Raw genomic sequence first — 119,909 nt, forward strand, 5'->3', positions numbered from 1 at the left:
TATAAACACATAAATCCTGACAACCCCATCGACCAGTACAAGATATAAGTACATAAATATCACCCTTGATAATCCTTACGGAACCATGTACCATATGACTGTATAGTTATGATATTTGATAAACCCAAAAATTATTAATGTGTCACAGATTCACGTATCGAATCCCTTTCGACCATTTATCAGAGCCCATCCTATCACCTCTATCAAATGCGAAAAGTTCCTATCTCTGTTATCCCATAAATGTTACGAAATAATTTCTGAAAAATGGACCTGGAAACAAACCATTGAATTACAGAAAGCAAAATTAACCCCAGTGACTAACCCTCAGTGACAATTCGCTCCTCCCACAAGTTAAAGATAATATGTTGAAGGAGTCACTAAAGTTTGATGTCGACCCATTCCAAATCCAAACATCAATTCCCCTGTGATTAACAAAGGAATCACCGCAAAAGCTAATAGATGCAAGCCATGCACGAACAATTTTATAAGAGAACTATATTCTCTAAGTGCATAAACGAACAATTTTATACGAAAATTACATTCTCTATGTACTTTAAAATATCCCAAGAATAATATGCTGAGAAGAAAATCAACCCATCTATTATCAACGCAGTCCCAGGGTTCAACCCCTTAACGATAAGGCACCTTATGAACCATCCAAAAAGAGCAGGGGAGAATGAACTATGATATTGAAATTCCACACATCTTTACCTGGGAGTATCATTTCCCGTTTGACAATTAGAGAAAGCGTTCCGTCCAGGATGAACATAACCATGCTCGAACTGTTCTGTGAAGAAACTATATTGTGAGTGTTTTACCAAGACGAAAAGAGTGAAGGACCATAATTTACGACAGAAGGAGGGAGTATGCTAAGAGACACGTAAGGTGGTGAAAAAGGTGTGAATTTACACATATCATATTTTAATAGTTTTGATAAAAAATAGTTTTGAAAAACAACTTCGATAACTTATTATCAAACTATATAACGAACAAACCCAGAGAAAATGTTTTCATGATTACCAGTGAATGTAGTGAACACTTTAAATCGTTCACATATATATATATATATATATATATATATATATATATATATATATATATATATATATATATATATATATATATATATATATATATATATATATATATATATATATATATATATATATATATATACACACATATATATATATATATATATATATATATATATATATATATATATATATATATATATATATATATATATATATATATATATATATATATATATATATATATATATATATATATATATATATATATATATATATATATATATATATATATATATATATATATATATATATATATACTATCATATATATATATATATATAGCAATACATATATATCTATATAATAAATACATATATATATATATATACATATACATATATATATATATATATATATATATATATATATATATATATATATATATATATATATATATATATATATATATATATATATATATATATATATATATATATATATATATATATATATATATATATATATATATATATATATATATATATATATATATATATATATATATATATATGTATTGCTATTTACTTAGATAGAGTTAATGTAAAATCAACGTATTTCCCCATTAATTTAGCGTAGACAGGAAGCATAATTATCCTATAGTTAACAAAATCAAAAAAAAAAAACTTGTAAAAGGTGAATTTTTAAAAAATCTTATAGTAAAAGTAAAATAGCCCCAACCTTGTTGGAAATGTAAAAGTCATCAGTGTTAGATGCAGAAAAAAACTTTAGTATAGTAGCTAGGCTAGAACCATAGATAATCTTAGTCCGGTAGATGAACTTTAAAAAGAGATATATAATAATATAAGAAAAGTAATAGAAAATTTTTTAGCACTCCTGATTAAGCTTACATAAAAGTATAAAATAATACAATGTCAATTAAAATTACGTAGGACCAATAGTAAATAAATAGCAAATATTTCAAAAACCCAAGGGCAAGCAAGTCCTAATGACGGGACGTCATTAAATAATGGGAAGGGTAATGTGTACCGTGAGTAATATGTGATACATTTAAAATACAAAAAAATCTTTTCTTCTAAGGATAATTCCGACATAGATTAAACTTCCTCTAATTATGTTTAAATCCCGTTTAAAAAAGAAAAATTCTGAATCAGCAAAACAAAAAACTGTAATTTAGTCTCAGCCAAACATCGACGCTAATCACGGGAGACAGTCTTAAATTTCGCGAAAATGCTTGGCATTAAAAAAATCACTAGAGACAAAGTTCACAGGAAGTTTAAGTTATTATAGCAATATGAATGTTTAATCATCAAAAATATTAAAAACAAATTATTGGATGGGCAGTTAGCATAATGAGTTTAGTTTGCAAACAATACAACAAGGTAGCGGCCCCTCCACAGGACTTGGGCCAATCGTGAAATAGCTCTTAGCGCGCAGAATCAAGAATAGTGTCTTATAGTGTTGGAAAAGTGTTTTTCGGGGCATTGCAATTCCGTCATTATTGTGATTATTATTATTCAGAACCCAGGCATTATGATTACAGACATTATGTTCCTACCTTTTTGCGAGCAATTATGAATTTATTGTTCTGACTGAAGTGAAGCCTTGCCCATATACATACATTGTTGTAATCTGAAATGTAAGTTCAATAAAACTGTTAATTTTCTATATGTGTTTGTTCTATTTATATGCCTGTATCTCATCGCACAGTACATAACTAGTTCAATTATACTCCATAGGCAGCGCTCCCTAAGGAATCTGATTTGGAGATAATTTGAGGAAAAGAGGTTACGCTTTTATAGTTACACATTTTATTTTCTCTCTAAGATTGAGAGTGGCGCAGTCACCCATTTACCTTACTCCCCATTGCTTTGGCGCAGTCCTCGATGAAACAATCTTTAGCGTTACAAGTGGCGCGATCGGAGAACTGATAAGGTGCAAGTTCACAGCTTTAAACCTTAACAGCGCAGTTGGCACGATCGGTATACAGATTAAAACCCGTAACATTACATTTAAAATCCGTAACATTACACTTGGCGCACCCAGTCTTTATTAACACATAAAAAGGTGTCCAAAATAACCCCACTGTAATTGAATATGCGTCCTGAACAAACCAGAACAGATGGCAGTATTCTGGAAAAACAGAAATAGCCGTAAGAATACCTAAACTTGAATCCTTTTATAAGTTCTGCAGAAATAGCCCTAACTTGAAGCTACGAAGCTGTGCGAAAGAACTCGCTCTTTCACCCTGGAACTCTTTTAGGTAATCTGAGTAAATTCATTGACAACGAGAATATTGAGGAAGATAAGAAACTGCCTTTACTTCAAGATGAACTTCGCCGAGTGGACAAACATAGGCCCTATCGTGCAAAAGCCAGTGACAATATGAGTGCCATTGACCCCCAAAAAGAATAATCTCCTTAGGATTCTACTGCTACTGCTGCTGGAACACAATTAAATAAGAAGGAATTGGATTCAATAGTGTCAAGCATTGGAAATCTAATGCCGAAATCATATCGTGAACAAAGTAAACAAGTCATAACATATTTCATGGAAAGTGGTCAATCACAAATTCAATTTGATAGCAATGGGAAAGGGATTATTCAAGGCAAGAGCTAAAACATACTTGATTTTATGTATGATATGGTTACAAATCGTAAAGGATTTTTATCTTTTGACAGTCATCTATACAACTTTTGAAATACATTAAACTTCCCCAAAAGCCTTATTAGCAATAGGAAAATTCTAAAAAAATAAATGAACATGCTCGTTCTTCATCGTCAACAACATTAAAACACAAAGAAGGAGAAGAAGAAGATTTTAAATCAATCTTGGAAAATACTAACACCTAGCAGAAACATTTATTTGACGATGAGGAGGAGCACACTGCTGATAGCTAGACAAAAGCGAAAACGTATCAAGTCAACGTCACCACCACCATCATCACCCACTAGTATACAAAAGGGTAGTGGACGTTACACTACGTGTTTACATTCAAAATGGTTGAAGGTCTGAAACGTGTTTATGAAAATATTGGTGATGTGGGAAGTTCAAGTTCCCCCATCGCTATTTCCAAAGTCACCGGTGTTCAAGCTACAAGTGTACAAGACTAACTACAAAATGAATCAAGTTACACTCTAAATAGAAATCATAAGACTTCGTTCAAATCATTATCTAAAAACTAAAGCCTTTTTCCCCTACATATAATGCAAGCAGATCTCTTAACTCTAGATGAGATTCGAAGGCGTCACACTGCACCATACAAGTACATTCTTCTTTCAATCTGTGTTTTTAGTCGCTATGTATATGCAAATCCATTGTGGTCAAAGAGAGGTGTTGAAGTTGCTCAGGCTATAGAAAATATTCTGGAACAAGATTCATACAAAAAATTCAAACGGATCGGGGTAGTAAATTTGAAATCCCCATGTTGAAAAAGTACTAATGAAATATAATACAATGCTCTATCATAGTCATAGTCCTATAAGGGCTGCATTGGCCGAACGGTTGATAAGAACTATTCGACATTTAATTTCAAGATATTGCTCTTTGAAAAATACACCTGCTTTTATTCATGATTTAGATAAAATCATGTTGATTTATAATCAACGACCCCATTGATCATTGTCCAACTCAACCCCAACGAAATTTCTCCATTTTGATCATGATACATTTGATACTTTTCTTAAACAATATTCCAATGAAACGATTGTGAAGAAAAAATTCAATTTTGGTGATACTGTTTGAATTAATACAACAACTAATGTTTTTGAAAAGGGTAATTACTTGTAGTCCACTGAACTTTTTAAAGTGGCAATAATTCTAGACACCAAAGCCATTACTTATCCTCTGCGAGACACCAAAGATGAAGAGATTCTCGGCGGCTTTTATGACTATGAACTACAAAAAGTTAAAAATAATAGTGAAATATATCAAATTGAAAAGAAATTAGACTCGTACTCGTTGGGGCAAGAAACAGTTACTTGTTTGGTGGTTAGGATACAACTCTGATTTTGATTCTTGGATTAGTATTGAAGATATTGACAATGCCCAATGATTTTTATGTAACATTTATGTCCAACTTCTCCGATCCTGTCTCCAATGATTTGAATAAAACAAATGATTTTTGGACGAAACTCTCCCCCGCCATCGAATTCGAAAGAAAGTATGAAGTGGCTCTTGTCGACTGTATTCTCAAAAATACCTATGATATCCTGAGAAAGGATCGCAAATATGGTATAAGAATTAAACCCTATGATTTGCCGAAACCCGCAGGTGATCAACAACAAATTTAAAAGATCAATTGGTAGGATGATCTGAATGTTGAATTACAAAACGAGGAACTCAGTTGCATGAATGATTTCTGTCGTTGAATCAATAAGTTTCCGCATGTAAAAAAGGAGCCATTCATTTCAACTATTTAGAGGAAGAGGGATGGATTTACATTAGTTCACCCATTGCTAATGAAAAGGTCATTCTCAATGATAATCTAAAAGATGTTTTTGGCTCTAAACTCAATATAATCAATTGTAAAAGTGCCGGAAGCACTAATGTTTAGGTTAACTTAACCTAAACATCTCAAAAACCTAACCAAACCTAACATAACATAACTTAATCTAGCCTAACCTAACATAACTTAAACATGGAGAGATGTTTACAAGCTAACCTAACCTAACCTAACTTAGCTAACCTAACCTAACTTACCTAACATGACTGAATCTAACCTAATCTTACCTAACTTAATCTAGTATAACATAACCTAACCATACTCGCTGGAAAATCCCCCCCAGGTCAACTTTGTATTTTTATGTTGTTACTACATGTTGTTACTTCAATAAAAATATTTTATGCATTACTTTGTTATATTTCTATTATCTTAGGAAACGTTAGCATGTTAAGCGCTTAGAATGTTTATTAAAAAGTTGGAGATTTTTTATTTTCTTTGAAAAAAATTAGAATTGAACTATAACTTTTTTCTTTTCTCTACGAAAATTCAGAAGAGAACTTTAAATTTCTTTGTGTCTTTGTAAAATTAAGAATTGAAGTGGAAGATTTTTATTTTTCTCTGGAGAAATTAGAATTGAACTGTAAGTTCTTTAATAAAATTCAGACTTGAGTTAACTTTTAATGATCAATGTCTAACTTTTTCTATCTTCTATGAAAAATTTAGAACAGTAATTTTAAATTTCTCCATCTCTTTGAGAAAAATCTGAACTGAAGTGGAATTTTTTTATTTTTTTTTGAAAAATAGAATTGATCTGTAACTTATTTCTTTTCATGTGGATAGTTAGGAAAAGAACTTGAACTTTTCTTCACATTAATGAGAAAATTAGCTCCTTATCTTCATAGTGAAATATTCACGATCAATGTGTAACTTTTTCTATCTTCTACAAAAAATTTGGAGAGAATTTTTAATTTATGTCTTTGGGGAAACATCTGAACTGAAGTGGAACCTTTTTATATTATTAGGAAAAATAGAATTGATCAATAACTAATTTCTTTTTCATTGAGAAAATTCAGAAGAGAGCTTAAACTTTTCTTCAATTCATTGAGAAATTTCAAATAGAACTTTAAATTTCCTTGTGTCTTTGTGAAATTAAGAACTGAAGTAGAAGATTTTTATTTTCTTTGGAGAAATTAGAATTGAACTGTAAGTTCTTTAATAAAATTCAGAAGATAACTTGAACTTTCTATCTTCTATGAAAAATTTGGAAAATTATTTAAATTTTTTCATCTCTTTGTGAAAAATCTGAACTGAAGTGGAATCTTGCATGATGACTAGAACTTGACTTCACTTCGTTGAGAAAAATTTAAAATTGAAGTAGAACTTTTTATCTTCCGGGAAAATATTCACAACTATGGTATAGCTTTTTCTATCTTCTACGGAAAAATTTCAAATAGAAGTTTAAATTTCCTTGTGTCTTTGTGAAATTAAGAACTGAAGTGGAAGATTTTATTTCCTTTGGAGAAATTAGAATTTAACTGTAAGTTCTTTAATAGAATTCAGAAGATAACTTGAACTTTCTATCTTCTATGAAAAAATTTGGAACAGTATTTAAAATTTTTTCATCTCTTTGAGAAAAATCTGAATTGAAGTGGAAACTTGCATGATATTGTAGCGTGTACAAAAAAAAATCTGAACTGAAGTGGAAACTTGCATGATATCGTGGCGTGCACAAAAGTTGTAAAGTAAAGTTGTGGTGAAAAGGATGGGTACCTCAACTTGTAAAATGGGTTTAGGAGGGATATTAAGAAAAGAACTTGTTCTGAAATGTCTATTGAAAAGTATTGCTTGGTGTTGTGGGCATTCAAAAAGCTGTGAAGTATAGTTCTGGATGAAAAAGTTGGGTACTTCAACTTGTAAAATGGGTTTAGGAGGGGTATTTAGAAAAAAAATTGTAAAGTAAAGTTGTGGTGAAAAAGATGAGTACTTCAACTTGTAAAATGGGTTTAGGAGGGACATTAAGAAAGGAACTTGTTCTGAAATGTCTTTTGAAAAGTATTGCTAGGTGTTGGGGCATTCAAAAAGCTGTAAAGTAAAGTTGAGGGGTGAAAAGGATGGATACTTCAATTTGTATAATGTTATTATAAATGACACTAATAAAGTATCTTGCTGTGAAATGTCTTTTGAAATGCGTTGTTTGGTGTTGGAACATTCAAAAAAGCTATAATGCAAAGTTGTGGGTAAGAATGCTGTGATCTATAACTTATAAAATTTGGTGAGTAATGTCATAAAGGAAAGAACTTGCTCCTAATTGCCTTTTGAAAAGTATTATTGGGTGTTGTGGGCATTCAAAAAGCTGTGAAGTATAGTTCTGGGTGAAATTAAGAACTGAAGTGGAAGATTTTTATTTTTCTCTGGAGAAATTAGAATTGGACTGTAAGTTCTTTAATAAAATTCAGACTTGAGTTAACTTTTTATGATCAACGTATAACTTTTTCTATCTTCTATGAAAAATTTAGAACAGTTATTTTAAATTTTTCCATCTATTTGAGAAAAATCTGAACAGAAGTGGAGATTTTCTATTTTTTTTTAAAAAATAGAATTGATCTGTAACTTATTTCTTTTCATATGGATAGTTAGAAAAAGAACTTGAACTTCTCTTCACATCAATGAGAAAATTAGCTCCTTATCTTCATAGTGAAATATTCACGATCAATGTGTAACTTTTTCTATCTTCTACAAAAATTTGGAGGAGAATTTTAAATTTATGTCTTTGGGAAAACATCTGAACTGAAGTGGAACCTTTTTATATTATTAGGAAAAATAGAATTGATCAACAACTAATTTCTTTTTCATTGAGAAAATTCAGAAGAGAGCTTGAACTTTTCTTCACTTCATTGTGAAAATTTAAAATTAAAGTAGAACTTTTTATCTTCCGGGAAAATATTTACAACTAAGGTATAACTTCTCTATCTTCTATGGAAAAATTTAGAATAGAATTTAAATTTCTTTGTGTCTTTGTGAAAATAAATAATTGAAATGGAAGATTTTTATTTTCTCTGGAGAAATTGGAATTGAAGTGTGTTCTTTGGTAAAATTCAGAAAAGAACTTGAACTTTTCTATGTTCTAAGAAAAACTTGGAACAGTATTTTAAATTTTTTCATCTCCTTGAGAAAAAACTGAACTGAAGTGGAACCTTTTTACATTATTTGGAAAAAATAGAATTGATCAATAACTAATTTCTTATTCATTGAGAAAATTCAGGATAGAACTTGAACTTTTCTTCACTTCGTTGAGAAAATTTTAAATTGAAGTAGAAATTTTTATCTTCCGGGTAAACATTCATAACTATGGTATAGCTTTATCTATCTATTACGGAAAAAATTCAAATACAACTTTAAATTTCCTTGTGTCTTTGTGAAATTAAGAACTGAAGTGGAAGATTTTTATTTTCTTTGGAGAAATTAGAATTGAACTGTATGTTCTTTAACAAAATTCAGACTAGAACTTGAACTTTTCTTCACTTCGTTGAGAAAATTTAGAACAGATCATTAATTTTTTTCATCTTTTCGAGAAAAATCAGAAGTGAAGTGTAACCTTTTATATTTGTATGGAAATATTGGAATTGCTATGTAACTAATTTCTTTTTCATTGATAAAATTTGGTGTTGGGATATAAAAGAAGTTGAAAAGTAACGTATGACTTCTCTGACATGTTGGATCTGAAAATGTAATTTCAGAGAAATTCTTTAACCATTTAGGGTTAACTTACCTCTTTTAGGGATGAGCATTTAGGGTTCTCCTACATGTTGAACCTGAAAGTGTGTTCCCTTACATGCTGGATCTGAAAGTGTAATTTCAGAGAAATTATTTAACCTTTTAGGGTTAACTTGCCTTTTTAGGGATGAGCATTTAGGGTTCTCCAACATGCTGAACCTGAAAGTCCTACATGTCGAACCTGAAAGTGTGTTCCCTGACATGCTGGATCTGAAAGTGTAATTTCAGAGAAATTCTTTTACCGTTTAGGGCTAACTTGGGATGAGCATTTAGGGTTCTCCAACATGTTGAACCTGAAAGTCCTACATGTCAAACCTGAAAGTGTGTTCCCTGACATGCTGGATCTGAAAGTGTAATTTCAGAGAAATTCTTTAACCTTTTAGGGTTAACTTGCCTTTTTAGGGATGACCATTTAGGGTTCTCCAACATGCTGAACCTGAAAGTCCTACATGTCAAACCTGAAAGTGTGTTCCCTGACATGCTGGATCTGAAAGTGTAATTTCAGAGAAACTCTTTAACCATTTAGGGCTAACTTGGGATGAGCATTTAGGGTTCTCCAACATGTTGAACCTGAAAGTCCAACATGTCGAACCTGAAAGTGTGTTCCCTGACATGCTGAATCTGAAAGTGTAATTTCAGAGAAATTCTTTAACCATTTAGGGTTAACTTGGGATGAGCATTTAGGGTTCTCCAACATGTTGAACCTGAAATTATGTTCACTGACATACCGGATCTGAAAGGTCAATTTCAAAGAAATTTTTGAATATCGTAGGGTTAACTTGTCCTTTTGGGAGAATTTCCTACAAGTCAGGTTAATCGTGTGGTTAAAGTGCTGGACTTAGGACCTGGTCGCCATACGGGGTCGTAGCTTCGAGCCCCACACCTGACAATTTTTTTTTTATGTCCTTTTTTTCTTCCATCATGTCTTGTGATTTAACTAAATAGATTCTGTAAAAGGATTTATTCAGAACCTAAATTGTTAGGGCTTTAATAGATTAAATTAAAAAAAACTAGTTTTTTTTAACTGAAAGTAAGGAGCGCCGGGGGCTCGGAGGGCTCTTTGGGGCCCAGGGGCACTTGGAGGCCATTTAGGTGGCCGAGGGGTGCGGGGGGGGGGGTCGGGGTCCTACCAAACCTAACCTGAAAGTGTGATTTCAGATAAATTCTTTAAGCGTTTAGGGTTAAATTACTTTTTTTAGGGATGAGCATTTAGGGTTTTCCTACAAGCTGAACCTGAAAGTTTGTTCCCTGATCTGTTGGATCTGAAAGTGTAATTTCAGAGAGATTCTTTAACCTTTTAGGGTTAACTTACCTTTTTAGGGTTGACTATTTAGGGTTCTCCAACATACTGAACCTGAAAGTGTGTTCCCTGACATGTTGAATCTGAAAGTATAATTTTCATGGCGATGGACTATTCTAAAGAATAAAAACGGTTGAGGTTTAAGATATTTATTGCTTAAACATATTTAAAAACATTTGAAAAAATACTTAATGACATATTTAAAAAAAAAGAAGCTTAATCCATTTTGATAAGAGGAAGAGCAAGTTTAGGTCTTTGGATATCTGATGCATTTTTCCATGTTAGGCCTCTTTTCCGGTATCCATTGAGCGAAATATATAACTTCATATTCTGGGTCATGTACTGAATGCAGGTATTTCTCACATTTGAAGTCTTCTATATTGAATAATGCTATGTTTTTATCATATTTTTCTAGTAAGAGTTTATCAGTTGGCACGTTTCCCTTAACATAAACAGCTTGCACACCGAAAAACTGCATATTTTCTGAATTTCCTCTTGTACATGTTTTATTTCATAGCCATTTTCATTATGTGGTCGCATGGTTTGAACGTAAAAGCCATTTCAATTTATAAAATTTAGTGTTGGACTCCATCTGTTTTTCTCGTACTTATACATATTGTATCTGATGTTCCATTTATAGCTATGAATTTCACGTCGTTGATTGTCTAGGAGTAAGAAAGATGCGTCGAAAATAGTGCCAGTTGAGGAATATTTCAGACCAATATATTCTGTGTCAATCACACCAAACATTATTATATCTGAAAAAAAGTGCTTAAATTAAATAAATATGTAATGTTTCTGAAACTCTAACGAATACAGCTCACTTTCATAGAATAAACTGAGAAGGAGGGAGTGTGTTCGAAGATCTCAACTTGAAAACTGTGAAAATGATGGGCAAATAAGTAACGTTTTACATTTCAGTACCCGCCCCTCTGAGTAAATATTTGGAGGGGTCAATTTTCTGAGGAATAACTCAAAGCATTGTTATATGAATATTCAGTTTGAATACGTAAAAAGGGATTGAAGCAGGGTTCAGTAGCTTCTATCACATTAAGAATGTTCATGGATCAATCATTTTGCAGAAATTTGCCGTAAGTAAAGAGAAATCTTCAACGGAAGCACCCTAAACTCTGAAAATCAATGTTTGATTATAATAAATTCAACTCTTCTCAGAAATAACTCATTGCATTATTATACGAAAGTTTTGTTTGAATAATATTAGAATATGTAAAATTGATACGATTTTGGAAATTTGATATAGGTTTAATAATGATGGACAGTATGTATTGAAATTCAATGTGTGAAATTCAGGCTAAAGTCACAATCTACAAAATGTGAATATTCTAATTTTTCCTACGAATTTCGAAGCACTTATACAGTTACTTATTCTGTATATAAATAACTTTAATATTTAAATTCATGTTTGATGGGCGGTAACTCCCTCCAGCAAGGGGTAAAATTTTCAAAAAATATACTTAACTCAGAAATCAAATGTTATTCAATTTACACATAACTTTTATTTCACAGAATAAAAAAATTAGTACCCTCGAAGCATAATTTTGTCTAGAAAAGCACTTATCACAAAGAAGCCCTCTCCTCCACCCTTTTTCAGCAAAGCAAAAAGTAAAATTTCGCGAGAAATATACTAGTTGCATAATATAAGCTTCATGCAACTCCTGAATGCTTTTCTTTCTAGCATTGAATATCAAAGTTAAAAACCTTAGTTTGCCTTAGTATATAAATCAATGTTTCTATTTTTACAATTCAGAAAAAAAATAAATGTTCCAGTCTATAGGCTTTATATTAGATAAAAAAAGATCGTTAACCCAGCGGCCTATAGGCCTAAATTTTGCAAACACAGGTTAAAATGCTATTCAATTTACGCATAATATAAGCTTCATGCAACTCCTAAAGACTTTTTCTTTCTAGCCTTGCATATCAAAGTTAAAAACCATAGTTGTCACGCCCCCTCCTGGGAATGGACCCTAGCCACTTTAATGTCCAATCAAATGAGCCCTTTTCAAAGTTTCTGTGACGACTCCTTCTATACGAAGTGCCCGGCTATGAAGAAAAAACCAAAAAACAACATATTGTGCCCACATCGTTCTTTACTTAGGCAGCACTAGCGCTCTGCCTATGATTGGTTGCAATTCATTTTTTTCTTATTTTTAGGCGTTTCTGTTGTTTTCTGGTTTTAATCAGCATTGAGCATGCCTCGTTTGACGCATTTAAAGTATTAGCGGTATTTTTTATCTTTCCTTATCCTTTTTCAATAGCTGGTGTTTACCCCCACCCCCAGAAAATACAGCCCGAGGAAATAATCCCCACGGAAAATATCCCGGAGAAAAGACATGGAAAATACCCCCTTCCCTCCCGAAAGACATCACCCCATGCAGCAGATTGGTCTCCAATCTCTTTGAAAATAATCCGTTTCACTTCTTAAAGATAGAGATTGCATATGACTACGCTTAATTATTGCAATTGTCTGAAAATGTGTTTTAATTTAACGGAGAAACAGTTCCTTTGACTTGGCGCCGCGTTCGTAAACACACAGGAAAAGGGGGACAAACTCATTATGTCAAAACAGAGCGGCATAATACCGTAAGAATTGGCAGAAGTCAGTGGACACTTTAAATCACAATAGATAAAAGCAAAAATTTATCGAAAAGAGAATTATTTCTATTGCAAGAATTATCGTTGTAAAACAATGGGGGAGGGATTAGGTTTTGAGGGTAAAAAAACATATTTTATGTTTTCTAGCGAGTATAAAGATTGCATAGTGATGTTTGTATTGTATGGGAGGGAAGGGGGACTTAAGATATACTGGAGGGTGACCAAGGAAAATAATTTTATTTTGGAAATAAAAATGTACTAAAACAGAACTTACATTGCAAATTGTGGCTGTCAATGCTTCAAACTCATCAAAAATATCCATTCTTGTTCTTTCAACTGTGTCAAAATACTTTCTGATAATTTAATCACAATGCATGTCCGTTATATACGAAATCTCAAGGGTGAATGGTTATGTAACGGGGAAAACCATAAGTAAGCAAGCCTCTGATTGGCTGAGAAAGGAGATGTAACCGATTCACTGATTGGCTGAGAAGGAAACACGTGATCTAACTGTTTCCTAATTCATGGAAACATCTTGACATTCGCCTCGAGCATACACTTGGCCAAAACAACAACATCAAATAAATCGACCTTTGGAAATTTAGGTCATTGACCCACTTCGATTATGCAATCATTCTCCCTAGGGAGGCTATGCCCATATATGGTGTCATGTCACGACTGGTACCCCCTTTTCTACTGGCGGTCATGCATCCGCGAATATTATGGAGAGAAATTTAAGGAAAACAAAGGCAATACGAAAACGACTTGGAATATTATAAATGAAATCGTAAATAAGAAGAGAGAGACCGAGATTCCTGCTAGTCTGATCTTTGATGGTAAATTTGTTGAGGGAAATGAAGAGGTGGCTAATTTCTTTGGTGAATATTTTTCTAAGATTGGTGAATCAACAAGTGAGAATCCATACGATGAAAATAGTGAAATTAATGAAACGTTTAATGATGAAAGAGGAGTTGGATTGGCAATGTCTGCAGATGAAACGAACGTTGAAGAATTAAAACAGATAATAGGATTTGTAAAATCAAGTTCTCCAGGGAACGATGGAATTACTCTGAAAGCGCTCAAACATGTTATGGTATATTTGCTGCCTTGTATTGTTTATTTGATTAACCTTTCTTTGAAGAAAGGTGAATTTCCTGCTCGTCTGAAAGAGGCTAAAGTTATTCCGCTTCACAAAGGGGGTTAAAAAACTAATCCGTCTAATTGGAGGCCGATTTCAATATTGCCCCTATTTGCTAAGCTGTATGAAAAAGTGATGCATCGACGACTTTAACCATCTGACTACTTACGGTTTTCTTAGTGATATCCAGTTTGGATTCAGGAAAAACCACTCTGCAATACATGCAGTACAGCACCTAACAGATTTCATCAATGGTGCTCTCGAAAAAAGTGTACTGGTACTTTCAGTATTTATAGACTTTAGAAAGGCTTTTGACACGGTGGTTCATAAAATTTTATTAAATAGGCTAAGCCGTTTAGGGATCCAAGGGGTTATTCTGAAATGGTTTGAATCTTATCTTAACCAGCGTATTATTCAAGTCTCTATTAAAAATTCTATTTCAAAACTTTTATCGTTGATTCTGGTGTGCCTCAGGGTTCAGTGCTTGGCCCTCTGCTTAATCTAATTTATGTTGATACCATGTGTTCTTATTTATCAGATGCGCTTATAACGTCTTTTGCTGATGACACGGTGTTTAAGATTACAGCTACTTGTCTGAAGCAATTAATTGAGAAGACAAATAAGGCCCTCGCTGAATTTATAAGTTTTACAAATTCTAGTTATTTGGTAGTGAATATTTCAAAAACAAATTTCGTGACATTTTGTAGAAATGGAGTTTCATGTGTTTTAGATAATAGAATTGTTTTTAACGGTGAATTTTTAAAGCATGTAAATAGTGTTAAATATTTGGGCTTTAGTCTTGATTTTAATTTAAGTTGGAAATCACATTGTGATCTTGTGGCAGTTAAGATTTCAAGAGGGTTGGGTGTGACAAGAAGACTGAAAAATCAACTACCGTCAAATGTTTTATTTTACTTTATCATTCTATTGTTAGCCCTTATTTATCGTATGGTTGCATGCTATGGACTAGTAGTTTTATTTCACGTTTTAGAAAGGTCCAAATTTTACAAAATAAAATAGTTCGTATTTTAGGTAATTATATTCAGTTTGAAAATAGCACGTTGAATTGCTTTACAAGTTTGAAAATTTTAAATATTTATCAGTTACGGGATTACCAGTTAGCAATTTTTATTTATCAATGTTTGAATAAGTGTTCACCGGAGGTATTTTGGAAAATTTTTAAAGCTAATTCATCTTATCACTGTTATGAAACTAGAAATGCGAATGACCTTGCATCAGAGCTCCGGAATACTCAACGTGCTGCGTTTCTGCCTCGTTTTGCGGGACCGGGGGTGTGGAATTCCCTCCCGGATGCTATTAGACAAGTTGATAATGTAAGCCAGCTCAAGAGTAGATTGAAGCGTTACCTTTTGGGTTATAATCTGAATGATTAGATTTTTGAATTTGATTAATGTTTGGTATGAAAATTGTTTGGACAGATAATGGTCGCATTTTCGTGAAATTACCCAGCCAAAGCACACGGAGTAGGCTATATAGCCTAGCTGATACTTATTGATTTTGTCATAGTTGATTTAGTTAGATGTTTCTCTCTTTTTTTTTTTTTTTTGAGTGGATGTTTTTTTTAGTGGATTTTTTTTTTTTTTTTTTTTTTTTTTTTGAGTGGATGTTTTAAGGATGATATGTGATATTTCTCACTTGCGATTTCTAGAGTGTAATCCTTTTAGAGTAGGAGATGTTCTTTATGTTGATTTAGTTCAACTGCTGATTTTTCCCCGTACAGATAGTTTTTTATGTGGATGTAGAGCTTTATAATAATGGATTTGCAGCCATCGTAAGCAAACCTTCGGGTTTTTGTAGATGGCCGCTGTAAATTTGTTTGTATTTTTTTATGCTAAATAAATTAATTTGAATTTGAATTTGGAATCTATCATCCTGCATCACTTACATTCAGGCTCAATCGAAACTAAGTGAAACTTAAGATTAACTTACTCCTCCCCCTTATCTTCTTCTATATTGACGAACATGCCCAAGGAAAGTTATACAATTTCGATATAAAATGCAATTTTTGAGGCATCAGGAACCCTTCACCACCTTCGCAATGACCAGCTAACTCTCCTTCGTATTAGCTGATGCAAAATAATGCATCACTATAAATAACTAAAAAAAAAAAAGTTTTTTCAGCTGAAAGTAAGGAGCAACATTAAAACTCAAAACAAACACAAATTATGTGCCCCCCATCTCCTAAAGTTTGTTCTTCACACTAAAGTTTATAGCACTTATAAAATAGCTTCCTATTCTAATTAAATGGTCCTTGTGTTTCAGGAGTCGTTCTTGAAAAATTGGGACAAACAGTCGAACTTTGGTGTAAAGAGCAAGGTAAAGAGGAGGGGAGCTGCCCCTTCATATACGGAATAATTTTTATTCGTTTTGTGTTTTATTGTTACTCCTTACTTTCAGTTGAAAAAACTTGTTTTTTTATTTAATTTCTGGTCATTTTTCCAATTATTCCGGTAAATCTGGCCTCACCCTCCATGAAAAATTCCCTACTCTTAAGGAAAACTTCTCCGTAGAGAGTTCCTCTCACGTAAAATATACCCCACCGCCGTAAAATTCCTTCTAGACAATCCCATCCTCGCTGAGAATCCCCCCTCAGCCCGAAAAATTCTCCTTGGAATACTTTCATTTGAAGAATCCTTTAATTTCTAATCATTTTTGCATTCACTCTGGAAATCCCCCCTTCCATAGAAAGAGCAAGGTATTGGGGAGGGGAGGCACCCCTTCATATGCGGAATAATTTCTATTCGTTTTCTGTTTTAATGTTGCTCCTTACTTGAGTTGAAAAAACTTGTTTTTCGTTTAATTTCTGATCGTTTTCAAATTATGCCGGTAAATTTGGCTCACCCCTCATGAAAAAATCCCTACTCTTAGGGGAGAATCCTCCGTGGAAAGTTCCTCCCACGTAAAATACACCCCACCACCATTAAATTCCTTCTAGACAATTCTATCCTTGCTGAAAATCCCCCCTCAGCCTGAAAATTCTCCTTGGCATACTTTCATTTGAAAACCATTTAATTTCTAATCATTTTTGCGTTCACTCCGGAAATCCCCCCTTCCGTGGAATTTTTTCTCGGAAATCCAAATTCCCTGAAAATGTACATCTCCACATGCAAAAAATGAGTTGGCAAAGAGAAAGTAAGACGAATAGAAATAATTTCGAACAGGAATTCCATCAAATTCCCTTTGTGCAAAATTTCCCATGAAAAGCTCACCCCAGGAAATTTTTCTCTCCACGGAAAATTCTCCCCATGGAAACTTACTCCAAGCAAAAAAAATACCCATCCCCTAAAAAATGTCCGAATACTTCCTAATAACAAATACTATCCGCAAACAATGGGCAAATTTAGCCTTTCCCCATGGGCTTTAGGGGGGTCACGTTACCCCTAAATGCATAGTCATAGGATTTTTCAATTATACAACCTCAAAATTGCTGAACAAAATGTCTATCTCAAAATTTTGATCGGATGACTTTGGGGAAAAAGAGGCATGGGAGGGGGGCTAGTTGCTCTCCGATCTTTATGGTCATTTAAAAAGGGCACTACGTCTTTTAATTTACGTTCGAATGCACCCTCTCCCGGTCTTCTAAGACCATTAGTTCGACACTATCACCCCTGACTAAAAAAATAAACACGCATCCGTGTTTATTTCCTTCTTCACGGGAAGCTCCACGGAAAATTTCCTCCTCCACGGGAAACTCTACCTTGGAAAGCTACTTCCACGTAAAATTCCCCCCTCCAGAAATTTTTTCTGGATAATTTCATCCTCTCTGACAATCCCCCCCCTCCGTAAAATCTCTTGCGGACGATTAAGCCTGAAAAAATTGTCTTTAGCATAGTTTGACTTGAAAAACACTTTCATTTCTAATCGTTTTTCCGATCTCTCCAGAACTCCCCCCTTCCGTGTATTTTTTTTTTACCGGAAATCCAAACCAGCTGAAATTTTCCCCCGGAGCATCTCCACATGCCAAATTAAGTTTGCAAAGAGAAAGTAAACAAATAAAAAGAATTTCATATAAAAATTCTGTCAAATCCCCCCCAGCGTAAATTTCCCCTAGAAAGTTCAACCCCGGAAATTTCCCTCCCTATGGAAACCTTCTTCAAGCAAAAATCCACCCCCCCCCCCTACCGAAAGTGTCTATATACTTCCCAATACAAACCAAATTTTACACGCAAGCAATGGGCCAATTTCATAACTTACAGCCCATTCTCCACAGGCTGTAGGGGGTCAGGTTACCCCTAAGAGGATATTTATAGGATTTTTCAATTATGCTACCTCAAAATTTGGATCGGAAGACTTTTATAAAAAAAGGGCGTGGGAGGGGGGCTAGTTGCCGCCCAATCTTTTTGTCACTTAAAAGTCACTTCAATTCCACATTTTGTAAATGGGAGCTTGAAACTTCTACAGCAGGAATCTCTTATGTGGTAAATCTGATGGAGTGATTTTCTTTAAGGTTCCTTGACTTTCAGGGGGTATTTTCCCACTTTTTTAAAAATCAGGCAAATTTTCTCAGGCTCGTTACTTTTGGTGAATAACACTAGACTTGATAGATCTTATATATTTTGGAATCAGTATGATAATTCGAATCTTTGATGTGTCTTGACATCAAATTCCGGTTTTTAGAGTTTCAGATACTATTGAGCCGAGTCGCTCCTTATTCGTTACCACGAACTGTTTGATTAGCAAATATCAGGTGAATCAACAAAGTTAGATAAAGTTTCATAGAAGCGTGTATATTAACAGTTTATTTTATATGGATTTGTGACTCTTTATTAATAAATGCACCACCGTACTTTATTGCTCCCTTCAAAACTGGAAAGTTCAATGTGCAGTTTTTCAGTAATTTCAAATCGTATGGCCACCTCGGAATTTTTCATAGATAAAAACTCTGCCCTGTTTAGATCAAAATTGTAATCCGATGCCACGAAACGGCAGAAAATGCCATTTTGCTGTGGCAGAATCTTATTGGCTATTAAAACAGGCTCTAAAGCTTTTAGTATATGTTCGAATAAGTTAAGTCACGATTTCCTGGGGTTATATTAGCTCGAAACTATAAACCCTAAGAAAATAAATAAATAAACACTAAGTATCCACGAACTTCCTTCTAAACAAAAATCCAAATTTTCGTAGATGTGAGATGGAAACCTTTACAATAGTGTTCTCTAATATGCTAAATTTGACGGTGTAATTTTCGTTAATATCGCTGCACCCTTGGAGGTATTTTTTCCCTTTTTCAAATATCAGGCAAATTTCCCGAGGTTCGTAGTTTTGATCGTTAACTTAAACTTGATTAAAGTTTACCCTTTGATCCTTTTCTTTAGAAAAGGATCAAATATTCATTGACAAAATGGTTCATGGAATATATTCAATAATAAAGTTTTGTCAAATTTGAGTATATAATCATACGACTGGAATAAAAAGAATTTGTTACATAATTTCAAGTTTAGTTATTAGATAGGTTCTTTACCTCGGATTTCTAAAAAAAAAGAATATGAGATTAAGAGAAACATTGACGAAAAATAAGACAAGGTAAGAGATGGATTAATCTTCAGTTTCCTTTGTTACTGACTGGACAATTAATTTTATTATTTGTCGTAGCCAAAACAAAAGGGTGTATCTCGTTCTTTTCTTCAAAAATGAATAGAAATTTCCTTTATCCAGTATTCACATTATTGCGGGGTATTAAATCCCTAAGATGTAGAGGAGACCGATCGTAACCGAAACTAAAACATTTCACGACCTATAGATCTAAATACGCCCAATATCATCTTAGTTGCTTTGTAGGACAGGTAGACAAGGGTAAGGGGGATTGGACCAATAATCCTTGAAGGGGTTTCAAATCTTTGCTAGTCAATAAACAACATAGAACGATAAATATTCCCCCGGAAAACGTCTTCAAGGCAGTATTTGTTCGTTTAAGTTTCAATCTCCCTCTACTCGTATACATTTTTTTTGCTTCTGAATGCGTTTGATTTTCGTCAAAAAGCTTTACTCTTCATATCTGGATGTGATTACATGTCTATTTTAAGGCATATGCTTTAGATACACAAAGAAGCATATAGACCTATTGTAACAAAGACACGTACATATGAGCAGGGAACCGATCTTGGTCTCTCAAAAGCATCAAGATATTTACAATTTGCTCTTTTATTTCTTTAAATTTTAGTATAAATTACCAGTTTCCAACCGATTATTTTCACAAGTTACATGCATTCCCAATTTACCTTTGCATATGAATGCACATTGAGGGGGTCCAGAGTCCCCCTTCCCTTCAAATTGGTTCAAATTATCCGTTGAGAAAATCTGAATAATTTTTGGCCTAGCAATGAGCTTTTTCTTCCATTCCCATCACCCTCTGTAGCGTAGATAACGAGAGTAAAGAGGTAAACATATCACCAAGTATATATATATATATATATATATATATATATATATATATATATATATATATATATATATATATATATATATATATATATATATATATATATATATATATATATATATATATATATATATATATATATATATATATATATATATATATATATAAAGATGAAGATCTTCCAGAGCCATTGCTGCCACATAGGGTGTCAAAATAAACGTTTGGTTGCTTGCAGAGTATCAATCCACTACAATTGGGTAAAACTGCATATTTGAAAAAAAACACCAAGTACCACCAAAAACACCACCAAAAGAGAGGCGAAATTCTCCGCCTCTCGAAATAAATTACTTTTTTTATGCTGCACTAAAGGGCGCTTTGGATCAAAGATGTACTTAGTTTTCTTGTACCGTGTCAAGCCTTTTCTACCACTGCTGGACCGAGCATAGGTCATAAAACTAGGGGTGTTGCGTATGGAGGAGGGATCGAGGGGGAACTTTTGTATTGGGTAAATGGACTGAAGTAAATTTATGACGTAAAATCAGTGAAAGTAGATCTGTCGCAGTCGCTAAAAAAATTAAAAAAATGAAGTAATTTTATCGCAATATCACCCCAAATCATTGGGTAAATATGACCATCCGGTCAGGAAAATCCCTTGTCCATAAATCCGTTAAATTCCATTTTTTTAGCAACACGGATGTACCAATCATCCCGTTTCTTTACCTAGGACAGCCGATTTCGCAAGAAGTATTTGGTGCAATCCAAATGACAGACAGGATCTGACGCGTTTTTTCTATGTGCCTAAGGATGGCTTCCTTTTATAAGAAAGATATAAAAGTAGGGGGGTCAAAAATGGGGGAGGGGGGCATTTTTATGTTTCAAATTTTAATGAAAATACCAAAAAGGTATCTATAAAAATATAAAGCGGGGATTGGGAGTTGGGGGGGGGGGGGTAAGCCCCCCCTTATTCCCAATTCCTTTTCAATATAGTGAACACCCATGTCTTACTTAAAAAGAGCCAAACCTTATTAGCAAGTTTTGATCATTTCTATGAGAGGCTTTGATTTTTTTGGGGGGTAGGGACACAATTTCGAAAAAAGGCAAAAATAGATTACAATGTATTGTAATTTCAGATTACAATTGGTTGATCAAAATGTAAAACGCAAAAAAAAAAATATGTAAACCATCATAAAAATTTTGAGACATTGGAAACCCTATTGGTTTTCTTTTTTTGTATAGCGTTCACTTTGTTGCTCTTGTTATGTTTTTGTTTTTCATTTTATGTTTTTTGTTTTTCGTTTTTGTTTAGGTTTTTTTTGGTGGATAAAGCCTTCCGGATCTACAGTCGTAAAACTCAAATTTTTATTATTATTTTCGTATTAAAGAGATTTTTTTCATTTTTCACTGTCTTATTAAAAAAACTAACCATTTTTAATGTATTTTAGTCTCAATATGTATAATAAATTTATATAGTTATTTGAAAGCTATTTATTTTGGAAGGGTGTGTCAAGGTCCTTTCATACTAGGCCTATTTTCGAAACTTTCGTTTTATAGCTTTGTCTAATTTTAACTATAAAATCCCCTTATAAATAATTTTATAGAGCTTTAAAATTTCAGTAACGATTTGAAACACAAGAATTGAGCTAAATTCTACTAAAAAGAGTTGAAAAAAAGCAGAAACAGTGCAATCAAAATAAAAATAAAGGTAAATATAGCCTCTAACGATAAAACTGTCATGGTAATAGTATTTCAAAATCAAAAGACGTATATTTTTTTGGTTTTTGTGTTTGAAAACTTGAAAACTCACAAAAACAGCGGCGGGTCGAAATAAAAATAATATCGTAATCACCAAGTTCGACAACCCTAAATTCCAGGTTTTGAGCCCCCTTCCCCGTATTGAAATACAAAGAAAATCACTTTTTGCATGAGTAGCAGTGATGCGTCTTTTTTCTTCTTTTTTTCACAATCACTCCCTAGAGCCCTAAATTTGTTTAGCTGAAAAACGATTGCATTAGCCCCAACAGCCCAACCCTACAAGCTACGACAAAGTTAAATAGGTCTCAATGGGCAATCACCCGAAAGTTTAAGATGTTCTTTTCGGATTTATTTTGAATGTATCTGTTTTGACTTTGAGGTATCGATTTTGGCGTGATAAAAAACCGTTACAAAGAAACCTTACAAAAAAAGCTTTAGAAAGGAACTATATTTGACGGAAAAGCCTAGAAAAGGACAAAGATCTGGATATTTATAATTTGCAGGGAAGTGGAGGAGATTGGGAAGTGGAGTAACGTACGTAGCTGTGTTGACCTCAGGCAGCCTGGTGCTACGGTGAGTTGTTAGTAGTAGTAGGGAAGTGTAGCTTAAAACTAACACGATATTGTGCATAAAATATTACGAATTCTTCAACATACTCCGCTTGTGCAATGGCTTGCAACACTGACCTTTTTCATTGTTGCAGAGTAGTGCCAAGGACAGTAGCTCCAGAAACAGTTCAATAAATGTTATGTAATATAGAATAGATCTTAGATTAGAGTGAAAGAAACGAAAAATGGATAATTAGTCTTTCTAATAAACTTACATCCCGTCATTGTCCGCCAAGTTCAACTTAGCTCCATGTTTGATAAGAACTCCAACAACATCGCATTGACCGTTCCGTGAAGCGAGAATTAAAAATGTCTGGCCAGCGTTATTACTTGCATCGATAGTGGCACCAAATTCAATTAAAAGTGACACCATGTCGATGTTGGCAGCATAAATGCACAAAAGAAGAGAATTGCTGTTGTATTCAGTAATATGATCTGGGGAGCCACCGGACAGAAGAAGAAGACGAGTTACCTGTAACATTTATTTTATCACATTACATTGATTCTTTTATTACTAAAGATAAAAATAGCAAAAATAGCATGTTGCAGTTAATGATATGGCAACTAATTTGTGCGTTTTTTTAAAACTAACTTTTTTGCTCTATTAGTTTTCATCCTGAGTTCAGGTTTTGCAGTCTCCAAGATCGTTCTAAAGTTTAATCCTGACTACATATCGTTGCTGTTGCCCCTGTTGTATTTACACGTCTGAGGTAATTGATAAAAACAGTTTGCCAAGCTATTCTCAAAGGGAAGATAACAAGGATAATGTAGATCAGGAGGAACGAAATGTAATTGAACATACATTAACTTCCTTGTCCTCCTTTCGAATATAGCTTATCAAACAGTTTTTGGAAATTATTTCAGAAATTTGGAAAAGGCAGATTAGGCGTAGCAGCAACAATATATGATATTCTTAATGAAGGGGGTTCAGAGGTTAAGAAACGAGGTAAGAGGTTCGCATTTTTGAGCCATCTGCCTCCTTGGAAGTACCTTTTGATTCTAAAGTCTGGACATGCGGACACATGAACTGGGCAAACATTGAATTTAATTGTTTATGCTATTTCAGCATTAGATGAATTTTTCCTTTTTACTCATACTTCGTTTTTGACCCATTTTGCTTCGGTAGGTTTTCTCCTTTGCATATATGTATATAGAATAGAGTATATTTACTCACTGCAATGGCTGAAGCAAACATCAGCATGGCAATGAAAAACAAAACAAAAAAGACAAAGTAAAACAAGGACCAAGAAATAAAAACAACCCAGCAACATCAAAATTCAAAGTAGTACTGCTTCAAGGTAAAGAGATAAAATGAATCATAAACAGAATTTATATACTCGTATGTCAACAGTCAGGTCAAACGGATCATGATTATAACAGTGAAGAAAGATTTTATTTAGTTTCAACGGACTTTTCATAACGAGAATTTTCCTTCTTTTCTTTCTTCCATTTTTTTTTTTTCATAGAATATGGGTAACTAATCTTATAAGAGTGGAGACTGGCGCTAGAGTCTAAAGCATCTCCAGCGCCATCTAGCATTAAAGTTTTTTGTATTTTTTTGCAAAGTTCGGAATTGTGCTTTTTTTCAGAAGCTGAGAATCCTGCGGTGGCGCAGTGGGTTTGAATTTAGCTTGGAAATACGGGACACAGAAATCGAACTCGGTTGTACCAACACACTGCATGGCCGACGTAACGACCTTAGCAGTCAAGAATCGTAGTTTATCTGATATAATTCAGGAAAATACAGACTTCGAGATCAGATCCTTATTACTATTGTAACTTTGCCAATTGCACTAAATTCGCCTTATTATCAAACTAAACAACGCCAAGGAACGCCAAGCAGGCATTGGTAATTTTTTCAGCACTTCCACCAGTTTCCACTCTTCAAGTTATCCCCCCCCCCCTTGTGTGAAGTGAAGTCGAGGTGACCAGTAGAGAACAGGTAGTGATAGCGATTAGTAGTGATTTATTAGTAGCGATTACGGATTTATTAGTGATTTATTAGTAGCGATTACGGAAGTGATGTATAGTTTTTAGAATCAGCAAAATATGACTATTTGAAGACTTATTTTCCAGCGGAAAAAGGAATCAAACAGTTCGTGGTAACGAACTGTAAGTAAGGAGCGACCCGGCTCAATGGTAACCGAAACTCTAAAAAACGGAATTTTGGTACCAATAGATACATCAAAAGAATCAGATTTTAATTCTGATTTTAAATATATAAGTTTCATCAAGTTTAATCTTACCCATCAAAAGTTACGCGCCTGAGAAAATTTGGCTGATTTTCGAAAAAAGGGGCAAAGACCCCCTAAAAGTTATAGAACCTTAATGAAATTCACACCATCATATTCAGCGTATCAGAGAACCATACTGTAGAGGTTTCAAGCTCCTATCTACAAAAATGTGAAATTTTGCATTTTTTGCCAGAAGAAAGATCACGGGTGCGTGTTTATTTGTTTTTTTTTGTTTTTTTTTACCCAGGGGTAATCATATTGACCCAGTGGTCCTAGAATATCGTAAGAGGGCTCATTGGAACGGAAATTAAAAGTTCTAGTGCCCTTTTTAAGTGACCAAAAAAAATGGAGGGCAACTAGGCCCCCTCCCACGCCTATTTTTTTCTCAAAGTCACCCAATTAAAATTTTGAGATAGCCATTTTGTCCAGCATAGTCGAAAATCAAATAAATATGTCTTTTAATATAACTTAATTCGCCACAGTTCCCAGGGGAAGGGCTGTAAGTTATGAACTTTGCCCATTGCTTACATATTGTATTGGTTATTGGGAAGTATACAGACATTTCCAGGAAGAATTTTTTTCTGGTGGGGAGGGGGGCTGGAGGAGGGGGTTACTCGGGAGAATCTTTCCATGGAGGATGTTTCTTTGGGGCAAGGGACATTTCTATGAAGGGGGTGCCAGATTTCCAAGCATTATTTAAAAAACGATCAGAAATTAAATTAAAAAAAACAGTTTTTTCAACTGAAAGTGAGAAGCAACATTAGAACTTAAAATGAACATAAATTATTACGTATATGAGGGGGTTCTCCCCCAAGTCAATACCACGCTCTTTACGCTACAGTTTTTTTTAGTGCTTTCGAAAGAGCTATCTATTCTAATTAAACGGCCTTTGTGATTCTGGTCTTTTTGAATTAAATTTTTTTTTAACTTTTAACGTAAAGAGCTTGTTATTGACTACGGGGAGAACCCCTTCATATACGTAATAACATATACGTAATAAAAAAAAACAATAAAAAAAACAAGCGATACGGCTCAATAGTAATCGAAACTTTTAAAAACGGAACTTTGATGTCAATAAATGTATCAAAAGAATGGGCTTATAATGCTGATTCTAAATATATGAATTTTATTAAGTTTAGTATTACTCATCAAAGGCTACTAGCCTGAGAAAATTTACCTGATTTTTTACAGAGGGGGGAAATATCTCCTAAAAGTGAAAAAAATTTAATGAAAATCACACCGTCAGATACAGCGTATCAGAAAACCCTATAACATAGGTTTCAAGCTCATATCTGCAAAAATCTGCAATTGTGTATTTTTTGCCAGAAGAAAAATATACGAATATAGAAGTTCGTTACGTAAGTTAATTTGTAAATTACGTCAGAACCAAATTTAGAGACAGCCATTTAGCAAAAGAAAAGCAAATTTTTTATGAAAATTTTGTTTACTTATTCAATGCCGGCGAGCCAAAATAAAAGCTGCATTAACTAAAAAACGATCAGAAATTAAATAAAAAAAACAAGTTTTTTAAACTGAAAGTAAGGAGCGACATCAAAACTTAAAACGAACAGAAATTATTCTGTATATGAAAGGGGCTGTGCCCTCCTCAACGCCTCGCTCTTTACGCTAAAGCTTTTATTGTTTAAAAAAAAGAGTTGTAAGAAAGTCAAACTTTTGCGTGAAGAGCGAAGCGTTGAGGAGGGCACAGTCCCTTTCATATACAGAATAATTTCTGTTCGTTTTAAGTTTTAATGTCGCTCCTTACTTTCAGTTTAAAAAAATTGTTTTTTTTTATTTAATCCAAAACAGAAACGAACCGAATATTCTCCCACAAAAACGAAATGTTTTCATCAAACAACGTGAAGTTCTGCCAAAACAGCATAATTTGACTCAAACCATGACTGCAGCTTTTTACTCCTATCATAGAGCGAACCCCAACCCAAGGTAACCGAAATTTAAAAACGTATTTTGAAAAAAAAACTCACTAATGAGAGAAAATTATCATTTGAAGCTGATTCACGAAAAGTAACTATGGCCTTTACTATGGGCAACGCTATAGCATTGCCTCTGATAATAGTTGATAATTATGTTATAGATGACTCTGATAATAGTTGATAATTATGTTAAAGATGCCTCTGATAATTATGTAATAGTTAATAATAGTTGCCTCTGATAATTATGCTGTTTTGGCAGAACTTCACGTTGTCTGATGGAAACGTTTCGTTTTTGTGGGTGAATATTTTGGGTGAATTTTGTGGAGGAAAGGCGGAAAGCAATTGCCGCGTCGCCAACCATAAATTTAAGTATAAATATACAGTTAAATATATAAAATATATAGTAAAATATAGATATATAGTTAAAATATATAGTTAAAATAATATATAGTTATAATATCAATATATAGTTAAAATATAAAGTTAAATATACAAAATATATAGTTAAATATAAAAATAGTTATAATAGTAGGCTATATGGTTATAATATAAATATACAGTTAAAATATAAATTAAGTATAAATATATAGTTAAATATAAAAATAAAATGAAAACAATAAGAATAGTGAAACGTAGAAGTAGGATTTGAACTTTCAGTGAGATAAAAACAAACACATGACATAAGAGGAAAAACATAAAAAGGAACTTGTTAACAATGCAAAACACACTCAAAAAGTTTTGTTTGAAGTTAGGTTAATCATAATAATATAAACCCAAATATGATGAAAATATAATAGTTTAGTAACAAAATTATGGAAACTACACCAACAATTAGGTGAAGCAGGCCGCCCAGAACGCATTATATTAAATTCCAAACCTAACCACTTCTATACATTAAATATTTAATTAAAATATACCTGCATCGTAGTTTATTCCACGAAAGAAGAGTTTTTAGCTAATTATTTTGTTTGATTTTTTTATTTGTTTCATTTTTCAGTTTTATGGTTTGGCTTTTTAAATTTGTTCTGATTGACATCTATTTTGATTTTTTTTTTGTGTGTGTGTGTGTTGTTTTATTTATTTGTTTGCTTCTTTCTCTTTCTGTTTTTTTTTCTGTTTCTAAAACTTTTGCAGATTTAGCCTTGTCTTTAGATTTGTCTTTGAGAGAGCTTGGTTAAAATATCTATAATTTTCACACCCCTCAAAAAGGCATAAAAAAAGTAATTTATTTCGAGAGGAGGACATTTTCATGAAAACAGGAAAATAAGGCAAATTAAACAAAAAATGTACAGATTTAAGGAGAATTCATTATATTGTACCCCACTCCTTACCTAATCTCTATAAGAAAAATTTTGATCTTTAAAACATCAACACTTTTGGAAAGTAGCACTGCGGAACAAGGTTAATCTTTTTTGGATCAGGAACTGATCGTTGCCTACTTTTTTTATTTTTTAAATTTAAAGCTTTTGGAATAACATTAGAAAACAAAGTTTAGTTGTCTATAAAAATTTTCTATGGCAATTAAAAATAAAATTCTGGCATTCAAAGGTTAACAAGTAATAATCTGAAAGAATATCTGACACTTCCGAAAATAAAAACGAAGAAAAACCATTACACAGCCATATATGGTTACCAGCCCTATGCATGTATGGTTATCAACTAGATACTAAATACACAAAAAGATACAAAAACGACAAAAATGTTCAGGCAATTAGCTTTTTCAAATTCTAGTTGCTGTAATCTTTAGTTTTGAGATTTAGCTTTTGAATTTTTGCTTTCGGCATCTGTTTCGATCTCTTTTTATCTTTTCGTACTTGCTTGTTTCTTTTTCTGTGTTTTTTTTTTCTTTTTTGTACTTGGTGTTTTTTTTTCAAATATGAGGTTTTACCCAATTGCAAAGGATTGATACTCTACAAGCGACCAAACGTTTATTTTGACACCATATGTGGCAGCAATGGCTCTGGAAGATCTTTATCTTTATATATATATATATATATATATATATATATATATATATATATATATATATATGCTATTTTCGAAACTTTCGTTTTTTAGCTTTGTCTAATTTTAACTATAAAATCCCCTTATAAATAATTTTATAGAGCTTTAAAATTTCAGTAACGATTTGAAACACAAGAATTAAGCTAAATTCTACTAAAAAGAGTTGAAAAAAAGCAGAAACAGTGCAATCAAAATAAAGATAAAGCTAAATATAGCCTCTAACGATGAAACTGTCATGGTAATAGTATTTCAAAATCCAAAGACGTATATTTTTTTGGTTTTTGTGTTTGAAAACTTGAAAACTCACAAAAACAGCGGCGGGTCGAAATAAAAATAATATCGCAATCACCAAGTTCGACAACCCTAAATTCCAGGTTTTGAGTCCCCTCCCCCTTCCCCGTATTGAAATACAAAGAAAATCACTTTTTGCATGAGTAGCAGTGATGCGTGTTTTTTCTTCCTTTTTTCACAATCACTCCCAAGAGCCCTAAATTTGTTTAGCTGAAAAACGATTGCATTAGCCCCAACAGCTCAACCCTACAAGCTACGACAAAGTTAAAGTTGATACAAATAGTTCTAATTAACATCTAATTCTGGATGCCGGAGAAGAAGACTTTTGTGAAAACAATTAAATTTTGGTTATTTTAATAATCAAATAGATAACGGATTCAAAACAATCAATGGAGCCCACAGGTGGGCTATAAATATATATAGCCCACAACCAATCGATCAAGTTCAAATATTAGTGTGAAAAATAAGTCACATAAGAAAATTTGGACTACCCCCATTGGCATCTAAATGCTTTGGGGTGATTCATGGCCCATAGACCATATGTTTAAAACCCTTATTTTAAAACAGATTATCACGATACATACAACACCGGATAATGAATGTGCTTACTGCTAGTAAGCAGTTATACTGCTGATGACGGTAGTCTATTAAAACACTGTCTATTAAAAAGGATTTTATCCCTACTTTGAACTTTTATTTTATTGCTAGTAAGCAACTAGCTATTTTAAATTTGTGAAGCAAGAGACTACTTGAAATTATTGAGTTTGACGAGAAAACATATTTACAACAAAAAAAAAAACCAAATAGACCCCGGTCAATGAAGCTGGTCAATGAAGCACAACCAGGCACCACAACTACATTGTACATAAGACATTAAATCAGTAAATCAGTTATTTTTTTTTAATTTAATCATTATTGTAAATATTTAAATACATATTTCCATATTATACTAAAAACATTAAATCAGTAGAACTGTTATATTGTATACATTAGTCATTATTATTTTTTTTAAAATAAATTAATCTACCAACAATACAACTACCACGAAACATTAACAATAAATAAATGAAACCCCAAACAAACAGAAATTAAAATAAATAAGAGAGTCAAACTCAAAACGAACAGAAATTAATATGAGTAGGGTTCTTCATCTTCATTTTTCTCTATTTAAAAAATAAATTCAACAAAATTACAAACTTCAACCAACTACTACCACCAAAAAACTTCTCTTCCTCTATATTCTCCTCCTTTATACCTCTGAAAATTTAAAAAACTAAATTAATCTAACAAAAAATTTTCATCATCCTAACTTATAGACTCCCTTTTTCAAAAAAAAAAAAAAATAATTTCCCTTTTTACCAACTAAAAATGAATTGAAACAATCAAATACAACAGGTTACTCTCCGGGGCATACTACAACACAAATAAAAACAAAACAAAGTACAACGCACGTCCCACTTGTAGGATGCTCCCTCTCCTTAGGAGAATCCTTTGGCGGTGGCCAAAGGATTTACATAAGTCAAAATTGTACCTACTTAAACACAAATGTACATATTGTACATATTATACTTTAGAAAATAAATCAGTACAACAGTTATATTATATATATATTAGTCATTATTGTACATATTAGTAATTTTAATATCAGACAATTACCCAAAAACTTAGAGCGTTTCCTCTATCTCTAGGCTTCTGACCAAATGCTTCAATGTATTTCTGTTGCATTGCTACCAGCACCAAAAACTCAAACCAAAGAGGTGAGTAACAGAACTCAAAGGTAAAGAAGGAAAAAACGTAAACACTTAAAATACAATAAAAGGGAATAATTAAAAAAAACAATGTACACAAAAAAAAATACCAACCACAGTTAGGAATAAGTTTGAAACATAAAATTTGAAAAGTGAATCCCCTAAGTTTGGCCCAAAGAACCCCTTGCCAAAAAGACATAATTTGTACAGTTGCAAAAATCACTGCTACTATCAAAGTTATTTACTAAGCGAAATCATATTAGAGTAGTTCCTCTGAGGAAAGCCGTACTCAGGAAAAGGAAGATTAGGGAGTTTGGACCCCCCCACAAAAAAAAGTTGTCTGACTGTAATAAAGTAACAAAAATGCATGTGAACAAATTTTGAAGCGTTTTTTCAAGTTTTTTGTGTAATTCCCCCCCTCCTCCCTGGACAAAAAATCCTGGATAAGGTACTGCCTCAGGGTTTCAGTTTCTGCTCAACCACTCATATTTGGCTTTGTTAGCTTAGTTATAAACAACCAGAATTTTCTCTGTCTACAATTAGCCATGTCTTGATGCAACCTATGCAAATTCCCTAAGAAAATTCCCCCCCCTCCCCGAAAAAAAATCCTGGATAAGGTACTGTCTCAGGGTTTCAGTTTCTACTCAACCACTCATATTTGGCTTTGTTAGCTTAGTTATCGACAACCAGAATTCGAACTTAAGCTTACCAAGGACAGTGAAATGTAAACCTGGTTGAGTGAATTGGAGAAGCAGAAAAAAATTTGCACAGCCACATATATCTTTGAAAAAATATAGAAAAATCAAGAACTCAACGAAAAGAATTCCACATGCAGTTTTGGTATTAGCGGGTGCCAGATTTAAAAAAAAATGTAAGTGAAAAATCAGCTAAAAAGAAGCTAAAAACAGATGAAATAAATTTGCTTAAGAAGCCTTGGTTGTCTTTGGGAACAAACAGACAATGTTTGAATTCTTACAGCATAGGAGTATTATTCAATTTAACGAATTAATTTCACTAATTTATTTTCCCAGTTCAACGAGGCAACACCGGCGAAAATGAAAAAAATATACTTTGATGTTCTTGATATTTTAAACCATGGCGGTTCATCGGTCACCACGCCTGCGTTTTACTTTAAAACATGATTGACTGGAAAAACTTTTCCCAAACCAAGCCCCTCTTTTTGCAGATTGTTTCTGTCTGAACAGGTTGCTACAGGTTAGCTTTCTTCCCAATAGGTCTCAATGGGCAATCAACCGAAAGTTAAAGATGTTCTTTTCGGATTTATTTTGAACCATATCTGTTTTGACTTTGTAGTATCGATTTTGGCGTTATAAACAACCGTTACAAAAAAACTTATAAAAAAAGCTTTAGAAAGAAACTATATTTGACGGAAAAGCCTAGAAAAGGACAAAAATCTAAATATTTATAATTTACAGGGAAGTGGAGGAGATTGGGATGGAGGAGTAACGTGCGTAGCTGTGTTGACCACAGGCAGCCTAGTGCTACGGTGACTTGTTAGTAGTAGTAGGGAAGTGTAGCTTAAAACTAACACGATATTGTGTATAAAATATTACGAATACTTCCACAAACTCCGCTTGTTCAATGGCTTGCAACACTGACCTTGTTCATTGTTGCAGGGTAGTGCGGAGGACAGTTGCTCCAGAAGCAGTTCAATAAATGTTATGTAATACAAAATAGATCTTAGATTAGAGCGAAAGAAATGAAAAATGGATAATTAGTCTTTCTAATAAACTTTCATCCCGTCATTGTCCGCCAAGTTCAACTTAGCTCCATGTTTGATAAGAACTCCAACAACATCGCATTGGCCGTTCCGTTAAGCGAGAATTAAAAACGTCTGGCCAGCGTTAGTACTTGCATCTATAGTGGCACCGAATTCAATTAAAAGTGACACCATGTCAATGTTGGCAGCATAAATGCACAAAAGATGAGAATTGCTGTTGTATTCAGTAATATGATCTGGAGAGCTACCGGACAGAAGAAGAAGACGAGTTACCTGTAACATTTATTTTATAACATTGCATTTTTTCTTTTATTACTAAAGATAAGAATAGCAAAAATAGCATGTTGCAGTTAATGATATGACAATTAATTTGTGCGTTTGTTTAAAACTGACTTTTTTGCTCTATTAGTTTTCATCCTGAGTTCAGGTTCTGCACTCTCCAAGATCGTTCTAGAGTTGAATCCTGACTACATATCGTTGCTGTTGCCCCTGTTGTATTTACACGTCTGAGGTAATTGATAAAACAGTTTGCCAAGCTGTTCTCAAAAGGAAGATTACAAGGATTATCTAGATCAGGAGGAACGAAATTTAATTGAAGAAACATTAACCTCTTTATCCTCATTTCAAACAAAGCCTAGCAAACAGTTTTTGGAAATTATTTCAGAAGTTTGGAAAAGGCAGATTAGGCGCAGCAGCAACAATATATGATATTCTTAATGAAGGGGGTTCAGAGGTTAAGAAACGAGGTAAGAGGTTCGCATTTTGAGCCATCCGCCTCCTTGGAAGTACCTTTTGATTCTAAAGTCTGGACATGCGGACACATGAACTGGGAAAACATTGAATTTAATTGTTTATGCTATTTCAGCATTAGATGAATTTTTCCTTTTTACTCATACTTCGTTTTTGACCCATTTTGCTTCGGTAGGTTTTCTCCTTTGCATATATGTATATAGAATAGAGTATATTTACTCACTGCAATAGCTGAAGCAAACATCAGCATGGCAATAAAAAAACAAAACAAAAAAGACAAAGTAAAACAAGGACCAAGAAATAAAAACAACCCAGCAACATCAAAATTCAAAGTAGTGCTGCTTCAAGGTAAAGAGATAAAATGAATCAAACAGAATTTATATACTCGTATGTCAACAATCAGGTCACACGGTTCATGATTATAACAGTGAAGGAAACTTTTATTTAGCTTCAACGGACTTTTCCTAACGAGAATTTTCCTTCTTTTCTCTCTTCCATTTTTTTTCATAGAATATGGGTAACTAATCTTATAAGAGTGGAGACTGGCACTAGATTCGAAAGCATCTCCAACGCCATCTAGCATTAAAGATATTTGGCCTTTTTTTGCAAAGTTCGGAATTGTGCTTTTTTTCAGAAGCTGAGAATCCTGCGGTGGTGCAGTGGGTTTGAATTTAGCTTGGAAATACGGGACACAGAGATCAAACTAGGTTGTACCAACACACTGCATGGCCGACGTAACGACCTTAGCAGTCAAGAATCGTAGTTTATCTGATATAATTCAGTAAAATACAGACTTTGAGATCAGACACTTATTACTGTAGTAACTTTGCCAATTGCACTAAATTCGCCTTATTATCACACTAAACAACGCCAAGGAACGCCAAGCAGGCATTGGTAATTTTTTCAGCACTTCCACCAGTTTCCACTGTTCAATTTATCCCCCCCCCCCCCGTCTGTGTGAAGTGAAGTCGAGGCGACCAGTAGAGAGCAGTTAGTGATAGCGATTAGTAGTAGTCACGGAAGTGATTTAAAGTTTTCAGAATCAGCAAAATACGACTATTTGAAGACTTATTTTCCAGCGGAAAAAGGAATCCAAAACAGAAACGAACCGAATATTCTCCCACAAAAACGAAACGTTTTCATCAAACAACGTGAAGTTCTGCCAAAACAACATAATTTGACTCAACCCCTGACTGCAGCTTTTGCAGCTTTTTGCTCCTAGCATAGAGCGAACCCAAACCCAAACCCAAGGTAACCGAAATTTGCCTCTGATAATTGCCTCTGATAATAGTTGATAATTATGTCATAGATGCCTCTGATAATAGTTGATAATTATGTTAAAGATGCCTCTGATAATTATGTAATAGTTGATAATAGTTGCCTCTGATAATTATGCTGTTTTGGCAGAACTTCACGTTGTCTGATGGAAACGTTTCGTTTTTGTGGGTGAATATTGTGGGTGAATTTTGTGGGAGAAAGGCGGAAAGCAATTGCCGCGTCGCCAACCCTAAATTTAAGTATAAATATACATTTAAATATACAAAATATATAGTTAAATATAGATATATGTTTAAAAATATAGTTATAATAGTATATAGTTATAATATAAATATACAGTTAAAATATAAATTAAATATAAATATATAGTTAAATATAAAAATAAAATGAAAACAATAAGAATAGGGAAACGTAGAAGTAGAATGTGAACTTTCAGTGAGATAAAAACCAACACATGACATAAGAGGATAATCATAAAAAGGATCTTGTTAACAATGTAAAACACACTCAAGAAGTTAGCTTTGTTTGAAGTTAGGTTAATCATAATAAAATAAACCAGAATATGATGAAAATATAATTGTTTAGTAACAAAATTATGGAAACTACACAAACAATTAGGTGAAGCAGGCCGCCCAGAACGCATTATATTAAATTCCAAACCTAACCACTTCTTTACATTAAATATTTAAGTAAAATATGCCTGCATCGTAGATTATTTCACGAAAGAATGAGCTAATTATAACAAAAAGCGAGAGAAAAACTGATTTACTCAAATCAAACAAAGTAAACTTCTTGAGTGTATTCTGGTTTGCTAACAAGTACCAGTATAAACTTAAAAGGAAGAAAAATAAGCAATGTCTGAGACTAGGCTTACTAGAGATCAAATACACAAATAAACAACCAAAAGAAAAGAGTTTTTAGCTAATTATTTTGTTTGATTTTTTTATTTGTTTCATTTTTCAGTTTTATGCTTTGGCTTTTTAAATTTGTTCTGATTGACATCTATTTTGATTTTTTTTTTGTTTGTGTGTGTTGTTTTATTTCTGTTTGCTTCTTTCTCATTCTATTATTTTCTGTTTCTAAAAGTTTTGCAGATTTAGCCTTGTCTTTCGATTTGTCTTTGAGAGAGCTTGGTTAAAATATCTAAAATTTTCACACCCCTCATAAAGGCATAAAAAAAGTAATTTATTTCGAGAGGAGGACATTTTCATGAAAACAGGAAAATAATGCAAATTAAACAAAAAATGTACAGATTTAAGGAGAATTCATTATATTGTACCCCACTCCTTACCTAATCTCTATAAGAAAAATTTTGATCTTTAAAACATCAACACTTTTGGAAAGTAGCACTGCGGAACAAGGTTAATCTTTTTTGGATCAGCAACTGATCGTTGCCTACTTTTTTTTATTTTTTAAATTTAAAGCTTTTGGAATAACATTAGAAAACAAAGTTTAGTTGTCTATAAAAATTTTCTATGGCAATTAAAAATAAAATTCTGGCATTCAAAGGTTAACAAGTATAATCTGAAAGAATATCTGACACTTCCAAAAATAAAAACGAAGAAAAACCATTACACAGCCTTATATGGTTATCAGCCATATGCATGCATGGTTATCAACTAGATACTTAATACACAAAAAGCTACAAAAAACGACAAAAATGTTCAGGCAATCAGTTTCTTCAAATTTTAGTTGCTGTTATCTATAGTTTTGAGATTTACCTTTTGAATTTTTGCTTTCGATATCTGTTTCGATCTCTTTTTATCTTTTCGTACTTGGTTGTTTCTTTTTCTGTTTTTTTTTTTTTCTTTTTTTTACTTTTTTTTTTTTTTTTTCAAATATACAGTTTTACCCTATTGTAGTGGATTGATACTCCGCAAGCGGCCAAACGTTGATTTCGACGCCCTATGTGGCAGCAATGGCTCTGGAAGATCTTTATATATATATATATATATATATATATATATATATATATATATATATATATATATATATATATATATATATATATATATATATATATATATATATATATATATATATATATATATATATATATATATATATATATATATATATAAATATATATATATATATATATATATATATATATATATATATATATATATATATATATATATATATATATATATATATATATGTGTGTAATTGTGTTGTTTTTCATAATGACAAAAGACAAGCCGAGGCAAAAGAAGCAAATTCTAAAGAACCAAAGACTCAAGGAAAAGAAAGTTTTCTATTGTTGGATTTACCAAAAAGCACAAGAAATGGAGAAAGACTTGCAACACCCGACAGGCAAGATGAGAAGAGACACAAGCCGTGCAGTGGCCAAAGAGTTGTTTCATTAGAAAGTGATATACAGAGACAATGGGCAGCCCATTAAAGGAAAAGAAGGGTAGCCCGGCCAACAGCAATATCACCTGTCTTTCAAGAAGATTTTTAATTTTGACAAAGCTCAGAATATGTGCCGCTGGGCTTAGGCTTTGACCCAAGTGCGCTGTCCCAATCTTCAAAGCTGATTAGAGACAAACCAATCTTTGTTCGCTCAGCCCTATTTAAAAAATACCAAGCCTGAAAAAATCCGTGCCACGACCGTGCTGTCCACAGTGCAATCTGACAGGAAATTAAAGATGAGAATTGTAAAAGACGATAAACCGTGTAAACGAAAACGACCAAGCAAAATCTCAATGTTAATTCTGGCTGATATCCAATTAAAATTTAAATTCTTGAAGTCTTTTTAAAGATCCCCCCCCCCCCCAAACACAGCAGAATCGCTATGTTAATTATGGCTGGTATGTTTTATTAAAAATATTGTTCATAAGTCTTCGTACCCTCCTCCTCCCCACCTCTAAAAAAAAATCCTGTAAATACCAAACTAAAAAAGAAAGACAAGGATACATTGTGCATTTTTACCAGTATCAGAACAAAAAGAGTTCAAACACTATGTTCGCACAAACGAAATTTAGTAATTTTGACGTAACAAAATTACTAAATATTTGCCCGCGTAAAGTTGTGAAATCTAGGAGTCAGAGAGAGATTAAACTCCAGTCGGAAGTTCTGATATTTTCTAAGTTTTGTTCTAACATTTCTAATATTTTTTTCATCTATTTACCATATAGCATGATTTTGCGTATGTATTTGATTCCCATTCGTTACTCAATTTAAGAGCAATCGGTCGTTTTATCACACTAGCTCCGCCTAACTGAAAATTCAATGATTTAACGTGTTCATTTGTTCCCATTCGTTATCGAATTCGGTGAATTCTGTATTTCCAAATTCGACATGCTCTTTGACCGCGTTATGCAAAGATTTCATCTGACCACCTGGTTTTTCTTCTAGAAAAAGGAGGAGCTGCTACTAGTACCTAGCGTGCCAAGGTCTCTTCCTGGCACCTGAATATATGGCCTAGCCAGTTAAGATGTCTTTTCTTGATCAAAGTGGAACATGTTGTGTACAAAAAAGGGATCGCTTTGTAATAGCTACGGTGGCCAAATTAACGGCTATGCTCTAGTCGGATCTAGTCCTGTCAGAATCTACTTCGAGAGGGAAATAATAGAAAAATAATCCTTGGTTAAGAGATTGCTACAGGAAGCGGAGCATCAATCCACTCTGCTACAACAAGGTTAAAAATTTGGGCCTGTCCAAGATTTGAACCTGGAACCTCCTGCTCTCAAACCTAGAATCATCCCTCTAGACCTACAAGCCAAAAGCTTACTTGGGGTCGCACAAAAATTTTGTCGATTTTCCCTCTTCACGTCTAAGCAGCCACTCGCGAAAAGCAGGATGAATCAGCACATAAGTGTCACCTGCCCTAGGGACCAAAATCCCCGTGAGTTGCTAAAAAAGAAATATATATTGTAGTTTGAAGTCCGACAATTGTTCCTTTAAACGTTAAGTAATTTTTGTTTAAGCATAGAAAGCTATTATTTGTTCAAGTTTGTTCAAACACACTTTAAAACCACGAAATAATATTAACTCTTATTGTCAAATACAAAATTCTGAACATTATGTTTCGAGTTAGGTATTCGATATAGTTGTAGTCCGTACGATATTTGTTCCTATATTTAGCGCTAGGTGTTGCATTTCACTATTTGTCACCTTTTAAAATAACTCTGAAGAAGAAAATTCACGGCCCTTAGGAAGAAAAACAAAGACAATATTTCCGCAAATCTTTCTAAATTATGTTACCCCTAGAAAGATCTGAAAAGAGACCAACTCAAATGACTCAACATCTCAAACTCAACTCAACTGAAAAAAGACAGGGGGGGGGGAAGGGGTAATATATATTTTCAATTTTCATAGCCCGTTCCTCCGGATTTTGTAGCTAGCAATTGACGCGAAAAAAGCATCACGCGTCAGATCCTGTCTGTCATTTGGACTACACCAAATACTTCTTGCGAAATCGGCTGTCCTAGGTACAAAAAACAGGATGATTGGTACATCCTTGTTCCTAAAAAAATTGAATTTTACGGATTTATGGACAAGGGATTTTACTGACCGGCTGGTCATATTTACCCACTGATTTGGGGTGATATTGCGATTAAAATTACTTCGTTTTATTTTTATTTTTTTAGTGACTGTGACAGATCTACTTTCACTGATTTTACGTCATAAATTTACTTCAGTCCATTTACCCAATACAAAAGTTTCCCCCTCGATCCCTCCTCCATACGCGACACCCCTAGTTTTATGACCTATGCTCGATCCAGCAGTGGTAGAAAAGGCTTGACACGGTACAAGAAAACTAAGTACATCTTTGATCCAAAGCGCCCTTTAGTGCATTTTCTATGTGCCTAAGGATGGTTTCCTTTATAAAAAAGATATAAAAAGTAGGGGGGTGAAAAATGAGGGAGGGCGGCATTTTTATGTTTCAAATTTTTAATGAAAATACAAAAAAGGTATCTATAAAAATATAAAGCGGGGATTGGGAGTTGGGGGGGGGGTGTAACCCCCCCCCCCCCCAATTCCCATCCCTGTTCAATATAGTGAACACTCATGTCTTACTTAGAAAGAGCAAAACCTTATTAGTAAGTTTTGATCATTTCTATGTGAGGCTTTGATTTTTTTTGGGGGGGAGGGTGGGGGGACACAATTTCGAAAAAAGGCAAAAATAGATTACAATGTATTGTAATTGCAGATTACAATTGTTTGATCAAAATGTAAAATGCAAAAAAAAAATTATATAATACATTGGAAACCCTATTGGTTTTCTTTTTTTGTATAGCGTTCACTTTGTTTTTCATTTTATGTTTTTGTTTTTCGTTTTTGTTTAGGTTTTTTTTCGGTGGATAAAGCCTTCCGGATCTAAAGTCGTAAAACTCAAATTTTTATTATTATTCTCGTATTAAAGAGATTTTTTTTTTCATTTTTCACCGTCTTATTAAAAACACTAACCATTTTAACGTATTTTAGTTTCAATATGTATAATAAATTAAAATAGTTATTTGAAAGCTATTTATTTTAAAAAAGTGTGTCAAGGTCCTTTCATACTATTTTCGAAACTTCCGTTTTTTTTAGCTTTGTCTAATTTTAACTATAAAATCCCCTTATAAACAATTTTATAGAGCTTAAAAATTCCAGTAACGATTTGAAACACAAGAATTAAGCTAAATTCTACTAAAAACAGTTAAAAAAAAGCAGAAACAGTGCAATCAAAATAAGATAAAGCTAAATATAGCTTCTAAAGATGAGAAATATAGCCTCTTAAATGTACACCTTTTTCTTGAAAAAAAACTGTCATGGTAATAGTATTTCAAAATCAAAAGACGTATATTTTTTTGGTTTTTGTTTTTGAAAACTTGAAAACTCACAAAAACAGAGGCGGGTCGAAATAAAAATATTATCGTAATCACCAAGTTCGACAACCATAAATTCCAGGTTTTGAGCCCCCTTCCCCTTATTGAAATACAAAGAAAATCACTTTTTGCATAAGTAGCAGTGATGCATCTTTTTTCTTATTTTTTTCACAATCACTCCCAAGAGCCCTAAATTTGTTTAACTGAAAAACGATTGCATTAGTCCCTACAGCCCAACCCTACAAGCTACGACAAAGTTAAAGTTGATATAAATAGTTCTAATTAACATCTAATTCTGGAGAAAAAGACTTTTGTGAAAACAATTAAAATTAAAAGACTTTTTGTGAAAACAATTAAAAGACTTGATAGATCTTATATATTTTGGAATCAGTATGATAATTCGAATCTTTGATGTGTCTTGACATCAAATTCCGGTTTTTAGAGTTTCAGATACTATTGAGCCGAGTCGCTCCTTATTCGTTAACACCAACAGTTGGATTAGCAAATATCAGGTGAATAAACAAAGTTAGATAAAGTTTCATATAAGCGTGTATATTAAAAGTTTATTTTATATGGATTTGTGACTCTTTATTAACAAATGCACCACCGTACGGTATTGCTCCCTTCAAAACTGGAAAGTTCAATGTGCACTTTTGCAGTAATTTCAAATCGTATGGCCACCTCGGAATTTTTCATAGATAAAAAACAAAAAAACACATTTGAGGCAAAACTTAACAACTTTAGTAGTGATTCTTGATAATTACAAACCTAATATAGGAGCTCCATGAAAAATTATTGAACAAGTTGAATGTGAAAGAAAGGGAGGGGGTGTCCCCTTTTTCTGTTACGGTTGCATAGTTCTTGTCAGAAGGCTACAAATTTTCTTCCTGTCTATACCTTAACATCAAACATCAAGGAAAATTATAATACATAGTACGTCCAAAACTCTTAATGCAAAAATTTGTCCATACTTGCAGGCTTTTAATTAAGAATAATGTTCTAAATATCTAAAGCAAGTCGGATAGCACGAATTAGCAAATCAAAAACATGAAACAGCGATTTTCGCTGAAGCATACTAAATCTACAAAAATGCTGGATTTGCTATATTTTTTCTATATTTTCGGAGACGTTCAGATTTTGTTTTAGTTTAATTATGACTCTTGGGAAGTTTATTTATCTATTATATATATCTATTTAAGATAGATAAATAAACTTCTCAAGAGTCATAATTGCTGAATCTTGCTGAATATCCATGGCTCCTTCATCTGTGGGCTAAAAATGGCTCCTTCTAAAGCCATATCATGCGATGATATAGACGATGTGGCAGAACTGATGGACGTTTTTGAACAGACATTGATGAAAACACACTCCGACTGTAAGGAAGAAAAGCTGAAACTGGTATACAGTACAATTAGATTGGTGATTTTAGAGTGGGTTTACATCCTCTAAATCACCAATCTTTGTATTGTGTACCAGTTACAAACTTCTGAAGATCTTTTACACTTGCTACTACTTGATTTGGCTCAAATGAGAGAGATAATTAAATCCGATTTAGACTTCGAACCTATATTGGCTATGCATGACGAGCTGTATAAGATTGACAGTGAAATTAGAAAACTTATGCACAAATCAAAAAATTTTATATTTCTTGAACAACCTGAAAATGTATTCGAACTAAGAAATGTTTCTCTCAGTTGTGAAGATATAAGCCAAATGGTAAAACTTCTAATTGACGGTTCAAAACAGTTTTCAGATAGTGAAATTACTTGCGTCGACAAGGAGAGCTTTTTGCTCCTAGCTTAGAGCGAACCCAAACTATTATATCAACTATTATAGTTGATAATAGTTGAAAAATAATATTTCAAAATGAGAAAACGTGGATAGTAAAAAAAAAACGAGGAAAATTCAGAATGTGAAAACAAGAAGAAGATGCAAATAAAATAGTCACCTCTTTACTATTTACTTGGGAAGTGGATTGTTCATTTTAATCTTTAGTTTTTGAAGTTTCTCTTTTTATTTCTTTTCGTGAGCCAAAAACTCAAAAAGCTTTTGCAGCTTTTTGCTCCTAGCTTAGAGCGAACCCAAACCCCAACCCAAGGTAACCGAAAATTAAAAACGCATTTTGAAAAAAAAACTCACTAATGAGAGAAAATTATCATTTGAAGCTGATTTACGAATAGTAACTATGGCCTTTACTATAGGCAACGCTATAGCGTTGCCTATAGTAAAGAAACATTAACAATAAATAAATGAAACCCCAAACAAACAGAAATTAAAATAAATAAGAGAGTCAAACTCAAAACGAACAGAAATTAATATGAGTAGGGTTCTTCATCTTCATTTTTCTCCATTTAAAAAATAAGTTCAACAAAATTACAAACTTCAACCAACTACTACCACCAAAAAACTTCTTTTCCTCTATATTCTGCTCCTTTATACCTCTGAAAATTTAAAAAACTAAATTAATCTAACGAAAAATTTTCATCATCCTAACTTATAGACTCCCTTTTTCAAAAAAAAAAAAAATGAAAATAATTTTCCTTTTTACCAACTAAAAATGAATTGAGGCAATCAAATACAACAGGTTACTCTCCGGGGCATACTACAACGCAAATAAAAACAAAACAAAGTACAACGCACGCGAATCCCCTAAGTTTGTCCCAAAGAACCCCTTGCCAAAAAGACATAATTTGTACAGTTGCAAAAATTACTGCTACTATCAAAGTTATTTATTAAGCAAAAGCATATTAGAGTAGTTCCTCTGAGGAAACCCGTACTCAGGAAGAGGAAGATTAGGGAGTATGGGCCCCCCCCCCCACAAAAAAAGTTGCCTGACAGTAATAAAGTAACAAAAATGCACGTGAACAAATTTTGAAGCGTTTTTCAAGTTTTTTGTGTAATTCCCCCCCTCCTCCCTGGACAAAAATCCTGGATAGGGTACTGTCTCAGGGTTTCAGTTTCTACTCAACCACTCATATTTGGCTTTGTTAGCTTAGTTATCAACAACCAGAATTCGAACCTAAAGCGTACCAAGGGCAGTGAAATGTAAACCTGGTTGAGTGAATTGGAGAAGCAGAAACTTATATCTTTAAAAAAATATAGAAAAATCAAGAACTCAACGAAAAGAATTCCACATACAGTTTTGGTATTAGCGGGTGCCAGATTTAAAAAAAAAATGTAAGTGAAAAATCAGCTGAAAAGAAGCTAAAAACAGTTGACATAAATTTGCTTAAGAAGCCTTGGTTGTCTTTAGGAACAAACAGACAATGTTTGAATTCTTACAGAATAGGAGTATTATTCAATTTAACGAATTAATTTCACTAATTTATTTTCCCAGTTCAACGTGGCAACACCGGCGAAAAGGAAAAAAATATACTTTGATGTTCTTGATATTTTAAACCATGGAGGTTCATCGGTCACCACGCCTGCGTTTTACCTTAAAACATGATTAACTGGAAAAACTTTTCCCAAACCAAGCCCCTCTTTTTGCAGATTGCTTCTGTCTGAACAGGTTGCTACAGGTTAGCTTTCTTCCCAATAGGTTTCAATGGGCAATCAACCGAAAGTTAAAGATGTTCTTTTCGGATTTATTTTGAACCGTATCTGTTTTGACTTTGTAGTATCGATTTTGGCGTTATAAACAACCGTTACAAAAAAAAACTTTAAAAAAAAAGATTTAGAAAAAAACTATATTTGACGGAAAAGCCTAGAAAAGGACAAAGATCTAAATATTTATAATTTGCAGGGAAGTGGAGGAGATTGGGATGGAGGAGTAACGTGCGTAGCTGTGTTGACCTCAGGCAGCCTGGTGCTACGGTGAGTTGTTAGTAGTAGTAGGGAAGTGTAGCTTAAAACTAACACGATATTGTGCATAAAATATTACGAATACTTCCACAAACTCCGCTTGTTCAATGGCTCACAACACTGACCTTGTTCATTGTTGCAGGGCAGTGCGGAGGACAGTTGCTCCAGAAGCAGTTCAATAAATGTTATGTAATACAAAATAGATCTTACATTAGAGCGAAAGAAACGAAAAATGGATAATTAGTCTTTCTAATAAACTTACATCCCGTCATTGTCCGCCAAGTTCAACTTAGCTCCATGTTGGATAAGAACTCCAACAACATCGCATTGGCCGTTCCGTGAAGCGAGAATTAAAAACGTCTGGCCAGGTTTTTCTTCGTTTTTATTTTTGGAAGTGTCAGATATTCTTTCAGATTATACTTGTTAACCTTTGAATGCCAGAATTTTATTTTTAATTGCCATAGAAAATTTTTATAGACAACTAAACTTTGTTTTCTAATGTTATTCCAAAAGCTTTAAATTAAAAAAATAAAAAAAGGTAAAAAAAAGTTGGCAACGATCAGTTGCTGATCCAAAAAAGATTAACCTTGTTCTGCAGTGCTACTTTCCAAAAGTGTTGATGTTTTAAAGATCAAAATTTTTCTTATAGAGAGGAGGTAAGGAGTGGGGTACAATATAATGAATTCTCCTTAAATCTGTACATTTTTTGTTTAATTTGCATTATTTTCCTGTTTTCATGAAAATGTCCTCCTCTCGAAATAAATTACTTTTTTTATGCCTTTATGAGGGGTGTGAAAATTTTAGATATTTTAACCAAGCTCTCTCAAAGACAAATCGAAAGACAAGGCTAAATCTGCAAAACTTTTAGAAACAGAAAATAATAGAATGAGAAAGAAGCAAACACAGAAATAAAACAACACACACACAAAAAAAAAAATGAAAATAGATGTCAACCAGAAAAAATTTAAAAAGCCAAAGCATAAACTGAAAAATGAAACAAATAAAAAAATCAAACAAAATAATTAGCTAGAACTATTCTCGTTTCGTTCTTTTTTTGTGTGTTTGATATCTAGTAGGCCTAGTCTCAGACCTTGCTTATTTTTCTTCCTTTTAAGTTTATACTGGTAGCCTACTTGTTAACAAACCAGAATACACTCAAGAAGTTTGCTTTGCTTGATTTGAGTAAACCAGTTTTTCTCTAGCTTTTTGATATAATAAGCTTATTCTTTCGTGGAATAAACTACGATGCAGGTATATTTTAATTAAATATTTAATGTATAGAAGTGGTTAGGTTTGGAATTTAATATAATGCGTTCTGGGCGGCCTGCTTCACCTAATTGTTGGTGTAGTTTCCATAATTTTGTTACTAAACAATTATATTTTCATCATATTTTGGTTTATTTTATTATGATTAACCTAACTTCAAACAAAGCTAACTTCTTGAGTGTGTTTTGCATTGTTAACAAGTTCCTTTTTATGTTTATCCTCTTATGTCATGTGTTTGTTTTTATCTCACTGAAAGTTCACATCCTACTTCTACGTTTCACTATTCTTATTGTTTTCATTGTATTTCTATATTTAACTATATATTTATATTTAATTTATATTTTAACTGTATATTTATATTATAACTATACACTATTATAACTATTTTTATATTTAACTATATATTTTGTATATTTAACTTTATATTTTAACTATATATAGATATTATAACTATATATTATTTTAACTATATATTTTTCACTATATATCTATATTTAACTATATATTTTGTATATTTAACTGTATATTTATGCTTAAATTTAGGGTTGGCGACGCGGCAATTTCTTTCCGCCTTTCTCCTACAAAATTCACCCACAAAAACGAAACGTTTCCATCAGACAGCGTGAAGTTCTGCCAAAACAGCATAATTATCAGAGGCAACTATTATCAACTATTACATAATTATCAGAGGCATCTTTAACATAATTATCAACTATTATCAGAGGCATCTATAACATAATTATCAACTATTATCAGAGGCAACGCTATAGCGTTGCCTATAGTAAAGGCCATAGTTACTATTCGTAAATCAGCTTCAAATGATAATTTTCTCTCATTAGTGAGTTTTTTTTTCAAAATGCGTTTTTAATTTTCGGTTACCTTGGGTTTGGGTTTGGGTTCGCTCTAAGCTAGGAGCAAAAAGCTGCAAAAGCTTTTTGAGTCAAAGGGGTTGAGTCAAATTATGCAGTTTTGGCAGAACTTCACATTGTTTGATGAAAACGTTTCGTTTTTGTGGGAGAATATTCGGTTCGTTTCTGTTTTGGATTCCTTTTTCCGCTGGAAAATAAGTCTTCAAATAGTCGTATTTTGCTGATTCTAAAAACTTTAAATCACTTCCGTGACTACTACTAATCGCTATCACTACCTGTTCTCTACTGGTCACCTCGACTTCACTTCACGCAAGCGGGGGGTGGGGGGGGATTTGCACAGCCACATATATTTAAAAAAAAAATATAGAAAAATCAAGAACTCAACGGAAAGAATTCCACATACAGTTTTGGTATTAGCGGGTGCCAGATTTAAAAAAAAAATGTAAGTGAAAAATCAGCTAAAAAGAAGCTAAAAACAGATGGCATAAATTTGCTTAAGAAGGCTTAGTTGTCTTTGGGAACAAACAGACAATGTTTGAATTCTTACAGAATAGGAGTATTATTCAATTTAACGAATTAATTTCACTAATTTATTTTCCCAGTTCAACGTGGCAACACCGGCGAAAATGAAAAAAATATACTTTGATGTTCTTGATATTTTAAACAATGGAGGTTCATCGGTCACCACGCCTACGTTTTACCTTAAAACATGATTAACTGGAAAAACTTTTCCCAAACCAAGCCCCTCTTTTTGCAGATTGTTTCTGTCTGAACAGGTTGCTACAGGTTAGCTATCTTACCAATAGGTCTCAATGGGAAATCACCCGAAAGTTAAAGATGTTCTTTTCGGATTTATTTTGAATGTATCTGTTTTGACTTTGTGGTATCGATTTTGGCGTGATAAACAACCGTTACAAAAAAACTTACAAAAAAAGCGTTAGAAAGGAACTATATTTCACGGAAAAGCCTAGAAAAGGACAAAGATCTGGATATTTATAATTTGCAGGGAAGTGGAGGAGATTGGGAAGTGGAGCTACGTACGTAGCTGCGTTGACCTCAGGCAGCCTGGTGCTACGGTGAGTTGTTAGTAGTAGTAGGGAAGTGTAGCTTAAAACTAACACGATATTGTGTATAAAATATTACGAATTCTTCAACATACTCCGCTTGTGCAATGGCTTGCAACACTGACCTTGTTCATTGTTGCAGAGTAGTGCCAAGGACAGTAGCTCCAGAAACAGTTCAATAAATGTTATGTAATATAGAATAAATCTTAGATTAGAGTGAAAGAAACGAAAAATGGATAATTAGTCTTTCTAATAAAATTACATCCCGTCATTGTCCGCCAAGTTCAACTTAGCTCCATGTTTGATAAGAACTCCAACAACATCGCATTGACCGTTCCATGAAGCGAGAATTAAAAATGTCTGGCCAGCGTTATTACTTGCATCGATAGTGGCACCAAATTCAATTAAAAGTGACACCATGTTGATGTTGGCAGCATAAATGCACAAAAGAGGAGAATTGCTGCTGTATTCAGTAATATGATCTGGAGAGCCACCGGACAGAAGAGGAAGACGAGTTACCTGTAACATTTATTTTATCACATTACATTGATTCTTTTATTACTAAAGATAAAAATAGCAAAAATAGCATGTTGCAGTTAATGATATGGCAAATATTTTGTGCGTTTTTTTAAAACTAACTTTTTTTGCTCTATTAGTTTTCATCCTGAGTTCAGGTTTTGCAGTCTCCAAGATCGTTCTAGAGATTAATCCTGACTACATATCGTTGCTGTTGCCCCTGTTGTATTTACACGTCTGAGGTAATTGATAAAAACAGTTTGCCAAGCTATTCTCAAAGGGAAGATAACAAGGATAATGTAAATCAGGAGGAACGAAATTTAATTGAAGAAACATTAACCTCTTTGTCCTCATTTCAAACAATGCCTAGCAAACAGTTTTTCGAAATAATTTCAGAAGTTTGGAAAAGGCAGATTAGGCGCAGCAGCAACAATATATGATATTCTTAATGAAGGGGGTTCAGAGGTTAAGAAAGGAGGTCAGAGGTTCGCATTTTTGAGCCATCTGCCTCCTTGGAAGTACCTTTTGATTCTAAAGTCTGGACATGCGGACACATGAACTGGGCAAACATTGAATTTAATTGTTTATGCTATTTCAGCATTAGATGAATTTTTCCTTTTTACTCATATTTCGTTTTTGACCCATTTTGCTTCGGTAGGTTTTCTCCTTTGCATATATGTATATAGAATAGAGTATATTTACTCACTGCAATAGCTGAAGCAAACATCAGCATGGCAATAAAAAACAAAACAAAAAAGACAAAGTAAAACAAGGACCAAGAAATAAAAACAACCCAGCAACATCAAAATTCAAAGTAGTGCTGCTTCAAGGTAAAGAGATAAAATGAATCAAAAACAGAATTTATATACTCGTATGTCAACAGTCAGGTCACACGGTTCATGATTATAACAGTGAAGGAAGCTTTTATTTAGTTTCAACGGACTTTTCATAACGAGAATTTTCCTTCTTTTCTTTCTTCCATTTTTTTTCATAGAATATGGGTAACTAATCTTATAAGAGTGGAGACTGGCGCTAGAGTCTAAAGCATCTCCAACGCCATCTAGCATTAAAGTTTTTTGCATTTTTTTGCAAAGTTCGGAATTGTGCTTTTTTTTCAGAAGCTGAGAATCCTGCGGTGGTGCAGTGGGTTTGAATTTAGCTTGGAAATACGGGACACAGAAATCGAACTAGGTTGTACCAACACACTGCATGGCCGACGTAACGACCTTAGCAGACAAGAATCGTAGTTTATCTGATATAATTCAGTAAAATACAGACTTCGAGATCAGATCCTTATTACTATTGTAACTTTTCCAATTGCACTAAATTCGCCTTATTATCAAACTAAACAACGCCAAGGAACACCAAGCAGGCATTGGTAATTTTTTCAGCACTGCCACCAGTTTTCACTCTTCCAGTTACCCCCCCCCCACCCCCCGCTTGTGTGAAGTGAAGTCGAGGTGACCAGTAGAGAGCAGTTAGTGATAGCGATTAGTAGTAGTCACGGAAGTGATTTAAAGTTTTTAGAATCAGCAAAATATGACAATTTGAAGACTTATTTTCCAACGAAAAAAGGAATCCAAAACAGAAACGAACCGAATATTCTCCCACCAAAACGAAACGTTTTCATCAAACAACGTGAAGGTCTGCCGAAACAACATAATTTGACTCAACCCCTGACTGCAGCTTTTGCAGCTTTTTACTCCTACCATAGAGCGAACCCCAACCCAAGGTAACCGAAATTTAAAAACGTATTTTGAAAAAAAAACTCACTAATGAGAGAAAATTATCATTTGAAGCTGATTCACGAAAAGTAACTATGGCCTTTACTATGGGCAACGCTATAGCATTGCCTCTGATAATAGTTGATAATTATGTTATAGATGCCTCTGATAATAGTTGATAATTATGTTAAAGATGCCTCTGATAATTATGTAATAGTTAATAATAGTTGCCTCTGATAATTATGCTGTTTTGGCAGAACTTCACGTTGTCTGATGGAAACGTTTCGTTTTTGTGGGTGAATATTGTGGGTGAATTTTGTGGAAGAAAGGCAGAAAGCAATTGCCGCGTCGCCAACCCTAAATTTAAGTATAAATATACAGTTAAATATACAAAATATATAGTTAAATATAGATATATAGTTAAAAATATATAGTTAAAATAATATATAGTTATAATATCAATATATAGTTAAAATATAAAGTTAAATATACAAAATATATAGTTAAATATAAAAATAGTTATAATAGTATATGGTTACAATATAAATATACAGTTAAAATATAAATTAAGTATAAATATATAGTTAAATATAAAAATAAAATGAAAACAATAAGAATAATAAAACGTAGAAGTAGGATGTGAACTTTCAGTGAGATAAAAACAAACACATGACATAAGAGCAAAAACATAAAAAGGAACTTGTTAACAATGCAAAACACACTCAAGAAGTTTTGTTTGAAGTTAGGTTAATCATAATAATATAAACCCAAATATGATGAAAATATAATAGTTTAGTAACAAAATTATAGAAACTACACCAACAATTAGGTGAAGCAGGCCGCCCAGAACGCATTATATTAAATTCCAAACCTAACCACTTCTAAACATTAAATATTTAATTAAAATATACCTGCATCGTAGATTATTTCACGAAAGAATGAGCTAATTATAACAAAAAGCGAGAGAAAAACTGATTTACTCAAATCAAACAAAGTAAACTTCTTGAGTGTATTCTGGTTTGCTAACAAGTACCAGTATAAACTTAAAAGGAAGAAAAATAAACAAGGTCTGAGACTAGGCTTACTAGATATCAAATACACAAAAAAAGAGCGAAACGAGAAGAGTTTTTTTGTTCTGATTGACATCTATTTTGATTTTTTTTTTGTGTGTGTGTGTTGTTTTATTTCTGTTTGCTTCTTTCTCATTCTATTATTTTCTGTTTCTAAAAGTTTTGCAGATTTAGCCTTGTCTTTCGATTTGTCTTTGAGAGAGCTTGGTTAAAATATCTAAAATTTTCACACCCCTCATAAAGGCATAAAAAAAGTAATTTATTTCGAGAGGAGGACATTTTCATGAAAACAGGAAAATAATGCAAATTAAACAAAAAATGTACAGATTTAAGGAGAATTCATTATATTGTACCCCACTCCTTACCTCCTCTCTATAAGAAAAATTTTGATCTTTAAAACATCAACACTTTTGGAAAGTAGCACTGCGGAACAAGGTTAATCTTTTTTGGTTCAGCAACTGATCGTTGCCAACTTTTTTTTACCTTTTTTTATTTTTTTAATTTAAAGCTTTTGGAATAACATTAGAAAACAAAGTTTAGTTGTCTATAAAATTTTCTATGGCAATTAAAAATAAAATTCTGGCATTCAAAGGTTAACAAGTAATAATCTGAAAGAATATCTGACACTTCCGAAAATAAAAACGAAGAAAAACCATTACACAGCCATATATGGTTACCAGCCATATGCATGTATGGTTATCAACTAGATACTAAATACACAAAAAGTACAAAAACGACAAAAATGTTCAGGCAATTAGCTTTTTCAAATTCTAGTTGGTGTAATCTTTAGTTTTGAGATTTAGCTTTTGAATTTTTGCTTTCGACATCTGTTTCGATCTCATTTTATCTTTTCGTACATGCTTGTTTCTTTTTCTGTGTTTTTTTTTTCTTTTTTGTACTTGTTTTTTTTTTTCAAATATGCAGTTTTACCCAATTGTAGTGGATTGATACTCTGCAAGCGACCAAACGTTTATTTTAACACCCTATGTGGCAGCAATGGCTCTGGAAGATCTTTATCTTTATATATATACATATATATATATATATATATATATATATATATATATATATATATATATATATATATATATTATATATATATATATATATATATATATATATATATATATATATATATATATATATATATATATATATATATATATATATATATATATATATATATATATATATATATATATATATATATATATATATATATATATATATATATATATATATTATTTCAAATCCCTTTATTAAGAGTTTTATTATTATTGACAAGTAACGCTCTTCTCGAAAATTTTGCTCTTATTCCAATCTTCAATTGGCTTATATCAATGACATTTAATGACAAGGGGATTTCGAACTATCCTTTCCTATCACGCTCACAAATATGTGAACATGATCGCAAAAATGAAATTTCAGATAATCACAGATGAAAATTCTATAACAAAGATAAAAGCAAGTTCAAACGAGGGGATTTTCCATTTTGCCACGGGGCATTTTTTTTAACGTTCTTCTGCACAGTTTGTCACGGCTACCGTCATAAATTGACGAACATAGATTTCCAATTATCTGAAGCCGTCGTTTCAGTAAATTACAGGAAGAATCTAGCAATTGGTCTCAAAAGCCAAGTAGTTCTCGAGATAACTTTTGATAGTGTAAATCGGATTTTTGTGATGTAATTTAAGCGGCACGTGTGTACTTCCTTCACATATTAGCTGCGTTTTTTTTCGAAGTTCCGTGTTTCATGGTTCATGTTCCAAGTTTCATGTTCTAGCCCAAAAAAGCAGTTTTTGTCGCTTTAGTGTTCTCTGTCCATGTTCCTGGTTGAAAGTCTAAAAACGCATTTTAGGAAAAGTAGCAAAATATTCAAAACTGTGGAAACATGGATAGAAGGAAATATAGCAGAAAAAGATCAGAGAGAAACAAGAAAGCTGCGCTGACTGCAGCCTTAATGGTAAGCACTTTCTTCGTCAAAAATGCTGAAGAACAAAATGATATTTGGGACGAATTTCTGGAGAACAGGCAGCTCAAGATGATGCTAACCTATTATTCAGGATCAGAAGATTATGAAGAAAACCAGAGAACCTTGAACAGAAAACCAGAGTTAGAATATTAAATTTTTCTCAAAAACGGCTCCCCATCTAGGTCATTAGCGGGTCATTCCATTCCTGTGCTGTAGCTTTCAGCATATCTCATTGCATTATGCTATGTTTGGCCAGGTTAGCAGGCACGTGAATTGCTAAGGGGCAGGGGGGCAGCCACCCCCAGACCATGGATTCCCCCAGACCTGGGTTGGCCCACCACCAGTGGCGTATTTAGGATTTCAGTTTTGGGGGGGAGCCTGTCAACAAAAATTTTCGGAAAAAAGGCCCCTTATTCGGGCGTGAGGCCAAATATTTGTTAGAGCTTTTTTCGAATTCATTGACCATTTTAACACTACAGAAACTAGTGCTAGCCAGGCATGAGTTCGATCCAAGTATTCGAATAGATGAGGTCCAGCAAGCACTGTTATATCTTTGTGATTTGAAGTGTTTCTGATTTCTGTTATTGAGTTTTTACATCTAAGAAGTGAAAAGAGTCTTAACTTAAATTCTCTTTCTGTTTTTTGCAAGGGTTTGCTCCTGTTAAAAACCCCATTTCCTCTGAAAAGGCCAAGGGGAGCACTAAGAGGAATGTCCTACTGATTGTGCTTATGCTTGTTTTGGCTTTTCCAGACTCGCGTGGCTTGTCAAACTGTGTTGTAAACAGTCAATCTTATCTTCGACGAGATTAACGTCAGTAAAAAGGTGCAGATATTTCGACTTCCCTTGGCAAAAGTCCTCCTCAGTTGAGGTACTTTCACCACTTCCGCTTTAGATGTGTCTGCCTCCACTGCCATATAACGAGTGATCTGATTGTGAGTGATCAAGAGCCCAAAATAGCCACAGCAACACCTAGAGAGGAGACGCAGACTCAGGAACCATCTAGAGTAAAGAGATAGCAGAGATGTGGACTCTAAAGCAGCGAGGATCTCCGCCCAGGGAGATCACACATGGCACTGGAGACAGATACATCTAAAGCAAAAGTGGCGACGTCAATCTTGTTGAAGATAAGATTTGCTGTTTATAAGAGTGCGTCTACATTCGGCATTATCTAGAAAACTGGGATGGAAAACTGGGTAGTGTAGACTGCTACTGCCGTTCCAGTTTTCCGTTTCTGGGTATGGAACACTTTCGTCAGCATGGATCACCAGAATTTAGTCCGTCGTGGCTTATCTAAAAAAAAAACAAAAAAAAAAAAAAAAAAAAAAAAAAAAAAAAAAACCCTGATAGCACACAAATACCTTAAGGCTGATTTAAACAGGAGGGAATTTTTTTTTTTTACTCATCTTTTTACTCAATTAGTACAAAATTCAAGAAATTCTATGCTACATGTCAATCAAATTCAAAAAGTACTGAAATCAACTGAATAGCCTTGAACACTATTTTCAAACCAGAACAAAATCACAGCATTTAAGGGCCACAAGAAAAAAGTCTAACAGAATCAGTTTGATTTCCTTTGTCGTTTTGACTTGCGGTCATCTTCCGAAGCGCTGTCACTATCATACTTTGATGGCTTGTTTGCAACTAGGGCCGCAAAAAGAGCCAAAAATCTGTCTGTTTGCTCCTCTGCTTTTTTATCTCTGTTCCGTCTATAACTTATTTCCTCTGCCCTCATTTCATCCAGTTTGTCTGCACGCTTCTTTTCATGTTTTAAATATTCTTGAACAAAAGCATTATGCTGTTCCTTTTTCTGTTCACGCTCTTGCTGCTTCTACTCAGTCTGCTTCAAAAACTCCTCGTGTTCCTTGCGCATACTGTATCTAGTTTTGGATTTCCCAGGTAGTACGTTTCTTGGGCTGGCTTTGTCACTGTCAATTCCTTCTGGGTCTGAAGGCAAAAAATCGTCGACTGACTCTAACTCATTGTGAAATCCTGCTACTCTGCTTAGCTGATTATTTTTTTTTAGCATGTTTATCATCCACTTTTTTCAAGCTAAGGGTTGGGGAGAGCTTCTTTGTCACAATGATTTCTGCTTCCACAGGAACGGAGCCAGAGCTAGATGGAATGTCAAAGGAATCCAAGACAACTGGTGGACAGATTGAGTGCGAATCTCCTTCTATGTCTATGACGTCATCGAAGAACGGAGGCTTATCTTTGGTGCCATTGCCCGTCTGATTAATATGACACTTGTATGTACGGACACTCTTCAACAGTGCTCCCCACTTATTTGAAAATTTCTCCCTTGTCTTGGGACCCAAGTTGAATCCCGCTTCTGTCATGATACTTGAGATTTTGACCCATAATCCTCGGCTATTTCTGCTCTTGTACACTTTATGTATGTCAGGCTCCCGCATGAGAGACAAGAGGTACTCTGTTGCCTTTGTGTCGTTCAGTCTACTGCCTTTGATTTTCCAGATTTCATCTGTTGTTGGAGTGTAGCCATTCAGCAGGCCATTGTTCCGATCAACATCATCTCCTCCTGATGTGTTAGCTTTCTCAGTAACGTTGTAGACTTCAGTGACTCCTATTAAAATGAAATGAAAATATGCCTGGAAACATATCACCTAAAATTCTACTTCAAAGCATTCCATTGATGCAGCATCATGGTTGCAGCGGTAGTAACCGAAAATTCAAAAATGTGTTTTGAAAAATACTAGTTAGTGCGAAAAAAAAAATTTTGATACCGATGCAGGAATGTTAATTGTTATTCATTACCATTGAAATCGCCATGGTCAAAAATCTTGAACCGGAGGTTTACATCCCCCCATCGCGAAAACTAACGAAACCCCTTATATCGACGAAATCTGTTTCAATATCCCCCTTTTTTTTTCGCCAGCGCTAGCCGATCACTGGATTGTTGCAGAGAGTTGTGTAAACGCGCAATAGAAATCATATTCTTACAAATAGTGTCTTTCTTTAAATTTAGACTGATTTCGCCACAATAAACTGCCATATGACACCAAAAACGGCAAAATTTTGTACCATCTCCGGAATGGGTGCGTCTACGAAACTGGTTAGACCGTCTCAAGAGAGGTCTTGTTAAGGTAACTCTATTGTATGAATATGAACCTGGTTGGTCACTTAGGCATGGTGCCAGATGCAACAAAATTACATCTAACAGAGAAATGTTATACTACTCAGATCACCCAACCTGGCATGGCTCAGTGGATAAAGCATTGGTCTCAAATGCTAAAGATCCTTGGTTCAGACCCAGGTGGTGGAACTTTTTTTTGTATTTCGGTTTGTCAATCTTTATCATTCAGTCAGTCAAGTTTGCGCAGAGAGAAGATTGTTATAGATACACATTTAGGATTTATTTCAATTTGAAAGTTGTTATGATCCCTTCTTTCTGTCTCCGTTTTCAGCTAGCACATCTTGGTAAATATTTTGCGAACATGAAGCGTAAGAGAAAATTGTGCGCAATTTTTTTTTTTTCCCCTGCTACATTTTCTATTTGTACTCTTTACATTATTATAGAAGAAAAGACATATAATATCTCAGTTGCTTTCTCCGTGAAGTAAAAAAAAAGAGCAAAAATTAATAGAAAAAAACAATTTTTTCTTGATGAAATTGAGCAGCGAAGTTGAAAATTAAAAATAACAAAAATTATCAACCCTCAAACAATGACGTATAATTCCATTTAAAATTGCTGTAAAATTAAGCTGTTTTAGTGTCTTTACTGAAAGCACTAAAACAGCTTATACACTATTATCTCGCTCCTTGAAAAAAACAGTTGCTATTATTAAACAATTGCCAGTCGCTCTCATCAATTATAGCCCCTGAGCCCATGGGGCATATTTATTTGGTAGATTCGCCAGCGATATACTGAAAGCATGGGACAAAACAGTTCAAAGGTGAATTTTCTATTAGTTACTTTTTATTGTTTTAAACTTTTATCAAAAAAACAAACACATTTTTTTTCAATTAGATAACCATGTGCATACAGTAAACCTAGTTTCCAACGCATAATTCGCCTTTTTATTGTTCTGTTTTATTCTTGCAGTAAAGCGCTAGTCAATTTTACATGTAAGTATATGGCAGGGTTGAGGGGTGATAATTTTTGTTCGTTTTAAGTTTCAACTTCGCTCTTCACTTTCATCACAAAAATATTGTTTTTTTCTATTAGTATATACAAGGTTTCAATCATATGCTTTTGGTTTTACTTGCCATCATCTGGAGGCTGCACAGTATATGTTTTGACAACTGACTCTTTCTTCGGGAGTTTGAAGTGCAAATTCTCTGCCATCTCTTTTGTCACTATGTAAACAGTCTCCTCGTCACCTGAAAATAAGACCGTATAGTTTTGGACAGTATTCACCTGTACAACACACAAACCACAGGATAGACCCCGAAGCCGCACCGAAAAGTCGGCGACGCGCCGCCGAAAAAAAATCGGGGGCGCGCCGCCGAGCTAGCATCGGCGCGCTGACGCCGCCGCTGAGTCTATCGGCGGCGGCGTCACTAATACGCCACCGTTTCTTTGTTTTTTTTTCCTTTTTTTAATTATCGGTATCGACCTCGGAGCTTCAACCGTCATACCGGCCAATCTGTTTCTTAAAGAAAAATACTGTCATCTTGAGCAAGGCATGTATATCGGTTCGTAGGAATAAGTAGAAGAAATTTTTCTTGAAACAAAAATTCTACCTTCCACTTTAAAACTCATTTTCATTTTCTTTCTGATTTTTTGGATGAAAAGAGGTAGGTAAAAGAACATTAGGCGATTCAGGATGTTAATATAGGCAGCGCAATCGCGCTGCCTAAGTAAAGAACAATGTTGGCACAATGTTTTTTTTCCATAACAGGGCAATTCGTATCAAGGGGTTGTCGTAAAAACTTCGAAAAGGGCTAATTTGATTGGAAACTGGAATAGATAGTGCCCTTTTTAATAGTCGAAAGTGATTGGAAGGCATATAACACCCCTTTTACGCCCACCGTTTCCCCAAACACATCCAATAAAAGTTTTAAGATAACCATTTTGTTCAGAGTAACTGATTTCCAGAGAGAAAATATGTTTTTGAGGATGTTACTCCCCCACAACCCTTAGGGCGGGGGTTTTCAGTTATGACCTGGGTGTTTATGAGAACGATGTGGGCCCAATGTATTATTTATTATTTTTTCCTTTAGAGCAGGGCACTTCGTATCGAAGAAGTTGTCCTAGAAACTTCGAAAAGGGCTCATTGAATTGGAGATTGGAGTGGCTTGTGCCCTTTTTAATAGTCGAAAGTGATTGGAAGGCAACTAACACCCCTTCCCTAAACACATCCAATCAAAATTTCGAGATAGCCATTTTGTTTAACGCAGTTGAGAGTTCTGAAAATTAGGTCTTAGAAGATGACAACCACCCTCACAGCCCTGAGGGTAAGGGTTGTAATTTATGCCCTGGGGGCATATAAGGTGTTTATATAAAGCGTTGTCGTAGAAACTCAAAAAGGGATCATTCGATTGGAAATCGAAAGGCCTAGTGCCCTTTTAAATAATCGAAAGTGATTGGAAGGCTTGACATTTTCAAACAGTTCGTGGTAATGAATTGTAAGTAAGGAATGACCAAGCTCAATGGTAACCGAAACTCTAAAAAACGGAATTTTGATACCAATAGATACTTCAAAAGAATAAAATTTTAGTTCTGATTTCAAAAATATGAGTTTCATCAAGTTTAATGTTACCCATCAAAAGTTACGCGCCTGAGAAAATTTGGCTGATTTTTGAAAAAAGAGCGAAAGACCCCCTAAAAGTTATAGAGCCTTAATGAAAATCACACCATCATATTCAGCGTATCAGAGAACCCAACTGTAGAGGTTTCAAGCTCCTATCTACAAAAGTGTGGAATTTTCCATTTTTTGCCAGAAGAAAGATCATGGATGTGTGTTTATTTGTTTATTTGTTTTTTCCCCACGTGTAATCGTATTGACCCAGTGGTCCTAGAATATCGTAGGAGAGTTCATTGGAACGGAAATTTAAAGTTCTAGTGCCTTTTTTAAGTGACAAAAAAAAAGGAGGGCAACTAGGCCCCCTCCCTCGCTCATTTTTTTCTCAAAGTAACCCAATTAAAATTTCGAGATAGCCATTTTGTTCAGCATAGTCGAAAATTTAATAACTATGTCTTTTAGGATGACTTAATCCCCCACATTTCCCAAAGGAAGGGCTGCAGGTTATGAACTTTGCCCATTGCTTACATATTGTATTGGTTATTGGGAAGTATACAGACCTTTACAGGAAGGATTTTTTTCTGGTGGTGGGGGGGGGGATGGAGGAGGGGATTACTCGGGAGAATATTTCCGTGGAGGATGTTTCTTTGGGGTAAGGGACATTTCTATGAAGGGGGTGCCGGATTTCCAAGCATTATTTAAAAAACGAACAGAAATTAAATTAAAAAGACAAGTTTTTTCAAATGAAAGTAAGAAGCAACATTAGAACTTCAAACGAACAGAAATTATTACGTATATGAGGGGGTTCTCCCCCAATTCAATACTTCGCTCTTTACGCTACAGTTTTTTTAGTGCTTTCAAAAGAGCTATTTATTCTATTTAAACGGCCTTTGTGATTCAGGGGTTTGTGAATTAAATTTTTTTAACTTTTAACGTAAAAAGCGTGGTATTAACTAAGAGGAGCCCCCCCTTATATATGCCAATTCAGGGTATGTTTCTACATTAGGGCGGTGGGAGTAAAGAGTAAACTTACCTCCCATTTACATCAGAAAAAAAATCAGCCCCCACCCCCTCTAATGTAGAAATATATATCCTGAATTGGCATGTATAGGGGGGAGGGGCTGAAATTCATTTCTGATAGAAATGATTATTATATTCATAATCAGCATAAAAAAGGCATCAAGTGGTATATTCACTTTATGTTTAAGTCAATAATATGATTTGGTAGATATTTACCATTCTTACTTCATAATATGTGGAATAACATATTTCCTATGCATTTTTCCATTTCTTGGTTAAGTAGTCTAACTCTTTTGTTCAAATACACTTAGTGGTTTTTTTTAGTGCTTTCAAAAGAGCTATTTATTCTATTTAAACGGCCTTTGTGATTCAGGGGTTTGTGAATTAAATTTTTTTAACTTTTAACGTAAAAAGCGTGGTATTAACTAAGAGGAGCCCCCCCTTATATATGCCAATTCAGGGTATGTTTCTACATTAGGGTGGTGGGAGTAAAGAGTAAACTTACCGCCCATCTACATCATAAGCAAAATTTACCGCCCCCCCATATAATTTAGAAATAGTTATACTTATTTGGCAGTTATAGGGGGGGGGGGCGTAAAAAAATTTCTGTTAGAAATTGTTATTATATTAAAAAAAAGCATAAAAAAGGCATAAATTGGTATATTAAATTTATTTTTAATTAAAAAATATTATTTGGTAGATATTTACCATTCTTACTTCATATGGAATAACATATTTCCTATGCATTTTTCCATTTCTTGGTTAAGTAGTCTAACTCTTTTGTTCAAATACACTTAGTGGCAAAGACACAACATATAGGCTACAAAGTGAAATACATAGAAAATATAGTGGTTTGTTCTATAGTCTATAGGCTAATTGCACATTTTCTAGAGGATTGGTATCTACTAGAATGCTTGGTAAATTTTTACCAAATCATATTATTGACTTATCCCTAGGCATTGTAATCAGACAAGGTGCCTCCAAGTCTTTATCATTGAGTAACTGCACTGCCTTGTCTATATGAGGCGCCTTCTAAAGTTAGTGCTTCTGACTGTGTTAACCTAGAAGTAAAGGGTAGCTATATACAGCCTGGACTTCTGGGGGAAAATCTGGATAAAATGAACCTGGACTCACTAAAATTCTGAGCTTTTTACTTGCCTGTTTTCTTGTGCACATATGTTTCACCTTGGCCTCTATTCAAAAACGAATATTCAGCAGGATCTATGTCCATTTTCTTCCCTTCCATCTTATCCTTTCTTTTGTCATCTACAGATAAATTTTTTCTATCTGGACAGGGACCAATCGAACACGCAACACGCAGAAAGAGCAAGTTCCATAGCTGCGTTTTTTTTGCGTGGTTGGTTCCGTGGTTTAATCGTGTTTTGCCATTTTCGCGTTTTCGACAAAACACGTAACAGCATGTTTTAAAAAAACTTCGTTTTTTTGCGAAACACGAAACATCATGTTGCCTGTTCGACTGTCTGTTTCCTCAAACATGGAACTTGCTCTTTCTGCGTGTTGCGTGTTCGATTGGTCCCTGTCCAGATAGAAAAAAGTTATCTGTAGATGACAAAAGAAAGGATAAGATGGAAGGGAAGAAAATGGACATAGATCCTGCTGAATATGCGTTTTTGAATAGAGGCCAAGGTGAAACATATGTGCACAAGAAAACAGGCAAGTAAAAAGCTCAGAATTTTAGTGAGTCCAGGTTCATTTTATCCAGATTTTCCCCCAGTAGTCCAGGCTGTATATAGCTACCCTTCACTTCTAGGTTAACACAGTCAGAAGCACTAACTTTAGAAGGCGCCTCATATAGACAAGGCAGTGCAGTTACTCAATGATAAAAACTTGGAGGCACCTTGTCTGATTACAATGCCTAGGGATAAGTCAATAATATGATTTGGTAAAAATTTACCAAGCATTCTAGTAGATACCAGTCCTTTAGAAAATGTGCAATTAGCCTATAGACTATAGACCAAACCAATATATTTTCTATGTATTTCACTTTGTAGCCTATATGTTGCGTCTCTGCCACTAAGTGTATTTGAACAAAAGAGTTAGACTACTTAACCAAGAAATGGAAAAATGCATAGGAAATATGTTATTCCACATTTTATGAAGTAAGAATGGTAAATATCTACCAAATCATATTATTGACTTAAACATAAAGTGAATATACCACTTGATGCCTTTTTTTATGCTGATTATGAATATAATAATCATTTCTATCGGAAATGAATTTCAGCCCCCCCCCCCTATACATGCCAATTCAGGATATATATTTCTACATTAGAGGGGGTGGGGGCAAATTTTGTTTCTGATGTAAATGGGAGGTGAGTTTACACTTTACTCCCACCACCCTAATGTAGAAATATACCCTGAATTGGCATATATAAGGGGGGGGCTCCCCTTAGTTAATACCACGCTTTTTACGTTAAAAGTTAAAAAAATTTAATTCACAAACCCCTGAATCACAAAGGCCGTTTAAATAGAATAAATAGCTCTTTTGAAAGCACTAAAAAAACCACTAAGTGTATTTGAACAAAAGAGTTAGACTACTTAACCAAGAAATGGAAAAATGCATAGGAAATATGTTATTCCACATATTATGAAGTAAGAATGGTAAATATCTACCAAATCATATTATTGACTTAAACATAAAGTGAATATAACACTTGATTCCTTTTTTATGCTTATTATGAATATAATAATCATTTATATCAGAAATGAATTTCAGCCCCCCCCCCCTATACATGCCAATTCAGGATATATATTTCTACATTAGAGGGGGTGGGGGCTGATTTTTCTTCTGATGTAGATGGGAGGTAAGTTTACTCTTTACTCCCACTGCCATACTTTATAAACATACCCTGATTTGGCATATATAAGGGGGGGGGGGCTCCCCTTATTTAATACCATACTTTTTACGTTAAATTTTAAAAAAAATTAATTCACAAACCCCTGAATCACAAAGGCTGTTTAAATAGAATAAATAGCTCTTTTGAAAGCACTAAAAAAACTGTAGCGTAAAGAGCGAAGTATTGAATTGGGGGAGAACCCCCTCATATACGTAATAATTTCTGTTCGTTTTAAGTTCTAATGTTGCTTCTTACTTTCAGTTGAAAAAATTTGTTTTTTTAATTTAATTTCTGATAATATTTTAAAAAATGCTTGGAAATCCGGCGCCCCCTTCATAGAAATGTCCCTTACCCCAAAGAAACATCCTCAACGGAAATATTCTCCCGAGTAACCCCCTCCTCCATCCCCCCCACCACCAGATAAAAAATCCTTCCTGTAAAGGTCTGTATACTTCCCAATAACCAATACAATATGTAAGCAATGGGCAAAGTTCATAACTTGCAGCCCTTCCTCTGGGAACTGTGGGGGATTAAGTCATCCTAAAAGACATATTTATTAAATTTTCGACTATACTGAACAAAATGGCTATCTCAAAATTTTAATTGGGTGACTTTGAGAAAAAATGACCGTGGGAGGGGGCCTAGTTGCCCTCCATTTTTTGGTCACTTAAAAAGGGCACTAAAACTTTTAATTTCCGTTCCAATGAGCCCTCCTACAATATTCTAGGACCACTGGGTCAATACGATTACCCGTGGGGAAAAAACAAACAAACAAATAAACACGCATCCATGATCTTTCTTCTGGCAAAAAATGGAAAATTCCACACTTTTGTAGATAGGAGCTTGAAACCTCTACAGTTGGGTTCTCTGATATGCTGAATATGATGGTGCGATTTTCATTAAGGCTCTATAACTTTTAGGGGGTCTTTCGCTCTTTTTTCAAAAATCAGCCAAATTTTCTCAGGCGCATAACTTTTGATGGGTAACATTAAACTTGATGAAACTCATAATTTTGAAATCAGAATTAAAATTTTATTCTTTTGAAGTATCTATTGGTATCAAAATTCCATTTTTTAGAGTTTCGGTTACCATTGAGCTGGGTCACTCCTTACTTACAATTCATTACCACGAACTGTTTGAAAATGTCAAGCCTTCCAATCACTTTCGATTATTTAAAAGGGCACTAGGCCTTTCGATTTCCAATCGAATGATCCCTTTTTGAGTTTCTACGACAGCGCTTTCTATAATCACCTTATATGCCCCCAGGGCATAAATTACAACCCTTAGCCTAAGAGCTGTGAGGGTGGTTGTCATCCTCTAAGACCTAATTTTCAGAACTTTCAACTACGTTAAACAAAATGGCTATCTCAAAATTTTGATTGGATGTGTTTAGGGAAGGGGTGTTAGTTGCCTTCCAACCACTTTTGACTATTAAAAAGGGCACAAGCCACTCCAATTTCCAATTGAATGAGCACTTTTTGAAGTTTCTACGACAACTTCTTTGATACGAAGTGCCCTGGGCTAAAGGAAAAAATAATACATAATACATTGTGCCAACATCTTTCTTATAAACCCCCAGCTCATAACTTAAAACCCCTGCCCTAAGGGTTGTGGGGGAGTAACATCCTCAAAAACATATTTTCTCTCTGGAAATCAGTTACTCTGAACAAAATGGTTATCTTAAAACTTCTATTGGATGTGTTTGGGGAAACGGTGGGCGTAGAAGAGGTGTTATATGCCTTCCAATCACTTTCGACTATTAAAAAGGGCACTATCTATTCCAGTTTCCAATCAAATGAGCCCTTTTCGAAGTTTTTACGACAACTTCTTGATACAAATTGCCCTGGTATGGAAAAAAAAACATTGTGCCAACATTTTTCTTTACTTAGGCAGTGCGATTGCGCTGCCTATATTAACATCCTGAATCGCCTAATGTTCTTTTACCTACCTCTTTTCATCCAAAAAATCAGAAAGAAAATGAACAGAGTTTTAAAGTGGAAGGTAGAATTTTTGTTTCAAGAAAAATTTCTTCTACTTATTCCTACGAACCGATATACATGCCTTGCTCAAGATGACAGTATTTTTCTTTAAGAAACAGATTGGCCGGTATGACGGTTGAAGCTCAGATGTCGAAACCTATAATTATAAAAATGAAAAAAAAACAAAGACCCGGCGGCGGTGCAGTGACACCGCCGCCGAGATAATCCGCGGCGGGGTCCGCGCGCCGTGGCTCGCGGGGGAGCGCGCCCCCCCATTTTTTTCGGGGGCGCGCTGCCGCCGTTTGGGCGGGGCATCGGGGTCTATCCTGTGGTTTGTGTGTTGTTCAGGTGAATACTGTCCAAAACTATACGGTCTTATTTTCAGGTGACGAGGAGACTGTTTACATAGTGACAAAAGAGATGGCAGAGAATTTGCACTTCAAACTCCCGAAGAAAGAGTCAGTTGTCAAAACATATACTGTGCAGCCTCCAGATGATGGCAAGTAAAACCAAAAGCATATGATTGAAACCTTGTATATACTAAAAGAAAAAAACAATATTTTTGTGATGAAAGTGAAGAGCGAAGTTGAAACTTAAAACGAACAAAAATTATCACCCCTCAACCCATGCCATATACTTACATGTAAAATTGACTAGCGCTTTACTGCAAGAATAAAACAGAACAATAAAAAGGCGACTTATGCGTTGGAAACTAGGTTTACTGTATGCACATGGTTATCTAATTGAAAAAAAATGTGTTTGTTTTTTTGATAAAAGTTTAAAACAATAAAAAGTAACTAATAGAAAATTCACCTTTGAACTGTTTTGTCCCATGCTTTCAGTATATCGCTGGCGAATCTACCAAATAAATATGCCCCATGGGCTCAGGGGCGATAATTGATGAGAGCGACTGGCAATTGTTTAATAATAGCAACTGTTTTTTTCAAGGAGCGAGATAATAGTGTATAAGCTGTTTTAGTGCTTTCAGTAAAGCACTAAAACAGCTTAATTTTACAGCAATTTTACATGTAAGTATACGGCATGGTTTGAGGGGTGATAATTTTTGTTCCTTTTAAGTTTCAACTTCGCTCCTCACTTTCATCACAAAAACATTGTTTTTTTCTTTTTTTGCTCTTTTTTTTACTTCAAGGAGAAAGCGACTGAGAAATTATATGTCTTTTCTTCTATAATAATGTAAAGAGAACAAATAGAAAATGTAGCAGGTGAAAAAAAAATTGCGCACAATTTTCACTTACGCTTCATGTTCGCAAAATATTTACCAAGATATGCTAGCTGAAAACGGAGACAGAAAGAAGGGATCATAACAACTTTCAAATTGAAATAAATCCTAAATGTGTATCTGTAACAATCTTCTCTCTGCGCAAACTTGACTGACTGAATGATAAAGATTGACAAACCGAAATACAAAAAAAAGTTCCACCACCTGGGTCTGAACCAAGGATCTTGAGCATTTGAGACCAATGCTTTATCCACTGAGCCATGCCAGGTTGGGTGATCTGAGTAGTATAACATTTCTCTGTTAGATGTAACTTCGTTGCATCTGTCACCATGCCTAAGTGACCAACCAGGTTCATATTCATACAATAGAGTTCCCTTAACAAGACCTCTCTTGAGACGCTCTAACCAGTTTCGTAGACCCACCCATGCCCGAGAGGGTAAACAATTTTACCTTTTTTGGTGTCGTAAGGCAGTTTATTGTGGCAAAATCAGTCTCATTTTATGGAACTCCACAATTGTTAAGCATACGATTTCTAATGAACTGTTACACGACTCTCTGCGACAATCCAGTGATCGGCTAGCGCTGGCGAAAAAAAAGGGGGATATTGAAACAGATTTCGTCGATATAAGGGGTTTCGTTAGTTTTCGCGATGGGGGAATGTAAACCTCCGGTTCAAGATTTTTGACCATGGCGATTTCAATGGTAATGAATAACAATTAACATTCCTGCATCGGTATCAAAATTTTTTTTTTCGCACTAACTAGTATTTTTCAAAACACATTTTTGAATTTTCGGTTACTACCGCTGCAACCATGATGCTGCATCAATGGAATGATTTGATGTAGAATTTTAGTTGATATGTTTCCAGGCATATTTTCATTTCATTTTTTATAGGAGTCACTGAAGTCTACAACGTTACTGAGAAAGCTAACATATCAGGAGGAGATGATGTTGATCGGAACAATGGCCTGCTGAATGGCTACACTCCAACAACAGATGAAATCTGGAAAATCAAAGGCAGTAGACTGAACGACACAAAGGCAACAGAGTACCTCTTGTCTCTCATGCGGGAGCCTGACATACATAAAGTGTACAAGAGCAGAAATAGCCGAGGATTATGGGTCAAAATCTCAAGTATCATGACAGAAGCGGGATTCAACTTGGGTCCCAAGACAAGGGAGAAATTTTCAAATAAGTGGGGAGCACTGTTGAAGAGTGTCCGTACATACAAGTGTCATATTAATCAGACGGGCAATGGCACCAAACACACGCCTCCGTTCTTCGATGACGTCATAGACATAGAAGGAGATTCGCACTCAATCTGTCCACCAGTTGTCTTGGATTCCTTTGACATTCCATCTAGCTCTGGCTCCGTTCCTGTGGAAGCAGAAATCATTGTGACAAAGAAGCTCTCCCCAACCCTTAGCTTGAAAAAAGTGGATGATAAACATGCTAATACAAAAGAAGCAGCTAAGCAGAGTAGCAGGATTTCACTAGAGTTAGAGTCAGTCGACGATTTTTTGCCTTCAGACCCAGAAGGAATTGACAGTGACAAAGCCAGCCCAAGAAACGTACTACCTGGGAAATCCAAAACTAGATACAGTATGCGCAAGGAACATGAGGAGTTTTTGAAGCAGACTGAGCAGAAGCAGCAAGAGCGTGAACAGAAAAAGGAACAGCATAATGCTTTTGTTCGAGAACATTTAAAACATGAAAAGAAGCGTGCAGACAAACTGGATGAAATGAGGGCAGAGGAAATAAGTTATAGACGGAACAGAGATAAAAAAGCAGAGGAGCAAACGGACAGATTTTTGGCTGTTTTTGGGGCCCTAGTTGCAAACAAGCCATCAAAGTATGATAGTGACAGCGATTCGGAAGATGACCGCAAGTCAAAACGACAAAGGAAATCAAACTGATTCTGTTAGACTTTTTTCTTGTGGCCCTTAAATGCTGTGATTTTGTTCCGGTTTGAAAATAGTGTTCAAGGCTATTCAGTTGATTTCAGTACTTTTTGAATTTGATTGACATGTAGCATAGAATTTCTTGAATTTTGTACTAATTGAGTAAAAAGATGAGTAAAAAAAAAATTCCCTCCTGTTTAAATCAGCCTTAAGGTATTTGTTTGCTATCAGTGTTTTTTTTTTTTTTTTTTTTTTTTTTTTTTTTTTTTTTTTAGATAAGCCACAACGGACTAAATTCTGGTGATCCATGCTGACGAAAGTGTCCCATACCCAGGAACGGAAAACTGGAACGGCAGTAGCAGTCTACACTACCCAGTTTTCCGTCCCAGTTTTCTAGATAATGCCGAATGTAGACGCACTCTTATAAACAGCAAATCTTATCTTCAACAAGATTGACGTCGCCACTTTTGCTTTAGATGTATCTGTCTCCAGTGCCATGTGTGATCCCCCTGGGCGGAGATCCTCGCTGCTTTAGAGTCCACATCTCTGCTATCTCTTTACTCTAGATGGTTCCTGAGTCTGCGTCTCCTCTCTAGGTGTTGCTGTGGCTATTTTGGGCTCTTGATCACTCACAATCAGATCACTCGTTATATGGCAGTGGAGGCAGACACATCTAAAGCGGAAGTGGTGAAAGTACCTCAACTGAGGAGGACTTTTGCCAAGGGAAGTCGAAATATCTGCACCTTTTTACTGACGTTAATCTCGTCGAAGATAAGATTGACTGTTTACAACACAGTTTGACAAGCCACGCAAGTCTGGAAAAGCCAAAACAAGCATAAGCACAATCAGTAGGACATTCCTCTTAGTGCTCCCCTTGGCCTTTTCAGAGGAAATGGGGTTTTTAACAGGAACAAACCCTTGCAAAAAACAGAAAGAGAATTTAAGTTAAGACTCTTTTCACTTCTTAGATGTAAAAACTCAATAACAGAAATCAGAAACACTTCAAATCACAAAGATATAACAGTGCTTGCTGGACCTCATCTATTCAAATACTTGGATCAAACTCATGCCTGGCTAGCAACAGTTTCTGTAGTGTTAAAATGGTCAATGAATTCGAAAAAAGCTCTAACAAATATTTGGCCTCACGCCCGAATAAGGGGCCTTTTTTCCGAAAATTTTTGTTGACAGGCTCCCCCCCAAAACTGAAATCCTAAATACGCCACTGGTGGTGGGCCAACCCAGGTCTGGGGGGAATCCATGGTCTGGGGGTGGCTGCCCCCCTGCCCCTTAGCAATTCACGTGCCTGCTAACCTGGCCAAACATAGCATAATGCAATGAGATATGCTGAAAGCTACAGCACAGGAATGGAATGACCCGCTAATGACCTATATGGGGAGCCGTTTTTGAGAAAAATGTAATATTCTACCTCTGGTTTTCTGTTAAAGGTTCTCTGGTTTTATTCATAATCTTCTGATCCTGAGTCATAGGTTAGCATCATCTTGAGCTGCCTGTTCTCCAGAAATTCGTCCCAAATATCATGTTGTTCTTCAGCATTTTTGACGAAGAAAGTGCTTACCATTAAGGCTGCAGTCAGCGCAGCTTTCTTGTTTCTCTCTGATCTTTTTCTGCTATATTTCCTTCTATCCGTTTTTCCACAGTTTTGAATATTTTGCTACTTTTCCTAAAATGCGTTTTTAGACGTTCAACCAAGAACATGGACAGAGAACACGAAAGCGACAAAAACTGCGCTTTTGGGCTAAAACATGAAACTTGGAACATGAACCATTAAACACGGAACTTCGAAAAAAAAACGCAGCTCATGTTTGAGGAAACAGACAGTCGAACAGGCAACATGATGTTTCGTGTTTCGCAAAAAAACGAAGTTTTGTTAAAACATGCTGTTACGTGTTTTGTCGAAAACGCAAAAATGGCAAAACACGATTAAACCACGGAACCAACCACGCAAAAAAAACGCAGCTATTGTTTACAAGTTTATAATTTCTCTGTACTGCATCGGGAATGGTTGAATTTACTCTAAGATTTCCGGTTTTTCTATAGCTCTATTTAGAATGGGATTTAGCTAACACCGAGATTTAGCTAGTTCAAGACCCGTTCTTAATAACGTTCTGCTAAATTCCTGTGGAAGCTTGAATCAGCAGAGAAGTTCCATTTATTTGAACCTTTTTTTATTTAGCTATGGCCAGACAATTAGAGAGCCTCATTATCAATCCTTAGTTATGTACAAAAAAAACTCAATAGGAATTTAAATTAATTTAAATTAATTTACCACAGTGCAATGGTCATGGGTAAATGGTTTTTCTAAAGGTAAGAGTTCATAGGTAAAGTGGACCATATGTAATGAAAGTTCTATGGAAAATCTGTTTGGCTCAAATTAGCCCTTGGTAAATCTTGGTATTAGTAAAATGTCATTTTGAATGGGCCCTTAGATAAAATTTACTCGATAATCTGATAATATATTAATTTAAGATTACAAGCCGTGCAGTGGCCAGAGAGTTGTTTCATTAGAAAGAGATATACAGAGACAATGGGAAGCCCAAGAAAGGAAAAGAAGGGTAGCCCGGCCAACAGCAATATCACCTGTCTTTCAAGAAGATTTTTAATTTTGACAAAGTTCAGAATATGTGCCTCTGGGCTTAGGCTTTGATCCAAGTGCGCTGTCCCAATCTTCAAAGCTGATTAGAGACAAACCAATCTTTGTTCGCTCAGCCCTATTTAAAAAATACCAAGCCTGAAAAAATCCGCGCCACGACCGTGCTGTCCACAGAGCAATCTGACAGGAAATTAAAGATGAGAATTGTAAAAGACGATAAACCGTGTAAACGAAAACGACCAAGCAAAATCCCAATGTTAATTCTGGCTGATATCCAATTAAAATTGAAATTCTTGAAGTCTTTGTAAAGATCCCCCCCACACACACACAGACAAAAGAAAAGTACTTTGAATACCTGTTAAAAATCAATAGGGTGCATTTTTAACCAGTTCATGAACAGAAAGAGTTCATACAAAATTTGCCATTTTTAAACAAAAAATTACTTCAAACAAAAAAGTAAACCAAACATTTGTCAAAATAAAGTAAACCAAAACATTTGCCCCCCAAAGAAGAATAATCCTTTAACTACCTGCCTAAAAAAGAACGACAATGTTGCATTATATATCTTTACGAATATATAATATTGTAATTTTTGTCGTTTGGTGGACGAAGCAGAATCGCTATGTTAATTATGGCTGGTATGTTTTATTAAAAATATTGTTCATAAGTCTTCGTACCCTCCTCCTCCCCACCTCTAAAAAAAAATCTGTAAATACCAAACTAAAGAAGAAAGACAAGGATACATTGTGCATTTTTACCAGTATCAGAACAAAAAGAGTTCAAACACTATGTTTGCACAAATGAAATTTAGCAATTTTGACCAAACAAAATTATTAAATATTTGCCCGCGTAAAGTTGTGAAATCTAGGAGTCAGAGAGAGATTAAACTCCAGTCAGAAGTTCTGATATTTTCTAATTTTTGTTCTAACATTTTGTTCATAACGGAGTTCTAACATTTTTAATATTTTTTTTCATCTATTTTCCATATAGCATGATTTTGCGTATGTATTTGATTCCCATTCGTTACTCAATTTATGTGCAATCGGTCGTTTTATCACACTAGCTCCGCCTAACTGAAAATTCAATGCTTTAACGTTTTCATTTGTTCCCATTCGTTATCGAATTCGGTATTTCCAAATTCGGCATGCTCTTTGACCGCGTTATGCCAAGATTTAATCTGACCACCTGGTTTTTTCTTCTAGAAAAAGGAGGACCTAGCCAGTTAAGACGTCTTTTCTTGATCAAAGTGGAACATGTTTGTACAAAAAAGGGGGCCGGATCTAATCGGATCTAGTCCTGTCAGAATCTACAATATTTCTGCAAATATTTCTAAATTATGTTACCCCTAGAAAGTTCTGAAAAAAGACCAACTCAAATGACTTAACAACTCAAACTCAACTCAACTGAAAAAAAGACAGGGGGGAAAAGGGTAATATATATTTTCAATTTTCATAGCCCGCTCCTCCGGATTTTTTTTTAAATTTAAGTGAATAGAGATAGTAGTAGCTAGCAATTGACGCGAAAAAAGCATCACGCGTCAGATCCTGTCTGTCATTTGGACTGCACCAAATACTTCTTGCAAAATTGGCTGTCCTAGGTACAAAAACAGGATGATTGGTACATCCGTGTTCCTAAAAAAATGGAATTTTACGGATTTATGAACAAGGGATTTTACTGGCCGACTGGTCATTTTTAACCACTGATTTGGGGTGATATTGCAATTAAAATTACTTCATTTTTTTTTTTTTTTAGGGACTGCGACAGATCTACTTTCACTGATTTTACGTCATAAATTTACTTCAGCCCATTTACCCAATACAATAGTTTCCCCCTCTATCTCTCGTCCATACGTGACACCCCTAGTTTTATGACCTATGCTCGGTCCAGCAGTGGTAGAACAGGCTTGACACGGTACAAGAAAACTAAGTATATCTTAGGGGCTGATGAGCTAGTTTAAGGTGTTTTTGTCACCGTTGCGAATTATCTGCCACGCTGAAAGATGCAACCAGTCATGGACCGAATGTGTCAGCTGTAAACCTTTTGTATTTTACTTTTGTGTATTAATAGGAATAATCTTGTAACTTCTTTCATTTTTTGTTATAATGTAAATAGATGAGTTGAAACAGATAAAAGAACTGATTCAAACTTTTTAAATTACACACTTGATATGTAATTCTCGGTATTTGAGCGTAACTAGTCTTATTCTGTCATTCTACAAAAGATTTTATTAGCTCCAGATTTTACACATTCACGAGGCTAATTTATGACGGGCGGGAAATATCTCGTAACCACCAATTTCCAGCTTTTATTGTTCCTAAAGCACAGACATGAGTTATAGAGTTTGAGTTATAATTAACTTTGGACACTTCCAAATCAGGTGATACTGAATATTAGATAAAGTGAAATTTAATTCTTAACACAAAGTTAAATTATTAAGGACGGGATATGAAATAAAACCGGACTCAACGATTTGAATAATAAAATACAGGAGGCGAATTTGGTTCACAAGTTTCACTAGCACAAAAAACTATCTATTTTGCTTCACTACACTATAACACTTGTCAATAAGCTTGTGGATGTATAATTCAATGGAACATCTTTCTTTTGAATACCCTTTTTTAATTTTTAATTTCATTCCACCTCATCTCCTCTTAGTGGCGCCAATAATAATAATAAAAATATTTAAGTATTTACAAAAAACTAAGTGAAAACTACACTTTCATTCACATAAAGATAGCAGCCGAAGAATGGTCTTTACATTATTGAAGCCCTACTTCTATACCAAATTGAAAAATGATCTCTCCCATAAGACGTCCTCATGCTGCAACAAGTCCCCGCTTACGGTGTACAAATTAAAAGGAACAATACACCCCTTTCTTTAATTCTAATTCAAAGACAGATAAATTTCGAAAACATACTACATTCCTCCCCCACACCCAATAATAAAAACTGCCATCTTTGATAAATTGGTGCTACTTCTTTGTTTTTTTGAATGTGATAGGATCGTTTTAAATGTTTAACTCTAATTATCACATTTAGTAAAAACACCATGATAGGTGGTATTTGTTCAATAAAATTAAACTGTACATAAAGAGGCAATGAGGTAGCATAAGAGCAAACGAAGAAGACGAAGGCGAAATATGGGATAAATTTTAAAGGTATGTACTTGGTACCCCCTCTCTCGACTCGGAAGTCCCAGCTTTTTGCTCCTCAACTGGCCTTGGAACAAATCCTTTCTCATGAATAACTTTACTCCCGAACCCCCCCCCCCCCCCCCTGGACCGAGCTCTGGTTGAAATATATATAACAAACTCTGCTAACATGAGACCAGGAAAAGCCGTCTCAAATTTATCCCAAATACTTTACAGTATAATTTCAGCTTAATTTTACATTGCATAAAATAAACATACTTTTATATATGAATCAAATAAGCTGAAACGACAACACTACCACATTTTAAATTTTCATTCTTTGCTTTTCTTTTCCTCCCTTCCGGATTAATCGGAAGGGAGGAATATTTTTTTAATCTTGCGTCTTGAATATCTTTTAAATCGTACGCTAACTGAAAGGCAATTAGCCTTGAGCTGCATCCACAAAGTAAAATATCTAGCAGGTATATTCAGCATTGGTAGATTCTTTCCCTGGACTCTTTACGAATTTTCATTTATCTTGCTGCGAAGGAGTGATTAAGAGGAAAGCGGATGTGAGAGGCTAAATAGGTTTTGGGTGGCCCTTTAAGGTGTGATTTAGAAAATAGTGTTATAAATAAATTTAGAACGAGAGCTTTCTAATGATCTGCTATTTGACAACTTGACACTAAAAAAACTTGTTTGGCCTAAATCTAAGCTGGGTTAAATACAATAATGGTATTTTTTAGTTTTTAAATAGCCACGTGACACCTCATTTGAAAACTCCTGATATATTTCCTTCCCGGGACATGCTTTTAAAAATGAGCCTAGAAAATGACTGAAAATAAAACACAGGATACCGATATGACCGATACGATATATGTGATACCAATATGCCCGATACCGATACTGTGATACCAATATTCGCGATACCAATACTGCAAGATCGGCACGTCAGATACCACGTACAGCCTTTCCCCAGGGACTATGGAGGGCCATATCATCATCAAAACGATATTTATTGGACCTTTGAACTATATTAAACAAATAGCTATAGTACGACTTTTGGATGAAGAGCTCGTTGCCCTCCAATGTTTTCGGTCACTTAAAAAAAGGCACTAGCATATTCAATCTACGTTTTAATGAGCCATTGAAGATCTCTCTGATGATTGTTATGCAACACCTCCTTTGAAAGCTCCTCACAAAAGAAATTTTAAATTTCCCAGTCTAATCCAATATTTTTTGAGCCAAATCTAGGCTTGTCATGTTTTTCTTTGGAAGGTACTTAAATTCAGAGTTAGAAGTGATTACAGAGCTAAGTCATTCACAGGCAAGAACATATTCCAAATTTAAGACATGTATTAATAAAAATAGTGTTTTTGAAAGTTTTCATTTTTCTTGTTTTAAAATTTAGGGTGTGACAAGACAGGCGGAAGTGAAGGCAAGAGGATTTGTCTGGCCCTTTTTGGTTTGATGTAGAAAACAACGCTCGAAACATGTTCAGGAGAAGGATAGCTTTCAAATGGTGTGGTGTTTGATAAGCTTTAACAGAAAATGAAAAACCTCATTTGGGCTACCTCTAGACTACCTCCATAACAGTAAAAATAAAACATAATTGAATACAGTCAGGCAACACCTCATTTGAAAGCTCCCGACACAAATATTTTAAATATCCAATTCTTATCCAGTAGTTTTTAACCAAATCTCATTTTACCCTGTTTTTCATTGGGAGGTACTTATATTCCGGAAAAGGGGGTTGATTTAGCTAGGTAATTCCGAGGCAATGAAAACTTCTCTATTTAAGATATCAAACAGTTCGTGGTAATAAACTGTAAGTAAGGAGCGACCCGGCTCAATTGTAACCGTAACTGTAAAAAACAGAATTTTGATACTAATAGATACATCAAAAGAATCAAATTTTAATTTTTATTTCAAATTTCAATTTTAATTCTGGTTTCATCAAGTTTAATCTTATACATCAAAATTTACGCGCCTGAGAAAATTTGGCTGATTTTTGAAAAAAGAGGGAAGACCCCTAAAAGTTATAGAACCTCAATGAAAATCACTCCATCATATTCAGCGTATCAGGGAACCCTACTGCAGAGGTTTCAAGCTCCTATCTACAAAAATGTGGAATTTTCCATTCTTTGCTAGAAGAAACATCACGGATACTTGTTTATTTGTTTTTTTCCCCAGGGGTCATCGTATTGACCCAGTAGTCCTAGAATATCGTAGGACGGTTAATTGAAACGGAAATTAAAGTTATATTGTCATTTTAAAGTGACCAAAAAATGGAGGGCAACTAGGCCCCCTCCCTCGCTAATTTTTTCTCATAGTCACCCAATAAAAATTTCGAGATAGCGATTTTGTTCAACATAGTCGAAAATCTAATAAATATGTCTTTTAGGATGACTTAATCCCCACAGTTCCCAGGGGAAGGGGTGCAAGTTATGAATTTTGCCCATTGCTTACATATAGTATTGGTTATTGGGAAGTATACAGACATTTTCAGGAAGGATTTTTTTCTGTTGGGAAGGGGGCTGGAGGAGGGGATTACTCGGGAGAATCTTTCCGTGGAGGATGTTTCTTTGGGGTAAGGGACACTTCTATGAAGGGGGCGCCGGATTTCCAAGCACTATTTAAAAAACGACCAGACGAAAGTTTTTTCAACTGAAAATAAGAAGCAACATTAGAACTTCAAACGAACAGAAATTATGACGTATATATGGGGGTTCTCCCCCAAGTCAATACCTTGCTCGTTACGCTACAGTTTTTTTAGTGCTTTCAAAAGAGCTATCTATTCTAATTAAACGGCCTTCGTGATTCAGGGGTTAGTGAATTAAAATTTTTTTAACTTTTAACGTAAAGAGCATGGTACTGACTAAGGGGAGAACCTCCTCATCTACGTAATAACATATACGCAATAAAAAAAAAATAAAAAAAAACAAGCGATATGGCTCAATAGTAATCGGAACTTTTAAAAACGGAATTTTGATGTAAATAAATGTATAAAAAGAATGGACTTATAATGCTGATTCTAAATATATAAATTTTATTAAGTTTAGTATATTACTCATCAAAGGCTACGAGCCTGAGAACATTTACCTGATTTTTAAAGAGGGGGAAACATTCCCTACAAGTGAAAGAATTTTAATGAAAATCACATCGTCAGATTCAGCGTATCAGAAAACCCTATTACATTGGTTTCAAGCTCATATCTGCAAAAACCTGCAACTTTGTATTTTTTGCCAGAAGAAAAATATACGAATATAGAAGTTCGTTACGTGTTAATTTGTAAATTTACGTCAGAACCAAATTTAAAGACTGCCATTTAGCAAAAGAAGATTAAAATTTTTATGCAAATTTTGTTTACTTATTCAATGACGGTGAGCAAAAATAAAAGCTGCATTAACTAAAAATCGATCAGAAATTAAATAAAAAAAACAAGCTTTTTAAACTGAAAGTAAGGAGCGGCATTAAAACTTAAAACGAACAGAAACTATTCCGAAGATGAAAGGGGCTGTTCCCTCCTCAATGCCTCGCTCTTTACGCTAAAGTTTGACTCTGTCTCACAAATTAATTTTTTAAAACAATAAAAAACTTTAGCGCAAAGAGCAAAGGCGTTGAGGAGGGGACAGCCCATTTCATATACAGAATAATTTCTGTTTGTTATAAGTTTTAATGTTGCTCCTTACTTTCAGTTTAAAAAACGTTTTTTTATTTATATCATACTATAACGAATCTCTTTAGGAATTTTCATTTTTCTTGTTTTGACATGGAGGGTTTCAGACAAAAGGGGAGATGGGAGGCAAAAGAGAATTTATATGGCCCTTTTAGGTTTGATGTAGAAAAAAACGCTAGAAACATTTAAAAGAAGGATAGCTTTCAAATGATGTGGCTCTCTTAGGTTTAACGTAGAAAAAAAAACGCTAGAAACATATTTAAAAAGATAGCTTTCAAATGATGTGCTGTTTGATAAGCTTTGACAAAAAGCAAAAAACCTCATTTGGCCTACCTCCATAATGATAAAAATAAAATATAATTGAATATAGTCATGCGACACCTTATTTGAAAGCTCCTGAAATAAAGATTTCAAATATATAAGTCTTATGCAAAAGTTTTCGAACCAAATTTGAATTTGCCATGTTTTTCTTTGGGAGGTACTGATATTCAGGGGTAGGGGGGTTTATGGAGCTAGGACATTCCTAGGCAAGGAAAACTTCTCCATTTAAGATATATGTTACTATAACGAATCTTTTTAGGAACTACCATTTTCCTAGTTTTGACATAGAGGGTCTGAAAGGAAAGGGGAGACGTGAGGCAAAAGTGGATTTGTGTGGCTCTTTTAAGTTTAATGTAGAAAACAACGCTAGGAACATGTTCAGAAGAAGGATAGCTTTCAAAGGATATGCTGTTTGATAAGCTTTGACAAAAAATGAAACACGTCATTTGGCCTACCGCTAGACTACCTCCATAACAGAAAAATAAAATGTGATTAAATTTAGTCCTGTAACATCTCATTTGAAAGCTCATGGCAAAAATATTTCAAATGTCCACGTATTATCCTGTAGTTTTGAACAAAACTTTAATTTAACTTTTTGTCGTTGTGTCAGTGCTTATATTCATGGGGTCGAGGGATTATTGAGCAAGGGCGGTCGTTATTAATTAAAACTTCTATATTTAAGATATATCTTACTATAATGAATCTCCTTACGAATTTTCATTTTTCTTGTTTTGACATAGAGGGTTTGAAACGAAAGAGGAGATGGGAGGCAAAAGAAGATTTGTGTGGCTCTTTTAGGTTTGATTCAGAAAACAACACTAAAACCATGTTCAAAAGAAGGATAGCTTTCAAATGATGTGCTGTTTGATAAGCTTTGACAAAAAGCGAAAAACCTCATTTGGCCTACCTCTAGACTACCTCCAGAACGATAAAAATAAAATATAATTGAATATAGTCATGGGAAACCTCATTTAAAAGATCCTAACACAAAAATGTTATATTTCTATTTATTTCGTTCTAGTTTCCGAACCAAGTTTAAATTTGAAATGTTTGCGTGCATTATGTACTAAGATTCAGTAGTAGTCTGGGAACTGGAGCTCGGATATTCGATGACTCGGACCACTTTTACAATGCCAGAGCTAGTTACTACAACATATTCATTTACAAACTTTCAGTTTTCTTGTTTTGACATGAAGGGTTTGAGAGGAAAGGGGAGATGGGAGACAAGAGATGATTTGTGTGGTATTTTCAGGTTTAATAAATAGTAAAACACTAGAAACATTTCCAAAAGAAGGATACCGTCCAAATTATGTGCTGTCTGATAAGCTTTTACTAACAATGAAAGACGTCATTTGATCTGCCCCTAGACTACCTCCATAAAAGTGAAAATAAAATTTAATTGCATATAGTCATGCGATACCTGATTTGAAAGCTCCAGACGTAAACGATGTAAATATTACAGTCTTATCCAATAGTTTTTCACCAAATTTGATTTTTCCATGTTTTTCTGTGCAAGGTGCTTAGATTCAGGGGTGGGGGGTTTATGGAGCTAGAGCATTCCTGGGCAAAGAAAGATTCTCTATTTAAGATGTATCTCATTATAAAAAATCTCTTTACGAATTTTAATTTTTCTTGTTTTGACAAGGAGGGTTTGAGAGGAAAGAGGAGACGGGAGGCAAAAGAGGATATGTGTGGCCCTTTTAGGTTTGATTCAGAAAAAAACACTAGAAACATGTCCAGAAGAGGGTTAGCTTTCAAATGATGTCCTGTTTGATAAGATTTGACAAAAAGCAAAAAACCTCATTTGGCCTACCTCTAGACTACCTCCATAACAGTAAAAATAAAATATAATTGAAAATAGTCATACGAAACATAATTTGAAAGCTCCTAAAATAATTATTATAAATACCTAAGTGTTATTCAATAATTTTTTAGACAAATTTGAATCTGACATGTTTTTTCTTTGGGAGGTACTTATATTTAGAGGTGGGGCGTTTACGGAGCTACAACATTCCTAGTCAAGGAAAACATCTCCATTTAAGATAAATGTTACTAAAACAAATCTTTTTACGAATTTTCATTTTTCTTGTTTTGGCATGGAGGGTTTGAGAAGAAAGGGGAGATGGGAGGCAAAAGAGAATTTATGTGGCCCTTCTAGGTTTGATGTAGAAAACAACACTAGAAACTTGTTCAGAAGAAGGATAGCTTTCAAATGATGTAATGTTTCATAAGCTTTGACAAAAAGTGAAAAACCTCATTTGGACTACCTCTAGACTACCTCCATAACAATAAAAAATAAAATATAATTGAATAAAGTCATGCAACACCTCATTTGAAAGCTCCTGCCATAAAGATTTTAAATATCCAAGTCTTATGCAATAGTTTTTGAGACAAATTTGAATTTGCAATGTTTTTTTTGGGAGGTACTTACATTCAGAGGTAGGATGGTTTATAAAGCTAGGACATTCCTAGGCAAGGAAAACTTCTCCATTTCAGATATATCTTACCATAGCGAATCTTTTAACGAATTTTCATTTTTCTTGTTTTGACATGGAGGGTCTGAGGGGAAAGGGGAGATGAAAGGCAAAAGAGGTTTTGTTTGGCCCTTTTAGGTTTAATGTAGAACATAACGCTAAAAACGTATTCAGAAGAAGGATAGCTTTCAAATGATTGTGCTATTGGATAAGTTTTGACAAAAAGCGAAAAACCTCATTTGGCCTACCTCTAGACTACCTCCATATCAGTAAAAATAAAAAACAATTGAAAACAGTCATGCGACACATCATTTTAAAGCTCCTAGAATGAAGATTAGAAATACCTAAGTGTTACTCAATAAATTTTAAACCAAATTGGAATTTAACATGTTTTTCTTTTGGAGGTACTTATATTCAGAGGTAGGGGGTTATGGTGGTAGGACACTCCTAGGCAAGGACACCTTCTCCATTTAAGATAAATGTTACCGTAAGGAATCTTTTAACGAATTTTCATTTTTCTTGTTTGAGCAGAGAGCGCTTGAGAAGAAAGGAGATATAGTAGGCAAAAGAGACTTTATAAGGCGCGTTTAGGATAAATGTATAAAAAACGTTGTAAACTCGCTCAAAAATACGACAGCTTTCAAATTATAAGCTGTTCCATAAGCTTTGCCAAAAAGGGAAAAACCTAATTTGGCATTCCTTTAAACTACCTCCATAACAATAAAAAATAAAATGTAATTGGACATTGTCATGCAACACCTCATTTGAAAGCTCCTGCCATAAAGATTTTAAATATCCAAGTCTTATGCAATAATTTTTTAGCCAAATTTGAATTTGCCACGTTTTTCTTTGGGAGGTTTTCATTTAAGATATATCTTACCATAACGAATCTTTTAACGAATTTTCATTTTTCTTGTTTTGATATGAAGGGTTTGAGGGGAAAGGGGAGATGAAAGGCAAAAGAGGATTTGTGTGGCTCTTTTATGTTTAATGTAGAAAACAACGCTAGAAACGTATTCAGAAGAAGGATAGCTTTCAAATGATGTGCTATTTGATAAGCTCTGACAAAAAGTTAAAAACCTCATTTGGGCTGCCTCTAGACTACCTCCATAACAGTAAAGATAAAATATAATTGAATATAGTCATGCGACACCTTATTTGAAAGCTCCTGACATAAAGATTTTAAATATCTAAGTCTTATGAAATAGTTTTTGAATCGAATTTGAATGCACCATGTTTTTCTTTGGGAGGTCCTGATCTTAAGCGGTAGGATAGGTTACGGAGCTAAGGTAGTCCTAGGGAATGAAAACTTCTCAGTTTAAAGTAAACCTTACTATAAAGAATCTATTTACGAATTTTCATTTTCCTTGTTTTGACATGGAGGGTTTGAGAGGAAAGGGGAGATCAAAGGCAAAAGAGGATTTGTGTGTCCCTTTTAGGTTTAATGTAGAACATAACGCTAAAAACATATTCAGAAGAAGAATAGCTTTCAAATGATGTGCTGTTTGATAAGCTATGACAAAAAATGAATGACCTCATTTGGCCTACCTCTATAACAGTAAAGATACAATATAAATAAATATAGTCATGCGGCCCGTCACTTGAAAGATCCTGACATAAAGATTATAAACATCCACGTATTATTCCATAGTTTTTTAACCAAATTTAATTTGGCCTTTTTTTTCTTTAGGTGGTACTTCTCTTCAGGGGTAGGAGGTTTTTGTATATTTGACAGTCCTATGCAAGTGGCCATTCTCAATGTCATATAGATCTTAGTATAATAAATTTCTGAACGAATTTTAATTTTTCTTGGTTTGACAAGGAGGGTTTGGGAGGACAGGTGAGATGAGAGGCACAAGAGGATTAGTGAGACCGTGTTAGGTTTGTTGTAGGAAATAACTTTTGAAACTTGTTTAGAAGAAAGATAGCTTTTTAATGATGTGCTAATTGATAGCTTTTGAATAAAAAAATGAAGCAACAAAATTGGTCTGCCTCCACCTCAGTAGGCCAAACAGTCAAAATAATATTTTTTTGAATATAGTCATGTAACACCTCATTTGAAAGCTCCTGACAAAGTAATTCCAAATAACAATAAAAAATTCTGTGAAAAAAAAATATTTAAGTCATTAATTTTAAGTTCATACTTATATTTGTACTTTTAAGTAAAATATCAAAAACAGCAAAAAAAAATCAAAAACTTAGTATCAGTTGAGAGCTATAAGTGTCAGCAGTTTTTTTAATGATAATTTTTATTTTCAGAGCTATAGGGTAAGCAATTTTAGGTCAGGGAGATAAACCCAGAGATGAGAGCCAGGAGATAACTTCATCCTGGTCCCTAATGTGCAAATATATAGCCTATATTTTCAATACAAGTTTTAATTTTGTTAATGTTTCTTCTTTGCTGCTTAATCAATTTAAAAAAAAGTATTTATTCATGGCAAAATCTATGGAAGATATATAATTTGAGCAATAAATTTGTACAATAGGGGGGGGGGGTGAAGTATTTTCAGGAATGATCTAGGCTAAGCAAGTATTTTAGAATTCTATTTATATTTTAAAAACAAAAGTCTAAATGGGAAATTGAAAACCCAAAAATTAGTATAAATTGTTATTTTGCTAAAATTTGAATAAGTAGGTTAGCCTAGTGACTTAGCCTAGGCTATCATAGGCTATATGCAGTCCTTGAAAAGAGATGTTAGCTTTGCAATACCTTCCTGGATACATTTCATACCTCAGATCCTGAAAGTCTTATTCACCTAGCTCAACTACTTCCCAAGACACCAATAAGCCTCTCAATGAGAACTTAACCAGAAGTTTACTTAAAAATCTTCTAGTGCCAATTGACAGTCAAAAAATCAACTTTCTGTCTTAATTTTTTCTTTTTGACTTAAGAATACTAAGGTCGATAAGATTGACGAAGGCAATTTTAAGCGTTTTTTGCACTTTTTGCTAACATCAGTGAGCTGTAAGATCTTAGAACAAAGATGAGTTAAAAAACGATAATCTTTGCAGAAAGATGTAAGATCTTAGTGCTAAAAAACGGACCTTTTTAGGCCTGTTTTTTCACTCATCACTATGCTAAGATCTTACATGTTTTGTCAGAAGACGATTAAAAGTGAAATCTTTGAACTAAGATCTTACGTCTTAGGTCATTTTTGTGCAAACGTCTTTAATAATTCTGCTCTGAAGAGTAGTCTGAGAACAATTTTTCACTCATCAATGGGCTAAGATCTTACATCTTTTGTCAGAAAACGCTTAAAAGTGAAGTTTTTGAATAAAGATCTTACATCTTTGGTCGTTTTTGTGCAAACGTCTTTCATCATTCTGCTCTGGTCAGCAGTCTGAGAACAATGATGAATAGATCATCAAAGTTCTCTCATCATTGTTCTATATGGCAGAAAGATGGCGTATTTCACGTATTTTGCCCTGGGATGCCAAATGGACACTTTTAGTGCCTTTTGGACAATTTTTCACTCTGAAGGACACCGGGACACTACTGGATTAAAAAAGGCAGCCTTTTGAAATAAAGGACACTTTTTGGACATTTTTCCAAATCAAATGTCTTTATTTTCTTCTTTTTTTTTACTTTTTTTTAACTTCTACTTTAATTTTAAGCTTTGGTAACGGCTTTGGGATTTTTCTTAGATGTTTTTGTGCCCTGCGCAAGCACCATTTATCAACCGAATAGGACCTAAAGTCTTAACCAATGTGGTATGCTAGAACTATCAAATCCATCTTTTTCTTCTATCCTACGGTTGACGTTTGTCATCAAATCGGTCAACTTTAAGGGTCTAACTACTGTAAGTGGAAATATCATCAAGGCCACTCAGAAGACTGTAAAGAAGAATCGAATGGGCAGTGCTTGCTGGCAGGTTCTGCATAAATTCTTTTGGCGTGTAGCTTTGTGCATATGGCTTGCTTTATAAGCATTCTGAAGCCTATTACTGAGTCTAAGTGGGAGCAAAGGGATAGTTAAGGCTGGAAATTTCCATGGCGGTGGTGGGCATCCAGGCAATGAGGCTTGACCCTCCGTCCCAAGGCTGCATAGGAAGTCCGCTAGCGCACCTCAAAGTGGTGAAGGGGTGTAAACATCACCGAGCCCCACGTCGATCAAGGTGATGGCCAACGCGCTTTGGGTGACCGTAAGACTGGGGACCTTGTGATGTACCTTATCCCCAAGAAACGCTCAATAATGATGACAAATATGATGATTAAAAGTTTGGCTACGGCATCCCCGGTATTATGCCATGCAACGAGAATGGTGTTCTCGTCGAAAAGTATGCTAGCTACCGTCCTATCAAGAAGAAAAGGCATGAATATCGGCTGCTGGAACCTGTGCTCGATTAAATGTTTCTTGACACAATCTTTTGTAGCTGATGAATATTATCTTTATAACTTTGATAACCTGTGTGTTTCTGACACGAGACTAAATGGACATAACATCTTGACCCTTGAATTCTCTGCTGGGAAGGCGGTCTCTTTTTTAACTCCAGACAATTAGATGGATCTGGCCGGGCAGGAGTAGGTATCCTGTTGTCCCCCATAGCAATCACTGGGATCATCAAATATGAACCTGTGTCTGAGAGAATCGTACAGGCAAGAATTAAAGGTCGCATGAACAATCTGACTATCCTTAGCGTTTACGCCCCAATAAGAGATGCCACTGAACAGCAAAAAGATCAGTTTTTCAGTGACCGGCAGACAGTCATTGATAAGATTCCCCGGAAAGATATCCTTCTAAGTGGAGGCGAATTCAATGCCAGAATCGTTAGACAAACACAACTTGAAAACAATAGGGACATTTTTTCCAAGACAGTGCAATTTAAATCGGTGAATATTTCGGCCCTATGTCCAAGGACCGTCTTCAGCACAACATTAAAGAAAAAATATACATAAAAACAAACTTACATTAAAATACGAAGTTTAAAACTAAAAATGCTTTTAAAAAACGCTTTTAACAAACCTTTAAAACAGCCCCAGTATCCTTACTTCAACGAAGTTCAACCGGACTGATAAATAAAATGATGAGAGAGGATGAATTCATTCAAACGAAATAAAATGAAATTATTAACTGCAAGTTTTCAAAGCTAATTTTCATTTTTTAACAGCTAGTCTCAAAGGCCTTTTTGTAACGGGTTCAATACTATTGTCAATTGGTTCAATAAAATATTTTGTTAGATCATTTTTAATTAAATTTGAGTATAAAGAATTCAGTGAATATTCTCCTAAGTCCCTATTTAAGGAAATATTTTTATTTATTTTGAGCCTAATTTCGATTGATTCCCGGACCACATGTTTTATCCCAAAATCACTACTAATGAGAGAAGATTTTTCAAAAAGCATTGTGCGGCTGGGATTATCAAATATATGGCTAGCTAAAGCAGAATCAAAGGAGTTATTAGAATTATTAGCAATTACCGCTTTGTCTATGTCTTCTTTATGCTGGTGTATCCGTTTTTCTAGATTCTGATGAGTTCTGCCAACGTAGTATTTGCCACAATCGCATGGTATTTGATAAACCCCTCTTTGGCGAGTAACTGGGGTTTTATCTTAGCCGGAGTTTAAGAAATTCGTGATTTTAAACTTATTGTTTAAAACTAAATACAGATTGTTTTTTGTGCAAATATTTTTTTTTATTTTTGTGGTGATTCTTGGGATGTACGGAAGATAGATTATATTAGAGGGTTTTTCCGGAGACTCACATTGTGAAATATCGTTGATTTTACGAAAATGTCTTTTTAGTCTATGGTTAATCGTATTATTGACAAAAGGAATGGGGTATCCGTTGCCAAAAAGAATATCTCTGATAAGATTTATTTCTGCTTTCATGTAGGAATCGGAGCAAATGTTCAGGGCACGGTCAATGAGAGAAGTTACAACTGCTCTTTTAACTTGTGGGGGGTGATTTGAATTAAAATGAAGATAACAATAATATGAACTTTTGGTTTTCTATAGATACTGAAGTCAAAATTATTAGCATTACGGATAATTAGCACATCTAAAAATGGTAGTTTATTTTCAAATTCAATTTCTAGGGTAAACTGCAAAATAAACTACCATTTTTAGAACTACGGAAGCATGGAACCAGATCGAAATATCGCCACGCACAAAGCTCCGCATGTGTATGAAGCTATGGTTCTCTGTCCTCCTCTATGAATGTGAAACATGGTCTCTTAAAGTAGCCGAAGCGTTGAGCTTGCATATATTCAACCACAAATGCCTGCGCTATGTCCTGGGTATCCACCTCTCAGATAGAATCCCAAATGAAGAAGTAAGGACAAGATGTGGGGATCGCCCACTTGTTTCTGACATTGTTAAGCACAGGAGACTGAGATGGTTTGGCCACACAATGTGCAGACCAGATGACCATATAAGCAAAATATGTCTCAAATGTCTACCACTACCAGCATGGAAGAAGAGGGAAGGAGGCTTAAAAAAGACGTGGCTAGCAATAGTTAAGTCTGATCTGGAGTCATTCGGAGGATTCTGAAAATACGGCCGTCGCTGGGATCGCCAGTGGCTTGAAATGGTGGAGCCTTCCACTCTCAAGCGAAACCTATGGAAGGAGACATGTCGTCATCTGCAGGGCGCCCCGATGAGTCTGGATACGGCTTGAATGTGCATCAAGTACAAGTAAGCACAAGGTTGTTATTATACTACTGTCATAGAAAGAAAGGAGTTTCGCAGAAAAGCTGTGTTGCGGCTCAATTTTATTTATAGCCGCTAGCGAATGTTTCTGTTTTATATTCTACACTTTCAGCTATGATTTTTGTCTAACGCTTGTCGCCAGTTTCTACCGAGTATAACTCAAGCGAATTTATTTCAATCGACCTTGTCTTCTCACTTTTTTAGTTCTCGAAAACGTCCTTTTTTTCCGGGCTACTTCTAAATGTTCAGAAAACGACAAGATAGAGGAGTTGTTAAATGATTTTAACCCCTTGACCAACCAGTTGACTGAGTGGTTAAGGAGATTGACGTATTTTGTTGAACTTTAAAACCATATAGGTCAAAACAGACATTTCGTTGCTACAGCCGTTATGACCTTGTCGCACCCAAAGATCCTTAATAGCTACCGAATATCAACGACTCGCATCTTTTTCGCATAACTTATGAAAATGCCGAAGTGAAAATGAATCTCTATGATTGGTTCTGTACTTTTCGAATAAGATAGGTAGCGGTATTGATAATCGATATAAAATTTCACTCTGTTGACATTCTAATGACGATTTTTTTATGCCATATCTTCAAATTGAACTAGTACTAAACTTAATTTATTCGTAGCATTAATTACAAAGATGGAAATACTTGCAAAGATGCACGGAATTTCGGATTTATAACAGAATTCACAATTTCTATAATCTCAATATACCACTACTTTTCCTTTAAACACGTTTTTTGACACATGTGTTATAAATGTGCTAAACACTATCTATAAAACAACTTATTTGACAGCAGTTTCCAGCGGCAATTTCAAAAGACTTAAGCATTGAATTCAAAATGTGGTGATATTTGGTTCTCTTTTGAGGATTTTTAGAAGAAAACCTTGATGATAAAGGTTCTACCCTTGGATAATATAAGAACTAGGATCATTATACATATTTTAAAGTAAGAATTGTTTTCTTAACATCTCTCCTTATGAGGTGTCCCATGGCTAAACAAATAGCCTACTCTCAGCCACAGTCAACTCAGCTTTAAACAGGTAGGCTAGCCTACCTGCAGAAATTGGCAATTTTTTGGCAGTTCATATTAGGCTATTGACTTACAAATAAAGTAAACATACTACTTGATGCCTATTTTATGTTCTTTCCAAATATAATATTCATTTTTGTTGGAAATAAAGGTAAAGTTCTACAAAATCATATTATTGAGTTAGGACAAAAGTTAATGCACCATTCGATGCCTTTTTTATGCTGATTACAAATATAATAAGCATTTCTATTGAAATCAAGAAAATGTAACTGTGACAAGGTAAACCACAACCAAACACTACTGAAATATTCCAAATCTTGCATTTCAAATAAAGAAATTCAAATTGAAATTTGAAAAATCAAGAAAATTTAACTGTTACAAGGAAAAACATAAAAAAAAACTACAGAAATAGTTAAACTCTTGCATTTCAAGTAAATAAATTTAAGATGAACTTAGAAAAATCAAGAAATGTATCTGTGACAAGGTAAACCGCAACCAAACATTATTGAAATATTCCAACTCTTTCATTTCAACGAAAGGAATTCAAACTGAACTTTGAACAATCAAGAAAATGTATCTTTGACAATGTAAACGACAACCAAACACTACTGAAACATTCAAACTCTTGAATATCAACGAAATAAATTAAATATGAAATAATAAAATAAAATAACAAGTAAGTCTGACTTGCTAAACCACAACCACATTATCATTAAATATTAAAACAAGATCATTAAATTTAATTAAATTCATAATATGAATTGAAAAGTCAATAAATTGTAGCAAAGACATGTAAAACAGAAACCACACAATACTGAAATATTCCAACTTTTGCATTTCAATGATATAAATTCTATTTTAACTCTGAAAAATCAATGAAATGAAACTGTGACAAGGTAAAACACTTACAAACACTGATGTAATATTCCAACTCTTTATTTTCAACGAAAGAAATTCAAAATGAACATTGAAATATCATGATATTTTAACTGTGACAAGGTAAACCATAACCAAACACCACTGAAATATTCCAACTCTTGCATTTCAATGATATAAATTCAAATTTAAATTATAAAAAAATAGAAAAGTTTGATTTTTCTCTGATAAACATATCCGAACAATTCTGTAAGCTGCATAAAATTTCATTAACTCGTTAGATTATATAAATGTACTTTGAATAATTAAGACAAATTAGCTGTGGAAATTTATTCCACATGCAAAAACATCTGACAAAGTCAAATTATAACTTTTCAGCAACGAAAATTCAGATGAAAATTGAAAAATCAAGATAAATTATCTTAGACAAGTTAAAACATAAACAAACACTACTGAAATATTACTAGTCTTGAATTTAAAAAAAAGAAATTCAAAATTAACTTATAAAAGTCAATAAAATGTAAATTTGACAATGTAAACCACAGCCAAACACTACTGAAATATTCCAACTCTTGCAATTCAATGAAAGAAATTCGAAATGATCATTGAAAAATCATGAAAATTTAACTTTGATAAGGTAAACCACGATCAAACACAACTGAAATAGTCAAACTCTTGCATTTCCAAGAAAGAAATTCAAAATTAACTTTGAAAAATCAAGAAAATGTAGCTGTGACAAGGTAAACCACAACCAAACACTGCTGAAATATTCCAACTCTTGCATTTCAATGAAAGAAATTCAAAATGATCTTTGAAAAATCAAGAAAATGTAACTGTGACAAGGTAAACCACAACCAAACACTACTGAAATATTCCAACTCTTGCATTTCAATAAAAGAAATTCAAAATGAACTTAGAAAAATCGAGGAAATGTAACTGTGACAAGGTAAACCACAACCAAACACTACTGAAATATTCCAACTCTAGCATTTCAAAGAAATAAATTCAAAATGAACTTTGAAAAATCAAGAAAATGTAACTGTGACATGGTAAAACACAAACAAACACTACTGAAATATTCCAACTTATGCATTTCAACTATATAAAATAAAGAATAAATTTGAAAAATCAAGAAATTGTAACTTTGTCATTCTAAAACTCGAAAAAACACTATTGAAATATTACAAAATTTTCGTCTAAAGTAAAGAAACTAGCAAGATCAATTTAAAAATACTTAAGATGTAATTCAGAAATTTCTAAACACTTAAGCTATCTGAATAAATATTCATAATTGAATTAAAGCTAAAGAAATTCAAAATTAAATATTGAAAATAATTAGACTTTAACTATGACAATGTCAACAGACAACAATATATAAGGTCCAATAAATACACTTAGATATAATCGACGTAAATTCAAAATACACTTTTGTAAATAAAAGAGAATGTAACTGTGACAAGGCAAACCATAACCAAACGCGCCTGAAATATTCCAACTCTTGCTTTTAAACGAAAGAAATTCAAAATGAACTTTGAAAAATCAAGAAAATGTAACTGTGACAAGGTAAACCACAACCAAGCACTACTGAAATATTCCAACTCTTGCATTTCAAAAAAAGAAATTCAAAATGAACTTAGAAAAATCAAGAAAATTTAACTGTGACAAGTTAAACCCCAACCAAACACCACTGAAATATTCCAAATCTTGCATTTCAACGAAAGAAATTCAAAATGAACTTCAAAAAATCAATAAAATTTAACTCTGACATTTTAAACCAGAAACAAACACTAATGAATTAGTACAAATTTTTCATTTCAGGGTAATAAATTCAGAATGAACTATTACAAATCAAAAAAATTTTAATATGACATGGTCAACAACCCCCAAACACAAATGAAATGTTCCATCTATTGCATCTCAAAGAAAGAAATTCAAAATGACCATTGAAAAATCAAGAAGATGCAACTGTGATAATTTAAACCATGACAGAAACCCTCTGAAATAGTCATACACTATATTATCAATGGACTAACTTCGAAATGAGCTTTGGAAAATCAAGAAAATCTCATAGTGACGATGCAAACCATAAGCAAACACTACTGAATTGTTTAAGCTCTTGCTTTTAAACGAAAGAAATTCAAAATGAAATTTGACAAATCATGAAAATGCACATGTGACAATTTAAACCACAACCAAACACTAAGGCACGATGCAAACTCTTGCATTTCAATGATAGAAATTGAGAATGAACTTTTAAATATCACGAAAATGTAACTGTGACTAGGTAAACCACGACCAAACACTACTGAAATATTCCAACTCTTGCATTCCAACGACCGAAATTCAAAATAAATTTGAAAAATTAAGAGAATATAAATGTGACAAGGTAAACAACAAAAAATTACCACTTAAATATTCCAACTCTTACATTTAAACTAATTAAAATAAATATGTAATTTAAAATATATATAGTATGTTAAATTTTCTATTCTATACTCCCTAAACATATTATTATATCGTCATTAAAGAGATAAAATTCTTTATATATTATATATTTTCGTTTAAAAATATTGAAAATGAAACTGTGACACGGTAAACCCTAACCATCCACTACTGAATTATTGCACATCTTGCATTTCAACTTAATAAATACAAAAGAAACTTGAAAAAATCAATAATATTTAAATTTTTCATTTTAAAAAAAGTTAATAATCAACCGCAATATTTCAAATCATGATTTTCATCGAAAGAAATTCAGAATGAACATTGAACAATCAAAAAAATGTAACTGTGTCAAGGTAAACCACAATTCAACACTACTGAGGAAAGTGAAGCAAAAGAAATTCAAAATGAACTTTGAAAAATCAAGAAAATGTAACTTTGACACGGTAAAGCACAACCTATGCCTACTGAAATATTCCAACTCTTGCATGTCAATAATAGAAATACAAAATTTACTATGAAAAATCATGAAAATGTAACTTTGATAATTTTATCCGCAACAAAATACAACTGAAATATTCCAGCTCATGAATTTCAAAGTAAGAAATACAAAAAGAACTTTGAAAAATCAAGAAAATGTAACAGTGACAAGTTAAACGACAAACAAATAATACTGAAATATTCCAACTCTTGCATTTCAACGATAGAAATTCAAAATGAACTTTGAAAAATCAAGAAAATGTAGCTGTGACAAGGTAAACCACAATCAAACACTACTGAAATATTCCAACTCTTGCATTTCAATGAAAGAATATCAAAATGAACTTTGAAAAATCAAGAAAATGTAGCTGTGACAAGGTAAACCACAATCAAACACTACTGAAATATCCCATCTCTTGAATTTCAATGAAATAAATTCAAAATGAACTTTGAAAAATCGAGGAAATGTGACTGTGACAAGGTAAACCAAAAGCAAACACTACTGAAATATTCCAACTCTTGCATTTCAACGAAATAAATTCAAATGAACTTTGAAAAATGGGGGGGAGGGGCCGGGGGAGGGGGAGGGGCTCTTTCTGTGTTTCAATGCACAAAAAAATATTAAAAAATGGGGGAGGAGGAGGAGGGGAGGGGGAGGGGGAGGGGGAGGGGGCGGTGAGGAGGGGGAGGATAGGGAGGAAGAGGGAGGGGAGGGGCCCTTTGGGGCCAAGGGGGGAGGGGCCCTTTGGGGGTCGGAGGGTCCGTTGGGGGTCTGGGGGACTCTTGAGGGCCGGGTGGTCCTTCGGGAGCCCGGGGGACCTTTGAGGCCCGGGGGCTTTCTTCGGGGTTGGGGTAGGGGGATCGGAGCCCTTTGGGGTTGGGGTAGAGGACCTCACGGCACTGTTCAAATGGAACTTGTGTATTATAACGACCACAGAGTTTCACCCTCAAATCTTCTTCCAAAAGCTCTTCAAAAATCATCTTTTAAAATGTCTCTAACTTTTTCGCCGAAATAATTCCATAACCTGTCTAAAACAGTTTCGCCAAAATTATCCCTAAACGTAATTCAGCGTGTTCCTTGTGTTTTTGTCATCTCTGCGCTAATACATTTCAAATTAATGTGAAAGCTGAGTCCCGCGCTAAAACAATTCATCGCTAAGATGTTTCTTGGGGAACTGTTTGCATGATGTTTCGTTATTAATATCCTTTGGAGTTCGACCAAAAGAGTTGTTTCCGAGGCAAAGACATTAATGACTTGGATCTATTCCTGGAGAATCGTTTCTATGCGAAAATTTTTGAAGTCTGACAGATGATGTCATTGGTTGATTGATCTGTCAAGAAAGGGGAATTAATTTGTTGTTTCTAAGGGGAATTATTGATTCACGATAGGTGAATTGAGGTCGACAGCAAAGGAGTTCCAAATTCCTGGACGGCATAACATTCGCCTCGAGCGTGCCCAAAACACACCAGGAAAAAGAGGTCATTGACCCCATTAACCACGTGTTCTCCCTAGGGACTCTATGCCCATATTTGGCGTTAAAAAAAAGTTGTAGGTGGCAGCAGGGGTGAGTGTTCGGAGTAGCACCTCCCTTTCTACTGAAGGATGACAGATTGCCGAAGATTGTTCTTTTTGGCCAGTCATCTAGGGCTAAACGGAAAGTAGGTCGGCCTCGTCTGGGGTGGGAGGACGTCATAGAGAAAGATTTAAAGGAAATGGGAACTTCGTGGCCGGGTGTAAAAAGGGAGGCTTTGAATAGATTGGGATGGAGGAGAAGCGTACGTAGCTGTGTTGGCCTCAGGCGGCTTGGTGCTGCGGTGAGTTGTTAGTAGTAGTATTAGATCAGAAGTCATGGGCACATATGAAAGGAAGTCAATTATAGCATTTGGAATAAGGGTTAAAAGACACACATAGTGTTATACTTTTTAATGACTAACAAATCAATCAAAAATATTATCCTCATTTCAGATATAAATATAGGCTATTCAAGAAAGTACCACTTCATTTTTTTAAACCTAAAGGTCATTTAAAATTCCAAGAACTGTACATAAAGGATTTATTTCTTAATATTTTTTTTTGAAATTAGATAAAATTTAAATAGTGATCCAATTGATGATGGTTATTTCTGAATACATCAGGGACAAGGAGAAATTCTGGCTGTAAAGGTAAGTCTATTTTATACCTACTGAGCCTAAGTTTATCTTAAAAAACTACATTAAATTACACTTGGTAGCAATAAGACAAATAGTTTCTAGATAATCTGAATATTTATCAATTATTCTAGTTGTTACCCTTAAACTTTAGCAACTTCTATTATTGGCCAGATACACTTCTAGGCTATTCAACAATTTCTATATTTGATTTTATTTAAAATAATGAACCAATTGATGATAAGAAGCAAGTGCAAAATTTAATAAAAATTAACATAGGCTATATTTATCCTGTTACAGAAAGAAGGCGAGGGTGCATTTCCAAGCAAGTCAATCATAATATTTGGAAGTAGGGTTAAAAGACACACAGAGTGGTATATTTTTTTAATAGCTAATAAATCAATCAACAAATTTATCCTCATTACAGGTGTAAACACAGGCTATTAATGAAAATACTGCACTTTGCAACACAATCTTTGTTGAAATTAATTTAAAAAACTTTTTCCAGAAAATAAGTTTTTCAAAGAAAAGTAAAGGACTCCATTAAACAAAAAATGAGCAAAAATAAAATCAAATAATCTACCAAGCGTGAAAATACCACAAATCAGCATTGATATATAAATGAAACCCAAAACGAAAAGAAATTACAATAATTAACGAAGTCAATTTCAAAAACAAGCAGAAATTAACACAAGTTGGACGCAAAACCCCTATGCCTTCCCAATACCAGAACAAAATTTGCACTTTACTGAAAAAATATAAATGTTTTTACTTTTATAACTTTAATAAATCCAATAATATTAACATTTTGATTACTAAATATCGATATATGTATACTAAACTGACAATGCACATTCATTTGTATTTTTTCAGTAAAGTACAAATTTTATTCTGGCCTTGGGAAGGCATAGGGGTGGAGCTCTTTACTTTTCTTTGAAAAACTTGTTTTGTGGAAAAAGTTTTTAAAATTAATTTCTGTTCGTTTTATATTAAAATAGTCTTTTCAGAGAAAAAGAAAATAATACTTTGAATCTTTTCGTTTTTTAAGACTATAGTTTGGGCTGCTATTTGTATGGTGGAGAAAAATTTTCAGCAATTTTTAACAACATACAGCCTTTTAAAAATCTGTACAAAAATAGTACTGTTTAATTTAGTTGCATACCTCCTCTAGTTGATCTGAAATGGAGAACTTGATACCATTCGCAATAAAATCTGCTTACTTTCTTTGATAGCTTGGATACAAATACACTATTTTGATTTGGTTAAATTTTAAAAGCAGAAATAGAGGGTTGGCGTGGGAGGGTGGGAGTGGAAGGGGGATTAGTTGCCCTCAAATTACTTTCGGCTATTAAAAAGGGCATCAGATATTTCTGTTTTCAATCGAATGAGCCCTTTTCGAAGTTTCCACGACAACTCCTTTGATACGAAGTATCAAATCTTTACTATAAAGATGTCAAGCCTTCCAATCACTTTTGACTATTAAAATGGGCACCAGGCCTTTCGACTTCCAATCGAATGAGCCCCTTTGAAAACGACAACGCTTTCTATAAACACCTTATATGCCCCCAGGGCATAAATTACAACCCTTACCCTAAGGTCTGTTAGGATGGTTGTCATCCTCTAAGACCGAATTTCCAGAACTTTCAGATACGTTAAACAACATGGCTATCTCAAAATTTTCATTGGATGAGTTTGGGCAAATGGTGAGCCTGAGAGAGGTGTTAGTCACCTTCCAATCACTTTCGACTATTAAAAAGGGCACAAGCCACTCCAATTCCCACTTCTTTGATACGATGTGTCCTGCTCTAAAGGAAAAGATTAAATAATACGTTGTGCCAACAAAGTTCTTATATCCCCCTAGGGCATAACTTAAATCCCTTGCCCAGAGGACTGTCCGGGAGTGCCCTCCTCTTTACTCTATTCCCATTTCTTGTCTCGTTTTCGAGTGTCCCCGTTCTTTACTTAGACAGCCTGATCCTGCTGCTTATGATTTATACAACAACTTTCTATATAACCCTTATTTGCCCCCAGGGCATAACTTACAACCATTGCAATGAGGGTTCTGAGGGGGTTATCATCCTAAAAGACCTGATTTCCGGAACGTTCAACTACGTTGAACAAAATGCATATCTCAAAATTTTGATTGAATGTGTTTTGGAAAATGATGGGCGTGAGAGGGGCGTTAGTCGCTATCCAATCACTTTCAACTATTAAAAAAGGCACTAGCCATTTCAATTTCCAATTGAATGAGCCCTTTTGGTTTCTACGACAATGCTTTCCCTGAAAATTTATATGCCCCAGGGCATAACTTACAACCCTTGTCCTGAGGGCTGTGGGGGAGGAGTTGTCATCCTTAAAGACCAAATATCCAAAACTTTCAACTACGTTGAATAAAATGGCTATCTAAAAATATTGAATGGATGTGTTTGGGGCAAGGTGGGCGTGAGAGGGGGGTTAGTTGCCCTCAAATCACTTTCAACTATTAAAAAGCGTACTATCCCTTTGCATTTCAAATCGAATGAGCCCTTTTTCAAGTTTGTACGACAAGGATTTCAATAAAAACCTTATATGCCCCAAGGGCATAACTTCTAATCCTTGCCCTGAGGGTTGTGGGGGAGTATCCTCCTCAAAAATATATTTTCTATCGGGAAATCAACCACGCTGTACAAAATGGCTGTCTCAAAATTTTTATTGTATGTGTTTGGGGGAATGAAGGAAGTGGGGGGCGGGGGGCTAATTGCCCTCCAATAACTTTAGACTATTAAAAAAGGCAATAGCCCTTTGAATTTTCAATCGAATGAGCCTTTTTTGAAGTTTCTACGACAACGCCTTCCATAAAAACCTTATATGCACCCAGGGCATAACTTAAAACCCTAGCCCTGAGGGTTGTGGGGGAGTGTCCTCCTCAAAAACATATTTTCTATCTGGAAATCAACTACGTTGAACAAAATGGCTATCTCAAAATTTTGATTAGATGTGTTTGGGGGAGTAATGGGCGTGGGGGGGGGGTTAGTTGCCCTCCAATCACTTTCGACTATTAAAAAGGGTACTGACCTTTTGAATATCCAATCGAAAGAGCCTGTTTTGAGGTTTCTACGACAATGCCTTCTATAAAAACCTTCTATGACCCCAGGGCATAACTTAAAACCTTGCCCTGAGCGTTTTGGGGGAGTGTCCTCCTCAAAAACATAATTCTCTATTTGGAAATCAACTACACTGAACAAAATGGCTATCTCAAAATTTTGATTGGATGTGTTTGGGAGAATGATGGGCGTAGGAGGGGGGGGGGGCTAGTTAACCTCCAATCACTTTCGACTATTAAATAGGGCACTAGAGCTCTCGATTTCCAATCGAAAGAGCCCTTTTTAAAGTTTCTACGACAACACCTTCTAAATAAAACCTTATATGCCCACAGGACATAACGTAAAACCCTTGCCCTGAGGGTTGTGGGGGAGTGTCCTTCTCAAACATATATTTTCTATCTGGATATAAACTACGCTGAACAAAATGGCTGTCTCAAAATTTTGATTGGATGCGTTTGAGGGAATCATGGGCGTGGTGGGGGGGGGGCTAGTTGCCTTCCAATCACTTTCGGCTATTAAAAAGGGCACCAGCCCTTTGAATTTCCAATTGAATGAGTCTTTTTTAAAGTTTCTACGACAACGCCTTCTATAAGAACCTTATATGCCTCCCAGGGCATAACTTAAAACCCTTGCCTAGAGGGTTGTGGGGGAGTGTCCTCCTCAAAACATATTTTCTATCTGGAAATCAACTACGCTGAACAAAATGGCTATCTCAAAATTTTGATCGGATGTTTGGGGGAATGATGGGCGTGGGGGGGGGGGCTAGTAGCCCTCAAATAACTTCCGACTATTAAAAAGGGCACTAGAACTCTCAATTTCCAATCGAATGAGCCCCTTTTGAAGTTTCTACGACGACTCCTTCCATATAATAATAATCATCAAAATCTCTCATGGCGCAGAAAGCACCCGTAAATTCGACAGCTATGGTGCCTATGCTTTCGTCAGTGGATCCTGGAATTTCGACACCTATTATTTCTCATCTGTTTTACATGTTCAGTGAAGTTTCGGCAAAGTCACCTATATTTCGACAGGGCCTGTTGATGTCAGTCCAAAATTTCGACAAGGTTACTACGAGATATTCGCCAAAGAAATAAATCCCTTGATAGAAGCCGATATTTACGCTTGAATGCGGCTGAAGGAACATTTTTAGTCCGCCTGCTATTCCACTACATCGAACAATAATTTTCGACACTTGGAACTTAGTTTCGACAATGCAATTTCCGTCGCCATTTTCATTTAATTTTATCAAGAAAAAGCTAATGTGGCTACATTTCAGAGAAGATCAGATGTATCTCGACACATTGGCACTTATCTCAACTTTTTCTTGCAATAAATAACCAAGTAATGACAGTTTGAACATTACATACCTGAAAAATTGTCGGGAGCTCCTTTCGTGTCGAAAACAGGAAACTGACTGAATTGAATGTTCTTTTCATATCTGGGTGCACCGGATATAATGTCCACGTTTTGCACCGTCGAAATATAACGACGGCTCCAAGAGATGGCGCTCTAAGTCACGGCTAAGCAGAGCTATATTTTGAAGGAAAATTTCGACAGTGGTTCCAAAATTGCACTGTCGAATCATCGGTGCCTTTACCCTACTAACAATTCACCGCAGCACCAAGCCACCTGAGGCCAGCACAGCTACGCACGCTCCTCCTCCACCCCAATCTATTCAAAGCCTCACTTTTTACACCCACCCACGAAGTTCCCATTTCCTTTAAATCTTTTTTTATGACGTCCTCCCACCCCAGACGGGGACGACCTGCTTTCCGTTTAGCCCTAGATGGTTGGCCGAAAAGAACAATCTTCGGCAATCTGTCATCCTTCATCCGCACAACGTGCCCTAACCACCTCAACCTTTCTTTTATTATAGCCCTAGAGAGCGGTATTGAACCACATTTTTCGTATAGCATATTGTTTGAAATACAGTCAGTCAGCCGGGTGCCCAGAACAATCCTTAAGGAATTTCTCTGGAAAACATCTAGCAAATCTTCATCTGCTTTTCGAAGCGTCCATGCTTCAGAGCCATATTTGACCACTGTTATCACTGTAGCTTCTAATATTCTGTCTTGGTTTGCAGACTTATCTTCCTATTCTTCCAGACTTTTTTTAACTGTGAAAAAACACCCTGAGCCTTGGCTATTCTATTTTTAACATCTTCACTGCTCCCACCATCTTTACTAATAATACTACCAAGGTAAGTGACGCTGCCCACCTGATCAATCTTTTCATTACCCAACGTCACTTTTTCATCTTCACTTATTCCTAGTCTTCGTTACTTAGTCTTCGTAACATTAATTTTCAAACCAATTCTAGCACTCTGAACTCGCAAAACCTCTAAAACTTCATTCATTTTGCTCACACTTTCATCTAGGATGCTTAAATCATCAGCATAATCCAAGTCTAGGAGACTTTTTCCTCCCCCTTTGATTCCGGGGTCTCCCATTGCCTTTCCTGTGCTCCTTAAAACAAAGTCCATCAAAATAATCCATATAAAGGGGGATAGAACACAACCCTGCTTAACTCCTGAATTAATACGAAACCAGCTGCTAATCTTATTTCCTACCTTAACCGCAGCAGTGTTATTCTCATACATAGCATTAATCACTTTAACGTATTTGTCTGGTATACCATACAAGGATAAAACCTTTACTAAAGCTCTTCTATCAACAGAATCCAATGCTTGCTCATAATCTATAAAACTGAGGACCAAAGGTGTTTGAAAACTTAGGCACATCTCAATTATTAGCCTAAGAATGAAAATTTGGTCGACACATCCTCTACCTTTTTTTAAACCGCACTGTTTTTGTCTTAAAACTTTGTCTACGGCATCTCTCAGTCTATAAAGTATCATATTACTAAGTAATTTACCACCTACAGAGACCATACTAATGCCTTGATAATTACCACCCTTACTTTTATCACCTTTCTTATAAAGTGGCTTAATTAAGGTTTTCCTAAAATTGTTAGGTACTTCCCCTTTTTCAAAAATCATTTTCATAGTCTTCAATAACTTATTTCTAACCTCAGAGCCACCATATTAACTAGCAATTAAAGGTAACAAGTTATCTTCAATTGCACTTGGTAGCAATAAGACAAAAGTTTCTAGATAATCAAAATATTTATCAATTATTCTAGTTGCTACCCTTAAAAGTTTGCCCAAGCAACTTATATTTTTGGCCAAATGCAGTTCTAGGATATTAAACAATTTCTTTCATTTGATTTTATTTAGAATTGTAAACCAATTAATGATAGGAAACAATCGCAAGAAAGTAATGAAACTTAACATAGGCTATATCATAGGCAGCACGCTAGTGCTGCCTAAGTAAAGAATGATGTGTGCACAATGTGTTTTTTTCTCCACCCGGGCACTTTGTATCAAAGGAGTTGTTGTAGAAACTTCAAAAGTTGTCGCAAAAACTTCGAAAAGAAACTTTGATTGGAAATAGTCAAAAGTGATTGGAGGTCAACTAGCCCCCCACGCCCATTATTCCCCCAAACACATCCAATCAAAATTTTGAGATAGTCATTTTGTTCAGCATAGTTGATATCCAGATAGAAAATGTCTTTTTGAGGAGGACACTCCCCCACAACCCTCGGGGCAAGGGTTTTAAGTTATGCCCTGGGGGCATATAAGGTTTTTGTAGCAGGCATTGTTGTATAAATTTCAAAAAAGGCTCATTCGATTGGAAATTCAAAGGGCTAGTACCTGTTTCAATAGTTGAAAGCAATTAGAGGGCAACTACCCCCCCCCCCACGCCCATCATTCCCCCAAACACATAAAATCAAAATTTTGCAATAGCCATCTTGTTCAGTGTATTTGATTTCTTGATAGAAAATATGTTTTTGAGGAGGACACTCCCCTACAACCCTTGGGGCAAAGGTTTTAAGTTATGCCCTGGGGGCATATAAGGTTTTTATATAAGACATTTTCATAGGGCAACTAGCCCCCCCCCATGCCCATCATTCCCCCAAACACATCTAATTAAAATTTTGAGATAGCCATTTTGTTCAGCGTTGTTGTTTTCCAGATAGAAAACATGTTTTTGAGGAGGACAGTCCCCCACAACCTTCGGGGCAAGGGTTTTAAGTTATGGTCTGGGGGCCTATAAGGTTTTTATAGAAGGTGTTGTCATATAAACTTCAAAAAAGGCTCATTTGATTGGAATTTCAAAGGGCTAGTGCCCTTTTTAATAATTGAAAGTGATTGTATGGTAACTAACCCCCCTCTCACACCCACTTTTTCATAGGTAGCATGCTAGCGCTGCCCAAGTAAACAACAATGTGGGCACAATGAGTTGTTTTTTGGGTTTTTTTCTTCATACCCGGGCACTTTGTATCAAAGGAGTCATCAAAGAAACTTCGAAAAGGGCTCACTCGATTGCAAATTGGAGTGGCTAGTGTCCTTTTTTATAGTCGGTCCATTTGATTGGAAATTCAAAGGGCTAGTACCCTTTTTAATAGTCAAAAGCAATCAGAGGGTAACTAGCCCCTCCTCCCACGCCCATCATTTGCCCAAATACATCCAATCAAAATTTTGAGATAGCCATTTTGTTCAGCATAGTTGATTTCCAGATAGAAAACATGTTTTTGAGAAGGATACTAGCCTACAACCCTCAGGGCAAGGGTTTTAAGTTATTCCCAGCGAAGCATTTAATGTTTTTATAGAAGGTGTTGTAGTAGAAAGTTCAAAAAAGCTCATTCAATTGAAAATTCAATGGGCTTGTGCCCTTTTTAATAGTCAAAAGCGATTGGAGGGCGACTAGCCCCCCCCCCCTGTTCATCATTCCCCCAAACTCACCCAATTAAAATTTTAAGATAGCCATTTTGTTCAGCATAGTTGTTTTCCAGATAGAAAATTTGCTTTTGAGGAGGAGACTCCCCCACAGCCCTCAGGGCAAGGGTTTTTAGTTATGCCCCGGGGGCATATAAGGTTTTTATAGAAGGTGTTGTTGTAGAAACTTCAAAACAGGCTCATTTGATTGGAAATTCAAAGAGCTAGTTCCATTCTGAATAGTCAAAAGTGATTAGAGGGGAACTAGCCGCTCCCCCAAGCCCATCATTCTCCTAAACACATCCAATTAAAATTTTGAGATAGCCATTTTGTCCAGCATAGTTGATTTACAGATAGAAAATATGTTTTTGAGGAGGATACACCACCACAGCCCTAAGGGCAAGGGTTTTAAGTTATGCCCTGGGGGCATATAAGATTTTTATAGAAGACCTTGTTGTAGAAACTTAAGAAAAGGGCTCATTTGATTTGAAATTCAAAGGGCTAGTACCCTTTTTAATAGTCGAAAATGATTAGTAATATTTTTGTTGTTGTTGTTATTTAGACCAGGGCACTTCATATCAAAGGAGTTGTTGTGGGACCTTTGAAAGGGGCTCATTCAAATTGAAAATAAAAAGGCCTGATGCCCCTTTTAATAGTTGAAAGGGATTGGAGGGCTACTAATCCCCCTTCTACTCCCACCCTCCCATTTGCTCATTATGTCTGAAAACTAAATGTTGCCTCAAGATTAAATCAAAATGCACTGTGATAATGCTAATTCCCAATAAGGCATCTCAGCAGTATCCCAAGAACAACTGAGGGTATTATGTTCAAACTTTTGAGGCTACTTCTGCTCTTAAAATTTAACCAAATCAAAATAGTGTAAGTGTATCAAAGCTATCAAAGAAAGTATTTAGATTTTTTTGCGAGTTGTATCAATTTTTCCATTTCAGGTCAACTAGAGGAGGTATGAAACTAAATTAAACCCTACTATTTGTGTCCTGATTTTTAAGAGGGTGAATGTTGTTAAAAATTGCTGAAAATTTTTCTCTAGCATACAAATAGCAGGCCAAACCATAAAGTCTAAAAAAATGAAAAAATTTAAAGTGTTATTTTCTTTTTCCCTGAATAGACTATGTCAATATAAAACAAACAAAAATTAATTTCAAAAACTTTTTCCACAAAATAAGTTTTTGAAAGAAAAGTCAAGAACTCCATTAAACAAACAATGAGCAAAAATAAAATAAAATAATCTACCAAAACTCAAAACAAGCAGAAATTAACATAAGTTGGGTGCAAAACCCCTATGCCTTCCCAAGGCCAGAACATAATTTGCACTTTACTGAAAAAAATATAAATGTTTTTACTTTTACAACTTTAATAAATCAAATAATTTTAACATTTTGATTACTAAATATCAGTATATGTATATTAAACTGACAATGCATATTCATTTGTCATCCTTAAAATAGAAATGAACAAAGGTTCAATTATGCATCTGTGTTCCTTAAACAGAGGGAAGAGATAAACCTTCAAACTTTGACATATTCAATCTCACTTGTGGGCTCTTTCTTTTCCAGGGAGACATTCTTTGGATTTTTTTCCTCATCTAATTAAAGCAATAGGGACTGCATCAGGTACAAATGACAAACCACTTAGCTTACATATCCAGGGGAAAATCATGCAGCTCTCCCATACTTCACCCCAATCCCCCTAATGTGCAAATATATAGCCAAAATTGTATATTTCAAATCCATTCTGCTTCCTGTCACTGTTTTTCTAGTTCTTGTTTTGTCAGAGTTGATTGAATTTACAGGTACATTGGTCAAATCAAGAGAGACAGATTGGCAAAAAATGGGATTTGTGTAATTTTAGGTATAGGTGTGAAGATTAGGAGTGTTGGGGGAAAGTAGAGCAGGGTCGCAGGCAAAATGTGTTAGCTACAAATGCTCTGCATAGTATGTTTTGGAATAAAATATTTGTCCATATAAGATTTTGGAATAAAGTAGGCCTATTGTAAATATTTTTGGGAAGGGAGGAGAATTAGGCAAAGGAGGGCCAGGGATTACCTCCCATATGTTTTGAAAAGTAATTGTAATCTATGATATGGAAGAATTCCTGTTAAGATTTTCCAAAGTACACCTTGGAAATTCTTTGGTTAAGTTTGGAAAGCACTTGATGCCAAAACTGCTTCCACAAACTTGTTAAAAGATATAAACCCTCTGACACACATACAAACAAATTCCTACCATTTTTAGATGAAACGTCTTATCCATGAAATCTAAAAAGTTAAACAAACTGGCTGGTAGTTTTTTCTTGCATAGTTTTGGAATTTAAATTATGGCGCTCAAAAATAAAACTAAGGTAATGAAACGGAGTATGAGGCCAGTTCGTCCTTCTAAGAACGAGTACTAAGAACGAAAATCGGCATTTCAAAGAACGGCTTATTATGAACGACGGTGAAAGCGAACGCAGCAAATCGTTTAAAGCCATTTTTATCTTTCAAATAGTACTTATTCGTTGCCTAGGCTCAGCCCCACATTCTGAGGAATTTTCAATGTTTCACAAATTTTTCAAGACACTCCAACCAAGGATTTGGCTCCAAGGAACCAAGGAAAAAACGGCTTATAAGAGCTTGCTAAATTTCATACCACAGACAGAATTTTATTCAGTCAGATAGAATTTCAACCACAACAAAAATGGAAAGGATAGTTTTGAATGCAGAGCCTCGTTTTCAGGCACCGGGTTCAAACACGGGTTGCTATCGAGTTCTACATCAAGCGTTTTTAGGGTTGCGGGTTGAGCAGGAATCTGCTTCTAAGCGTTTTCAGCTGCCGGGTTCTCCCCGTGTTTGAACCCGGGTTCCTTGAATCTGGAACCCGAAGAAATACAAGGTTCAAACCTGAGTTCTGCGTTCAGTGGCGGTAAATTCAAAAATGGCTAACCACCCTGAATTCACAGCCCATGAAGTTTGCTCATTGGGATCCCAAACAGTTGATTTTGAAAATCAATTATTTTGCAGCAGACATCAAAACATGGCTAATTGTAGAAAAAAACAAGACAGATAGTCCGGGTGATTGAGAGGGTAATTCTATTCCTTAGCATCAAGCGTTTTCAGCTGTGAAGTTTCAACCCCGTGTTTTCCTTGAGAACCCGCTTTGTGAAAACGCTTGATGCACTAGACGAGAACAACCCGTGTTCGAACCCGCTGAGCCTGAAAACGAGGCTCAGCAAAACAAGTATTAGGGCCGTTTTTTCACTCAACAATGTGCTAAGATCTTACATCTTTTGTCAGAAAACGCTTAAAAGTGAAATCTTTGAAGTAATATCTTAAATCTTTTGTCGTTTTTGTGCAAACGTCTTTCATCATTCTGCTCTGATCAGCGGTCTGAGAGATAAAGTTCTCTCGTCATTGTTCTATTTGGCAGAAGATTTGATTTTAAGCAAAATGCTATTCGGCTAGGCTACTTGTTAGAGATTTTTTTTTAAGACAAAGAATTAAATATCAATTTCTTCTTTTTGATTTTTTTTTTTTTTAAAAAAAGAAACGACACATTGTTTTAATTTTTTTTTTCCACTCTAAACTTACTTTTTCCTTCAATTCTTGTACGGCTCCTTAGTTAAGCTCTTTAATAAGGGTTGAGATGTCGCATCTCCCCTAGATTGGAGGTGATTAGAAATTATAGAAAAAAATTATTAATTGCAACCAAGAACCAATATTAAATCTTAAAACATACAGAAATTATTCTGTATAAACAGAAAAGGTCATAGCAGTGTTGTTTTTAAATTAAATTTTGATCAAAAACAAGCGAGGATTAATTTACAAAAACAAAGATTTCCTGAGGGAAGTACAGGGCGAAGTTGAATCTTAAAACGAGCAAAAATTATTGCTTAACAGTTTATCTTACATATATTGATAAAACTAATGCAAACAAACCAACTGATGATATTTCCCTATGTCTGTAGGATTACAGAAAACTAGCGCTTTTCTGAAAACACAAGCCAAGCAAAAAACAAGAATATTGACTTAGGGAGTCAAAAATAAGTACATAGCCTCACAACAGAAAACTAATCGATAATGCTTTTGATAGTCCTACAGGAGCTGTGATATCAGTAACTTTCAGAATACAGTTAAAATTATCTTAAAAACTTAGGCATAAAATAATAAGTTTCAAGTCATTACACAGTATATAAAACAATGGATTGATTTATCAGGTAGCGTCTTGGTCTCACCTAGTATAACTCGAAATGAAGAACATATCAACCGTAATATGAACTCTGGAAATCCAGTTATTTCTCTCTATAAAACAGAAGATTTTAAGTTGTGATACAAATTCTAAAACGAGTTTGTAGTCTTAATACTGATAAGATTCCTTAACTTCAAACTTGTCTATAAAATAATCACGAAATGTCCTTTTCAGATCCAAAACGACAGTCAATCATTGAACTGAGCTCATTGTGCAGAAGTGATGCCAAATTAAACGAAAAAAATAAATAAAACAACAATCTAGAAACGCTTTGCTTTTATACTGTTAAAATTGTCCTTAAAAGGTTTACTTTTACTGTACCAAAACTCCTATATTGTTTTGTGTTTTCAGTAAAGCGTTAGTTTTCTGTAATCCTACAAATATAGGGAAATAACCCCAGTTACAACTAATGCAAACTAACCTTGCATTAGTCTTATTGATATATGTTAGATAGGCTGTGAAGTAGTAATTTTTGTTCATTTTAAGTTTTAACTTTGCTCTTTACTTCCCTCAGAAAATCTTTGTCTTTTAAAGTTAATTCAATATAATGGCACCAATTGGGAAGATCATCCCTTACATTTAGAAATTTTGTTATATATTGTTATTGAAAAAATACACACAAAATTACCCCCTAGATTGAAACAAACAGTATATTTACCTCCTTCTTTTAAGTTTTCATGAACTGGCACAATAGATTAAATACTGATTATTTCCTGAGTTGTCAGCTTCACCTAAATAAGCAAATTTGTAAATCATATTCTGATAAAATCATAAATAATCATAAAAAAATATACAGTATATTAAAATAATAAAAATATAAAAAAAGGCTAATCATAATACTTGATTTCAATTCAATTTATTCATAAAAAAAATTATAAGAAATGGTCTCATCTTCAACTCGTAGGAGCTTGTGTTGCTGTAATAAACAAGAAATTCTAAACCACAACCAAACACTTTTTAAATAGTCAATATATTTAACGAAAAAGTAAGAAATTAAAAAATTAGAAATTTAAAGTAAATACAATTTTACAGTTAAAAGTTAAAACACAACACAACACTCCATAAGTATTGCAACATTTGCAGTTCACCGATAGAAATTCAAAATTAACTATAAACATCACGAAAATGTAACTATTACAAGGTAAACCACAAACAAACACAACTGAACTATTCCAACACTTGCATTTCAACGAAAGAAGTTCAAAATGAACTTTGAAAAATCAAGAAAATGTAACTGTGACAAGGTAAACCACAAACAAACACTACTTAAATATTGCAACTCTTACATTTAAATGAAAGAAATTCAAAATGAACTTTGAAAAATCAAGAAAATTTAACTGTGAAAAGGTCAACAAAAACCAAATACTACTGAAATATTCAAACTCTTGAATTTCAACAAAATATATTCAAAATGAACTTTGAAAAATCAAGAAAATGTAACTGTGACAAGGTAAACCACAACCAAACACTACTGAAATATTCCAACTCTTGCATTTCAAAGAAAGAAATTCAAATGAAGTTTGAATAATCAAGAAAATGTAACTGTGACAAGGTAAACTACAACCAAACACTACTGATATATTCCAACTCATAAATTTCAATGAAAGAAATTCAAGATGAACTTTGAAAAATCAAGAAAATGTAACTGTGACAAGGTAAACCATAACCAAACACTACTGAAATATTCCAAGTCTTGCATTTCAACGAAAGAAATTCAAAATGAACTTTGAAAAATCAAGAAAATGTAACTGTGACAAGGTAAACCACAACCAAACACTACTGAAATTTTCTGACTCCTGCATTTCAACGAAAGAAATTCAAAATGAACTTTGAAAAATCAAGAAAATGTAACTTTGACATGTTAAACAACAACCAACCACCACTTAAATATTCCAACTTTTTCATGTTAACGAAATAAATTCAAAATGAACTTTGAACAATAACTAAAATTTAACTGTGACAAGGTAAACCATAACCAAGCTCTACTGAAATATTCCAACTCTTGCATTTCAACGAAATAAATTCAAAAGAAATTTTAATATTAATGTTAATGTTTCTGTTACTATTAAAAAATCATCCATACACTCCTTAAAAATTAAATCTCTTTCATTTCAAAGAAATAAATTCAAAATGAACTTTGATAAATCAAGAATCTGTAACTGAGACAAGGTAAACCATAAACTAACACTACTTAAAGATTCAAACTCTTACATTTAAACTAAATATTTTCAAAATGAACTTTGAAAAATCAAGAAAATGTAACTATGACAATGTAAACCATATCCAAACACCACTGAAATATTACAACTCTTGCACTTCAACGAAAGAAATTCAAAATTAGCTTTGAAAAAACAAGAAAATGTAACTGTGACAAGGTAAACCACAACCAACCACTACTAAAATATTCCAACTCTTGCATTTCAAAAAAATGAATTCAGGATTGAATATTAAAAAACATTTAAATGTACCTGTGGTAAGTTATCACAAAAAAAAAAAACAACGAAATTTTACAAATCTTGGATTTAAAATAAAGAAATTAAAAATGAACTTTGAAAAATAAAGAAAATATAAATGTGACAATTTCAACCACAACAAAACACTAGTGAAATATACAAACTCTTGCATTTCAACGAAAGAAATTCAAAATGAACTTTGAAAAATCAAGAAAATGTAGCTGTGACAAGGTAAAAACCAATCAAACACTACTGAAATATTCCAACTCTTGCATTTCAACGAAAGAAATTCAAAATGAACTTTGAAAAATCAAGAAAATGTAACTGTGACAAGGTAAACCACAACCAAACACTAGTGAAATATTACAACACTTGAATCTAAACTATAGATTTTAATACATTCAAAATATTTTTCTTGTTATAGTAACTGTGACAATTTAAACAGCAACCATCCTCTACTGATATTTTCAATCACTTTCATTTAAACTAAAGAAGTTCAAAATTATCTTTTATAAATGTGTTAAATGTAACTGCGACATGCTATTCCACAAAGAAACACTAATGAAATATTCCAACTCTTTCATTTCAACTATATAAATTAAAACTGAAATTTGAAAAATAAATAAAATTTAAATTTTACAATTAAAAAATCAAAAACACATTACTTAAATATTCCAACTCTTTAATTTCAAATATATAAATTCAAAATGAACTTTTGATAATCATTAAAATGTAACTGTGACATGGTATACCACAAGCGAACACTCCTGAAATAGTCCGACTCTTGCATTTCAACGAAAGAAATTCAGAATGAACTTTGAAAAATCAAGAAAATGTAACTGTGACACTTTAAACAACAACATAACACTACTTAAGTACTACAACTCTTACATTTCAATGAAAAAAATTCTAAATGATAATTGATAAATCATGAAAATGTAACTTCGACTTGGTTAACCATAACCAAACACTACTGAAATATTCCAACTATTGCACTTCAATGATAGATATTCAGAATGAACTTTGAAAAATCAAGAAAATTTAACTGTGACAAGGTAAACCATAACCAAACACTACTGAATTATTCAAAGTCTTGCATTTCAGCTAAAGAAATTAAAAATGAACTTTGAAAAATCAAGAAATTGAAACTGTAACAAGTTAAACCACAGCAAAACACTACTGAAATATTCCAACTCTTGGTTTTCAATGAAAGAAAATTAAAATGAACTTTGAAAAATCAAGAAAATGTAACTGTGACAAGGTAAACCACAATCAAACACTACTGAAATATTCCAACTCTTGCTTTTCAACAAAAGAAATTCAAAATGAACTATGAAAAATCAAGAAAATGTAGCTGTGACAATTGGAAACACATCCAAACACTGCTGAAATATTCGAACTCTTGCATTTCAACGAAATAAATTCAAAATGATCTTGGAAAAATGAAGAAAATGTATCTCTGACAAGGTAAACCACAACCAAAAACTACTGAAATATTCCAACTCTTGCATTGCAACGAAAGAAATTCAAAATGAACTTTGAAAAATCGAGAAAATGTAACTGTGACAAGGTAAACTACAAGCAAACACTACTGAAATAGTCCAACTCTTTCATTTCAAATAAATAAATTAAATATGAAATATTAAAACTCTATAATATTTAACTGTTACAATTTAAACAATAACCAAACCCTACTTAAATATTAAAAATAATGCAGATTATTTAAAGAAATTCAAGATGAACTTTGAAAAAGCAATTAAATATAAATGTTTCAATTTATAAAACACACTAAAAATACTGAAATATTACACATTTTGATTCTAAACGATCTAAATTAAGACGAAAATTCTAAAAAAAATTAAGTTGTAACTGTGACTTTGTAAAAAAAAAACGACAACTACTGACCTATACAATATCTTGATTCAAAACTACTGAACATCAAATTAAAATATGAAAATAATTAGAATTTAACTGTGTCAATTACAAACGAACACACACAACCATATAAAAATAATATATTTAGCTATCCACGAAGTAAATTCAATATAAACTTTTGAAAAATCATAAAAATGTCACAGTGACAAGTCCAACAATAACCAAACACATCTGAAATATTCCAACTCTTGCATTTCAATGAAAGAAATTCAAAGTGAACTTTAAAAAATCAAAAGAATTTAACTGTGACAAGGTAAACCACAACCAAACATTACTTAATTATTCCAAATCTTGATTTTGCAGTAATTAAATTCAAAATAATCATTGAAAAATAAAGAAAATATAACTGTGACAAGGTATACCAAAACCAAACATCACTGAAAGATTCCAAATCTTGCATTCCTACGAAAGAAATTCAAAATGAACTTAAAAAAATCAAGAAAATGTAACTCTGACATTGTAAACCATAAACAAACACTACTGAATTATTCCAACTTTTTCATTTCAGCGGAAGAAATTCAAAATGAACTTTGAAAAATCAAAAAAATGTTACTGTGATATGGTAAACCACAATCAAAGACTACTGAAATGTTCAAAATCTCTAATCTCAACGAAAGAAAATAAAAATGAACTTTGAAAAATCAAGAAAATGTAACTGTGACAATGTAAACCACAACCAACAAAAACTGACATATAAACACTAGAGCCATTCAACGAGAGAAGTACATGATAAACTTTGATCAAAGTAGAACCAGTTAGTGGCTTAAGGTAATCCACACCCTGAAAATACATTAAATAACAAACTATGACATATCGATAATAGCAGTTCAAAAGCAACTGTGAACAATTAAGAAAATATAACTTTGACAAGGTAAACCACAACCAAACACTACTGAAATATTCCAACTCTTGCATTTCAGAGAAAGAAAATCAAAATGAACTTTGAAAAATCAAGAAAATGTAACTTTGACAAGGTAAACCATAACCAAACACTACTGAAATATTCAAACTATTGCATTTCATTGAAAAAAATTCAAAATGAAATGTTAAAAATCAATAAACTGTATCAGTGACTTTTTAAAACACAAAAAACCTCTGGTTAAAGAGTCCAACTCCTTAATTCCATCGAAAGAAAAACAATATACACTATGAAAAATCAATAAGATGTAACATAGACCCTTGCATACACCACAAACAGCTCCTGTAATAGAAAAAAGATTTCTTCTCAAAAAAGGTAAAAAAGAATTAACAATGAAAATAAATGAAAATTTATATGATAAAAGGTCATAAACAAAAATAATATACTGAAATATAAAATATCTATAAATAAAACTTTATTCTATATATATGTTCTTTGTAAAATATAGTTATTGTAACTGTGACAAGGTAAACAATAACGAAACACTACTGAAATATTCCAACGCATGAATTTTAACTAATAAAACTCGAACCGATCTTAGAAAAGTCACTACACTTTAACTCTTACTATGTAAACCATAACCAAACCCATTTGCTATTTTTCATCTATTGATATAATCGATAGAAATTCAAAATGAACTTTGAAAAATCAAGAAAATGTAGCTGTGACAAGGTAAACCGCAATCAAACACTACTGTGGAAAGTGAAGCGAAAGAAATTCAAAATGAACTTTGAAAAATCAAGAAAATGTAATTTTGACAAGGTAAACCGCAACCAAACACTTGTGAAATATTCCAACTCTTGCATTTCAACGAAAGAAATTCAAAATGAACTTTGAAAAATCAATAAAATGTAAGTGTGACCAGGTAAACCACACGCAAACACTACTGAAATATTCCAACTCTTGCAGTTCAATGAAAGAAATTCAAAATGAACTTTGAAAAATCAAGAAAATGTAACTGTGAGAAGGTAAACCACAACCAAACACTACTGAAATATTCCAACTCTTGCATTTCAACGATAGAAATTCAAAATGAACTTTGAAAAATCAAGAAAATGTAACTGTGACAAGGTAAACCACAATCAAACACTACTGAAATATTCCAACTCTTGCATTTCAATGAAAGAAATTCAAAATGAACTTTGAAAAATCATGAAAATGTAACTGTGACAAGGTAAACCACAATCAAACACTACTGAAATATTCCAACTCTTGCATTTCAATAAAAGAAATTCAAAATGAACTTTGAAAAATCAAGAAAATGTAACTGTGACAAGGTAAACCACAAGCAAACACTACTGAAATATTCCAAATCTTGCATTTCAACGAAAGACATTCAAATGAACTTTGAAAAATGGGGGGGGGAGGGGCCGGGGGGGGGGGAGGGGCCGGGGGGAGGGGCTCGTTCTGTGTTTCAATGCACAAAAAAATATTAAAAAATGGGGGAGGAGGAGGAGGGGAGGAGGGGGAGGGGGCGGTGAGGAGGGGGGAGGATAGGGAGGAAGAGGGAGGGGAGGGACCCTTTGGGGCCAAGGGGGAGGGGCCCTTTGGGTGCCGGGGGGTCTGTTGGGGGTCTGGGGGACCCTTGAGGGTCGGGTGGTCCTTTGGGAGCCCGGGGGACCTTTGAGGACCGGGGGCTTCCTTCGGGGTTGGGGTAGGGGGATCGGAACCCTTTGGGGTTGGGGTAGAGGACCTCACAACACTGTTCAAATGAAACTTGTGTATTATAACGACCACAGAGTTTCACCCTCAAATCCTCTTCCAAATTCTCTTCAAAAATCATCTTTTAAAATGTCTCTAACTGTTTCGCCGAAATAATTCCATAACCTGTCTAAAACAGTTTCGCCCAAATAATCCCTAAACGTAATTCAGCGTGTTCCTTTTTTTTTTGGCATCTCTGCGCTAATGCATTTCAAATTAATAAGAAACCTGATTCCCGCGCTAAAACAATTCTTCGCTAAGATGTTTCTCGGAGAATTGTTTCCATGGCGTTTGGTTATTAATATCCTTTGGAGTTCGACCAAAAGAGTTGTTTCCGAGGCAAAGACATTAATGACTTGGATCTATTCCTGGAGAATCGTTTCTATACGAAAATTTTTAAAGTCTGACAGATGATGTCATTGGTTGATTGATCTGTCAAGAAAGGGGAATTAATATGTAGTTTCTAAGGGGAATTATTGATTCACGATAGATGAATTGAGGTCGACAGCAAAGGAGTTCCAAAGTTCTGGACGGCATAACATTCGCCTCGAGCGTGCCAAAAACACACCTGGAAAAAGAGGTCATTGACCCCATTAACCAAGTGTTCTCTCTAGGGACTCTATGTCCATATATGGCGTTAAAAAAAGTTGTAGGTGGCAGCAGGGGTGAGTGTTCGGAGTAGCACCTCCCTTTCTACTTCCTTCATCCGATCAACGTGTCCTAGCCACCTCAACCTTTCTTTCATTATAGCCCTAGAGAGCGGTATTGAACCACATTTTTCGTATAGCCTATTGTTTGAAATACGGTCATTCATCCGGGTACCCAGAACAATCCTTAAGCAATTTGTCTGGAAAATATCCAGCAAATCTTCATCCGCTTTTCGGAGCGTCCATGCTTCAGAACCATACTTGATCACTGTCGTCACTGTAGCTTCTAATATTCTAATGTTAGTTTGCAGACTTATCTTCCTGTTCTTCCAGACTTTTTTTAACTGTGAAAAAACACCCTGAGCCTTGGCTATTCTATATTTAACATCTTCACTGCTCCCACCATCTTTACTAATAATACTACTAAGGTAAGTAAAGCTGCCCACCTGATCAATCTTTTCATTACCCAACGCCACCTTTTCATCTTCACTTATTCCTAGCTTTAGTGACTTAGTCTTACTAACATTAATTTTCAAACCAATTCTAGCACCCTGAACTCGCAAAAACTCTAAAACTTCATTCATTTTGCTCAAACTTTCATCTAGGATGTTTAAATCATCAGCATAATCCAAGTCCAGGAGACTTTTTCCTCCCCAATTGATTCCGTGGTCTCCCATTGCCTTTCCTGTGCTTCTTAAAACAAAGTCCATTAAAATAATTCATACAAAGGGGGATAGAACACATCTCAGCTTAACTCCTGATTTAATACAAAACCAGTTGCTAACCTCATTGCCTACCTTAACCGCAGCAGTGTTATTTTCGTACATAACACTAATCACTTTAATGTATTTGTATGGTATACCATACAAGGATAAAACATTTACTAAAGCTCTTCTATCAACAGAATCGAACGTTTGCTCATAATCTATAAAACTGAGGACCAAAGGTATTTGAAAACTCAGGCACTTCTCAATTATTAACCTAAGAGTGAAAATTTGGTCGACACATCCTCTACTTTTTCTAAAACCGCACTGCTCTTCTCTTAAAACTTTGTCTACGGCATCTCTCAGTCTAAAAAGTATCATATTACTAAGTAATTTACTACCTACAGAGACAGACTAATGCCTCGATAATTACCACACTCACTTTTATCACCTTTCTTATAAAGTGGCTTATTTAAGGTTTTCCTAAAATCGTTTAAGTAAGGTTTTTCTAATTAAGGTTTTTCGTAAAATCGTAGCTTATTTCTAACCTCAGAGCCACCATATTTAAGAAACTCATTTACCACCCTATCAGCTCCTGGAGCCTTATTATTCTTTAATCCTTTTAGTACTCTTGCTAATTCCTCCTCACAAAACAAATCTTCCTTCATATCCAAGGTATCACAAACTTTTTCATTTTCCTCTATATTTTTTCCTGCAACTCTATCTTGGTTAAGAAAATTCTCGAAATGTTCAAAATAAATCCTTTATGTATAGTTCTTGAAGCTATAAAGGACTTTTAGGTTTTAAAAAATGAAGTTTTTTTTTTTAAGCTTTTTCCAATAGGCAATGTTTAGAAGTCCTCCAAAAAAAAGTCCCACCAGATCCCAAATCAAATTCCAGTGAAAGTGCCATAGTGAAAGATACCCATCTTGGCTGGTCAAGCACACTATCTCAAAGTTCAAATGATAGCTCCAATTCGGAGAATAGGACAATGATAAGTGTAGGGGTTAATGTAACCATAAATGATGATAATGGGTTTCAAGAGGTCCTCTCTAGAAGTTCTAAAAAAAGGAAAAAAATCTCCCCATCAAAAGCATTTCCCCTCTCCCTGCCCAAGATCCTCCCTCCAAAAACTTAGGAAATTACCTTAAAATTACTCCTACTACCCCCTTTGAAATAAAAATGATCACTGCAATAAGAGTTGCAATTTTTAAATTGCTAAAATCAATGTTCTCTCTTAATATTAACCGTGATGGATCTCTGCTAATAGCTGTAGAAGACCAGAAATCAGCAGATACAATAATTAACGTAAAATCCCTTCTGAATACCCCAATTATTGCATCTAATTGGAAACCAAAACAATCACCAACAAAAATAGTAGTTTATAATGTTCCCCCAGAGATATCCACTCAGGAGTTAAAAGAAGGCCTCTCAGATAGGGCTGGAAACACAATCCCAGTTGAGGATGTTACCCAACTTGGCAAACCTAACTCCAATGGCCTAAAAGCTAGTAGACCCTTCTTATTCACACTGAAGGAAAAAATTAATATCCCAGAAAAATTATTCCGATTTGGGCAAATCAAACCACACAAGGAATACAGTACCTAAGCCTATCCAGTGTCAGAAGTGTCACAAACTGGGACACACGACAAACAAATGCAATGAAATTCTCCGAGAGTGTAGTAAATTTAAAGCTTTCCATCCTAAAGAGCTGACAACTTGCAGCAACACTCAGCCTACATGCATCAATTGCAAAGGCCCACATGAATCTACAAATAAATCATTATGCCCTGCATACAAGAAAAGAGCTCTAACACTCCAAATATCAACAGAGAAGGCCATCCCATACCCCTTTGCAGCAATGGAAGCAAATACTGCCCAACAATACCAAATAAAGCCTGTAATGAAACCAACCAAAACCCCCACGTCCAACACCCCCAATGCATCCAGCGCCCTATATAAAATACTATCTTCTAAGCCCCCTAGCTCAAACCCCTATCAGAAGAAATCACCAAGCCAACAAGCCTCCTTGTCCAGTGAGATGAGGGCAGCCTGGCCCCCCCCCCCTCCCAAGAAGAAACAAACCAGAAACAATACCAGGAATCAATCCCCTAACCGAAAAACAGGATGCACAACCAAAAATGCAATCCCCAAATATATGCTTATTCATTCTGAACTGTAATGCAGTTCAGGCCATGAACATACATCAACTACAGAAAACAAAAATCACTGCAGAATTGGCAAAAATCTACATCCCAGATGATATGCTCATTCAAGCAAAAACAGATCTTGCTTTACTTTTAACAAAGCTGAACATTGATACACAGTCATATGAAGAATAAATCAACAACAAAACATATATCAGTACTCCAATGGAATGTAAGATCACTCACAGAAAATAAGCTAAATGAACTAATATCTTTTATGAATAATAATTCCATTAATATTGCTTGCCTCCAGGAAACTCATTTAACCCAAAATCAACAAATTAAATCTCTGGAATGTGCTATCCTCAGAAAGGATAGATCTTCAGAGAGAAAAGGAGGTGGGGTAGCTTTATTAGTTAAAAATAATATAAAATTTTGTGGAATCAGTTTTCCAGATGTTGCAAATGATGGTGATGTAATTGGTATCAGTGTTTGGCTGAATAATTTAAAAACCTACATAATAAGCTTTTATAACCCTAATGGCGAAACTATAGATGCCAAGGATTTCTTAAATTACATAAATAATCCTAATATGTTAAAAAATATCATTATTCGTGGAGATTTCAATGCCCAGAGCATTTTGTGGGGGAATAAACCAGTAAATAAAGCTGGTAAATTCATAGAGTATATGACTTCAAATAATAATGAATTATCTGTTGCTACCCCTCCGAACCTGAATGCTTATTTCAACCCCAAAAGTGGCAGATTCTCCACAATTGACCTACAAATTGTGTCATTAAATTTCTTGAACAAAATTTACATACATAAAATTGATAGTCTATGTACTGACCACTTTGCTATAGTTTGCTCCCTAAATGAACCTGCTGAAACTTTTTCTCATACCTCCAAATATATCAACACTAAAGCAAATTGGTCTATGTTCCAAAATAAGCTAAATGGTGAAATTACAAGTTTCACCCAAAGTTCATGCATTTCTAACACAACAGTTGACACACATGCTGAAGCCTTGACATCTTTACTAATAAATACAGCTAATCATGCTATCCCCAGGACAACACCTAAGAAAACATTCCCTAAACAAATTCGTAAAGCATGGTGGACAAATGAGTGTCTAAATAAATGGAGGATAAAAAAGGCATCTAGGAGAGCTTTCATAAAAAAAAACATTACCTAATATTCGTTTAAAAAAATTACATGCAGAATAGTATCAAGAAAGGATTGTAATAGAAGCTAAACATGAATACAGAAGTATTTTTCAAACCGGATCTCCAGTCAAACACATGCGCGACCAGTGCATAAAATCAAACGCTGCATTTGTTGAACAAAGACTTCATCCAGTCCACACCGGCTTTGACTTTTGCATAATGATACCCATCATGACAATGATAATGAAAAAGCTAACCTATTTGCAACTCTTTTTGTTAATAAGCTAACATCAAATAATCAAAGCAAACTGTCCACAATTCCTATGAACCCAAGTTACCAACCATGCCCAGGATCTGAGTACATAACTAATCCATTTTCAATCCAGGAATTGAATAATGTAATACATCATATTAGAACCAAAACTAGCGGCAGCTATGACAATATACACCCTACATGGATAAAGAATCTCACACCTTCATACAAACAAGAACTGCTAAATTGTTATAATCACGCTTGGGCATCTTCCAGGTTCCCCAATATATGGAAATGTTCGTCCCTCCTACCAATCCTAAAGAAAAATAAACCAAAAGATAACCCTGAGTGTTATAGGCCCATAATGATTACTCCTCTGATGGGGAAAATAATGGAGAAAATGATCTATCACAGACTCCTCTGGTTTGTTGAAAAAAATAATATGATCCCTCACACTCAAACTGGATTCAGGAAACACCACTCCTCAACAGATGCTTTCATTTTCCTAACAAATGTAATAAATGAATCTTTCTAAAAAAAATAATGTCCTAGTTGCAGCTTTTCTAGATTTTGAAGGGGCATATGACAATGTGAACCACCAAATCCTTTTAAACAACTTGCAAACCTTGGAGTACCCCCTAAGCTAGTATCTTTTATTAAATCCTTCATATAAGTGCGAAGTTTCATCGTTTGTGTTGGTTCAGCCTCTTCACCTCAAAAGACAGTAACCAAAGGCCTACCTCAGGGAGCAGTCCTTAGTTGCCTCCTATTTGCCCTATATCTCTCGGACATGAACATACCCCACACGAATCTACAATATGCTGATGATCTGGTGCTATGGTCATCTGGCAACACCTTTCAGATAGCACAGTCAAATCTGCAAAAGTCACTTTTCCAGTTTGAAAAATTCTCTCAACATTCAGATTTACCCATTGCACCCACCAAGTCAAAAATAATCCAATTTCACCAGAAGCAAAACCATGTTAATGCAAAACTAACTCTAAATAAAACAACTATTCCAGAAGATAATCATATTAATTACCTAGGTCTCATGCTGAACCAAAAACTTAATTTCCACCTCCACATTTCAAACACAATAAAGAAATGCTGTAGAAAAACAAATATACTAAAAAGACTTCTTTCCACACCCTGGGGCTGTAAGGAGAAAACCTTACTCCAGTTTTATAAATCACATATAAGACCCCATATTGACTACGGGCTCATCGTCTATGGTGCATGTGCAAAGACCCAGATGCAAACAATTGAAACAACACAAAAAGATATAATACGTCTCATATTTGGTCTTCGGAAACCCACAAGCACCAAGTTTCTGCTTATGGAGAGTGGATTAACAACAATAAGGGAGAGACGTAGGTTTCTCTTGACAAAACATCTTACGAAAAATGAATCAAATAGCTCACACACATTACATAATTGGTTAAGAAATCCAGCCATGTATAGAGGCATAGCAGATGAGTATGCCAATATCCAGAAGAAGTTCCCTATACCAGCAAAGTCTATGGCACCCACTTTCCCCCGATCCCCCCCCCATGGAATTGGTCAGGTCCCATAAAAAATAATGAATTCTCAAAGTGGCATGAAGATTTAACCCCCATTGCTTTTGTCCAGAAAAAAATTTGCAGAACTTAATACAATTACCTATAAAAATCACTTCCAAATATTTTTTGATGGGTCAAAAATGAATGAGAAGGTTGCAAGTGGTGTTTTCCTTCCTCATCTGAAAACTACAATTGGCGAAAGATTATATAATAATTAATCTATAATGTCTGCTGAGCTAAATGTCATAATCATGGCATTAGAACACCTTAAGGAAAACCAACCTTTGATTGCAAAATCAAATAATATTATCATATACTCCTACTCTCTATCAAGCCTAGAGTTGCTGGCCTCAGTTCATCAGTATAAGTTGGACATTGACACTTATCATGGTCTCAGTATTATTGATAATCTTGCTTCAAGTGGCATAAAAACTTATCTTCAGTACATTCCTAGCCACTCTGGTATAAGTGGTAATCATCAGGTTGATAAAATAGCAAAAAATGCTATAAATATTGACCAGCCAAGTGGGAGACCAATCCCAATTAGAGATATTTACCAATGGAGGCTATCAGATTTTAATTTTTATAAGATTAATCCTATCCT

General features: G+C 34.4%; 1 protein-coding gene across 4 annotated transcripts; it reads right to left on the reverse strand.

The window, feature by feature from the left end:
* Nucleotides 1-23,343: 23,343 nt before the first annotated feature.
* On the reverse strand, nucleotides 23,344-103,871 carry LOC148942445 (protein TANC2-like). 4 transcript variants are annotated; one of them, XM_089103140.1, is made up of 4 exons: nucleotides 103,824-103,871; nucleotides 48,261-48,402; nucleotides 38,801-38,922; nucleotides 23,344-23,556 (listed from the first exon to the last, which is right to left on the reverse strand). In XM_089103140.1, exons 1-3 carry the CDS (start codon nucleotides 103,848-103,850, stop codon nucleotides 38,897-38,899), a joined length of 195 nt encoding a protein of 64 aa, XP_088959266.1. In that variant the 5' UTR covers nucleotides 103,851-103,871; the 3' UTR covers nucleotides 23,344-23,556; nucleotides 38,801-38,896. The 4 variants fall into 4 exon arrangements, 3 of the variants coding, with proteins under 3 accessions (XP_088959266.1, XP_088959267.1, XP_088959265.1); XM_089103141.1 differs by lacking the exon at nucleotides 23,344-23,556 and adding an exon at nucleotides 33,103-33,309; XM_089103139.1 differs by lacking the exons at nucleotides 23,344-23,556; nucleotides 38,801-38,922; nucleotides 48,261-48,402; nucleotides 103,824-103,871 and adding exons at nucleotides 33,103-33,309; nucleotides 37,338-37,706.
* Nucleotides 103,872-119,909: the final 16,038 nt, after the last annotated feature.

Source organism: Artemia sp. Qi Xiang Cuo, chromosome 17 (assembly GCF_049724085.1).
Source record: "Artemia sp. Qi Xiang Cuo chromosome 17, ASM4972408v1, whole genome shotgun sequence".
In the NCBI taxonomy this organism is placed as follows: domain Eukaryota; kingdom Metazoa; phylum Arthropoda; class Branchiopoda; order Anostraca; family Artemiidae; genus Artemia; species Artemia sp. Qi Xiang Cuo.

What these genes read in the sequence shown, in the direction of transcription:
- LOC148942445 (XM_089103139.1), bottom strand. Translation starts at nt 37,430, where the DNA reads ATGAAACAACTCTTTGGCCACTGCACGGCTTGTGTCTCTTCTCATCTT. An exon ending in TCCATTTCTTGTGCTTTTTG is followed by an intron (nt 33,310 to 37,337) that starts GTAAATCCAACA and finishes TAAATGTTACAG; the next exon opens with GTAACTCGTCTTCTTCTTCT.